General features: G+C 42.9%; 3 protein-coding genes across 4 annotated transcripts; all 3 read right to left on the bottom strand.

The window, feature by feature from the left end:
• Window positions 1-24,743: 24,743 nt before the first annotated feature.
• On the bottom strand, window positions 24,744-88,500 carry LPCAT2 (lysophosphatidylcholine acyltransferase 2). 2 transcript variants are annotated; one of them, XM_059043866.2, is made up of 14 exons: window positions 88,210-88,500; window positions 81,603-81,742; window positions 80,103-80,320; window positions 78,680-78,792; window positions 76,705-76,765; window positions 75,744-75,802; window positions 74,427-74,461; window positions 71,299-71,353; window positions 61,391-61,473; window positions 58,464-58,589; window positions 56,952-57,105; window positions 34,910-35,008; window positions 29,726-29,861; window positions 24,744-26,442 (listed from the first exon to the last, which is right to left on the bottom strand). In XM_059043866.2, the coding sequence occupies exons 1-14, from the start codon at window positions 88,378-88,380 to the stop codon at window positions 26,258-26,260; spliced, it is 1,635 nt and encodes a 544-aa protein (XP_058899849.1). In that variant the 5' UTR covers window positions 88,381-88,500; the 3' UTR covers window positions 24,744-26,257. The 2 variants fall into 2 exon arrangements, with proteins under 2 accessions (XP_058899849.1, XP_066876212.1); XM_067020111.1 differs by lacking the exon at window positions 76,705-76,765 and having other exon boundaries at window positions 88,210-88,487.
• On the bottom strand, window positions 41,573-42,477 carry CAPNS2 (calpain small subunit 2). The gene is given in 3 exon segments (XM_059043871.2): window positions 41,573-41,710; window positions 41,713-41,880; window positions 41,883-42,477. Coding segments are annotated over 3 exon segments (744 nt in total). The 5' UTR covers window positions 42,382-42,477; the 3' UTR covers window positions 41,573-41,633.
• Window positions 88,501-90,902: 2,402 nt separating the features above from the next.
• On the bottom strand, window positions 90,903-115,514 carry MMP2 (matrix metallopeptidase 2). The gene is made up of 13 exons (XM_059043865.2): window positions 115,020-115,514; window positions 112,223-112,449; window positions 111,191-111,339; window positions 110,160-110,288; window positions 109,767-109,940; window positions 106,929-107,102; window positions 105,899-106,072; window positions 103,832-103,987; window positions 102,453-102,588; window positions 98,667-98,803; window positions 97,519-97,678; window positions 93,293-93,402; window positions 90,903-91,811 (listed from the first exon to the last, which is right to left on the bottom strand). The coding sequence occupies exons 1-13, from the start codon at window positions 115,173-115,175 to the stop codon at window positions 91,708-91,710; spliced, it is 1,986 nt and encodes a 661-aa protein (XP_058899848.1). The 5' UTR covers window positions 115,176-115,514; the 3' UTR covers window positions 90,903-91,707.
• Between the last annotated feature and the right edge of the window lie 638 nt (window positions 115,515-116,152).

Below are 116,152 nucleotides of genomic sequence, written 5' to 3'. Positions count from 1 at the left end.
GGACAGTACCTGATATATCCTGTTACACAGCTTGCACTCTAGAAATGTGGACACAACAGAACTAGGAGAGATCTCAAATGTTGGTTGGGTTTGGTGTCTTTGGTTGGGTTTTTTTCTGTTGGATTCTTCCAGAAACAGAACCTAAAACAAAGAATTGAATTCAAGAAGTTTATTTAGGAGGGGATACTGGAAGCACTGATAGAGGAGGGGGGAGGTAAGAAAGGGAAGGAACCCAACAGAGGGGACGTTAAAAAGCAGTTACTACCAAATGTAAAATCGATAGCTAGTGGGAAGCAGCCACATAGCACAGGGAGATCAGTTCGGTGCTTTGTGACCACCTAGAGAGATGGGATAAGGAGGGTGGGAGGGAGACGCAAGAGGCAGGAGATATGGGGATATATGTATATGTATGGCTGATTCACCTTGTTATAAAGCAGAAACTAACACACCATTGTAGAGCAATTATACTCCAATAAATATGTTTTAAAAAAAAAAAGCAGTTACGTCTGTGGGCAGCTGTTGGTCAGTCCTGCTGGGAACTTCTGGGAGAGAGCATTGACCATGCCTCGGAGTTGTCCCATCCCCGGGCAAGGAAGCTGGAGTACTTATCCATGAAGGCTGCTCCCTTCAGCCTTCCCTGGAAGGGTGCTAACTTCCCAGCATTCCCAGCCTGTCTGGTGTGTGGGCTGAGCGAGCTCCTGTTGCCAGAAAAAGTCTCCCATCAGAGTCCCAGGTACGGGCAGTAGGAAGCTGGTGGGTCAGGTCTGCGTTGGCAGGAATAGTGGATGACGAGTGGTGTTGGTGAGGCAATGGAAGTGTTCACTGCAGAGATGGAGGGAGACACCCCCACATACATGCACATCGCTGGAGGGGCCGCCAGCAAGTCCTGAGGGTTCCACTTTGTGGTGTCAGAGACTTCTGGAGGACAGCAGTGAGGATACCAGCCCGCGGCTGTGCTGAAGGGGAAGGCATCTCTCTCCATCTCTGGCCCAGACTCCCTGCCCTCAGTTCCAAGAGCCATGGGGCCATGTGGCTTCTCTCTGTGCCCTGCCTCCTGCCCCTCCAGGTGGCCTGAGGGCAAGTGGGTGGGCAGGTGGCTGGAGCATTATCAGAGCTAACGGGATCCCTGGGGAGGCGTCACTTCTACTTACCACGGCACTTGGTGACACAGGCCATGGGCACAAGGTGATGGCTGGTGCTGTCAGCCCAGCTCTGGCCATCTCCCTGCAGACACCAAGACCCTGACACACAAAGGCTGGTCCGGAGATTATTTGGAATCCAAGTGGCTCAGTCCTGGAAGTGTCCTGAGGATACTATCAGAACCTGCACCTCTATTGCACTGATGAGGAAAATAAGGCCAGAGAGGAGAGGTTCGCTTGTACATTTCCTCCCTTCCTTCTTTCCTCCTTCGCTCCTTCCTTCCCACCTTCCTTCCCTCCCTCCCCCCCCCCCCTCTCTTTCTTTCCTTCTGTTTCTTTTTTTCTTTTTTTTTCATCTTTTGATCAGGGGCATTAGACTGATGTCCTTGCCACTGACCTGCCCTGGGTCATTGGTCATTGGTATAGGTTAAACTGCATTTACAAATAGCAAAAAAGTGTCCTCAGTAAAAGACCCTTAGGAGCTGAAATCAGACTCCTTCGGGACACCTCCCACTAAAGTCCCCCAGGTGTCCTTGAGGCTTCCAACCTACCCAGATGGGACTCAGTCCTTAGACTCTTCTCTGTGGAGCTCCTACCCCACCTGGGACCACATCCGGTCTTTAATGCACAGGCATTAAAGAGCGTCTATCCATCATTGACGATGGATACAACCATTTACATCCCCTGCCTGGATCTAAATACAGACCGACATCTCCACACGGGTAATAAACGGCACCTGGAACTCCCATGTCCAAGATAGAATTCTTGATGTCCCCTTGCTGACCTGCATGCACACCTGCTCCTCCTCATCTCCCTCATTCCAGGTGATGGCATATTTTTCCTTGTAGATCCTCAGAGACCAAAAACCTTGGAGTCCTCTTTCTCATGGTCCCACAACCTATCCTACTGCAAACTCTGTTGGCTCCGAATCAGATCCCACCTCCACACCTCCAAGGTCACCACCCTGTTCCAGGCTATGTCATCCCTCACCTGGATTACCGTGGCAGCCTCTGAATGGCCTCCCTCACGTCTCCCTTTGCCCCCTGAAGTTTAAGCTCTACACAGCCACCGCGAAGACCTTTTGGAAGCAAGTTCAGATCCTATTCCTCCCTCTCTCCAATGGCTCCCATCTCATTCAGAATAGAAGCTGAAGCCCTTCCACAGGTGAGATGGATGAATGAGTAAACCATCCTTTTGTGGATTTGCCAACACAAGCCTGGCCAAGCCTCGTGACCCTCTATGGGATGGACAGAGGCACTGGCAGGTGGGGTGGCAGAAAAAGCACAGGGCTGGGAGTCAGCACCCTGGGTTCTGACTCCTGCTCTGCTGCTTTCAGGCTTTTCGGTGAGGGCCAAGTCCATCAGCAAGATGGGGAGGGACAGTAGGAAGAAGAAAGACAGAAGTTATGTCAGGACTGGAAATGCAGAAGGAGAAAGGAAAGGAGATGTTCGAAGCAAAGGAACTCAGTCTCCTGGGAGGAAAGGAGGATCTCCCTCTTCTGCATGAGCTACCACACACATCCTTTGGCCTGAGGCGGTCACGTGAGTTTTGGGGACACAGGACTCACACCTGGTTCATGTCCTGATACAAGGCAGAGGGGGGTTGAGGTCAGCTGACCAGGATGAGCCATAATCAGGCCGACACAAGGCCTCTGTCCATCATGGGAATGAATATCAGAGCAGGATGGGGCCACAGAAACCTTCATGCCCAGGTGTACTCTGTTAGAAGACCAGACACTCCTTAGATAATCTGATGAATGTGGACCCTCCCAGAAATATGCACACACACACAGCATTTTAAAATTGAGTGTGAAATTTCTCATACATAAGAAAAAGTGTATAAAAATATATCAACAATTTATAGTTTGAGTATCAATAACATGAACACACAAGAACCACCGTCTTGGATTAAGAAATAGACCATTTCCAATACCCTATGTGCCCCTGTGTGCCCCTCCTCTTACTACTCTCCCCTACTCCAAGGTAACCACTTTCCTGTATTTAGCAACTCATCAATTTCTTTGTTTTTCTTCATAGTATTGTCACCTATGAATCTATTCCTAACAATATGTTGTTTAGTTTTGTCCTTCTTTGAACTTTATATAAAAGGAATCATACTATAGATACTGTTCTGTGACTTCTTTGGCTTGAATACAATATTTTTGAGATTCTTCCATGATGATGGAGTTAGCTGTAGTTCTCTCATTTTCACTGTTGTATATATTCATTCTATTGTCTGAATTATAACAATGTGTTTATTCATTCAGCTATTGAAGGACATTTGTATTGTTTCTAGTTTTTAAATATTTTGAACAATGCTGCCTAGAAACTTTTGTACAGATAGCTCCTATGCCCACGTGCAAGTTTCTCTAGGCTCTGAGTGAAGTGCTGGTGTGCAGAGTATGTGTTTGTTCAGCTTTATCAAATAATGTCAAACTATTTTCTAAAGTGGTACCAGCTGAAACTCTAACACTGTTATTTCTTCACTTCCAGTTTCTTTACATCCTCGCCAACCCTTGGCATTATCTGGCTTTTATTTTTTACCAATCTTTAAGATGTGATTTTGGGAATACCCTGGTGGACCAGTGGTTAAGACTTGGCACTTTCACTGAAGTGGCCCAGGTACAATCCCTGGTCAGGGAACGAAGATCCTGCAAGTTGCACGGCACCGCCAAAAAACAACAAAAAAAAGATGTGATTTTAACATGCATTCCTCTGACTTCCAATGACCTGGACCATCTTTTGACATATGTTTGGGTCATTTGTGTTTCTTTTTTTCTGTGACATGATGACATGTTGTCTGTGCAATTTTGCATTGGCTTGTTTTTTTCTTATTGATTCACAGTCGTTCTTAATATCCTGGGCCCGAATCTTTGTCACTTACGATGCAAACATCTTGTCTTGGTTGTGTAAGTCTTTTTCCTCTGTATGGTGATTTTGATAGAGGTTATTCATTTTAATGTATTTTAATGAAGCAATGCATTAAAATACATTATGTATTTATTTCAGAAACCCTTCCCTACCTGATATTTTCCTAAACTATAAATTTTGATAGTTTTTCCCTTCCCTTCCCTTAACGATATTTATATCGTTAATCCACATGGAGTTGATTTTGTGTAGGGTGTGAGATAGGGATTCCACTTCACTATTTTTCATATGAATCACTGATAAACCGTCGTGCCCATTCATAAGTACTTCTATCTTTTCTGCTCTGATTGGCAGAGAATGCTCACTCACCAACCGAGTCTCCTTGTACAGTTGCGTTTGTTTCTGGGCTCTTCGTTCTGCCCCATTGGTTGGTTTTCTGTGTCCAAGCAATACCACATTGTCTTAATTAAAATTGTTTTCCAGGTACAAACTTTCAGTCATAAGGTGACTAAGTTCTAGGGCTCTAAAGTACGGCATGGTGACTATAGCTAACAATACTCTATTGTATATTTGAAATTTGCAGAGAGTAGATCTTACATATTTCATTGCACACACACAAAAGGTAACTATGTGAGGTGATGGATGTGTTAATTAGCTTAATTATGGTAACCATATCACAATGTATATGTATATCAAATCATCACATTGTACACTTTAAATATATACAACTTTTTGTGAATTGTACCCCAATAAAGCTGGGAAAACAAACAAATAACTTTGCCATATAATAAGTTTTTCCATCTGATGGGGCAAGACCCTCCAGCTCTTTTTCTTTGGAAGTGTCTTGGCAAACTCTTCTCTGCAAATTTCAGAATCAGCTTGTTGAGTTCCATGAAAAATCCCATTGGAATTTCGACTGTGATTACATTGAGTCTATAGATCAACTTGGGGAGAATTGTCATTTTTTACAGTATTCAGTATTCCTATCCAAATAAGTATTCCTTATCTCTGTGTATTTGTCATTTTTAATGTACACAGCATTTTAAATAGAGGTTTAGGGGACTTGCAGATCTCTGCATGGGCTCAATCTCAGAATCCCTGACATGACTGCCCACTAGTCTCTGTGCTCTGTTTTCTTTTCCATCAGGAAACACTTTCCAGTGGTGTCACTGGTCATACATAATACATACACATACAGCTACCTTCCCTCCCCCTTCCCGCTTGTCTCTCTGGCCCTCTGATATCTATTCCTCGGAAACTTACCAAGTTAACATTTTTCTGCAGTCTGGAGAGGCAGAATGGGTAAAAGCAGGAACTTAGGAGCCATATTGCATGCATTTTAATCTTGTCTCCACACTTACTATCTGTGAAATCTTGGTCAAGTTCTCCTACTTCTCTGTGTCTCAGTTTCCTCATCTGTAAAGTGGATAAGATGGTGATGCCAAATAGGAGTTACCTCATAGAACTGTTGAGAGGATTAAATGAATAAATACATGCAAAGCACTTAGAACAGTGCCTGGTATAGCATATATGTTACTTCTTGCTGTTGTTTCAAAAACGTTAATGTCTCCACGTCTGTGGGAGGTGGGGATCGTCTTCAGAATTTTAAATTAGGTCTATCTGACTTCAAATTCTGAGGCTGGGGGGCTTCCCTCGTGGTCCAGTGGTAAAGAATCTGCCTTACAATGCAGGGGATGCGGGTTCCATCCCTGGTCAGGGAGCTAAGATCCCACATACTGTGGAGCAACCCTCACACGGCAACTACTGAGCACTAGCTCGTCTCATCTAGAGCCCGCCATACTGCAAATGCTCTGGAACCCGCACGCCACAACTACAGAGCCCACGCACCTTGGAGCCTGTGCTCCACAACTAGAGAAGAGGAAAAACTCGTGCACCACAACTAGAGAAGCCTGCGCACGACAGGGAAGAACTTGCGCGCTGCAACAAAAGATCCCACGTGCCACAACTAAGACCCAACGCAGCCAAAAAAGAAAAAAAAAAAAAAGGCATGAAGTAGCAAATATGGGTTGGTATAACAACTATGAGTGTGGATTTGAGTTAAAAAAAAAGCTGGGTGGGTTCAAAACTTGCTTCACCATTTTACCTGCTGAGTGACTTTAGTTTCTGAGCCTCAGGTTTCCCACCTGTAAAATGGGGAAAACCATCAATGGGAAAGACTTGGTAGCACTACAGGAGGGGACTCATTTATCAACTCTCTGTGGCATCAGTTACAGTCATGTCCTTGAAAGTAATCTGCTTCTTCCTAGAGTTCTGTTGCCTCTTTGCCACTTTCCCAGTTCACATTAGTCTAGCAGATTGTTCGAAGTGCAGATTCCTGGGCCTGCCCCAGAAGTTTAGATTCAGTGGATCTGCAGTGGGGACCAGGAATCCGCCTGTCTGTGGCATGTTTAATTCCTGTTTTAAAAAAATATAATTCCAGTATTAGTGGTATGTTTTATAAACACAGTCCCAGTGTGAGAGTGGCTATAGCGATTCACACTGGCTTTGCCCCACCTGAGCACCGTCTTTCCCAAGCACTGGGGCTTCTTCCATCTGCTCTGGCTACACTTAGCAAACAACTTGCAACCACTTCCTGGTCGAGCTGTCTTCTCCCCGGGAGGGGTGAACGGGTGCCCTCTAGGGCATGGAAGGAGAAGAGCTGCTTGCTGCTCATGGTCTAAGGGACCGTTGCAGAGGTACCAGGAGCAGCCATAAAACCCCCAGAGCAGGTGTGTGGGATGGGCAAGGGGGCTGGAGGTGGGAACTGCACCCTCATCAAGGTGATTGTCAGGAGGCCTCAGCCCAAGGAAGCCAAGGGCTGTGGGATCACCCCCAGCCTGGGCTGGTCCTGCTCCGCCCTCGTGCCCAGGAACCTGAATCTAATAGGCCACTTAGTGACGGCAGCACAAGCAGTAGCCACTTGTGCACCACAGACAGAAAACACCAGCCTTAGGCACGCCCTGACGAAGCCTGTCTCCTCCTCCGCCTGTACCCTTGACCCCCAAGATGAAAGCTGAGTGGTTTTAGGGCAAGAGCAGGGGAACTAGAGAGCAGGGCTCAGGGTAGTGATTTTTCCTCCCCTCTTTATGGTAAACACCATCACCCTCCCCTCCTAGTTTCTCGAGAGACCCCTGACACACTGGCCTCCTTTATGTGACAAGCAGGCAGAGTGGCACTCAACTTTCATACTCACTGCCTGGGGCTTCAAATCCTGGCTCTGTTGCTTACTAGTTGTGTCAGCCTGGGCTGATGTGTGCCTCAGCGTTCTATAAAATGGCGCTCATCATAACACTTATCTCATAGGGTACTCGTAAGGCTTAAATGCATCATGACTGCTAAATGCTTCGTGTTGGGCACATACTAAATACACAAAAAGACATTTGCTATATATTTGGCAGTCTTTCCATTCATTGAGCATTTATTGGTTTTAGCTACCACGCTAAGTATTATTTCATATAATACTCACTATTATTATCCCCATTTTACAGATTAAAGAATTAATGGTAGAGGGCTTCCCTGGTGGCGCAGTGGTTGAGAATCTGCCTGCTAATGCAGGGGACACGGGTTCGAGCCCTGGTCTGGGAGGATCCCACATGCCGCGGAGCAAGTAGGCCCGTGAGCCACAACTACTGAGCCTGCGCGTCTGGAGCCTGTGCTCCACAACAAGAGAGGCCGCGATAGTGAGAGGCCCGTGCACCGCGATGAAGAGTGGCCCCCTCTTGCCACAACTAGAGAAAGCCCTTGCACAGAAACGAAGACCCAACACAGTAAAAGTTAATTAATTAATTAATAAAAACTCCTACCCCCAACATCTTAAAACAAAAAAGAATGAATGGTATTAGCCAATAAATTTTTTTTTAATTTTCCAAAAAACACAATAATGATGAAAGTGGTTAAATGCCTTGCCCAGGGTCATATGGGTAGGATGGGACAGAGGGTGGGATTTGAACCTAGAACTAGGCTGGCTCCAGGGCACACGCTCTTAACCATTGTTCTATCCTGGTGGCTCAGGGTCTCCCTCATTGGTCCCCACCTTCTTCATTCTCCTCCCCTTCCCCCCCTCTTCCCCACTCAAGCTCCTCATTCTCAGCAGGGCTCCTCTCGCTTTTTGTCTGGGAACCCGGAGGCTGTGGCTGATGCAGTTCTGAACCCCAGCATTGTCTGTTTGCAGCCACCATCTTCTCTGGCCCTTTCTCCTCGGAGCTGGAGTCCTTCCCTCTCCAAGGCTCACCTCCTCCCCACTCCAATCCCTTATGTCCCCCCACCCTCCTCCTCTGGGACCTGCCCCAACACCATCCTGTTTCTCTTCTATTTCTCTCCTCTCCTCCCCTTCCCTCTGTCCTACCCAGGTCTTCTCCATCTGACGGCATGCCCCCTCCTTAGTGCTGTATCATGTTCCTTTCCCTTCCTCCCAAGTAACTCGAAGAAGAAGCCTCCACTCACAGCTTCTGTGCCTCATCCCTAACTCCCAAGGTCACACAGAACAAGCGCTCAGACCCTGACTCCTGACATGTGGTCCAGGGCTCTTCCCACATGCCACATCCTCTCTGTGGAGCATTTATCAGACTAGGTAGTCTGGGCACACCCTGAAGGGATGAAACAAGGGATGGGGAAGCTGAGATGAGGAGGCTGAGGAGACTTTGAGGTCTTGGTGGAGGAGGGTCCGGGCCGGGCAGAATTCTGGGTGACAGAGTCGAAGACAGGTCATCATTAGGTCATCCCTGCTTATTCCAGGGGACACAGAAATGCACACACTAACCCTCCAATGCACTGCTTTCCTTGTGAGGAGACCAGGTAGCCAGTTCATACTGCCCAGGGATAGATGGGGGCTATTGAGTTGAAGTCAGTCCAGACACTTGGACACCCCTGCAAATATACTGCATATTTCTGCTTGCGTGTGTGCCGGGGAGTATGAGGACAGGTGGTGGTAAAGGGGCTTGTGGCCTTAGGAGACTGAGGGACAGACCTGCTGTCCTCATGGGGGGACATGCAGTCAGAGAGGGGAGGTGGCAGTTATAGTCTCTGTGACCCAAGAGCAGGATCAAAGCCCATAAACACACACTGCAGTGAGTCAGCCCCCAGCTCCCCGGAGCACAGGAGGGGGCTTAAAGGGCTGTATCAGGGTGGACGAGGCCGCCCTCCCAGGCATGACGGCCCGGCTCCCAGAGGCATCCAGGCTGAGCCCCAGCGTGAGAACAAATCACATGGCGGGGGGATTGTTTGCCTGACAGTTTCCCAGGCACTCCTGAGGCCTGGGAAGGGGGTTGCAGGAGGAAGGGGGCTCTTCCTCAAGGCTTTCTCAATTCTGCCAATCATTGCTAATCATTTTACTACTAATAATCCCTCCTGTTTTGTCTCCCTGTCTCCCAGCCCACTCCTAACAAGACCTACTCCACTCCCCAAACCACTTAGAAGGCAGGACAGCCAGGGTTTAGAGGGACCTCGCTACCCTTTCCTCAAGTAGAGCCACACAATGGGTTGTGAGATGCTTATGATTCAGGCCCATGCAGCCCCTGCTTTAAATGGCCTGGCCTCATATAGGAAGAAAGTGTGACCCCCTTCCCACTGTAATAGAGAAGAACAAATCTGACTCCATTTTAGATCTGTTTCTTCTGTTTTAACCTTTGTATTCTATTGCTTTTGCTTCCAGTTAAGAATGTTGCCTATAGCCTGAAATATACAGCACAGCCCATTCTCAAGGCCCTGACCTTTAAGGGTATAATACTTTCCCATTCATATAGAGATAAAAAGTTGCAGAACAGAGAGAATAACATTTGCCTCCTTGGAGGTTTACAGGAGCATCCTGACCTGACCTACATGGACAGCTACAAGAACAAACGATTCTGACACCAAGAAGTTTGCAAGAACAAGCCACGCTCCTCCCTCACCTTGTCTTTAAAAATGCTTTGCTGAAACCCTTCGAGGAGTTTGGGGTCTTTTCAGGCATAAGCCACCTGTTCTCCTTGCATGGCCCTGCAATAAACCTTTCTCTGCTCCAAACTCCAACATTTTGTTTGGTAACACCATGTCCTTTTAACCCTGACTATTGAAAGTAGCACCTCTCTCTCCTTCACTGATCCCCATTTCAACAGAGGGAAGCCGGGCTCAGGATCAGACCCTTCTAGACCAAACAGTGTCAAAGTACAACTGAATAACAGCGTTGCATCTCATTGCATATCTATTGTTATGCTTACCATCTGTTTATAGCATGTGGTAGTGGTTTTCGATTTCTGATATTATATAAAGTTTCTTTCATTATTTATTACTTAATGATTTTAAACTTATGACATATCTCAGTCTTACATAAAATTATAGACACTCCTATAACAAACAACTAACTAACTTAAGAAATAAAAACATTAGAAATATGGTCGAAGTTCCTGAGTGTCTTTCCCAATTGTATTTCTCTCCCTCCCACCTGCCCTGGCCTGCCACCATCCTTATATGATGTTGATTATTCCCAAGCATGTATCTATGCTTTCACTAGAGGGATGATAGATTGATAGGTAGATGGATGGATGGATAGATAAAGATAGAGATAGATATAGGGATATATAACTAAAATTGTATGTGTATACTCCTAGAATTATCTTACATATACATGTGTGTGTCTATGAGGCTTAACATACACAGAAAAATACAGAAAAGTGCAATAATCATGAGTACAATTTTTACATAATGAATATACTTTTAAAATAATGACCAGCAACCCAGAATTCCCCTTTGTACCTGCTCTCCGTCACCATCTCCTCCCTCCTCTCCTCTAATGGCATGGACTAGTTTTGCCTGTCTAAACAACAGAAAGTATCGTTTTGCTTTTTATTTTTTAGTTTCTGCTTTATAACAAAGTGAATCAGCTATACATATACGTATATCCCCATATCTCCTCCCTCTTGCGTCTCCCTCTTACCCTCTCTATCCCACCCCTCTAGGTGGTCACGAAGCACCGAGCTGATCTCCCTGTGCTATGTGGCTGCTTCCCACTAGCTATCTGTTTTACATTTGGTAGTGTATAAATGTCCATGCCACTCTCTCACGTCATCCCAGCTTACTCTTCCCCCTCCCCATGTCCTCAAGTCCATTCTCTATGTCTGTGTCTTTATTCCTGTCCTGCCCCTAGGTTCTTCAGAACCATTGTTTGTTTGTTTTAGATTCCATATATATGTGTTAGCATACGGTATTTGTTTTTCTCTTTCTGACTTACTTCACTCTGTATGACAGACTCTAGGTCCATCCACCTCACTACAAAGAACTTTGTAGCTTTTTATGGCTGAGTAATATTCCATTGTATATATCTGCCACATCTTCTTTATCCATTCATCTGTCGATGGAGACTTAGGTTGCTTCCATGTCCTGGCTATTGTAAATAGAGCTGCAATGAACATTATGGTACATGACTCTTTTTGAATTATGGTTTTCTCAGGGTATATGCCCAGGAGGGGGATTGCTGGGTCGTATGGTAGTTCTATTTTTAGTTTTTTAAGGAACCTCCATACTGTTCTCCATATGGCTGTATCAATTTACATTCCCACCAACAGTGCAAGAGGGTTGTTCCCTTTTCTCCACACCCTTCTCCAACATTTATTGTTTGTAGATTTTTTGATGATGGCCATTCTGACTGGTGTGAGGTGATACCTCATTGTAGTTTTGATTTGCATTTATCTAATAATTAGTGATGTTGAGCATCCTTTTATGTGTTTGTTGGCAATCTGTATATCTTCTTTGGAGAAATGTCTATTTAGGTCTTCTGCCCATTTTTGGATTGGGTTGTTTGTTTTTCTGATAGTGAGCTGCTTGTAAATTTTAGAGATTAATCTTTTTTCAGTTGCTTCATTGGCAAATATTTTCTCCCATTCTGAGGATTGTCTTTTTGTCTTGTTTATGATTTCCTTTGCTGTGCAAAAGCTTTTAAGTTTCATTAGGTCCCATTTGTTTATTTTTGTTTTTATTTCCATTTCTCTAGGAGGTGGGTCAAAAAGGATCTTGCTGTGATTTATGACAAAGAGTGTTCTGCCTATGTTTTCCTCTAAGAGTTTGATAGTGTCTGGCCTTACATTTAGGTCTTTAATTCATTTTGAGTTTATTTTTGTGTATGGTGTTAAGGAGTGTTCTAATTTCATTCTTTTACATGTAGCTGTCCAGTTTTCCCAACACCACTTATTGAAGAGGCTGTCTTTTCTCCATTGTATATTCTTGTCTCCTTTATCAAAGATAAGGTGACTGTATGTGTGTGGGTTTATCTCTGGGCTTTCTATCCTGTTCCATTGATCTATATTTCTGTTTTTGTGCCAGTACCATAGTGTCTTGATTACTGTGGCTTTGTAGTATAGTCTGAAGTCCGGGAGCCTGATTCCTCCAGCTCCATTTTTCTTCCTCAAGATTGCTTTGGATATTCGTGGTCTTTTGTGTTTCCATACAAATTGTGAATTTTTTTGTTCTAGTTCTGTGAAAAATGCCAGTGGTAGTTTGATAGGTATTGCACTGAATCTGGAGATTGCTTTGAGTAGTAGAGTCATTTTCACAATGTTGATTCTTCCAATCCAAGAACATGGTCTATCTCTCCATCTGTTTGTATCATCTTTAATTTCTTTCATCAGTGTCTTATAGTTTTCTGCATACAGGTCTTTGTCTCCTTAGGTAGGTTTATTCCTAGGTATTTTATTCTTTTTGTTGCAATGGTAAATGTGATTGTTTCCTTAATTTCTCTTTCAGATTTTTCATCATTACTGTATAGGAATGCAAGAGATTTCTGTGCATTAATTTTGTATCTTGCTACTTTACCAAATTCATTGATTAGCTCTAGTAGTTTTCTGGTAGCATCTTTAGGATACTCTATGTATAGTATCATGTCATCTGCAAACAGTGACAGCTTTACTTCTTCTTTTCCGATTTGGATTCCTTTTATTTCTTTTTCTTCTCTGATTGCTGTGGCTAAAACTTCCAAAACTGTGTTGAATAATAGTGGTGACAGTGGACAACCTTGTCTTCTTCCTGATCTTAGAGGAAATGGTTTCAGTTTTTCACCATTGAGAATGATGTTGGCTGTGGGTTTGTCATATATGGCCTTTATTATGTTGAGGTAAGTTACCACTATGCCTACTTTCTGGAGGGTTTTTACCATAAATGGGTGTTGAATTTTGTCGAAAGCTTTTTCTGCATCTATTGAGATTATTTTTCTCCTTCAATTTATTAGTATGGTTTATCACATTGATTGATTTGCATATATTGAAGAATCCTTGCATTCCTGGGGTAAACTCCACTTGATTATGGTGTATGATCCTTTTAATGTGCTGTTGGATTCTGTTTGCTAGTATTTCGTTTTGCATGTTTAAAGTTTATACAAATGGTATCATTCTGCATGAATCTTTCTGCAAATGTTCTTGAGATTTTTTCATATTGATACTTGAGCTTCCTTTTTAAAACAAATGTATTTAATTTAGAAGAGTGAGTTGATTTAAAGGAAAACATCAAGGGCACACAAGGACAAGTTGAACTCAGACTGCCAGAGGAACAATGGCTCTAACTCCACTACCTTCCCCCTTTACAGATGTGAAAACTGAGGCCTGAGAGAGTAAAAGTCATACCCTCAGGTCACTTTGCAAGTTCGGGACAGAACTGGGATGAGGGCCCCAGTACCAAATGCTAGAGGCCAGAGATCTTTTCTACTGTGTCATGTTGGCAAGAACTCTCCCTCACCCCACCCCATGGCAACAGATACCAACACTATTTTCTAGCCAGGGTTAGTTCTTAACCTTGAACCGCAGAAAGTAAACTGTTTTTGTGAGTTGATTTTTTGAGAATTAAGCCTGGGATTGGGGTGTGTTGTGTGGGGGGAACAAGACAGCTGTCCAGCCTTCAAAGTTATGACAAGCCTTCCACTTGGCAGCCCACCTCGGTGACCTATATTTTAATATGTGCTATTAGATTATTGCTAATGAGACATCTTAGGGATAAAAGAATTATGCTCGCTGCCCAGGCTGTGGTAAAAGTACAATTGAATTAAGGGCTGAAATCGTTTAGGACTCTGCTAGACAACCTGTCCCCCAGGCTGGGCCTGAATGGAGATATTAAGCTTTGGAAATTACACAGGAAAAATAAGTATAATTGATCTAAGGTAACTTCACTCGTCTAAATTAAATAATGTGATTGTCACAGGCAGAAAGGATGGGGATGAGGAGCCGGACAGAAAAGGCTCACTATCTGCAAACAAAGTTATAAGTAAGAGCCGTAGGGAACTGACTTTCCCCTGATGAGCTGAGCACCCTCCCGATGGCTCCGAGTGTCCACTTGGGCATCAGCGGGAAATGGATCTAGTCTGGGCATCACAGAATAATCTGTGGTGTGGCAGGGACCCAGACCACCGTCTTTACCATCTCCTACCTAATACCTGAGCCCTTCTTGCTCTCCTCGGCCTCCAGTGTGGGAAGCTCCTGCCCCCACCAGCCCCCTAGTCAAGCTGTCCAGTGTCTGCACTCTCGGTTAAAAGAGATTTCTCTGCTGGTGGCCAGCCAGCTGCTTTTGCGTAGCATGTGTCCAGCCACATGAGTCCTGCCCTCTGGAATACCAAAGGCTGGTGCAATGCCACCTCCCTGGAACAAGTTTCCATCCCCTCCTAAGCCGCCTTCATCATAGCTCAATTTTGTGTGCAGTGCCCACCTGAGGCCAGGTCTTGAGCGACACTTCATCTGCATAACTTCAGAAGACCTGGGCCCCGTCTCCAAGGACCTCATGGGCTGAAGGAGGGAAATAAATTATATTCCTCGCTCTGACCTAACTATTTGCATTCCACCAACTCTTTCATTGACTCTAGGTTGTATTTGAGGGCAAGGCTGGTCCTGATGCTGTTTATACAATGGCAGATGCTACCATCACAAGTCTGCCAGGCAGGGCCGATCCTGCCCACCTGTGAGGGCGGAGACTTCTTCCCTCCTCCATCCACTCCGTCCAGGCATCGCGCCCCACTGGCAGCTTCCTTTACCTCCCCAGCTCCTGTCTGTCCTCCCCTGGACCACAGAGCTGGCTGCCTGGAAGGTGAGACTGAGGGCTCCCCACCCCCAATCTGCCCCCCAATACTGCTGCTTATAATGCATTAAAGCCTACAGTTAATCCTCTTGTTTTAGCTACTACCCTCTTCAAGCTAGACACCAACTAGAATATGTAGATATAAGAGGCTTCCTTTATCCTTTCTCTTTTTCTTCTCCCGTTCTTCCTCCCTCCCTCTTTCCTTCCTTCCCCCAAGTATTTCCTGAGCAACTATTATGCATCAGGAATGGTTCTATGAGCCAGGACTGTAATAATTAAAAAAAACAGATGAGGTCCCTCTTAAACTCAAGCAGGGGGAAGACTAGAAACAAATAAACAAGCAACTAGATCAGCTATCAATAGATATTGACAAAGCCTTGCAGACAATACCAGAGCAGTGGGTTAACTCAGAAAACCGGGGAAGGGCCCTTTAGTTCGGTGCTCAGGAACGGCTTCTCCAAGGCCTCCCCAATGAGACCAAAAGGTGAAAGGGACCTAGGTCGGCAGGGAGCAGGGAAGGATGACTCAGGTAGACGAAGCACCGCGTGGGTTGGAGGGAGCGAGCAGCAAGGGGCGGTGCCTCCCAGGGGTGTGGCCAAGGGCAAGGGAGAGGAAGTGGAGAGGTGGGCGGTGGCCTAATTTTAATCTGCTTCTTGGCCACCCTGAAGAGGATGGTATTTACTCAATGCAGTGAGAAAGCCATTGAGGCCTTTATGCAGTGAGCAGCACAATCAAAATTGTATCGAAAGCGTCTGTCCAACACTGTGTGCAGAGTGGCGGGCAGGGGCGGGGCAGAGGCCTGGTCAGGAGGTCCTGGAGGTCCTGGAGTCACCGGAAGAGAAGAGGGGGCAGTGAGGAAGGGGGGCTGAGGCCTTCCTCACAGGCAGCAGGAGGAGGACAGCAGGGGCAAAGGGGGGTTTTAACGATGAGTCTAAATCACACCCCAAAAGAACAGTGTGGGGACATTTTCTGATCTTGAAAAAACGTAAATAAAGATGTTTAAAAAAAAATGGAATATAAACATATCCTATGATGCATCAGTTCCATACCTAATCATATATAAATCTGAAGTGCATGGGTGTGTTAAAGTATCTGTATAAGAATGTTTAAAAAACCATTATTCATAATTGTGTCAAATTGGAAACAACCGAAAGCCCATAAACTGTATAATTGATAAATGAGTTGTAGTTGATTCACATAGTAGAATATTTTATTCACTAATGGTATAGGAAGCCAGGATAGTGATTCCTTTTAAAGGAGAGTGTAGTAGTAATTGGGAGAAGGGGACTTCTGAGATAGAGATAATATTCTGTTTCTTGACCTGGGTTGTGTTTACATGGATATGTTCAGCTTATGATAAATAGTTTAGCATTATACTTAAGTTCATGTACTTTCTTCATGCATATTTTATGCTCACATATTTAAAAATTAGAGATTAAAGGATGGCAGATCATCATCAATTTGAAAAAAAAAAAAGGAAGAAATACTGAAAGAGTAAATGGCCCTGCTCTCTCTAGTTCCTTACACACGTGACTGCCCTGGCTCAGAAAACTGCCTAACCTTCCCAGTCCTGCTGGGAACCCTGCTGGGCCTCTCTGTGTCTTTCAAAGTGGGCCAAACAGGCTCCATGCCCTTGAACCACCCAGGGATGGGCCTGCTCTCTGGATGGGTCTGTGAACAGGGAAGAACACAGAGCCTGGTGTTTCTTAAGAACATCCCCAAACCTCACCCTGTCAACAAAAATGTGACTTTTAGTGTGTGGGACAGGAGAAATCTCTATTCCTCAAAAGCCAGTTATTGAGTTGGAGAGACTCCCATATTAATCTCCAGAGATGATTTTTTTTTTTTTTTTTTTTGCGATACGCGGGCCTCTCACTGCTGTGGCCTCTCCCACCGCGGAGCACAGGCTCCGGACGCGCAGGACCAGCGGCCATGGCTCACGGGCCCAGCCACTCCGCGGCACGCGGGATCCTCCCGGACCGGGGCACGAACCCGTGACCCCTGCATCAGCAGGCGGACTCCCAACCACTGCGCCACCAGGGAAGCCCCAGAGGTGATGTTTTTTTAACGCAGAAGCGTGAGCTCTATCTTTAGCACTGTGAACTTCTTTTCTATTAATTTAGGAGAGAACGTGAATCCGCTCTTGCACATCTCAATCTTCCCTGTAGCACTTGGTACAGGGACCATTCTTTGGGCCTCCGCTTTCCCTTCTGTACGACACATGCAGTGTTTCCCAACATCTATTTCTGTTCTGATGTTCTGCGTCCTTACTGAGGGGGAGTGATGAAATGGACTGATCAGCACAATAACTGGACGTGAAGGAGATCACTTGCGCAAATGGTGAGCCCCGGGCTTCCCTGGTGGCGCAGTGGTTGAGAGTCTGCCTGCCGATATAGGGGACACGGGTTCATGCCCCGGTCTGGGAAGATCCCACATGCCGCGGAGCAGCTGGGCCTGTGAGCCATGGCCACTGAGCCTGCGCGTCTGGAGCCTGTGCTCTGCAACTGGTGAGGCCACAGCAGTGAGAGGCCCGCGTACCGCAAAAAAAAAAAAAAAAAAAAAAGGTGACCCCTGGTCTCGTTGGGTCCTGGGGTGGGTGTGAGGGCTGATACTGACGGGGAAGGAATCCAGTGATAGGGGAAGGCCGGAGCAGGACGTCTGGCTGCTGTGAAGGACTCACCTAGCAGGGTGTAATTAACTTTTCCTGACTTCTGTTGTGTTGGTCACCAGGGGTCTCTGGAAAGCCTTCATTACTCTCCAAGTGTCTGATTTTCTTTTTTCCATTTCTTATTTTTTCCTGTTACCTTCAGACTTGGGAATTATCTCAGTGACTCAGCCATTTGACTCCTTATTAATTCCAGGATTCCGTGTTCTATCTGCCCATTTTCCTTCCTGTTTCTCAGAAGCCTGGCTTGTACTTTAACTCTTCCTGGCAGCCACAAATTAAGGTGCTGTCAGTGACTCTGCTACCTTCGCCTCGAAAGTATCGTGGTCCTGGGTCACTTTCCACTGCTCATAGCTCCTGTGCTGAGAGTTCTAAGTCCCATTTCTAGAGTGGAAAGAGAATTCTGAAGTTTCTGCATATCTTCTCAAACAAAACAAAATCAAACCCCAAACAAACAAAAAACAAGACCCCAAATAAAGCAGGTCAATTGAACTGTGACTAGTAAGATAAATCACAGAATTTCTAGGATGGACGAAACTCCAGAGTCTGTCCAAAGTGATGCTTCTCTCCACCATATAATCTCCAAACGGTGGGCACTGAACGTGTGCTTGGATGCCTCCCATGACGGAGTGCTCACTTCTTCTAAAGGCAAGCGACTCCACTTTTAGACCTCTCTGATTGCTAGGGAGTTGTTTCCCTATAACTTCCACCTGCTGGCCCTGGGTTTAACCCTTGGATCCTCACAAAAGAAGCTACTTCCCTCCAACTGTAACAACCGGGCGGGTATTTGAGGACAGGGATAACTACTTCCTCTCCCTCCCTTTCACCACACCCTCGCACCTTGGGTTTTCTCTTCTCTGGGCCAGGTATCCAGCCCCAATGCCTTTAAGTGTGTCTTAAGCGACTGATTCCAAATCATAGCTCCTGGAATTGCCTCTGGAATTCAGCAGCTGCTAGGGACATCAACACTAATTGCTTAAGAGGCCACAGGGACACCTTTCTTCCCCTCCCAGCCCTTGACTTTCTCAGGTTTCCTTGATCCGGTTTGTAATGATCGCATCCCAGTGAAATGCAAACATTCACACTGTTTCACTGCCCCAGAGAGACCTGCACCAGAGAAGGCCATAACCCTTTGTGATCACTTAGGAAGGTGCCTAAGGGCCACTAAAGCAGCTGTGGCCACACACAGCCAGATGTCAGAGTGGATGTGGAAGGAGTTAACCTCTGTTACAGAGCATCACCAACCAGTGCCTTTATGGGTCCACCTTGAGGTCCCAGTGTTTTACTTGGCCCACTCAGTGCTTTACAGATCAGGAAATTTCACGTAAAAATCTTAGGTCTCTGCAGAGAAAACAAACTTATTGTTATCAAAGGGGAAGGGATGTGGGGGGAGGGATAAATTGGAAGTATGGGATTGATAAGATGCACACTACCATATATAAAATAGATATACAACAAGGATTTACTGTATAGCACAGGAACTATATTCAGTATCTTGTAATTAACTATAATGGAAAAGAATAGAAAAAAAATTCGGATAACTGAATCGCTTTGCTGTACACCTGAAACTAACACAATATTGTAAATAAACTATACTTCATTTAAGAAAAAAATCTAGGTCTCTGGCTTCCCATAAAGCTTGGGGAGTTATGTCTGACCACCCTGAGTTTTGGAGAAGTTTGGAGAAGGCAGGAGCTCTCCAGATCACTCCAGACCCCTTCTTTCTTTTTTTTCTTTCTTTCTTTCTTTCTTTCTTTTTTTTTTTTGGTGGTACGCAGGCCTCTCACTGTGTGGCCTGTCCCGTTGCGTAGCACAGGCTCCGGACACGCAGGCCCAGCGGCCATGGCTCACGGGCCCAGCCGCTCTGCGGCATGTGGGATCTTCCCAGACTGGGGCATGAACCCGTGTCCCCTGCATCAGCAGGCAGACTCTTAACCACTGTGCCACCAGGGAAGCCCCAACTGGTGGCTTTAAACAAGTTACTGTCTCATGATTCTGGACGCTGGAAGTCTCAAATCAAGGTTTCTGCAGGGTCTTGCCCCCTCTGAAGGCTCCAGGAAAGAATCCTTCCTTGCCTCACAGCTTCCTGCGTTTGAAGGTAATCCTTGGGGTTCATTGGCTTGGAGCTGCATGGCTCCAATCTCTGCCACCACCATCAAGTGGTTGTCTTCTCCCTGTATGTGTCTGTGTCCAAGTTTTTCTCTTCTTACAGAGACACAAGTCATAGTGGACTAGGGCCCACCCTAACGAACTCATCTTAAATTAATTACATCTGCAAAGACCCTCTTTCCAAATAACTGCACATTCTGAGTACTTGGGGTTAGGACTTCAACATATCTTCTTTGGGGGACCCATTCAACCCACAACAAGTACCAAGATCTCTTCCACTTCTAGCCACTGCTATCTTCAATCCAATGGCTGAAGGATGTCCTCAATTTCAAAGGCAATTAAAATGTTGCCATGAATGATCCAAGACTAACAGTGCCCATCAGCTACTCTTGTCCACCCAGAGGTCCTTTAAGGGGCAGACAGGGATGCCAGCTGCAGTGTTTAACCCCATTTAATCTGTATGATGCTGCCCTGGCCGGGATGTCTGTGCATGCCTGGTGCTAGATAACGCAGCAGCCTACCTGTGCAGTACGAGGTTGGGTTCCAGAGCTCAGGATCCTGAGAGTTGCCATGTACTTTTTCTTCCCTAAAGAGGAGTAAATATTCTGAGTTGTTCCAGATGGAGGCTGAAAGCTTTCTGGTGGCTTCTCCTGATTGGGCTCAGGTGAAGGACCCTGGACCTCTGGTGGCATCTGAATTGAAGGTTGGTCTTCTTTCCTTATGTAACACAGCCTCAGACCAAATACATTCAGTTCAGATGGTATAATGATATTTGGATGTTTTTCCTAGTACACTAGTTATAAAAAAAAAAATGAAAATTTGACTGCTATTGGAATGGCTTTATTAGTGGATATTGGGGACAAGCAGGAAGCCACAGCTTAGCTTTCCTTTATGATTCAAGGGGAAAACATAACTGGTTTGATTCAAGCTCTAGAATATTAGCTTGATTTATTTTGCAGTTTGGAGTTCTGGTTCATGTCACTGAAGTATCCCATCGGGCAAGACTGAAAAGCATGTTTGTTCTGAGGAAAGGAATTTATGTTCCTCAGAAGTTGTCAATAGGGTGTTGAGTACCCCATACATAGTAAGCACTCAACACCCCCCCACTTCCCGCACCCTCAAACCCCCATCCAAACTGCACCATCCAAACTGCATTAAGAGCTATCATTTGACCACACCTGGGATGAATCAAAGAGTGTCCCTTCTCTACTTCTTCTTGGCTGCCTTTTCGAGGGAGAATGAGCACCCATCTCTCCTATTCTCCCTGGTCTTACCTCTGCCTCCCCCCATACATCTGCAAAATGGGTGTCCCAGGGCATGAGGACAACTTAGGCAAGATCTCTGATAAGCTCTGAGATCCTTGGGAGAAAAATACCAGATTATATCCACCTGAGTCTCCAGCTTTCCCAAAGCTCAGACAATAATGTCAACTTTCAAGGAAATTACTTTATATTTGCATGGGATATTACACTTGGCAGGGTTTTCTCTCCCTCTCAGTCTCTCTCTGACTTTGTCTTTCTTTCTCTCTCATGCCCACTCACATGCATGTGGTCTCTCTCTGTCACACACACACACACACACACACACACACACACACACACACACACACACACACACACACACCACGAGTTTGGCCTGAACTGACTCACAAAATCTTAGTAACATTACGTAAATGAAGTAACATCACCACTTTACAGATAAGAAAACTGAGTCCCAGGGAGGGTAAGGGATGTGACAATAAGTCAGAGTATGAACACAGGGATCAGAACCTAAGTATCCTCACGCTGGCATTCTTCTTCCTGCATTACCAGCCTTCTTAGTGGACAGAGAGCTGAAGCAAAAATGGAGGGTGGGATGGGGAAGTCTTGAGCTCTAGGAAGGGCCCCTCCTGGATTCTTTCCCATGCTGCCACACTCTGCAGCCTTTTCTGCAGTGTGCAGAAGTTCCCACATCCCCCATCCTGCTCAAATGTGCATGGAAGACCTGGCCCCAAGCCTGATTAAGCTCTCTGGGAATAAACAAGTCTTTTCCTCCCACCCCCAGATCACTCCATCTCCCCTCTCCAAGCCGACTCCACCCTGGAGTCCCAAGCGTCATTGCTGTCAATGGACTGGGGCTGGGGGATCTCTTCAAGAACTCATCCATAAACACACAGACCATGGCTGAGGACGCATGGGCCTTTGGTGTGGCTCAAGGGCTGCCATGTGAGGGATCAAAGCAAAGGAGGTCTCCATTCAAGGTCACAGTACCACTTCTACCCTTATGTGGACTTCATGAGCATCCTGAGCCCTCTCGCATCTCTCGTTGCATCAGCTTTCTCCAAAGGCCCTGTGTGGTCAACAAAGCCATGATGATGATTTCCTTTTAGAGAGGCAGAAATTGAGCTCAGAGAGATGGAAGTGGCTTCTTGGTGGCGTGTGGGAATCAGAGTTGACCTACGAGTTAGAGGACTTGGAACAGTAAGCCAGCTTGATCCCCAGAACTGTGGGAACTCTTCCCCCAGAGCTGGATCCAGCAGTGACTTCACCTCATGGGGTCTCAGCTTCCTCATTTGTAAAGGAGGCCTAATGCTTCTTTTGAGACACTGCTAGTAGGATCCAAATAGGTAGCTTCATTTTGATAGCACCTTGAGAATCATTAAGGAAATTTTTGCCCGTGAGCCACAACTACTGAGCCCCTGTGCCACAACTACTGAGGTCCGTGTGCCTAGAGCCCGTGCACCTCAACAAGAGAAGCCATCGCAATGAGAGGCCTGCACGTCGCAATGAGAGGCCTGCACGTCGCAATGAAGAGTAGCCCCCACTCGCCACAACTAGAGAAAGCCCACGTGCAGCAACGAAGACCTAACGCAGCCAAAAGATAAATAAATAAAAATAAAATTAAAAAAAGAGAACTAAGTCAAAATTTCCCACAAGTAGAAAAATACACGGGCAGATGATCAATCTATAAATTTTATAAATCAGGCAGCTTTGCTGCTTTATATAAATGATTAGAAGCATGGCCTTTGGAATCAGACAAAATTAGGTTTAATTGCAAGCTCCACCACTTAATGAGTAACTTAGAGATAGTTTTAAATTTTGTTTAGTAAAACTAGGGACAACAATACCTATGCTTCATTGAGTGTTTAAATGTGTTGATATCTGTAAATCACTTAGCACAATGCCTGATACATAGTAAGGATGCCAGATTGGTATTATTACTTATTGTAATAATTAGTAAGTCTGTTACTTTTACAAAGGGAAAAATACCTTCAAAAAGATGAAGTCTACTTACCTTTAAATGACATGAACCTGTTAACTATTACATGAGGTTAAAACTATGGAATCAAAAATAATAATTTCAATTTTTTCCTGTAATAAAATTAGTTTAAAATAAAGTTAATAATTATAAACTCTTTAGCCAAAAATTTTTTCATTTTGGAATTTAGTAAGTATAAATAAGCTCCTTAGCAAACTATTCATAATTGTAACTATTATGGAGTATGGAGTTGATTATTTTTAATAGTCCCAAAATGAAAATCAAACTCACAGTTTCAATATTTGAAGAATGATCACATATATTATGTTATAGCTATCTGAAGGAATATTAGGTATACTTTAAAAAATTTACATTTTCAGGTAATTTTAATGATACTGGAAAATGTTATATTGCAAGTGAAAAAGCAGTATGTAAATACCACCTACACTGTTTATGATATGTATACGTGATATGTATGTTGGATATATGTCAAGAACTTTGTGAGGGACTTCGCCTCTATCAACTCACAGCATGGCATCGATGGAATACTCTGGTATAACAATTTACCAAAAATGGAAAAGTCCATTCACGTGAACAGAAAAGAAAAAAAGAATTATAAATATGTATGCTTTCCTAGGGAATGGTTTCTTACTAGTGTCTTTAATCCTCTTTAGTGATTCCTTTATGTGGACCTTTGTGGTAGAGAGCCCACTTGTTCCAATATAGTCAATGGTGTATCAATTAACTCTCATCAACTAACCACCTTGCATCTGTAACAGTCTGAAAGGGGGAGCTCCTGAGTATGGGAGTCAGATATCTGTACTGCTGTGCCTCATGCAGACAGCAGACCATGTGTGTTCTAAAAGGGGCTCTTTTAAATATCCATTAGAGGTAGCACTACTAGCGATCACACTCAGCCTTCCAACACTCTAAAAGCATTGGCAAAGGAGAATTAAATATGCATAATGCAAGCAACTTGTTCTATAAGCATTCAGTATGTCGTTATCTTTCAATGGAACTGTTCTGATGGAAATTTTTATGGTGTCCAGGTCTTAGGATCTAGTATTTCTCATTTCAAAGAGTAACCTCGTTTTTTCAAACTATTATATAAAACCACAGTGCATTTAAATGATTTAGTTAAATATAATTTCTTACTTTAAATTCTAAGAGGAGAGGGCTTCCCTGGTGACACAGTGGTTGAGAGTCCGCCTGCCGATGCAGGGGACACGGGTTCGTGCCCTGGTCCGGGAAGATCCCACATGCTGCGGAGCGGCTGGGCGCGTGAGCCATGGCCGCTGCGCCTGCGCGTCTGGAGCCTGTGCTCCGCAACGGGAGAGGCCACAAACGGTGAGAGGCCCGCGTACCGCAAAAAAACAAAACAAAACAAAACAAAAAACAAAACAAAACTTCTAAGAGGAGAAAAAACTCTTTGAAGGAAATCTTTGTTTAGATGGCATAAAAGTAGGGGTCTAGTTGGTAGTAGTACTGAACGGTCATGACTTGTGTTACTACATACATCCTACCAGTCAAAAGTCAACTTCTTTAGGAATAATAACTATTGCTGCTTTGGCTAAAATTTGAGTCTTTCATTAGAATAAAATTATGTCTGACATTTCATAAGGCTTAAATGCAAACAAAAATGATTAATCACATTCATAAATATGCAAACTTACGTTCAAACCACGATATTAAAAAGGTATATTACATTTGAGACAAAATGGCAAAACCAGAATTTTTAATTGCCAAGAATTTTATGTAGCAAGTTTGTTCAGTAACATAATAAAATAGGAATATTACATTGGCAGAAGTGGAATTAAAGAACATAAAATATTACTTTGAAACAGGAAAACAATGGGATCACTTTCAAGAGCCTCACAGAAAGCTTGTAATTTAAAATGCTGCTTTTTCATGATTAATGGAATTAATATGTGGGTTTTCTATGATAAAAATCATGGTACCTGAGTAATACATACATTCAATAGCATATGACAACCAATATTATAAAGAGGTACTTTCCTAATTACTTAAGAAATTGTTTTCAGCTTATTCAATGCTTTGTCTAAATAGCTTAAGATATGTAAAAAGCAAACAATCATACTGTTTCATCCTTCACACTTAAGGATAAAACTTTTTAGTAAGCATGTGTGACATATAATAAAATGGCACTTGAGGGAAATTATTGCTTAACCTAAAGGAAAAAAATATCACTGTTAAATTCCTGCCTGGAGGTTAAATCATGGTCGTGCATTAATAAAGTAGGTTTTTGGATTCCTTAGCTTTTGGTGATACTTTGGAACCTTTCATATTTTCCCTGTAGATATTTCAGGCAAGCTCTAAAATTTGAGAGGACACTTAATAAAATAAAACTCCCATTTAGATGATAAAATATATTAATTCTAATAATATATAAATAAAGTAAATCTGATTCATTTACTGGGCAAGGGCTACATTCTAAACTACCCAACTCAAATTAAACTAAACTCTGTGGCAAACAATTTTTCTCATTAGGCAATTAATGTTACCTTCAATAAGGCAATTCCCACATAGCCTTTGGCCATAGCTGTTGTCTTTAAAACAAAGTTCTAAATCTGTAGATCATGCAAAAGGTTATGATCTCCTTAGCAGGTGGTTAAGGAAATCTACAATAGGGATGCATGGTCAAGAGAATATGAGTTTTTAAGAAGTCTCATCTAAGTAGCGGAGCTCTCCCTTCCAATCCCCCCATGTTCAGTTATCCAAGAAACTGAAATGCAAATGGAAAAAATGAATCTGTGAAGTTAAAGGTATAAAATTCTGCAATGTTCCTCGGACTCTTCATTTTTATTTCTAGAATGGGAAGGGATTAAAGCTAACCTTATTTCTTTAGAGGAAAGTAGATGAAAAATTATTTATACTTTTAAAACTTTTTGCAGCATTGATTAATGCTCATCAGTAAATAAGGGAGACCATTTCATTCATATGGATATGCAAATTAACCTGGAAAATCCATGAAAACATCTTTATCGCCAGTATAGCAAAATATAATGTAAAAGAAAAATGAATATTACTTGATAAACACATGTGAATAGAAGCATTTCAATAAGAAAATCTATCATTTTTTTAAAAAAAGCTTTCTATTTTAAACATCATTACTCAATCACAAATAAAATACTATCAATAAACGCCTTTGAAATTTCAAGTAAAAGCCACAGCATTTTCCTTATTAGGAATGTTTGCTTTCAGTCGTCCTTTTTGTCTGAGGTACTCTCTTCATGACTTTCACGGCTGACTTTATTACTTACGACTGAGGGAGTTGCTTGGACTTCTTTTGGTAATGAAAACACATGGCACGTCTGGAGGTCTAAGTAGGTTGTAAATATCTTAGCATATTCTGGATGCTTTAGGGCAAAACTTTTAAATTCCTCTAAAAGAGGAGAAAAAACAAAATCCAATAAATTGAGGTGAATCTTCTTTTGGCATGATGCAGATTAACATATGATCTTAATAATACAATGATTGCAAAAGTCTATTACTCAACCCTTATAAATTATACAAACACTTTGGGAGATAGTTTTTTCCATTATCTAGTCACGTTGAAGATATGCATACTTTATTCCAGGGTATATAAGCGAGAGAATTTGTGCGTATTGTGTTCTGGGAGACATGTATGAGAATGTTCACAGCAACATTATTCATAATAGGTAAAAAATGGAAACAATTCAAACATTTGTCAACAGTTGGAATGGCTAAGTAAATCATGGCATATTCGTGGAACAAAGTGCTACACAGCAATGAAGAGGAATGAATAGCTGTGTTGTAACAATGTGGATGAATCTTAAAACGATAATGTTGAATGAAAAAAGCCAGATGCAAAAGAAAACAGGTTGTATGAGACCATTATGTAAAGTTCAAAAACTTAGGCAAAACTAAAATATATTTAAAGATGTGTACTTTTGTGGTGAAATGCTAAAACAAAGCAGGCAGAGATTCCTTTTTAAGTCAGGTCAGCTGTTCCCTCCTTTAAGACAGAGGAAGGGGTTCTATTTGGGAATAGGCACATGGAGGCTTCTAGAGTTATTGAAAAGCTCTATTCCTTGACCTGAGTGGTAGTTACACAAGTGTTCATTTGTAAAACTTTGTTGTGCTCTATGTTTATGTTTTATGTAATTTTATTATTTTTTTGTAATAAAAAATGTTAACAAAATTTATTACCCAGGACTCTCTATTACTGGCTTTAAAAACTATTTTAACCTTTAACTCTGGTAAAGAAATAAATCATCTTGAAAAGCTGAGCCCTGACTTATGATCAGTAAGGGCAAGTAGAGTGTACAATATTCACTAATCATATCACAAGACCCCTGCGTAGTAGGCCTCCTTTTATTTCAGGTGTTTGAGATTTAGGAAGTGAGGTAGAGTATAGAAGGCTTACAAAATTAACCATCAGAATTTGAACCCCAAGCCTCCAGTAACCTGGAGTTTCTGAAATATGATGCTACCCTCAAGTTTGACATTTCTCTCTCCTCTTCTGTTTGGATGGAGAAAACTTTATTGAGCTTATATAGCAAAGCAAGCCTGGTTTTTGAATCAGCTTGCTATTTGACTCTACAATAAAAGGCTTTTAACCCAATATCCTATTTCTATCCATTCACTAACTAAAAAAAAAAATCCTCCGATAACCAAGTGTCTACTTCATGGCACATTAGACTATCTAGCAACTCTTAAAGATAAAAACAGGCCTCAGTGATGAGGAAGTCACCAGATACAGCCCAGATCATTCTTTGCAATTACAACATTATTTTGCATTAACAGAGCACTTTATATTTCCAAATTAGGCACGCTATTAATTGTTCTTTCTTAACATCCAAAATAAAGATTTATCTGTATGAGTCTATTTCAATGACGGAGATACAGAGGACGTAAGTGACTTCTAAGATACGTGGGCAGGAGTGTTGATCTACTGAAACCATGAGCTTTAATTTTAAGACTTGTGCTCTTGTCAGAAGATCAAGGCTCTCTGTCCTCTTTGGGGATGCTAGTGGCATTAAAGAGTAACTCAACTCATTTCTAGAAGTGCTGAGAGCTGGCAATAAGTAGAATTTGGGCATTAATTTGGCTAAAGGAAAACCAAGAATGAAAACAATTTAAACGATCACATTTAAATAATGTAAATGGATACATTCATGATACATTTCTATACCTATTCTTTCATAAAATCATACTTAAATACCTCAAACATTCCTGCAAAAAAACTGGGCTTGCATAATATTGGGGAAAGGGAGATATTCTGTGTATTCTAAAAAGAAAAAGGTTGAACTCCAAAAATCAGAGTAGATTTCCCTAAAAACATATTAAAACTGATAGGCAAAAATATGACTACCTACAAATAATCTTAGTATTAGCTTCCATTAAAATAGTTATTCCAAATAGCTTTTCAAAATTTGTAGTTTGGAGTAATACAGAATATTAACTATGCAATGAAAATGGTCAGAGAATTAGTACACATGGGGTCCATGACTCTTAAGTTTTATATCAGTATATACTTCCCATTTTATCCTTTCTTTTTTTCTTTTCTTTTTGGTACGTGGGCCTCTCACTGTTGTGGCCTCTCCCGTTGCGGAGCACAGACTCCGGACGTGCAGGCTCAGCGGCCACGGCTCACGGGCCCAGCCGCTCCGCAGCATGTGGGATCTTCCCGGACCGGGGCATGAACCCATGTCCCCTGCATCGGCAGGCGGATTCTCAACCACTGCGCCACCAGGGAAGCCCTATCCTTTCTTTTTTTAAAATGTACTTAATAGAGTAAGTGCCCTAGGCACTTAATTACCTAAAATAGAATAAGGACAGCCAAAATGACAGTAATTAAAAACAGAAGAGTAAGAGAAGTCTGTGAACAAATTCCCCCACCCCATGAAAGTTATCAGGTTGAAACTCTTTGAACACCAGAAGGAAAAAGGCATTCCAGAGGAATCCCCCTCTGGCCCAGGAGAGAAGACTGGGGAAGATAAGCCACACTGACATCTACGACCACATCAAAGCTAAGGCAGGGGCCTCTCCACTGAGGTGTGTTTCCCAAGGACACTGTGAAACTGATGAACCATCCCTTCAGCCCTTAGGGGACTTGTCTTCATGTGTGGACTCGAGCCATCAGGAGAAAGGCTGGTCACTGGTGGATGGACCTGCCACTTGGCCACAAGGTCTTCCTCCTCGATAGTCCCTACCTCACAGGGGTGCCGTCAACATGATGTGAGATAATGAACGTGAAAGCTCATCTAAGCCACTAAGAGGAAACATTAATAGATGGTTTAGCTACTGTTATATACTGTGGGTCCCTCAGTCCATATCCCTCTACTGTGGCTACAACTCTGACATTCTCTAGTAGATGATCTTAGGTAAGTCACTTAAATTCTTTGCATCTCAGTAACATAAGAACAATGAAGAGTACTGATCGAATAGGCTTGCTATACAGAATAAATGAATTAATATATATAAAATGTGTGAAGAGTGCTTAGCATATGGTAAGTCCTCAATAATTAGCTTCTGCCATTACACCACTACTATTATTACTATCATCATCATTGTTACTATTAATTCTATTGTTAACATATTAGTGGGAGGAAACAACACTCTTGTATGAGGGTCAGTCATAGTCTGGATGTACACTGTACACTGTACAGCACACCGAATCAGGAGCCAAAATGCCTACTCACCATACGAAACAGAATCCCCCTGGGCTATTTCCTTGAAGAGACCAGAAACATCAAGGTCAGGCACTCCAAGGGAAGCCTGCAGAATGGTGGCGAACTCTTCCTCTGTTATGAATCCATCCTCATCAACATCAAAGAGCTGAAGGAAAAAGAAAATAAAGCCTAAGAATGAGCTCCTCCAGAGCAATGGTGGTATGTAATAATCTTAAAAAATAAACTCTTTAGTAATTCAGACATTCATTGTGCCGGGGGCTAGGGATACATGTCCATAAGTATGGTATCTGCTGCCTTCACAATACTTATAGTTTAGTGGTAGAAAGAGATAGGATTAAAATAGGGGCTACAGGGACTTCCTTGGTGGTCCAGTGGTAAATAATCTGCCTTATAATTCAGGAGTGCAGGTTCGATCCCTGGTCAGGGAAATGGGATCCCACATGCCATGGGGCAACTAGGCCCGCACGCCACAACTACTGAGCTCTCGTGCCTCAACTAGAGAGACCCCATGCCACAAACTACAGAGCCCATGCGCCCTGGAGCCTGTGTGCCACAACTAGAGAGAAGCCCATGCGCTGCAACAAAAGATCTTGTGTGCCGCAGCCAAAAATAAATAAAATAAATAAATCTTAAAAAAAAAAATAGGGGCTACAACCATAGTAAGTACAAAAGCACATGGAAAAAATAGGGGCTATAACCATAGTTAAGTACAAAAGCACATGGGAGTCCTGTGTAGAACAAGATGAATCCTACCCGGAGAGGTCAGGGAAGGCTTTATGACATTTGAGTTGGGCCTTAAAACATGAAGAGATATTCCCAGAACATACAAGGACTGGCAGGCAATTGCCTGGGGCTCAAGTCAGGAGAGAGAAAGACAAGCAAGGATCGGATCATGATGGACATATAAGGCCTCATCTACCCCTGCAGGTATGATGGGAAGGGCTGTGGAGTGATTGCCTGGGAACTGAGGGAGCTCTCTGAGGCAAAGTGTGGAGGATGGAGAGAGGGCAGAAAGTTGAGAAGACTAGAGGCAGGAAAAACAATTAAGAGTCTGGGGTGGAGAAGCAGGAAGGGCAGGAAGAGACAGAATTTATAAGGAAGCAAAGACAGGACTTACATATCAATTAGAGGTCTGTAGTGATGGAAAAGAAGGAGCTAAAGACGGCTGAGGGATTCTAGCTTGGGCAAGTGGGTGAAAGTGGGTTATGTTACCAAGAGTGGGAAAACAGGTTCCCAGTGAGATCAAGCGTTAGACCTGGAGAGCTTAAATTTGAGTCAGAAGTGCCAGGAGGAAGTTAAGATTCAGCACATCAGCTCAGGAGAGTGATGAGGCTTGAGATATGAATTCAGGTAAGGATTGAAACTATGAGTGTGTTTGAACTTCTCTGTGGAAAATGCACAAAGTAAGGCAGAGCCCTGGGAACAGCAAGAGTTGAGGTGTGTGCAGGGAAGAGGAACCGGCCAGAAAAACTCAGAAGCAGCAGCCAGAGAGATGGGAGAAGCAGAAAGAAAGAGCATGCATCTTGGAAGCTAGGGAAAGTTTTCAGGAAAGAGGAAGAAACTCTGACTGTGGTAATGGCCAACGGAGTAAAATGGCATAGGAAGGCCAAGCAAGGAACAAGAAGGTTTGCTGGATTTGGCAATCAGGAGATCCTGGCGACGACGGATGGTAATGGGAACCAAGCAATGAATAGAGAGGTGAGGCATGGAGGCAACAGGCGTGGCTCTTCTTTTAAGAAATTATGGAATAAAGCACAGGAGATAAATGGGGTAATAGCCACATACAAAAGGAGGCTGCCTTCAGGAAGGGAGAGACTGAATATGTTTATAGGCAGAGGGAAAAGGGTGGGATAGACTGAAACTCAAGCAGTAAAGCAGGGGTAACTGATAGATAATTAATATGCCATATTCATAATCCTCTCCAGGGTATTAACATTTTTTCATGATATCAACACTGACTCTTTGCAGGCACTGATCCAACATGTTCAAATCACTTTACACACTCATTTAACCCTAATAATAGTCTTACATAAGGGAGGTGTTGTTATTAGCCCTATCTCACAGATGAGAAAGCGGAGGAGCAAGGAAGCCAGGTAACTTTCCCAAGGTCACACAGCTTGTAAATGGTTAAGGTGTCGCCCAAATGCAGGCAGATATCCACAGTGCCTGCTGTTAAGGTATCCACTTCTGACCAAATACACAATCAAAAACAGGCATCGGATAAGGTGTGATAATCATGAAAAGAACAATAAGCAAATACTGAAAAGTGTTTTAATTGTCCACTAGGGTGGGAGGAGAAAAATATAATTCGAAGTTGTGATTTGCTGCCCCCAGATAAGAAGGCACGGGACTCCTAGTCCATTTTCTACTACTCAGCCCCTAAATGGACGATAAGATAGCTGGAAAGTGCAAAGTGAATTAGCTAGCATTTGTTTTCACAACAGTAGCCCCAGGGCTCTTTATGGGCCTTGGACTTCAGACATTAACTGCCAGGATTCAGTCACAACCTCCCCCCACCTTCTCACAAACTCTAATGTTTCTGTAAAAGTCTTCCATTCCTAAAGAATTCTCACCAACTTATCAAATCATCTAAATTTGGTGCTTTGATGGCTCTTCCTTCTGTATAAGTTTCCTTCATACGTCCATCCTGGGGACTTTTACTTCCTCTCCATTTGTCCTTTGTCACAACTACCCCACAAAAACCCCTCCATTTCTCTCAATTCCTCATCGCTCCCAATAGCCTCCCTACTACAGAGTTCCCAGATCTAAGGTAAATCTCATGTTCTGGGCTCTGGTAGAACGTTTAACACCCCATTTTCCTTGGAGAATGGGGGAGCGATATCTCCCTAGTGCATGGAATGCTGTGGGACTCTGCATCAAAACATCCTGTCTTTCCTAGCAAGCACATGGTCCAAGACCATTTGGACTCTTCCTGGAATATGAGTGATGAACAGCATTGGAGTTTGCTCACTCTAACGGCAGTGCCCAAGGGAGATGGAGAGCAGTTCCCGCAGCTGGGACCTCTGGAGCTGCCTGCTTTGGAGTATTCCCTGGAGCCTGCTTGCTGTCCTCACAACTGATTCCTCTGCCAGAGTCTATGCCTACTGCTAACAACTGAAGAATGCTGACTAATATTCTACCTCTAAAGGTCACTGTGATGATGAAATATGATCAAAGATGGGAAGTTAACTATGAAGTGTTACCCAAATAAAAGGATGTGAATGTATTCTGTATATATACAAAATGATACTACTAAATGAAAAATAGAAGCATGCCAAAATAATTTGCAAAAACATACAGGGACTTCCCTGGCGGCACAGTGGTTAAGAATCTGCCTGCCAATGCAGGGGTCACTGGTTCGATCCCTGGTCTGGGAAGATCCCATATGCCGTGGAGCAACTAAGCCCGTGCGCCACAACTACTGAGCCTACGCTCTAGAGCCCGTGCTCCGCAACACGAGAAGCCACTGCAGTGAGAAGCCCGTGCACTGCAATGCAGAGTAGCCCCTGCTCGACGCAACTAGAGAAAGCCCACATGCAGCAACGAAGACCCAACACAGCCAAAAAATAAATTAATTAAATAAATAAATAAAATAAATAAACAAAATAAAATCGGCAAATAGACACTTAAACAAAACAAAACAAACAAAAACAAAACATCATACACCCCTGAGAAGGTTAAAAAAATAACCAAAGTAAAACATGACACTTGCTTTACTGAAAAAAGAGCTAATTATAGTTTTAGGTCCTTCTTTCCTCTCCCTGTCCCCCCTCAAAACTAGAGTCTAGGCTAGAGAAAAATCTCAGGACTTCTTTGAAGACAATGATTACTATGATTAAGGGCCAAATTTTCTATCAGGTCTTTCATTGGTAAACCCAAAGTGACCACTTGCCCAGCTGACCTTATAATCACACAGACAATCCCAGAACAGAAACAGAAACGTCTGGGTTGGAATAAGTTAGCTATGTGTATAATTTTAGGTTTTATGATGAATAAGTGTGTAAAAGTTTTCAGCTTGGCAAGAGTTCTGGCCCTTGCCTTGAGACCATCTGCTAAGCATCAACCTCTTAGGTTCTTTATAGGCCTAGCAGTTAACTCAGTTGAAACCAATCTGAAATTAAAAGTCAACCTGGGGACTACTCTGTCAAGGATAGAACACATGGAAATTCGTGAGGCTCTCCCAGGTGGCTTCTAAGACGTGAGAAAGGACTCTGGGAGGAAGAGTTTTTCTAGATGATAGAGGGGAAAACACTATCGAGGACACAGTGCGATATTCTTCTCAGAGGAAATCAGGAAGAAATAAGAGTAGGAAAGAGGCACTGGAAAGGTCCTCAACTGTTATGGTGGATGAAGCAAAGACTCAAAGAGCTGTATGATAAGATTCCACATACACAGCTTGGTAAGTGAGATCAAGTTTTTGTTTTACTTGAGAGCAGATCATGTAAGATTACAATGTGGAAGGGAACATCCCATTCAAATACGAATTAGATAAAGCACGTTTCATCTCCAAAGAACCAAAACACACCTTGGGAATGTATTCTTCCCTCTCCTTTTTGCATATATAAGTGATAAAATGGAATCTGAGTTCTCATAATTCAAACCTCCATTAAGTTCTGCTAGGGATGGGGGACATGGATTTTATTCATCTGCCCCTCAAACCTCCGGACTGCTGTGACAATATATGTGATATACAGGAAAACACATAGGGTGGAAACTTGAGACATTTATGATGGTATTCACCTGACACCACCACAACAAAATAAACTCCATCGGGAAAAGATCACCTAAAATATCTCTGACATACAGAGTGAGAAAATAAGGATGGATCAGAACTTTCTGCCTGGTGAATTGGGAAGACTATAGACAGGGGGTGTTTATTTATAAACCTCACTTTGGGGCTCCAAAATGGGGAGGCTGAAAAGAAATAATTTTTAAACTAATTTATGAAATCACCTGCTCTTCAATTTTAATGCTGTTAACTAGGCTGCTTCCAAAGACTTTCTTTTTGCTTAAATGGATGCTTGTCTTTTCTTTATTCTCGGTAGCGATTGTCTTAATCACATTGCCCTCGTGTACATGTCACAGCAGATCTATAAACACTCGTAATAGATGCACTGATTTTCAGATAATACACTTAGAGTCAACACTTGTTTACGAGACAGACCAAGATGATTTCAGTGGGGCTGACAGTACCTTAAATGCCACCTGGATGATCTCCTCTGTGTTGGCAGGGTTGCACAGGACAGCCAGGCCAATTACATACTCTCGGAAGTCGATACTGCCATCATGGTTCTGTGAAAGGATGGGAGAAATCAGTTAGCAGGGCCCCTGGTTGAATGACTATTAATCACAGCGCACAAGGCAAAATTCAGACATGCCATGCAGCTCAGCCTCGTCATGCACTGAGCCAATTTGGAAAAAAGTTCGCACTGAGACAGAACAGCTAGTGAGTGGCCCACCCATTCCCAACTCAGAAGGAAGAAGACTATATTCCTGTTGAGCGATCAATGTAAACATTTTATCACTGAGGCTCATTTAGAGTGGCTCTATGGCACTCATTGTGGGTTCTTGAGCTCAGCCTTGATGGGAGCCTCTCTGGGAAGCAGGATGGGGGATTTCATCCTAGGTGAGACTGAAGCCTTCATTCCACCATCGATGGTGGGCCTGCCATGATGGCCAACACCAGTGGGTCACTAAGAGACTCTTTCCATGTAGGAGATAGAAGGGAAAGGAAAGGGGCAAATTGAGGCAATAATCACAGCTACATTCTTTCTTCTTTTCGTGCTTACTCTGCAATAAAGCAGGAGAAAGTAAGCAAACCTGAGCAACTTCAAGGGCCCCTTAGTGAAATCGGGCCCTGGAAAATCCTGCACTTCTAAGCCTTGGAAACTAAACCTAATTCGTATGATGTTTATATCTATACACTTCAGCAGGTATTTCTTTTTTTTTTTTTGCGGTATGCAGGCCTCTCACCGCTGTGGCCTCTCCCTTTGCGGAGCACAGGCTCCGGACGCGCAGGCCCAGCGGCCATGGCTCACGGGCCCAGCCGCTCCGCGGCATGTGGGATCCTCCTGGACCGGGGCACGAACCCATATCCCCTGCATCGGCAGGTGGACTCTCAACCACTGTGCCACCAGGGAAGCCCAGCAGGTATTTCTTGATGGTATTATAAAAGAAGGGGTTGATAATTCTAATCCATGCTGACCGAATACAGAGTTTTTCCTACCTAGATGGGAACACTGAGAAGATGAAATGGGGAGAAAGTTTAAGGAAGAGAGGAAGAAAGGGAGAGAGGCAAGGCAGAGAAGGAGGGAGGATGGAAGGAAGAGATAGAAGAGAGAGAACAAGGAAAGGGGAAGAGGAGAAAGGAAAAGTGAGATGGAGAGTGGAAGAGAAAGATGGAGGGGAAAAGAGAGGAGGAGGAGGGAGAAAGCAAGAGAACAATAAGCACAATGATTATAATCCCAGGTGTGGAATCATTTTGGCAGCAAGATCTTCATGTTGCCAGATAAACTATAAACTAGTAACAACAAAGCTAAGTGTGATACTTGATAGGTTAGCAGATGTTTGGCACTGATAAGAGCGTAATCTTTAACTGTGACTAAGTGTCTACATTTCAACAATCAAGAGTTCCTCTAGGGCAGGGATTGCCTTCCTCTGTGCAGTGTATTCCCATTGCCTAGCACACACAGGTAGGTACTAAAAACGATGCTACCTTTTCCTCACCTACCCTTACCTACTACTGATACTTTGGGTTCACCTTAAGACACTTAGGCAGTGTTTTTCACTGGGGTTTCATAGATGAGCTTGAAAGGGAAGGCTGTGAAGCCCCTGAAAGGGTATGCCTTTTTTTGTTTGTTTGTTTTTGGCTGAGCCACAGGGCATGCACACAGGGCATGCAGGATCTTAGTTCCCTGACCAGGGATCGAACCGGTGTTCCGTGCAGTGGAAGCATGGAGTCTTAACCCCTGGACTGCCAGGGAAGTCCCAGCCCTTTTTATATGTACATTTTTTCTAGGGAAAAAAATTTGTAGCTTTCCTCAGCTTCTCAAAGCAACCAAGACTCACTGTCACCATACTACTTTATCTTGCTGCAGGGTGGGAACTAAAAAGGAATAATTTACCTTCACTTTCTCATCGGAGAAGGTAGAAACAGAGGACTCAAGATTTCCCTAAAGTAACAGCGTTTCTTCCTAGGATTTAAAACTCAGGTCATCCGACTTCCATTTTTGTCCAATTACCAGCCTCTAAGACAGATGTTTTCTGCCTTTCCTTTAATCGACTTTATTGAGGTATCAATTACAGTCAATAAAAAGCATCCATTTTAAGTGTACAGTTTGATGTTCTTTGAAAAAATGCAGACACCAGGGTAACCACCATCACAATTGATGGCTATGATATTTTCATCACCCCAGAAGTTTCAGAGAAGGTAGAGTTTTAAGGGACATAATTTTCCTTGTTGTGCCACTAACATTTAATTTTCTTCTGCACTATGGAGGGCTGTTGTTCATTAGGCCTTAGAGGCTGAACAGCTTATTGTACCGTGAATATATGCTCAATAAATGTAAATTTATTCTGCAAATGGTTTTCTCCACTAAGCAACAAAGAAGTCTTGAATAGAAGTTCTGAAGTATAATGAACAGGTTTGCAGGGCAGAAATAGAGACACAGATGTAGAGAACAAATGTATGGACACCAAGGGGGGAAAATGGAGGGGAGGTGGGTGGTGGTGGTGGTGGTGTGATGAACTGGGAGATTAGGATTGACATATATACACTAATATGTATAAAATGGATAATAAGAACCTGCTATATAAAAAAAATAAAATTCTAAAATTCAAAAAAAAAGAAGTTCTGAAGTATAGATATAAGAATGACCTATGAATATTTTCAATATCTGTGATAAACCATAATGGAAAAGAATATGAAAATAAGTATATATATGTATAACTGAATCACTCTGCTGTACAGCAGAAACTAACACAACATTGTAAGTCAACTATACTTCAATTAAATAAATTTTTAAAAAAAGAATGATCTATGGACACTGAAGATACGGTCATAGGTAGTATGATTGGAAATACGTCTTTGATTTATTGTGAGGCATCCAATTTTTATCTATATTACCGGACCCTATGTATAATACAGGTCAAGCATTATAGCTTATTTTTCAGATGGAGAAAGAGAAATGTAAAAGACCCTTAGTATTACTGCTATTCACGAATAAAGGTAATATTCTGGACCCCTGGTTTTCTTTAACAGTTTTATATGAGTGGCTTTGACCGACAAAAGAATATTAAAGCAGACTCTTGATAATTAATCACATGAGAAACTATATGTAAGTTTTCATCCTAGTAATGTGAAGGAAAAAAGACAGCATAGAAATTATTCTGAGAGATTTCATTATAGGACTAATAAAATAATACATTTTAAGGTTCCAATTTCAGAATAATAAAATTTAGAACTGGAAGGAATCTTAGAAATCATCCATTCAACTTCTTGAGTTTTACTAATGAAAAATTGAGATGTAAGTTTTACTTGAGGTCAAAAAACTCACTATTGCCACAATGACAATTAACATTTAGGTAATCTGACTCCCAATCATTCAAATTAAAGCAGGCAAGTTGATAAAATATATTCAGAAACAGATAATAAAAAAGTGTACAGCAAAATACACTCCTTTAATTTTTCAAATTCAAATCAGTCCCATGGTAAAAAATTATTCCTCAAAGCTGTGGTTCTTTCCTTTAAAAACCAATGGAACTCCTCAGGAAGAGTATTATTATTCAGATTCAATAAATTCTCAGTTATCCAGGAGAGCAGGGAAGAGGTATTCTGTTTACCTCAGTATTCTTATTAAGAGCATATTTCTACCCACCTGCATAATTATATTATCAATTTTCTAGGAATTAAATTGTTTTAATCCACTTAGCATTAAAAATAGACATTTAAAAAAAAGTAATTCTGAAAGCACTTCAGATTAGTAGGTACATTAAGTATCAGTGCCCTGCAGGTGCCTCAGAAAATATTTTTTAAGGCCTGACTATGGGTTAGTTGTGCAATATTACTGATGAAATTTCTGATTGAAGTTGATACATAAATCAACTTTTAAATCACATGCACTATTACTCAAAAAATATTTTAAAAGTGACCTTTAAGATGATATACAAATTTTGAATGTTTTTGGACATTTGCTGTTCTTAGGTACAGAACACACACGTTCTTTTTCCTGCTATTATAGGTTATAGAATTCAGTGTATTATATCAAGATTAAGGTGTTTTTCAAAATCATATGGGATATGTTGAAATTTAAAAATGTAGATGTATAATTTCACATATAAACAAAATAATTATTATTTTCAACTTACTACATTGATTGTATTGCTTTTAGAAATTTGAAAATGAGATGGAGTTACATTAATGGAAGCCCTTCATCTTAGGCTATCAGTAGTCTTCCATGTAGAAAAGGCAACATTTGAAAAAAATGATCAGGTAAATATTCCCTCTTACACTGAAGATGTGCCTTTAAAACACCAACTAAAACAAACAACAAAAAAACCCCATTGGATGGAAATTAAGAAATTCAATCACTTGCTAGGCTACTGGTTCTACACAATGCCAAAGGTTTGTTTACTTGGAAAAATCCAGACTTTGGACTAAATTTTCTGGGATCCACTCTAGTGTCTGGGGTTATTTGTCAAATTTTACACAAATTCAGGAAAGAACAAAAGAGAAACTTAGGTAACTTCAGGATGTTTTGCCCTGTGCCTGCAGGAAGAGAATCATAAAAGTAGGTAATCCCTTAACTTGAAGAGCAAGAGAAATACTTAATACCACCCCTAGTGTGAGACAATGGTCTTAACTTTCATAAAACATTTAAAATGAAGTGAGGGGAGAAAAGTGGGGCTACATTTTCTTTTCCCCAGCCATCATGTGGAAAGGTTAAATTATAAACTTAATATTCTGAGACCTTAAAAGGCATCTTGGCAGATTTCCCCTTTCCTGGCTATATTACTACAGCCATGCCTAACATACTAGTGGCCATATTCTAAAACAGGGATCTTGATATTAATGTGTGGTTGCTGGCAGCAGCCTCATTCTAATATAACCACACCTGTTTTAAGTAGCTCCCCAGACCAAGTTTAAATTACAAGTCCATTGAGGAAAGTGGACGTGATCTCTGGGCTTGGCTCAATTCAGAATTACACGCATGTGGTATTTCATAAATATTATATGATGGTGATAATGGTGTCCACAGAGGCCAAATGCCAACCTCTCCTATTTTCACTGGGGATTTCTAACAGGCAGCTGAGGGCTGTTAACAGTCCAGTTACATCATTTCAACAGTTACAGCTTTCCTCTAAATGAGTCAAAAAGGAAAGATTTATCTTCAAACTCAGGATGATCCTCCAAAGTAGATTGGGAGAAGAGGGAATGCATTAAAAGCCAGAGAAGCAGGAGGTGTAGAAACCAATTAAATAGGCAGATGAACAGAGCACTTGAAAATGCAGCCTCTCTAGCTGAGTCTACTGGCCGGGGATTCCTGGATTCTGTTTGCCCTGTTATCACCACCTGAATCAAAATGAAAAAGCCAAACCAAGGGCCATTCACAAGAAAGGCACAACTAACGCTGCTTTTTCGGTGGCAGTTTCTCCATACTCCTATCTTCTTTTGGAAGCTGGCAACACCGACTCCTGTGGGGACCTCAGTTTTCAGCTGAGACTAATATGAAAAATACAGTGAGACAGCCTAACCTTAAAGCTGTGGCTGTCAACCTTGGTTGCTCATCAGAATCACTCGGGTAGCTTTAAAAAATACTCATCTCTGAGCCCCACCTCTAAAGATTTTTATTTAACTCATGTGGAGTGGGACTCAGCTCAAGAGCTCTCCCCGTGATTCTAAATTGCAATCAGGGCTGAGAACCACTGCAATAAAGACTCAGCAACATTTATATATATTTATACATCTCTCTATTGCTTTAGATACCAAATAACTGGTTATGATTTGTGTACATTTTCTTTGTTTACTTTTTTTCCTGTCTGCAGTTTTCAAACAAATGAAAGAATCTTCTTTGCTCTGAGGCAGGGCAAGACATGACAAGAGCTGGCTAACATCAGCAGGGCGTGCCTGATTTTGAAGTACATGTACGAGTGATCACTTTGATTCATTAAGGCAACCAGAGACATTTCAACTATAAGTACACTCTTTCATTCCCCAATACCCTGATCCTCTTTACAATTATATCAAAACAAAACTGTTACCTGCTTATTTTGCTAGAGAAACGGGACTAAAAAATTCTAGATTTTAGATAGTTGTTCCACCATTAAAAAAATACTACCTTTTATAAAACTGCTTAATTTCACATTTCTGAACCTGTTTCTATACAGTTAAGCAGGTTTCCAGGAAAACACTTTTTTTTTTTAATGTAATAGAAAGACCAGATGTGAATTAAGAGAAAAACAGGTTTTGAATTTCCTGCCTCCTCACCTTTTTTAAAGGAAAAAAATATATTTATCTCCTGAGAGCTTTCTTGATTTATTCCAGGATTTTTTTCAAAATTTCATTCTTAACAATAACAACAACAGCTTTCCTGCTCTTTGGAATTCATTCACCAAATAAGAAATGACCTATTAAAATCTACTCCATTAGAGCCTGCCCTGCACTCCCATCACATATATAAGTCCATATAAATCCCGTGTCTCAAAAAGCCGACAACATACAAACCACTCAGAACATTTTTCATGAAGTCTGTTTAATTAAGCAGTAAAGGGCAGCACAGTTCAGAAATAGGTAGGGTTATGAAAGAACTCGGCAGGAAATGACAGCATTGGATGCGGTAAGTGCAACCATGCAGAGAGCATGGCTTACTAAGCTTCCAGCACTCCTGTCCCCTGGGGTAGTCCTGACTTAGTGCCCACTTTAGGAATACATGGTCAGCTGCAGCCATTCTTGGATAGACACCTGAATCAGGCCATCCGCATCTCTATCCAGGGATTGAAGGCACGAAACACAGCATCCAGGCGAACCAGGAAGCCGATGAAGTTGTTAAAATCCATATTTCCATCCTCACTGGCATATCGGCGGACAATCATTTGGTAAAGTTGTTCCTTTAGCTGGAAGCCTGCTGCCTGCAGAGCCCCCCGCAGCCGAGAACTTCCCAGAGACGAGAATGGTCCCTGTCATATTGCTTATAAACACGCTGCCATTTCTTGATGTTTTTCCAGAGATACTTAAATTCTTCGAAGTCCAGCTTTCCAGCTGTGTCACTGTCCATGATGGACACGATGCTCCGGCAGGTGTCAAGACTAAAGCCGTCGGACTTCAGATCCTTGTGCTTAGACAGGACTTTGTTGAGAATATTTATTAGGTAAGTGGCACCCACCTCCATGTCTGGTCCAGCCAGCTGTGCAAATTGTTGCTGAAACCTCCTAAGTTCCTCACTTTCGTTGGCCTCCACGTTGGTGAAATGCTGCTCAGTGGGTGGTGGTTCCGGTGTATGCTGAGCAGCTGCAGCCTCACTGATAAAATTCACAATTCCTTCAACTATCCCTCTGATATTTCCTCCTCCTCTTCTTTTCTGACCGCCTCCTCCAAGAAGGTCTCCAAGAGCTTGTCCAAGACCTTGACCTTGATCTACTCCTTCCAATAGAGCCTTTGCAAGAAACATGCTTTTGGTTTACCAAGCCAGGGTAAAGGCTGCTGAAGTCTTGGAGGTGGTATGAGAGAGATGAAATGGAGTCTAAGTAGTTTACATGGGGAAGAACTGGCTTTTCTGTACTTGCTTGCACTGTACCACACCCTGGGTGCACCTCCTACCCTAGTTGCCTGAATTCCACTAGGTCCTAGCACCTGCCATTTTTCAGAGGGCATCAATAAAATACTCCTAAGTTATAGTATGTCTGACAAATTAGAAGAAATCATATTTTTAAGTGTAATATATTAAACTATACATTTCTATATGCTGTTAACTAGTTTTAGTTCTCTTTCTCAGCACCTGAAAGATGACGTGGAGTTTCCTAACAGGAGAAGGTAAATGACTCAAGGATATAAAGAATTTCTTTTCTAAGGAATATTTATTGTTAAGGTACAATTGAAGAATTCTGGTGCACTGGAAAAATATTTACCTAATTCTCTTCCTTTAGCAAAGATTTGCAGCATCCAATGTTCTTAAGAAAAACTTGGAAGGGAGATTTAAAAAATTTAGGGTCCCCAGGTCCCATCCTCAGAGATTCTGATTCTGTATAGTCTGCTGTGGGGCTCATGATTTACGTTTTTGGAATCTTTTGGAAGTGTAACATTCACATAGAAAACTGTACAAATCACAAATATATAGCTCAAAGAATTTCACAAAATGTATATACCCACGTCATAACACCCTGATCAAGAAATAGAACATCATCAGGACTCCCGAAGGCTCTTCATGCCTCTTTCCAGCTTTTCTCCTCTCCCAAGGGTAACTAACCATTGTCCTGACATCTAACACCACAGATTCATTTTTGTACCTTAAATAAATGGAATCATATAGCATATACTTTTTTGTATCTTGTTTTAAAATTTTTAATTAAAAAATTTTAAAATTGTGGTAAAAATACATGTAATGTGCAATTTACCATTTTAACCATCTTTTAAAAAATATTTATTTATTTATTTGGTTGCACTGAGTCTTAGTTGTGGCAGGTGGCTCCCTAGTTGGGCTCCTTAGTTGTGGCTCATGGGCTCCTTAGTTGTGGCAGGTGAACTCTTAGTTGTGGCATGCATGTGGGATCTAGTTCCCTGACCAGGGATCGAACCCAGGCCCCCTGCACAGGGAGCTCAGAGTCTTAACCACTGCGCCACCAGGGAAGTCCCCCATTTTAACCATTTTTAAGTGTACAGTTCAGTGACATTAAGTACATTTACACTGTTGTGCAACCATCACCACCATCCATCTCCAGAAATTTTTTCTTCTTGCAAAACTGAGACTCTGTCCCCATTAAATATTCCTTCCTCCCCTTAGGCCCTGGCAACCACCATTCTACTTCATGTCTGTATGAATTTAACTGTTTTAGGTAGCTCATATAGATGGAATCATACAGTATTTGTCCTTTTGTGACTGGCTAATTTCACTTAGCATAATGTCTTCAAGTTTCATCCATGTTGTAGTATGGGTCAGAATTATTTCCTTTTTAAAGCTAAGTAATCTTCCATTGTATGTATATAACATTTTTTTTTATCCATTCATCCATTGGTGATGCTTGGGTTGCTTCCACCTTTTGGCTTTTGTGAATAATGCTGCTATGAACATGGGGGTACAAATATTTCTTCAAGTTCCTACTTTCAAATCTTTTGGTTATATACCCAGAAGCAGAATTGCTGGATCAAATGGTAATTCTGTTTTTAATTTTTTAAAGAACAACCATACTACTTTCCACAGTGGCTATACTATTTTACATTCCCACCAACAGTGTGCAAGGGTTCCAATTTCTCCACAGCCTTGCCAACACTTGTTATTTCCTGGGTGGTTTTACTGTTTGTTTGTTTTTTGATAATAGCCATCATAATGGGTGTGACAGGATATCTTATAGGGGTTTTAATTTGCATTCCCCTAATGATTAGTGATGTTGAGCATCTTTTCATATACCTGTTGGTCACCTGTATATCAAGAAATGTTTATTCAAGCCCTTTGCCCACTTTTTGATTGGGTTGTGTGTTTTTTTTGTTGTTATTTTGTAGCTCCTTCTACATTCTGGATATTAACCCCTCATCAGTTATATGATTGGCAAATATTTTCTTCCATTCCATGAGTTGCCTCTCCACTCTGTTGTGCACTCTTCAATGCACAAAAATTTTAAATTTTGATGTAGTCCAATTTATCTATTTTTTCTTTTATTGCTTGTGCTTTTGGTGTCATATCCAAAAAAATCAACAAGAAATCTACTGTCACAAAGCTTTTCTCCTATGTTTTTGTCTAACACAAAACATAATAGTTTTAGCTCTTATGCTTAGGTCTTTGACCCATTTTGAGTTAATTTTTATATATGGCATAAGGTAAGAGTCCACTTCATTTTTCTGCATGTGGTTATCCAGTTTTCTCAGCACCATTTGTTGAAAAGACTGTTCTTTCTCCATTGAATGGCCTTGGCAACCTTATCGAAAATCATTTGTACGCACACACACAGGTTTATTTCTGGGCTCTCTATTCTATTCCATTGGTTCATATGTCTGTCTTTATGGCAGTACCACACTATTTGGATTACTGTAGCTTTGTGGTAAGTTTTGAAATCAGGAAGTGTAAGACTTCCAACTTTGTTCTTTTGCAAGACTATTTGTCTATTCAGCATCCCTTGAGATTCCATATGAATTTTAGGATGGATTTTCTGACTTCTGTAAAAAAAATGTTGTCAGGATTTTGATAGAGATTGCACGGACTCTGTAGACCACTTTGGGTAGTATTGACTTCTTAACAATATTAAGAATTCCAATCCATGAACAGAGGATGTCTTTCCATTTATTTGCATCTTTTTAAATTTCTTTGAACAACACTTTGTAGTTTCCAGTGTACAAGTCTTCTACCTCCTTGGTTGTTTATTCCTATTTTATTCTTTTTAATGTTGCTGTAAATAGAGTAGCTTTCTTAATTTCTTTTTCAGATTGTTTATTGTTAGTGTATAGAAACACAACTAAGTTATTTTTAAAATAAATTTATTTATTTTTGGCTGCATTGGGTCTTCGTTGCTGTGCACAGGCTTCTCACTGCAGTGGCTTCTCTTGTTGCAGAGCATGGGCTCTAAGCACACGGGCTTCAGTAGTTGTGGCATGTGGGCTCTAGAGTGCAGGGTCAGTAATTGCATTGCATGGGCTTAGTTGCTCCACAGCATGCGGGATCTTCTCGGACCAGGGATCGAACCTGTATCCCCTGCATTGGTAGGCAGATTCTTTTATTAATTAATTAATTTATTTATGGCTGTGTTGGGTCTTTGATGCTGTGCATGGGCTTTCTCTAGTTGTGGTGATCAGGGGCTACTCTTTGTTGCGGTGCACGGGTTTCTCATTGTGGTGGCTTCTCTTGTTGTGGAGCATGGGCTCTAGGCTCGTGGGCTTCAGTAGTTGTGGCTTGTGGACTCTAGAGCGTAGGCTCAGTAGTTGTGGTGCACAGACTTAGTTGCTCTGCGGCATGTGGGATCTTCCCAGACCAGGGATCGAACCCGTGTCCCCTGCACTGGCAGGTGGATTCTTAACCACTGTGCCACCAGGGAAGTCCCCACAACTAAGTTTTGTGTGTGGATTTATATCCTGCAACTCTGCTGAATTAGTTTATGAGTTCTAACAATTGTGAGTGTGTGTGTTGTCTGCAGGATTTTTTTTACATATAAGATTATGTATTCTGTGAGCAGAGATAATTTTTCTTCTTCCTTTCCAGCTCATATTCCTCTCATTTCTTTTCTTGCCTAACTGTTTTGGCTAGGGCTTCCAGTACTATGCTGAATAGGAGTAGTGAAAGCAGGCATCCTTTTGTGTTCCTAATCTTAGAGGAAAGGTTTTCAGGCTCAACCCATTGAGTATGACGTTGGCTGTGGGCTTTTCATATATGGTTTTTATTATGTTGAGGTAGTTTTCTTCTATTCCTAGTTTGTTAAGTGTTTTTATCTGAAAGGGTGTTGAATTTTGTCAAATGCTTTTTCTGGATTGATTGAGGTAACTGTGATTTTTCCCTCTTCATTCTGTTAATGTGGTTTATTACATTGATTGATTTTCATATGTTGAACCACCCTTGCGTTCAAGGAATAAATCCCACTTAGTCATGATGTAAAATCCTCTTTATGTGCTGTTGAATTCTGTTTGCTAGTATTTTGTTCAGAATTGTTGCATCTGTATTCATATGGGGGCATCTGTATTCATCTGTATTCCCTGGTGGTGCAGTAGTCAAGAATCTGCCTTCCAATGCAAGGGAGATGGGTTTGATCCCTGGTCAGAGAACTAGATCCCACATGCATGCCACAACTAAGGAGCCCATGAGCCACAACTAAGGAGCACATGTGCTGCAATTAAGTAGCACACATGCTGCAACTAAAGGAACTGGCGAGCCGCAAGTAAGAAGCCCGCCTGCTGCAACTAAGACCAAAATAAATAAATAAAATTAAAAAAACAATTCATATAGGATATTGGTCTGTAGTTTTCTTTTCTTGTACCATTGACACTTGAACAATACGGGTTTGAACTATGTGCCTCCATTTCTACTAGGATTTTATTCAATAAATACATACTACAGTACTACACTTGAGCTTGGCTGAATCTGTGGATGCAGAATAATGGATACAAAGGGGCGACTATAAAGTTATACGGAGATTTTCGACTGCACGGGGGTTGGTTCCCCTAACCCCTGTGTTGTTCAAGGGTCAACTGTATTATCTTTTTCTGACCTTGGTATCAGGATAATGTTGGCCTCACAGAATGGGTTGGGAAGTATTCCCTCCTCTTCAATTTTTGGGAAGAGTTTGAGAAGGATTAGTGTTAACTCTTCTTTAAACATTTGGTAAAATTCACTAGTGAAGCCATCTGGTCCTGGGAGTTTCTTTGTTGGGAGGTTTTTAAAAAATTACTCATTCAATCTCCTTACTAGTTAGGTCTGTTCATATTTTCTGTTTCTTCATGATTCAGTCCTGGTAGGTTGTACATTTTTAGGAATTTGTCCATTACATCTAGGTTAACCAATTTTTTGGCATACAGTTGGCTCATAGTACTGTTTTATAATACTTTTTATTTCTGTAAATTTGGTAGTACTGTCCTCTCTTTTCTGATTTTGTGTGTCCGGCTTCTCTTTGCTCAAAATTACATTTATGAGATTTTATATTTTTAATAAGTATCTTCAGAAGTCAGTCTATGACAGATAGTCCCAGATAATACTTTGAGAAACCTCATCCTTGATACCAGGGAGAGTCAGAGTACAAGCCCTTCAGCAGTCTTTGGAAGTTCTATTGGTAAACTCAGGGAAAAGTGGCCAGGACATAACTAAATCGTTATATCACTCAGCATTTTGGAACTTAATTTCAATCTGCAAACTGATGATAATAGTATCTCCCCTGCCTACTTCATAATGATTCAATTTCTTTTATTATGTTTCAATGTTTTATTATGTTCCAATGTTTCAATGGACTCAATGTTTAGGAGAGAAAGATGAAAACATCAGGATTGCTGTCCTCAAGGATCAAAGAAACCCACAGAAAACTAGGTGTTGTAACTATAGTCTGAGGTCTATTTTCACATTTCTACTATTAATACTAAACTATTACATTTGTATATAATATTCTTTGGTATATCGATTTCATAGAATTTCCCTGAAAGACATAAAAGCATTTGAAATAAGGAAAGAAAAACTCAGAGAAGTTAAGCTACTTATAAAAGGTCACACAGCTAATATATTGTACAGGATTATCAAACCAATATGGGTGCCCAAAAGAGGAACAATAAGTTCTGCTGAGGAAAGGAAAGGAGAACATTTACCTACAGAAGAGGTAATGTGTAGGCCTGACTATAGGCTAAGTCAGAGTTCTCCAAAAAGACAAGATATATATATATATATATATATATATATAAAGGGGTGGTGTAGTGAAAAGATAGAGGAACTAAAGCATGTGTGGTATTCAAGAGATAATGAGTAGTCCAGTGTGATTAGAGTTTACTGCTGAGAATGATGGGAGATAAAGGCAACTCAATAGAATAGAATGAAATTGGAAAGGTCTCTGAACTGCCATGTGACAGCGTCTATCTCACAGGTTACTCTGGAAACTACTAAGGCTCAAATATGAAGTCAAAAGGAGATTAAACATAATATTACTTTATAAACTGTACAATTCTAGAATTAAATAATGATTATTCTAGCTATTATTAGGGAGAGAATAGTAGCTGGGAGACACTGCTCTGTGTAGGACATGAGAACAATGTCTCCTGCCACACTTAGTGGTTTATAGAAAACTCTCCATTAACACAATGACTCCAATAACTGGTCTCATGGGCACCATGGTCTCTGTAAACACCAAAGGCCAAATATCTTCCTTTATCACACTGAAGAAGCACCACAAAAGGACTTTCTTCCTTTTAGGGGATCACAAGGGGCCATCTGGCCTCAGACAGATTTAAATCCATTCATATAAGCTTCTGAGGAAATTACATGGGCTTTGTTTTTATAATATTGCAAATTAACTTGACAGCATCCATTGTCATATAAAATGTGCCTCCTTATGACCATCTGAAGTGTTTTTCGCTGAAGTTTAAATCCAATTCCTCTCATTTATTTTCTGCTAAGATGGAAAGCATTTGGCTAACAGTTTCTCATAAGCCATCATAGAATAAAAGACTGTTATTAGATTAACAAGCCTCTTCTTCTCTGGACTATTTAATCCCCTAAGGCTATTTATTAGAACATTAATAGGAACTTTGGTTGCTGTCTGGGGGAACTCTACTGTGCAGCTCTGGAGAAAAAGAGTAGGGGAAGAGGCCATATTCAATGGAAAATTTAACCTCAATTTGAGGGGGAAGAGTTATTGAACTTAAAAAGTTAACAGTGACACACGAATGCTACTAGCAACACTATTCATAATAGTTCCAAAGTAGAAACAACCTAAATATCGACTAACAGGTGAATGAATAAACAAAATGCAATAAATTCATATAATGGAGTACTATTTGGCAATAAAAAGGGATGAATTGCTGATACAGGCAACGACATGTATGGACCTCAAAAACTTACAATAAGTGATAAAAGCCAGACATGATACTGTATATCATAAGATTCCATTACATGAGATGTCCAGAAAAGGCAAATCTATACAAGTCTCTATTCTAGTCTTTGTTCTAGACCAGGTCTAGAACAACGCAGGAGGACTTACTATAGTGGTTGCCTAGGGTTGGGAGATAGGTAAGTGACAGGAATTAACAGTTAATGACACAAGGAATCATAATGGGGTGATGGAAAAACTCTAAAACTGATTTATGGGGCTTCCCTGGTGGCGCAGTGGTTGAGAATCCGCCTGCCGATGCAGGAGACACGGGTTCGTGCCCTGGTCCGGGAAGATCCCACATGCCGCGGAGCGGCTGGGCCCGTGAACCATGGCCGCTGAGCCTGTGCGTCCGGAGCCTGTGCTCCGCAACGGGAGAGGCCACAACAGTGAGAGGCCCGCATACCGCAAAAAAAAAAAAAAAAAAAAAAACTGATTTATGGTGCTGGTTGCACAACTTGGTAAATTTACTAAAAAAATCATTGAACTGTATGCTTGAAATGGCTGAATGCTATGATATGTAAAATATGCCTCAAGAAAGTTATTTTTAAAAAGTCCAGAGATGGTTTGTAGTAAAAAGAATACTGAACTAGGAGTTCCCAGTGCTGCAACTAACCAGCTCTGTAGCCTTGAGCATGCAACTTCCTCTTTTGGGCTGGAAGCTTCCTGAGAAATGAGGAAGATGGGCAATTTGACACTAAACATCCTTTCAGCTCTAGAATTCTGTGAGTCTAGATCTTCATGTGCCATGAAGTGGTGACTGCAGCTTCGTTCTTACCTTGCATTCAGTTTCCTTCTCATGCCCAAGTAGTTTTATGTTATATATGACTGTAATTTAATCTTTTTCTTGGGTCTGGTTCTACAGCATTTAAAGACATACTTACATACCCTTATCCTCACTTTGACGTATTGTCTGGTTTTCAAAAGGATTCCGGTAACCTATCAAATATGTTGCTCCTCCAGACAGAACTCCAAGGTGGCGGGACTGAAGCAGGTCTCGAATAACACAGGACACACAGCTCCCACTTTCAGTGAGGGCTCTCTGTCAAATGGGGCTTTCACCTAACTGCAACATGATTTGGACCAGACCTTCCTAATTTATTGATGAGAATGTCACGTTGGATGAAATCAAAAACCTTTCTAGAGTCCATATAGATAATATCTATTTCTTCTTCTTTATCATCTTGGACTGTCACTCTGTCATAGGAGGAAATTAAATTGGTCTGACACAATTTGCTCCTTACAAAGCCCTGTTCTTTACCCCTTTATGCTCTTGGAGGAGGCCATTGCTCACTTGTTCCAATAAAAAATTGAGCTTTAATCAATGCCCTCTCCTTTCTGTTTCCTCTAAGTGTCTCCTAGGTAGACTTGCATTGAGAAGCCAAAAAGAAAGCATACAATTCTCATGCTTAAAAGGATATTTCTAGTGTAAGAACACTCAGGGAGGGAAAATATTATGCTGGACTACATGGGGGAGGTAAGTCACCCTGAGAATTGAAGAAGGAAATGGTCAGACATAGCCATCAAACTTTCAGGATGACTGGTACAACTGGATAGGGATGTTCATCTAGCCCACTCAGAAAGTTATAGCTTTCTTCTGTTAATTATATCATATGAGCTTTAGATTTCATATAACAAATCCTGATTAATTGAGATTGGAATCAAGATGAGTTCTTTTTTTTTTTTTTGCTGTACACGGGCCTCTCACTGTTGTGGCCTCTCCCGTTGCGGAGCACAGGCTCCGGACGCACAGGCTCAGCGGCCATGGCTCATGGGCCCGGTCGCTCCGCGGCATGTGGGATCTTCCCGGACCGGGGCACGAACCTGTGTCCCTGGCATCGGCAGGTGGACTCTCAACCACTGCGCCACCAGGGAAGCCCAAGATGAGTTCTTTTCACATGAGCTATGAAATACTAGAGTACACATCAAACCCGAACTGGAAATTTAAAGGATAGAAGAAAGGGGAAAAGGGGGGTGGAGGAGGGATAAATTAGGATCTTGGGATTAACAGATACACACTACTAGATATAAAGTAGATAAACAATGAGGTCCTAGTGTGTAGCACAGGGAAAAATATTCAATATCTTGTAATAACCTATAATGGAAAAGAATCTGAAAAAGAATATATAAATATAACTGAATCACTTTGTTGTACACCAGAAACTAATACAACATTGTAAATCAGCTATACTTCAATTTTAAAAAAGGATAGAAGACTTTACTGTTGCAACTATTCACCTCTGGCACTGTATTATGAAAGCAGCCATAGACAGTACATAAACAAATGGGCATGGTTGTGTCCCAATAAAGCTTTATTTACAAAATAGGCATCAGACTGGATCTGGTCTATCAGCTGTAGTTTGCTGACTGTCACCTGCTATATTTCCTAAACTGATGAAAATAAAGCATGCTGGTAAAGTTTAAGGACTGATTGAAGGATTGCAGTCAGGGCTTATAGCCGCCATCGTTCCACATCTGATTTAAAAGGGGTCACTCTGAATATTTATTCTCACCAAATCTGTCTACTTCTTATTGACATTCTCCCCATTTCTAACTAGTGGTATATCATTCATCTTCACAGATAAGAGAGACTGATTTCTAATCACTCAGCTATAGTCTGGCATGAGCTCACTCTCTTTTTACCAAAACCATTATGCACACAACAAACCACAGGCTAAGAAAATTTAGATAGATGGTTACTATTTCCATTCTCTAAAAAATGTGAAAACTGTCCTGATTTTTCCCATTTCGGCCTTCTAACTGGTACTTAGTTCTTCTGGCATTACTATGTCCTTTGTTCAAATATTAGAACAGGAAAGTGTGTGTATACTTTAGCACTTTGACAATCCAGCATTTTTGGCTATTCTGGAGATCTTTTATTACTGTTTTGCATTGTGTGGAATGAATGCATTTCTTTATCCGAGTTCTTCCTGTCTGCCCCGTTCTTGGCATTAGTTCAAGTGTTAAATCATGAGCAAATAATGAGCATATAATAACAAGCATCTTTGCTTGCCCTTCCCTGTTAGAGAAGGTAGGGTGCTGTATTATGCAGATTTTCATGCTGAGAGTTAGGACAGGGCACTTATGTGGCTTAAGTGACTGAAAATAAACAGAGAAATCTTTCTGAGTGGGGTGGATTAACTTTTCTATTCAGCTGTACAAATTATACTGAAAGTTTAGGACCAAATGTCCCACAAAGTCAAAAACATTTACAATCCGGCTCTTTGCTGAAAAAAGTCTGCTGACCCCTGAAATATAGCTTTGCCACCAGTGAATATACATACCGTTATGGTGATGTGTGCCGGATGGAACATGACCCTGAATGTATCATGAGATGTAGTGTAGATGAGATGACTTGCCACTAGTAAGAGGTAAGAGGCAGATAACATGGTATACTGTCAAACTAGCAACAAAGATGACATGTGTGCTGCAATATTTGAGGACTTTGTCTCATAGGTATGTAAGATACTGCTGGCAGGGCAGCACACAGCTCTGCTCAATAACACAGCATTGAAGAATGAATGAAATAAGGTGATGCTGTGTAGATATTCTTATAACTATAAAAATGACTGTGTTATAATTATTTCTGATTTAGCCAGTGTTGTTTCTCAGTCCCATTAAGTGTATTTAAATGCCTTAAAGAGTGTTGGCAAAAAAATCTAGTCTTGAAAACTGAATTATGAATATAAAAAATGTTGAGAAGCCACTGTTTTCAACTACTGTCTCAGCTCTCAACTCTAACTCATGTGGACTTTTGACTAATCCCAATCAGCCTCTGATTCAGAGAGTTCAGTGTACATCTGGGAAAATAAAGAAGCTGAATGAAACCTAAAGATGAAAAGGGTCTTCTTTTTCTTTTTTTCAGAGATGAGACAGCTCCACAAAAAACTATCCTAAACCAATGAGCCATGCTATGCTTTGATCATGAATGCCACATTTCTGTTGGACCTTGAAATCATCTGCCATCGCATATCTGACAATCTAAAAGAACACATCAGATTGTCAGAAGAAACTGAATAGACAGCACATTTTTTTTTTTTTTTTTAGGACAGACTGAGACGAAAACCATTATGAAGTTTTTGCAGACTTGCCAGGAATGTATGTTGGAAGAAGGAGTAAGGGAACATGGAGAGATATATAGATCTCTCCCCTTCCCCAAAATATCAACCACAATTGCACCAGACTTGGGGAGAGATTGAGAGAAGAAAAGAAGGAAGGGGAAAAGGAGAATAAAATGGGAAAGGCATATGGGAGGAGCCCTCTGCCCTGCAAAAATTTATAGCTACTGAAATGGAAGAGCAAGAGGAACACCCCGCCCTCTCTCTTTCCCACTCTTCTTCCTCCCCCACCGCTCATAAGTATTGAGTTTAGCAAGATAAGTTACTCAGAGAGAAATAAACTATGCCGAACTTCTTTGTCTTTTCCATGGAACATTTCCCAGCTAAATCCCTCCAAGAGAGCATGGAAGTTGGGATGTGCACAGGGCGTGGCAACAATTGCATAATTCAGCTTCTCAAAACAAAGCAAATCTTCACAGGCACAGACATGTAGGTATGTTAAAAACAAAAAAAGGAAAGCGAGAAAGACAGACAAAGAGAAGAGAAAAGGAAGAGGTAAAGAAAGGTCAAATGCATTGGTTAATTCTCCAGATTATTTTCTCTACCTTCCAGTATGTTGGAGATCAAAAGTGTTTTAAAGACCAACTCATGGTCTATATCTAAAGCTAGGTCTATACACTATACAAAGAAGTGAAGAAAACTTAAGTTATAATTGAAACGTGAGCCGATTGAAGCAGTCCATGCAGAAGTGTGATTGACCACACTGGCCACAAAGGCTCACCAGTCTCCAAACTGCTTGAAGCTAATTGTATTCTTCTGTTCAGAGTGAGTCAATCTGGCTAACTAGGGCTTATTGTAATCCTTGGTTTACACTCCCTTCCCCACTCCCAAATCTTCCCACATATCCCATTGCTATAGAAACAATGGGGCCACTGGCAGGTATCATCAGTCATCAAAAGACAGAACTGGTGTCAAAGCAATCCTGTTATTGCTGTTATGACAGTTTGACACCTGAAAGACAGGGCAACTTCTATGGTGACTATTTTTAATCTTGATTAAAAATGCTGATGAGCATAAAGTCTATGATGTGCTTTGAACTTCCCTCTTGGCCCCTGTTTCATATCACTTCCCATTTCCCCATCTCCTGTCCTTATTTGTATGTCCCTGCCATATTCCTTCCTGTCACCAAGTTCATATTTATAGAAACTTTATTTAAAATTGCTTGCATGGTTTCCAGGGCCATACTGAAAAATGCTATACAAATCTCACAGAAATACTAGTAACAGTACAAGTGAAAAGTGCCTCTATTTTCCCAACGTGCACTGTTACATCCCATAATTTACATTTCCTTTCCCCTAAATCTTCATTACACTTTATAGTAGCACCATTGCAGTGACACATTAACATTTCATGGACATGGAAAAAATACTTGTATGCTGCAACGAGCACAGAAGACAGGCTTGTGCGCTCCATACGGAAGAAGGCTGCTTACCTGCATCATGTTAAAGAATAGTTCATCTAAGGGACTTCCCTGGTGGCGCAGTGGTTAAGAATCCACCTGCCAACGCAGGGGACACAGTTTCGAGCCCTGGTCCGGGAAGATCCCACATGCCGTGGAGCAACTAAGCCCACGAGCCACAACTACTGAGCCCGCGTGCCACAACTACTGAAGCGCATGCGCCTACAGCCCGTGCTCCACAACAAAGAGAAGCCACCACAATGAGAAGCCTGCGCACCGCAACAAAGAGTAGCCCCCGCTCGTCGCAACTAGAGAAAGCCTGCTGCCAGCAATGAAGACCCAGTGCAGCCAAAATTAAAATAAATTTTTTAAAAAAGAATAGCTCATCTAAGAGAATAAGTCGCAGAATAAATCATTAGGAATGTTAGTGACCTCTGGGTAAGAAGAAAAAGAAAAGTTCTGTCCTGGTTTCTGTCAGCGGGCTATAATTTCTTTGCAAAATATCTTTTCCCAGTGGTTGATAGAGACCTGGGACTTCTGGTGCCAGCCAGGATGGAATGAGCCCAGTTCAGCCTATTTCTCCTTCTCACTACAATTAGAAATTCTGATCGAAATACAAAAAGCACTACCTCTGGATAAAATACCATGGCAGGAGGAACTTGAAAAACAACCAGATAGGCCTGAAGGCAGCAGGATGAAATTATTAAATTGTTGAAAGGGGAGAACTCTATAAAGAATTCCATATATATACAACAAAAATATCCCTCAGGAATGAATGTGAAATAAAAAAGATCACAATCCTAAGTATTTACCCAACCCTAAGTATTTATCCAAGTAAAAGGAAAACCTATATTCACTCAAAAACCTATACATGAACGCTTAGAACAGTTATATTCATAATTGTCCCAAGTTGGAAACAAACCAAATGTTCCTCAATTGGGGAATTGAGGAACCAAATGTTCCTCAAGTATGGTACATCCACACAATGGAATACCACTCAGCAATAAAAGGAGACAAATTACAGATACATGCAATAATGTGGCTGAATCTCAGATGCGTTATGCTGAGTGAAAGAAGCTGGACTCAAAAGGATATACTAAATGATTCCATTTGTATGGCATCTGGAAAAGGCAAACCTATAGGGATGGAGTGATTGCCAGTGGTTAAAGGTGAGGGAAGGGCTTAACTATAAAAGTCTATCTACAGGGAATTTTTTTTGTTTTTGCAATTGTATTTCTTGAATGTGGTGTTAGTTACATGCCTCTTTGCATTTGTTAGAACTCACAAAACTGTAACCAAAAAAGTAAACTTTACTGTAAACTTTATATATTAAAAAACAAATTACAAAGAGAGAATTGAAATCTTGATGTACTTTTCCTAAGGAAACTTTGACATTTCAATTATCTAACTCAATGTACGTACATATTCGTAAGCAGAAAACTGAATCCCCAGTGTAAGGAGAAACAGTCAAGCTTTAATTGAAAACTTTGTTATAAATAAACTAAAATCGATTTGGTCTTCGGATGTTTTGGGGGAAGTCTAGAAACCTTCAGGATAGAATAGTACTACCTGTGTCATCGATGTATGATTTTGACATAAATATTAAAATTCTTGCTAGTTATGTAAAACTTTCCAATTCCATTCACAAATATGGGTATATGGTCACAATATTTATTTCTGACCTGGTGTTTAAAATAAATAGACACTATCGTAACTGTTGCCACACACACACACACACACACACACAATTATTGTTATATTACTATTATTATTACTACTACTACTACTGCTACTACTATTATTATTAAGCTGAAAAACAAAATCATGCAATTAAACTATGGGCTCAGCCTTGATTCTTCTAACATTGACCTAGCATGTTTTTCTAATGCCTGCCATACTGATTTATACCCTGTGGGGACTCGCGAAATAAAAATATTTGCGTGTTAAAGATTAAACTTTAACCTACCCTGTCAAAGAGTGCAAAAAGTTGTCTCAAGACATCTGATACAGGCAGCTTCAAATACTCCGCAAATTCTTCAATTCCGATTCTTCCTCCTTTAGAGGAACTTGCAATAGAGGCATATTCATCCAAATGCTTACGAATCCCATCCCAATCTAATCTAAACAAAGAGTTATGAAGATGTGTTATTAGCATTTTACAATCCACATGGACATTTTGTGAGTGTTGTTTTATTCATCTGTCTGAGAGAAAAATATATTCAGTGTTACATTTGAAAAGGAGAAGAAAACGAATATTTTAAGGCATATTTTGAACATGGATACAGACTTCTAATTTTTTAAAGGATATTAGCATAACTGTAATTATCCCAAATATGTGAGGGAAAGAAAAGTAACTGGGAAAAGGAGCAATGTGGTAAGATAATAAATGACTCATGAGAAGAAAAAAAGAACTCACATTTTAATCTAAATATTACTTAGTAAGTCAACAGTACTTACTGAGTTGTTAAAAAAAAAATACAATTCTACAATTCTTGCTTTCAAGCTTTCCGGATGATAATGAACTTACATTTCACAAAATGTTGTGATGGGGGATTCATTAGACTTTGTACACTTCCTCCAATATTAGTTATAAAATACTTTAAAAAGCACTGGAAAATATACTGTAGCTTACATCACATCCTGTAGAATTAAACAGGTGACTTAACACATACTTCTATATCCAATTTTGGTGCCTATCTAATTTTTTCAAATCTATTGGAATATTGTAAAAATATAACATCAAAACATTGCTATCTAGAAGATATAAATAATGTTTGCTACATCAGTTATCAAAAATATTTTTTAATATTGAACTTTAATACAGTAACTTGTTCTGCAGCTCCCTCCTAGGGAGGATGCCAAGGTCTACTGAGTTAATAAATTCTGCAGATCCCTGTCAGGGCTGAAAACAATGAACTGTAATCAGAGAGGGATGTGGGAGTTACACCTTCATACCAGGAAGTTCAAAGGGAATGTTCTAAATGGTTTAAACCAGATCATAAAAATCACAATTTTTTTTTGCCTTTAAAAAAAAAATTATGTACCCAGAAGGAGAAGGTTGATCTAGGAAAATATTTAAAATTCAATGATGGTCAGAATTGCTGCTCCACAAGTCAATTCCTATTTCACATGAGGAGTTCTGACCACCTCGTGCCAGTACCATGTAATTATGCCATCTTTCTTATGAGAAGGTGGCAGGACCAACTACTCAGCTGTTTCCAGTTAGGGAGGCAGATCTGCGCTGACCCATGTTTACTATCTCGTTCTCCTCTCATGACCAACGCACATATTTCTGAGTTAGCTGTTCGAAACTAGATGAACTAAATGGGAGATAAATTCACATCCCTGGCTTTCTTAATAAACACCACGTAGGTTCTAGAGTTTGATCATTAATGAAACCAGAGAAAATAAACATACAGGATTTCAGATCTCTTTTGGACACCTTTAGGAAAGTGTGGGAATTTTAAAATATGCTTACTTCAATTTCCGGCTGATTTTGGTAAATTCCACCAACCCAGCTTCCATAGGCAGTGTTAGCTGTCCTGCTGAAATCATCAATCTGCAGTCTTCATAGGTGTGATCTGTTACTGGAATTCTCAGAGCTCTACAGTATTAAAAAGCAAACAGATTCAACTTTTTTAAAAAGGTGATGGTTTTTCATTAGGCCTGAATTGGTCAACAAATGACAGTAAATGGAAAAGTATTTACTACTTTTTGAACCAGTGGCTTTGGCTTATAATTGCCAAAGAGACATATTTCTCTACTTCACAGACTTATTGTGGCCTGAGTTAATCTCCTTATGTCTGTGTGCTTCTGCCAGCTAGTCATTTTTGTTCTGTGTTTTGACTACAGCGCTAATAGTAATTGAGTTCAGTCCATGGAAAGTAATGAGAAAACTTAGGTTCAAGTCCTATGGAGTCTTTTACCAGCTGGCACTTAACCTAAGCCTCACTTTTCTCATCTGCACATAGGAATAATCACTACCTCCACAGGGTTATTTTAAGGACCAACTAAGAATGCCTGTGGAAGTGCCATTTAAACAGATAAATGGCACCTATACATATTATAAGTGAACGGTCTGTCCATGTCGCTAGCCATCTGCGTCTTTCCATCTTTTAAGACTGAAGATCACCTTCTTGCTACATAGCAATCTTCAAAAAATACTAACGAGGACTGATTATAAGATCATATTTCTTCCAAACCTAAACACCCTCCATCCTCAAAGGAGTGCATGACACTGACTACCTCCCTCCTGCTCAGAGATCTACTAATAGTGAAACAGATTTGGAAAAAATACATATTAACAAGAACTTGAAAAAACATTTGAGTGACAAGAAGAAAATCTGTGCTGTACATAAAATAATTTCCTGCAGATCCCTCTTGGCTAAATTTTTATTCACACAAATTCAGTGACAATCATAAAATTATGTCATCAACTGTTATTTGATTTTGTTGAATCATGGCTAAGAACATTCAATTTTCAATGAATGCAATATGAATAAACATTTTTTTCCTACCTGCCACTAAGCTGTTTTTGATTAATGACTATTTGGGTATAAGAATAAATAAGGAAAATAAAAATTAAAAACACTTCAGAAATTATAAGAGTAAATAGTAGAACAAAACAGTTAAGAGCTCTTGGGCTTTGGTAATAGGAAGTGTGGATTTGAATCCCAGCCCAGAGACTCTCACTACCTCAGGGCCTCCATTTCCTCACTTGCCTCAGAGCTGCTGTGAAGATTATATTAGGTAACACAAGCAAATGGCCTAGCACAGGATTTGGGAAATATTTATTAGTGGTCGACCACCACTACTTACCTCGGCTTTGCTCTTTACCATTTTCAAATGCTTTTAACATATACTTTCCTACTTGACTCTCATAATAACCAAAACTATGAGAAAAGCCAGGCAAGGATTAGAATTCCCACTTTACACATGAGGAAAGGAGCCTTGGAGGGGACTTATCCAAGGTTGTACAGCTAACTGAGGTCTTTCTTACTCTTTATCCAAGGCCCTTCTACCTCCACGCCTCCAAATCCAGGAAGAGGCTGCTTAAACAAATTTTTCCTCTGTTTTTAGGCAGGTTTTGGGAAGTCAAAATAGCTGATGTAAATTCTCTCAGTTGCTAGTACTTATCTTCCTTCCTAAATTTTGGACATAAGCTAGTATGAAAACATAATGGAAGAGGGAAGAAAACAATATCAAAGCAAATTTTGTAGCTGCTCTAGAAACTAGGTAAATCAAGTACATGTAGGGACACATAGTAACAAAAGTTTTTCAGCCAAACACTTAAACATTTATTCTTTTTTGAAAATAAAGTTAGTCTCCTGTGAAATATTAATATATGTAATCTACATATAATATATATAATCGTGCTTATAATGCTAAATTCAGCTATGAAGCTAAATTCAGAGTTCTCATTGCATTTTTACTAAGAGAATAAATACTGCTGGCTTATTAGCTCCAAACCTACCGTTGGGCATGATTGAGGGAGGTGGTGCTTGGGGAGAGGGTGCGCACCTGGAGGGCTCTGAGGCTGCCTGGGTGGTGGGGATAGTATAACACACTCTTTCATTACAGGAGGAGAGGTGATTTATCTAATCAGGATAGTGGCCAGTTAAAACTCCCTTAAGTGCAGGAAAATACTTGCCTTATGTTTTGCAGTTTCTAAATCCTAAATTTTTTTTTTTTTTTTTTTTGCAGTACGCGAGCCTCTCATTGTTGTGGCCTCTCCGTCGTGGAGCACAGGCTCCGGACGCGCAGGCTCAGCGGCCACGGCTCACGGGCCCAGCTGCTCCGCGGCATGTGGGATCTTCCCGGACTGGGGCACGAACCCGCGACCCCTGCATCGGCAGGTGGACTCTCAACCACTGCGCCACCAGGGAAGCCCTAAATCCTAAATTTATAGCCATCTCCTTAATGAGGGAGACTTTCCCCCTTTTCTATGCATCTATTGCATTCCCTTGCAAACTTTCTCCTCTTTGGTGCTATAATCATTAATGCCTTTGAAACACATGGCCTTGGCAGCTATACGGAGGCTGAGGGGATAGAAGGTGGGTCACAGCAGGAACCACTCAGACCATCATTAGCTTTGTCTGACGGCGACTGGCCAGCTTGGGAGAATTCACCCTTTGGAGGTCACTGGCTGGTTTCTCCTGGTTCATGTACCCTCCCTGTTCCCCTTCTGGCAAAGCTACGTCTCTATTAGTTTGGGGTTACGTCAGGGAAAATATTTATAGATTGTCTTACTGACCGCATTCCTAGGCACATGATTTTTCCTTACCAAAACGAGTTGGGGAATGAGGCCCTCAGACAGAAAAAAACAAACACTTCAAACAATGTTAAATGCCATTTACCAATAATTTTAAAACTATTTACTGATCATAATCACATATAGATACTTACTCTGCCATTAAATTCCGGACTCTACTGGCAAAAAGGACAGGATCACTTTTTTCTTCATCATTTGGTATTTGAACAGGCATAAACTGAAAGGCAAATATACCTTTCCATTACAACTGTGAAGCCTAAGACTTTAAATGCTAAATTAATTTATAAGCTGTCATTATATGAAATCCCCTGCCTTTCTAGCACACGGGTTATAGGATAGAATGTAAAGAGCACTGTGCTTGGACTCAAGAGATCTGAATCCAAGCTCTGGGTCTTTCTGTGTGTTAACTAGTATGACCTTTAACTTTTCTGAACTGTCTCCTCAACTCTGAAAGGAGGGCTATGACCACCCACGTCCCTGGTTGTGGTGAGGATGAAATGAACCAATGTCTGGAATTCTGGAAGTTGTAAAGCTGAAACTACTCAGATCTTACTCTCAAAGCTGCATTTTCTCCCATCTTCCCTCTGTGTGAAAATGTTATTAGTGGTAGTACTTTGTTTTTTGTAGTTTATCCTCTCTATCCATTTCTATATCAGCCATACTTTTATCACTTGATCAAGCTTTATGTTTTATCATTTCTTCTGCTTGTTTTTGAACCCTTATATTGGCTTTCTACCGTGTTTTACTTTATCATCTTAAATTTTACTCTTTTTTCTCCACTTGATATTCTGTGATACCTCATTTGTACTATTCTTGTTTTTAATTATGGTTTCCTAACACTAACAAGCTTTCAGTGCTATATTTAAGTCATTGTACATTTTTTGAGCACCTACTATATACCAGGCAAGATGAACAGTACCCTAATTCCCACTCTAAAGAAGATCCATATTTTAACAGGATAATCTGACACAACACACACTAGCTATCATTACCCCTAATGATAGGGCTTAAAAGCTTAATTAACTTACTTAAAGTTATATGGGTCACATGACTAGGATTCAGCTCAAGGCCTGTCAGACTTTAAAACCCTTGTTTTCCCCATGAAACCATCCTTCCTGGAGTATGAGCACAAGAGGTAGGAAACGATTAATTTGGTCGGGGGTCAGTGGCCATGGCTCATGGGCCCAGCCGCTCTGTGGCATGTGGGATCTTCCCGGACCGGGGCACGAACCCGTGTCCCCTGCATCGGCAGGCGGACTCTCAACCACTGCGCCACCAGGGAAGCCCCAACCAAAGAGGTTTTATAGAAGAGCTAATACTTGATCTTGACTTTCTGAGGATAAACGTGATCTTGCCAATCCCTACTGTTTATTAACTGAACCAGGCACCATGCTAGGTGTTTTATATGCATTATTTCATTTTATATGCATTATTTCATTTTATATGCATTATTTCATTTTATATGCATTATTTCATTTTATATGCATTATTTCATTTTATATGCATTATTTCATTTTACTAATCCTCCTAATTCTAGTCATAAGGAATTGGGGTTCACAAAGATTAAATGACTTGCTCAAGATTTCATGGCTCATTTCCATTCAACAAATACTGCTTAAGCACACTGTTAATATGCCAGGCACCACACTAAGCCTTGAAGACATGACAAGGAAGTTCTGCCCTCAAGGCGTTCTTCATGGGGAATAAATGTACAATACTGCGAGCCAAGTCCACCAATAAGGGCTACCATTCTTCAAGAACCTACCGTGTACTGGGTACTTTATATAAGGGGTTTTATGTGCTGAACTCTTCCAACAATTTCCTGAGGCAAATTCTACCATTTCCCTTTGATAGGTAAAGAATGTGGCTCCCAGAGGTTAAACAATATAGCTAAGCCACACACAAATGGCAGGGTCACAATTTGAAAGAAAAGTAAATATCTGTATAAATAACACCACTTTCAGACTCACACGGACCTGTTTTCAAGCTTGTTAACCATGTTTAAGAAGCCTACGGGCAATAGTGACTCAGAGATGAAGTTTAAGCAAGGGAGTGAGATGACCCGGTCCAAGTTTTTGAGCAGTAACTTTGGTGGCAGGGAGTGGATAAACAAAGAGGAAAAGGCTCGGAGCAGGGAGAACCCCTGGAGGCAACCACAATCACTCTGTGAGTGATGGTAAGACCATGAATAGAGGGAGGGAGGGAGGGTGTACAGGCCAGCATGGACCCAACTGGCATTTTTAGGATAAAATGGACAGAGATCATAGGATAATGTGCTATTTGTTATTTTACTTCTCACATTTATTTTATTAACATCCTCTCCAAGAGGACAGTGGCATGCTGCGGAGACAGCACTAGGCCTGGATTGATGCCTTGGCTCTGCTGTGCGATCCTGGAAAAGTCATTTAGCCTTTATAGGCCTCAATTCCCTCTCTTGTCAAAGTAAAATGTTTGAGTAGATGCCGTCTAAGGTCCTTTCCAACTGGACTTCTAAGTCTATCTTTACGCTTAGTATCCAGTCATTCTTTAAGATGGAAAAATAAACTAAGCCACCAGAGGTCCCCACATCACATATATCCAGAGCAATGAAAAATCTTTGCAAATAAATAATTCTAAAAATTCCCTCCATCCTGTTCTAGTAAAATCTCTTATAGTTACTTAGGATGAAATCCAAGGAAGAAAACTATGTTAAAATCAATGTTCATAAAAAACCTAACAAAATAATACAATCAATTAAAGTTTTAAATTGCCATATAATTCTTCATTAAAAAAAGTTAAATGCTCATTTATAATACACTTGATTGGTAGGTCATAAAAGTTCACACTGAAAACCCTAGAAAATAAATTGCTGTTACACTCTTAACCAAACACAATACAATAAACTATTGGTTTGGTTCCTTTTAGTGCAGGGAATATTTTCCGTAAAATGACTTTTAATAACCCTCATATTGGCATGGAATTTTATTCTTGAGGAAAATAATTCCCCTGAGAGTTCAAAACAGTTAAAAGCCTGGATTTGATACTCACTGGTCTTGGAGGCCCCTATGCTTCCTGAGAAGCAATTCAATGGAAATTCTAATAAAAGGTCATCTCTCCTTGGATAAGATCTTGCTCTCTATATCACATTTCCAATTTGTACAAAGTCATTCAAGGGTCACAGCATGAACATATCTTTTACTTGGGAAGGAAGACCAGCCAGAGAGAGGGGAACATGATTGTCATTATCTGTTACTGAATGCTAATACACACCTCAATACCCCAGTGACCCCAGAACCACAAGTTATCCTTTCTACCTTTATCTTCTCTCGTTATCCCCAGTATCCACATTGATGGCCCATCTTGATTTCACACCCCTTCATCTGGCCACAGATACTCTTCTCAACTCCACCTTGGCCATGGAAAAAACATGCAATTCTAATTCCTCCTCTGACAAGTTCTTCCATGAGAGTTTCCCCTTATTATCTATTAGCATTTACTTCACCCCTAACCTGGTCCTGCAGAGACTGCAAGAAACTGACGGTCACCCTCAGGAACTGTTCATCCCTCTCTACCACCCCCTCCTGACAACATCTGTCTGCCTAACTACACTGGACTTTGAGAATCAGACACTTCTCTGTGACCTTTCTGTCACCTAGAATCTGTCACTTCTGCCACACGCAGGGCGCAAATCACATACTTGGTCACCTCTCCTGATCCCGCCGCCCTAATCCTGTTAGAGTGATGCTAACTGAGAGATGTTAAACAAAGATACAAAATCTTATTGGCTGAGGCTACTACAAATTCATGTTCAGTTCCTTGGAGCTGCTTGAAAAATTATGTAATTTCCCAAGGTGACCATGCTGCCTCAAAACATAAAAAAATACTTTTTTGTTTCTGTGGTCAAAGATCTTCTTTTATCTTTCTAATCTGTGCAGGTGGGCCAAAATATGTGATCTTAACACTGGGTCTATTTCTTTAATGTTGATGTGATGGGCGAGGATCAAGTTACTTAAATCGAACCTCACTGCTGCTTGGCAGCCCTCTTCTGTCCCTCTTTGACCGCTGCCATCATATTTTCCTGTTTCAAACATGTTCCTTGCTTCTCAAGTTGCAATTCCACTTGCGTCTCAATGATACTTCATTTTTCAACTTTAGAAAGAAGACAGTGAAGGAGTTCAGGACATGCAACTGCAAAATGTGCCACTTATGTATATCAATTATTTTGAGCTGTAGGCACTTAAAAACAGCACTGCAGCGAGAGGCTTTCTCTGAACTCCCCTTATCTGCCCATGACAGATCCTCCAAAAAGAACTCAATTGTCCTAAATGTGTTCCTGGGGAGTTTCATCAAACAGGGAAGACCGACTCTCATCAGAGGGGAGGAGACTAGAAGTCAACATCACACCCAGACATACTTTATCACACACCATCATGTCTCCCATCTGTTCTAAGAGCCCACTGGTCTTTCTTAAAAATCATTTACTCTCCCCTAAGTGGCCTATGCCCTCCCTCCCCTGTTTCTTTTTTTTTTTAATTTGAAACTTTTATTTCTGCTATAAACTATGTGGAAGCTCTAATTCATCTTGTTTTTAAATTGGAGTAAAATTGCTTTACAATGTTGTGTTAGTTTCTGCTGTACAATGAAGTGAATCAGCTATATGTATACCTATATCCCCTCCCTCTTGGACCTCCCTCCCTCCCCAACCCACCCATCTAGGTCGTCACGGAGCACCGAGCTGAGCTCCCTGTGCTATACCGCAGGTTCCCGCGTATTTATGTCAAACCTAATCTCCCATTTCGTCCCACCCTCTTCTTCCCTGTGTCCACATGTCCATTCCCTACGTCTACGTCTCTATTCCTGCCCTACAAATAGGTTCATATGTACCATTTTTCTAGATTCCACATATATGCATTAATATATGATACTTGTTTTTCTCTTTCTGGCTTACTTCACTTTGTATGACAGACTCTAGGTCCATCCACATCTCTACAAATGACCCAATTTCGTTCCTTTTTATGGCTGAGTAATATTCCATTGTACATATGTACCACATCTTCTTTATCCATTCATCTATCGTTGGACATTTAGGTTGTTTCCACGTCCTGGCTATTGTAAATAGTGCTGCAATCAACATTGGGGTACATGTGTCCTTTTGAATTATGGTTTTCTCAGGGTATATGCCCAGGAGTGGGATTGCTGGGTCATATGGTAGTTCTAATTTTAGTTTTTTAAGGAACCTCCATACTGTTCTCCATAGTGGCTGTATCCCCTGCTTCTTTTAATATGGTATATAAGCTCTCAAATCTCACTTTTTTGGGTATTCACTTTTTATTACCTGTGATGCCCTTGTGCATACCATATTAAAACTTAATAAATCTGTATATCTTTTCTGCCGTTAATCTGTCTATTGTCAGTTTATTTCACAGACCCAGGAATCAGACCTGGGTGGGTAGAGGGAAATCTTTCCTCCCTAACAGCATCCTGTGTAAACTTCGTCAATTCCCTTTCCCATTGCACCTGAGATGGGCTCCACAGCTCCAGCCCCCTCCTCACTGCAGTATCCCCTCTTCCCTCACCTTGTGAGGGATGGTACTCTGTACCATCCTGACCCAGATGAGGAGGAGACTAACTGGCCTGTCTCCCACACCAGCACCTCTAGTTTGCACTTTTGGTCCCAGAGCCTCCTACCTCTTCTTGGGCCTTAGACTACACACAAGATAAAGCCCCAATTCCCCCGCTTATTGTTTAAGGCTCTCCATTACCCAGAGCCAGTCCTTTACATGAATACTCACTACCCGGGAGACTGGTTTATTCGTTGTTTACTGACCACATCAAGTTCATTCCTTTCTATTAAATAAGTGATGATGAGAGGGAGAGAGATTGACAAGTGATGACGCTACAATCAACTTTTTCTTCTTCTAAGGAACAGAAAAGGATTTCAACGGGTGAATCTTAAGAAATGTGCCGTTCTGGGAATTCCCTGGTGGTCCAGTGGTTAGGACTTGGTGCTCTCACTGCTGGGCCTGGGGTTCAATCCCTGGTCAGGGAACTAAGATCTCATAAGCCGTGCGGTTCAGCCAAAAAAAAAAAAAAAGAAAAAGAAAAAGAAGAAGAACAGTGCAGTTCTAGTTCTGCTCGTGACTCTCCTTTACAGCCTTCAAAAGGAGAAATGCAAAAGAAGAAAGGTTTTATGAACAATGTTTTATGAACATTAGCTCCTTCCTTCCCAAAAGAACAGGAAAATCTAGTTGATAAGGTGAATAAAGGTTAATGCCTAGCTTACCACATACTAGCACACAAGCAACCTGATTAACTCCTCACAACCCTATAAAATAGGTATTATTATCCCCCTTTGACCAGTGAGAACACAGGCTTAGAGAGGTTTAAGTAATTTGCTCAAGCAAATACAGGTAAGTACTAGCAGAACGGGAACAAAAACCCCAGCTAACGCTCTTCTTGTAGCGCTCCATTTCTCCACTTACAAATTCCAGAATTCTACCAAGTTCCAGAAGAAATTATCTCTGTTAGAACAAGTACATATGGGGTGTGTTGTGTGTGTATGTATGTATTTGTGTGATGGTTTTCTAAAAGGCCCGTTTTAGATTAAAAACTACACATCATTTTAGTGCATTCGGATATTTAAATATACTATATAAATGTATTTGAACCTTCTCTAAGTAATTAGCTTTAAGAGATTTAAAAAGTGATATATTTCTATAGGTGTTGATCATAACACTCATTATTATAATCCTTTTCTACATCAGAAATTTTTAAATGAAAAAAAAAAACCTCTTTCTATCACAAGGCAATGAATCACCTACCATCAAGTAATGCCAGCAGCCACTAGAAGCTCACTATAAGCTTTGAGAAGGAATTTTCCTAAAGCAAAATATGTATGTCTACAGACAAATCATTTTTATGTATCTCTAATATAATGGATGGCTTCAAAGTCAATGTATTTTGAATGCAAACTAAGATATAGCCCATGAAAAAGGAAACTGATTGTAGAGTCAATGTGAATGTCATGTTTCCATTCAGAAACTAGCTGTTATCCACAGTGCTATATAGTCTGACTTTGCTTATATTCTCCCTCATGAGATAAACTAGAAGGCTCTTAATTTATGTCATATTTTGGGATGTTCCCTACAAGCTAGCTTATTCCCTATGCCCCTAAGCCATATGCTTATTAAGGAATACTTGTGGAGTAGCCGGCTGATAAAACTGATCACTAAAAGATGCTTTAAGTACACCCACTATGCCACATTATGATTCAAAGAATAACTTTCAATAGAACCGTTCTGTAGACACACATGGCATCATTGTTCAAAGATGCCACAAGACAAATTACATAGGGCATGAGGTTTGGAACTTGTATTTTTAAGATCTAAGAGTCAAGAAAATAATAACCTTTTCAAAAATAAGTCTTTGTGCTGGGGAAGCAGAGAAGGAGTGGGTAAGGAAATAGTTCTAAATATTATATTCCCTAGATTTTTAGATATCTGATCATTTTGGTAATTAAAGAGATTGATAATCATCATTAATGAGGGGAGACTTGTGTAACTAAAGGATACAGCCTTCAACATACGGAGAAGTCCTTGACTCACAAGAACAAGTGTGTCTAAATGGACATTTTAGTAACAATCCACTCATAGCTCATTTAAAAAACCATAAAGTTAAGACTATATTCTTGAATAATACATCTTGAATTAGGTTTAGTTAATTAATATTCAAGAAGGTCTAAAAACACGTTAAAAATCATACCTAGGATTTCCATCCATTTTAAAGAAAAAAGAAAGCAGAGGAGGTGCTTTTGAACAACCAAGACAACTGAAATCATAGCAACTAAATGTACTGAGACTTCTGACTAAGCTGCATTGGGGCAGCTCAAGCCGGGCCTCCTTCGACGTGGTGGAAAAGCTGGAGCCTCAGAGCTAGTGCCCAGGCCCTGAGAGTCTTAAGCCAAGGTGTGGGTATACTTAGTGCCTGGCAGGCTGCTGGGATACATCTTCCAGTTACATCCCAACAGTGGGGAATTAAAATATTCAAAAATCATAAAGTAGTTAGGGATCCCCTGGGTGAAAGGTAGACTCATAAATCTCAAATTAAATGACAGTTAAAATAAGAATACCCAATTTGAAGCCTACAAATTTCCATCTTCTTACCCTGCACCACAATTCTTATTCATCAAATCCCTACCTATTCAGCTTTTTTCAACTGGTTGAAAGCCATTTTGTGTGTGAAGTTATCGAACAAAGGATATATTCTTTTATTTGCAGAAAATATTATCTAAACAGGTCTGAGAATAGGTTGGAGAATGCAAATATTGTAATTGAAAAGAAAGAAGGACAGCCATGACACGGAAAGGAAATGTGGTAATAGTGGTCAGGGCAAAAGCAGGAGGAATTTGCATACCTCTGTTGTAACACAGTTTGACCACTGACACGAGTGCTAGACAAAAAAATGTATAGTTCAATGTGCATTTCCACATCTATTGCTAGATTTCATCTTAGCTAAACAGGGGTAAATTTAGAGGAAGGAACAGCATATATATATAAACAATATCTTCCAAATTTGCAGAGAAGATAGTATGGTTGTTTTAAGTATGGGTTTTCTTAGTTATTTATTTGTTTTTAGAGAAAGAAAACAGGGCTAGCTATCTGAGCAGCTATTCCAGAAGGAAGAGCAGTGCTCAGTAGAAGTACTTAGAAATAATAATAAGATATTTCTTTTTACCAGGGTTCCCCAAAATGTATTCTATGGAAACTGGCTCTAGGAGGTATCCAGAGAAAAAGGGGTTCAGTGGTCAAACATTTCAAAGGCACTGAGAAGTCTTGAGAAAAGAAATCTGATTCATTTTATTTACCCTGGTACTTCCTAAACTTATTAGGATACAGATTAGTTTTTTTCTCTAGAAACATCTAAGTATATTCCAAGATCTAGTGTTTTCTGGTCACACTGAGAGATACTGAGCTGGTTTTAAAAGTGGGGAGGGTGGCATATAATTAGTAAACAGGTATTTTCAAGGCAGGCAGACAACCTGCAGGCAGACAACCTGCAAGTCTTTTAACTTCAGTGAAAAATTTCACTGAAGTTAAATTCACTTTGACAAAATTTGCCCTCCTACATCATTTGCTATTGCTGACAACATCTAAATGGCTGAACAACCAAGTTATCCAACAAAATAAAATAGGATTCTTGTGACTTCCATTCCACAGTCCTGTCACCTGAAGCACTGGCACCCGCTCAGAACTCTGAATTACATACGCAAGCTTAAGGTTTTCATTACAAAAGCCATGGATGCAATTGGAAAATCCAGGCAAGAGTCTGGAGAACCACTATTCTGACCCTCTCTCTTCAGAGGCTACCTGAGGGTATCACTAAAGCCAACGAGATTCTGAATTCAGGGGTCCATTATTCCATGTTATTCCTGGAAACTAAGCATAGTTCTTGGAATCAACCTTCAGAGTCTTAAAAATCTGGTTAGAATTTTCAGAACATTCTAATCACTCCTCCAGTGTTACAGCCTGCTACTGTGACTTAAACTGAAAAACTGTCCTGTGAACGATTATATGAGCTGCCTTCACGGCTCATACAACATGATTTCCTCAGGCTTTCCATGTGCAGATGGATTCCAAAAGTGAGGGGTTCTCACTCTGTACCTCTCCCACAATCTCTCAGCTTTCACAGAACATACTTCTTCAAGAAGTTGTGGGGTTCTACCAGCAACTGTAGTTCCTTTGGTCAGGATGTGAAGGCATATCATACAACTTGGCAGAGGTCAGCACTAAAAGGATTAAAAGATAGGAACGGGTGATGCAAATCTGGCCAGCCAGGGTGGTGACACGCTGGAAGTTCCCAGAAGTGAGGAAATTGTATTTCCTAACATAGTTCTAAGGGTTGACAGACTGGGTTTAGTCACACAGTTTGCAAAAGACCAGGGCTTATTTTCAAGGTGGCGAATTTAACTTCCAATCTTTCTAAATCTGGTCTCTCTAGACTACAAATTCACAATGAAAGGTAAGGCCAAATCTTAGGCCCCAAGGCTACATTTTGAACCACTTACCTCAACTTCCACCTTTGTGAGGGGCTGGCAGAAAGTGAGCACACAAAGTTGAATGCTGAAGAGAAAAAAAGAGAAGGCCATCTTTATGTGGTAATACAAGTACCATCTAATATTACTGAACAATCTTTTCTTTACATACAAGCAACCCCATGTCACTCTTTGTATGTATTCTGCCTTTATAAATGCCACACTGTAGCTATAACGCTTCTTGGGTTTAGAGAACTATTCTTGATATTCAAAAGTTAAATTGCTGAATGCAATACCAAATATGTATTTGTGGATCAGAGCCGCAGCTCAGCAGACCAAACCCCAAATTTGAAGTCTTCTTGACAGCTAAGACTCATAGGCCTAGAGAAACTAACCATGGTCACATTTTAAGGTACATTAATGTGTTTATAGAAAAACTGCTGAGTAGAACATTACATTACTAAATTCTTTTCTAATATTAAAAAAACCAATGGGTCTTTTCTTAAAAGCAGAAACTTTATCATCATTGTTCCAGTTATTAATAAATGTTTTAGCTATGGGGAAATTTTCTGAAAAGTTTCAGATTTCATTGTAAAGCTAGACAAAGGCTTTCTTTAAAGTGGTTATAATCAATCCTCTCAAAGATAATTTTTGAAATGGTTCCTACTTGCAGCTTTCCGGTATATATTTAGACTCCCTGGATAAGATTTCTATGGGATTTTTATTTTGCCTCATATAGACGGATGACCCAGAAGTCAAGCAGGGTAAATTAGACTACATGTTTAAGAAAACAACCGACCAAGCTTTTTTTGCTATTAAGAAATTAAAATATGATTTACCTGTAAAAATTGCTTTAAGGGACTTACTTAAGACAAGGAATTTAGGAATTTAAACAAGGAATTTACTTAAAAGAAGGAATTTAGGAAACAGGTTTATTAATTCCATAATTAATTATAAATTGTTAATGTGTCAGTTCTCATATCTTCTGTTTGAAAGGGAAAGAATCTTTTACTATCAACTCCAAGCCACAAAGCCAATCCATATTATCTATCATTAAGTAAATTGTTCTTTAATGATTTAAATTGAGCTTTGGAATTCAGTGACTTGAATACATATTTTGTTCTGAAAGTTCTGAATGCTGTTAAAGAAAAAAAAAAACACAAATGAAACCATACACAAGATCTCTTTAAAATTGACTTGTCCACACTACAGACAAACCAAACAACACTTCTTTGACATAAAACAGCTTTTTCAAGGCTTTCCCTTCTTGATGGTTAGTCCCTGAGTCTCCTCTCCCCTAGGACATCTGCTTTGGTGTAAAATCCCTTCCCTAGATTCTGAGTCAGAGTAGTACTTGGAGCCAGGGCAATTGAGAAAACTGATTTAGAAGTAAGAGACACAGTGCTAAATATAACATGAAGATCAGAAGATAAAGGTGGAAACCAGAGGTTACCACACATAAGTGTGATGTGGCACTTGGATAAAACAACGTTGTATCTTTAGAAGATTTTGTGTTTGTTTATAAATCCTAAGAAATCTTTAACTCTGAAAATACTTTTTTTCCTCTCTTTCTTTGCTGAATCCTATTTTTCCCCCTCTGTCACACATTTCTCAGGTTAGAGCCTAGATTAACTCAACCACTCTATTTGCCCCTGATCTCCCTTCCAGAAAAGCTTCCTATTTGACCTTCACATCCACGAGCCCAGCTGCAAAACCAAAAAAAGTCACAATGAACCCAAAGTCACTATCTCTATGAGGACTTAACTTGTAAAGGCCTCAAGGATGACACACCTCTGGAAATATAAATATGTTATCCCCTCAATTTTCAGGCACTTCTTTTTCTAAAATGGTCTCATACTACTTTTCCCTTGTATAGAAGTTGAAAACCAGGAATTCGTAATTAGTAATGACAGGAAATATGTATTCTAGCCAAGGGAATAGACTGATTTCCTGTAGGGCTAAAGATAGTATAATGTCTATATACCTTTTACAATTTATGTTCCTTATTTTGGGTGTTGTTTACTTAACTTCAACTACCAGGGACTGAAGTATAATAGGAACATAAATGTCTCATGCGTATCAATGTTTATTAACACATGTAATTGGCCCATCTATTCTGATTTAAATGTATCATTTCAAAGCAACTTATATACACACACAAAAAATGGAGAAAATAAGTATGTTGTAGTCAAAAAATCTAATTTTCAGTTGTTTGGACTGTCTACAATGTACTTGAAGGCAAATGATGATTTCTTTTAAATACTTCCAAGTGATCGCCACCTATCCGTCAATAATTTGAGCTCTGTGTACAACAGTATCAAAAGGCATTACTTCGTAAGTCCTGGGAAGGTCCTCAAATCCAAAATATAAACAGGCTGTCTTTTAAAAAATTTTTTTAAGTTTGGGGTAGGTTTATTATTATTTTTTCTCCTCTGCCACCCACAGCCAGCCAGGTTCCTTGAGGTGAACATAGAGGGATGTCAACACTCTCCATGGAGGTAAAGGACCAAAGGCGGCATGTAAACAGGCAGGGGAACGAAACAAAATAACTTCTTGAGAAAAAGTAAGATTCTACATGTTCTGCTCTTTTTAAAAGGTCTATTTCACTTCAGCTAGCTTAACAGTGAAACTGTATTCTTCTCTTCAACATTTATAGAAACTGCTGATCCCTAGGCTCTTAAAATCCAAGAGTGGAAGTGAAAGTTTGGTTAGCTATTTCCTCAACTCACATCAGACACATCGCAACTATTTCAGGCCATATGACTAAACTGCTCTGGACTGTTTAAACGAATACAGTAAAATAAAGATGGAGACACCAGATAATGCTAAATTTGCAATGGGAATGAAACTACAAAATTTAAGCTAAGTAGGATGCAAATGAGATCACTGGAATGTCTCTTAAGAATTGGTAGATAAACACTTGAGACCCATTAGAACATGACAAACAACTAGAATTCTGCACATAGCAGACACTGGGGTTTAATGGGCAAGATAGTTATGCTCTCTACAGAAATTTCTCAGTTACAAGATTTAAGGATCTGATTAGAAATCTTTACTTCTACAAGAACAAGGCTTTTTTTTTTTTTTTAAAAAAAAGAACAAATTCTTTTTCTTTACTCGAATAAAATTTATATAAACTAATAATAATATAAGCGACTTACAATGTATATCCTTGCCATGTCCATGTCACAGTATCCTAGAATAACAATAGTATTTAAACTGTTAGTTCAGAGAAAAAATACCAAATAAAACAAAAATTTTATTTTGATACTGAATATACTTTCTTTCTGAATTAAAAGCAATATGCTGAAAAGTAAGACAAGCATACTATTATTGTTAAACAAGAGTGAACTGATCTATAAATTCTTGGATCACATACCTACATGGCAAAGATCTGTCTTCCATATGTAACCACCTATCTTTTTATGGAATTAAGTTGCTTTGAATTTTTAAAAAAACTTGTGCATGCTTAACTATTTTTCTCCTAATATGAACATATCTGGATAATTAATTGGCTTACAAAAACCAGAATACATCAGTTCTCAAAAAAAAAAAAGTTTATGTGGGAGAAAAGACTACAGTAGTGAGGTAGTGCACAGTGAAAGAATTTGAGTAAATGACAAGTGCAAACCCACAGGTAGAAGTATGCTGAGTAAAAATTTGATGAAATTTAATTTTTTAACTACAAGTGTCCAAGGTTGAGAAATCAGCCACTGATAGAAAGTTGAACTGATTAAGAACTCAATCTTAAATGACATAGATCATTAATAATTACATCCTGCCTTTTAATGTAAATTCTCTAGTAAAGAAAGCTCCTCTCTGAAACAGAACATCCCTCCCCCTGCCAAAAAACCACTTTCTTTAGGAAAATGGTGACGCAGTCAATACACGGAAGATGACAATGCTCCTTGCTGGAGCAGAAGGGCATTTCCTGAGCCCACATGGACTTTCTATAGGATGTTAGGTTCTTTTCAGATATTTTCTTATTTAAGCTACTTGCCAAGTGTCACACTTGTAGCTTACTAAGTACTGAGCCCATAATTAAACACCAAGCCTCTTCCAAATTTATCCTACTACTTCAATCCTTCTCTACCAGTAATGACCATTGAATCAGGAGAAGTTTCTCCTTCTAGGCTTAATGAAAACTACAAGTTTATGAGAGTTTTCTCAAGTCCAGTCTAAGAGACCCTGAATCTGAGACTTAACCATACCATCACAGTGACTACAGGGTAGAAGCTAAGGAAATATCTTCCTATAGCTTAGTAATAGCAAAAGCAATATGTCAAATTGGTATCAACCAATATGTGCCTATCTTGCAAATTTTTAAAAACTAAATTGTGGCAAGGAGAATGAGTCAACCCATCTGCTCCCACCATTTATCTATTCGTCTATTTTATTTATTCAAACAAAAGGGGTCCTAGTGAATTTGTGCTGTTTGGAATGTTGAGATTCTTCCCATAGTAAACTACGATGCTTACCAGCTTGTTTGGGTATCTGAGGAGAACTGGCTGCACTGGAACTCCTGGAATGAAGGCCCCTATAACCACATAGTGAAATTTTATAACATGCTCTTTATATGAACACAAGCTTTACAGTGAATTAAAAAATTAATAATAACTGATGTAAATATGTTAAATGTTTTAAGAGTACATATAAACTATTGGCTAAATATTGGTAAATCCCTAGTGTTAGCCAAAATGACAGATTTTTGAATTCAGAATTATGTAAGCAAAATATTAAATGTTATGCCTAAGTCACTTAAAATATTACTTATATCTCCATTTGTTTTTATTTGCCAAATACCTATTATTTAACAGGATTAAAATAAACAGTAATGATGAAACCAAGACAAAGAGAAAATAGAGAGAAGAAAATCTAGTTGAAACCAAATGCTCGAACCCTAAACTACCACACTTGCTAGAAGTGAGTTCTAACTTTGGCTCTGAGCATTCTAGCAGCCAATACAAAAATATTTTAAAGCATTAATAATTACTATGAAATGACATATGAAATTGCAAATTACTATAAAATTCACAACTTCATAATATTTTAAAAAGGAGTGAACCTTAGAAGGAACTGAAGGTATTATAATGATAATTGAAGTAGGGTTTCTAACTTGATGACACAGGCCCGCAAGTGTCTGTGAAAGTTATCTTTGGAGGAAAAGAAAAATCTGCTAGTGGTTTCTGCTCAAACACACACACACACACACACACACACACACACACACACACGGGACATTCCAAGGAAGAAGGGGTTATGATACCAAAAGAGAAAGTAAAGGAGTGAGTTCTGTGGATCCACATCATTAAAAACATTTTATCAGAAAATAAGAAATGCTCCAAGCAAAACTGACACGTTATTTTGTATATTTATTATCAGATCATTGAGAAATCTTCCATACTACTTTGTCACAATACATAATTTAATTGATCTCACCTGGTTTAAAAGTAATCAAACAGGAACGATTAGTACAAGTACCTTCTGGGAAAACTAGTATCTTGGGAGAAAAGGAATATATTTAATATTTCAGTCTAATTAATAGATTAGCTCTTTACTTGCTTCCTTAGGACTTTGCAAATAGTTGCCAATTTTTATAAAGCAAAAATAAAATAAAAGGCTAACACCTGATTCTAGTGAAAGCTAGAATCTGATTATTCGGTTTTGCTCTAAAAGAAGTGTAGTCTGACCATTAAGATAACTAGAAAATGAATTAAAGCTTTGAAGAGAGAATACACATAGTAAATGTTTCTTAATGATGATGCTAATGATCTGAATAGGCTTCAAAGAAGATGTAGACCCTGAATCATGGTCAAAGTGTGCATTTTAGGCAATATTAAATGCTTTCTTCTATTGCTGTACATCCTTAACCAAATCATTTCCTACTTCTTTGTTTCAGTTTTCCCATTAAATGATATTCCCTCTTACAACATATAGCTTTGGGACATACTGAGAAAAAAGGAGGAAATGCCTACAATATGCTTTATGCTTACTGCAATTCATTGACATATGGAATACAATATAATGACCTTTTTTGAGGAGGTGTTTTTAGCTTTTAATAGACTTCTTTATGTTTTCCACACAAAAGATATGCAGTACAGTTCCTCATTAACTGAACAGCATAGCAGCTTCATTTTTCTGAAGCTTTTAGAATTTAGCAATGAGTAAATTGCTAGGCACATAAAACAAAAAAGAAAATCCCTGCACTAACAGCAGTTAGTAATGGGTATTTTATAATAACTAGAGAAGGAAAACATTATTAAGCTAAACTGTCACAATAACAAGTTATTTGTAAAATAAAAATTGTGAATAGGTGCAGTTCCATCCTCCAATTAAAAAAAAACCAGGTTTCCTACCCTAATCGGATACAATATCAAATATGATTCATGGAGTGGATATTCTATATACTATGAACAATAAATTAATATAGAGTAAATCATAAAATCTCAAGAACTGGATGGGGCATTAAAAGTCATATAGCATCTCTAATGCTTGAATTCTTTTTACAATAACCCACCCAAGTTGTTGCTTAGCCAATGCCTGAACATTCCAGAAAGAGATTCCAAATCAGACTATTCTAATTCTGGACAGAAAACTTGAGATGAGCAAAATGAACTAAAATCTACCTACTTGTTAACTTTCACCCACAAGTCCCAGATACATTCCTTGGAGCCAAGAGCAAAATCACACCCTTATTCTAAATGTCATTTCTTCCCAGTGACTTTTTAAATCATTCCTTACATGCCTTGGTTTCTAAAACCTCCTGGTTGGTCATAATGCCTCGTGGTACTTTAACAACTACAAATCGCCATGAGTGGCCAGATCACCTCAGGACCATGAGTTCTGCTAGAGATCACTTGTTTTCACCTGGGCAAAGATAGAGGGGTACTTATCAGGATCACCTATGAGGCTCCATTTATGCAATAAATGTTGTCCCTTCCACACCTTCAAAAAGCATTCCAGGGGAAGGAGGTGGTGGGATGGTTAAATGTGAAAAAGTTCTACAGGTGATTCTGATATGCCCCTGAACTAAAAAGACTATCTAAATATACTTCAGATAAACTTAAGATTTTAATCATTTTCAAGATAAACCCACCATATTGTTGAGTATAACTGAGCTTCAGTATCTCACCTTTAAAAGGGTAAATAAATTCAGAGGTAGATAATTACTTTTTATGACACAGAGTAAAAACCAGTTCAAAGAGTTTGGAGAATAAAAAAGAATGATACGTTTAATTCCACAGAGTATCTCATGGGGAAGAGGACTTTTTAATCCTCACTCATTTATTCTGCTTCTAGACATCTAGCAGAAAGTGTCCCCCAGTATTGGATCTGTGGATCCAAATGAGTATGTATGCAAGTGTACAATAAATAAACTTTAGATATATTTAAATAAACATCTACTATGTTTTACCTGGGGCCATTCCCCTCCTGATGCGGCCCGCCTTATTATTTCATTTATTGTGTTTTTTCGAGAATCCGGATCTACACGGGACACCAACACTGGTTGCAGAGCCTGCAATATTCCTTTAAAACAAATGAAAAGTCACAACTAAGTCATTTTGGGGGCTAAAGCTACTACAGCAATGATACCAGATAAATCATAAAACAAATTGTATGGAAAATTAAAATGATAGCAAATCAAAGAGAACAACTTAAAAAAGCCCTCTAATTCAAAGTTTATTAGAACTTAGCTTCCAGTTTCAAAAGGATAGGTGGATATTTAGACCTAAAAATATCTCACTGATTTAACAGAAGTTAGCAGCAGGAATATGAAAAGAAGCAAATGCAGTTTTCTCCCTAAAAGACTTCTTCCTCAATTGACATTAAACATTTGGAATATACTATAAGATTATCTTGTTTTATTTCAGGAATATCCTGCAAACTGATTATGTGAAGTCATAGGTAGGTAGGTAGGAGGCAATTATTATTTATCTTACTAAAATTTTCAGCGCAATAGTCTTTTAAGTAGGTAGCTTCCTAGCACATGCAAAATAAATCTCAATTTACCAAAAGACTATTGCTAAACAACTTTTGGGGAAAATGTCATATTACACAAAGCAAGGTGGTTACCTTAAAAAAGAGAGAGAGAGAGAGAGAGAGTCTGTCTTTCTTAGATGAATGACAAAGCTGTAAGAACTACTATTATTTCTCCAGAGTACCAAGGCAACATCAGGCAGTTTTCACATGCACTTTCTCACCACTTGATGATTGGCAATAACCTTGGGACAACTGGTAGCAGTTACTTGGAGACTAATCCCCTGGGGAGAGAGCAAAGCATCTGGTGGGAAAAACATTTCACTTGCTTCATTATTTTTTATGGCAGGAAGCATTAATTGTTCCACATCATAATTTTCAAAGAGTTACACATTTGTCCCTCATGGAGATCTGGGCAATAATGAAGAAAACTGAGCTAGGAGGAAAGACTTAGTGTATTTATTTATCAGTCTAATACCCTGAAGAGAAATTCACTGAAAGAGCATGTAACCAGTGCTTTCACAGATTCTTAGACTAAATTCTCTCTCCAAAAAATCTACCATGTTTGGTATTTAAAAACTGTTCTTTTTGGCTATATTTAGGAGCAGAAAGAGGTGATGGTGCAGTGACAGAGTTTAGACTTAAAAAGAATGATAAGGGTACAGATAGGGAAGTCTTTAATCTTTATTCATAAATTCATTCTTGTGATAGAATACCTCATTAAAAGCAAGGAAATATGTTTGAAGTGTTTTATTATTTTGAAGTTTTTAAAAAGCCTACCAATGAACTATACATGATTTTCTAAATTGAAAGCATGAGCATGGAAATATTTTATCTCTGTTATCTTATAAAGTACTTACTGCCAATCAGAGGCACCTGCACATTCTCATGTCTAGATACTATAGAAGGTAACCCAGCCACAACACACGCAATTCCATCAAAGAATGTTGAATGAGGGGCAACAACAAAAATTGGTGCTTCCACAGGACTTGCGATCTTTCCTTTCACGGTAACTATAAATCCCATTGAAAAGAACATGGCATGGCCTAGAAACTTCAAGACTGGCTGAGTAATTTTCCTTTGGAAATAAATACAAAAAAGGACATAATTAGCTTTGCCAACTGCAGCTAACAGCAGGGTTTTACTCTAAAGCACAATGCAAAAACCAAGACAAGCTGGAGCACTTCATTTTAAAACGTGAGCTAAGAAGAATAGCTAACACTTCAGTGGAGCTCTTTCTGCCAGGCACTGTTCTAAATAATGTATGCATATTAATTTCTTTAATCCTTAGCCCAATTTTATGAAATAGATAGCAGTTATTATTATTCCCATTTTACAGACATGACAACTGAGTCCCAGAGAAGTAATTTTCCCAAGGCCATGTGGCTAATAAGTGGCTCCTTTATTCTGTGACTATAAAGTAATAAGAATGAATCTTCCACATGCATCCACCACTGAGAAATCCAAATCAGTACTGTCCTTCAAAGGAGTCACCTTGGAAATCTATATTTGTGTAACAAGGATGCTGCTACCTCCCAAAACACTTTTAGAACCGGCATGCGGAAATTGTCCTCAGAATTATTTTAGGAATAAAATTTTAAAAGTAAGCCTTATTATCTATATCATTATAGCCCTTAGACATCATCAAGAATCTTAAGAAGTAAATTTACCATCTCACTTCTCTGGAACAAAGAAATTTCAATTCCAGAAATTGAATTGTTTACTCTTTAAAAAGAATCTGTCATTAAATATTAGTTAATTCATCAAATTGTGCCAGGAACTGTGTTGGACACATAAGACAAGTAAGATCCAGTCTCTGTCCTTGATAAACTCAGTTGAGTAGAGACACAAAAAAATAGCCCTATCAGTGCAAACACATGACAGACATCTCAGTATGTGAATAAGCATTATAGCTTTGCATGAAAAATGTCTCCCATAAAACATCCAGTGGGAGGTTTAAAAAATGGGCTTCCTATAGAATTCTCTCAAAATTCATATAATAATATAGTGAGGTGCTATTAAGCAACTAACTCCAGAGGAAGTTTCTCTAACTTTAATTTCACGGTAAGGAGAAGTGAGACAGAGAAAACCAAAGAACTTTTCCAGAGGGCACAGGGAAATGACTGATCTCTCCTTGCCCTGTAGTTTAGAGTTGAGATCTCTATTTATTTAAAGATAAAGAGCTCATCCCTTCACAGAATTTCCATACCTCCTATTTTTTATTTTTAATGACATAGCCTGTAACAACTATATTCCAAAATATCCTATATTCAGAGTCATAATTGTTGATCACTGACTAAACTTTGACAAACTCATCTTTATCTTGATTTTCCTAATATTTAGACATAGTTATTTCTTACCTCTTCCAACCAGTTATTGGGTGGGTCAGCTTTTCAGGACAGCATGCTGTTGAAATTGCAGCAAATGGCCACGCCAGTAATAAAATTAATGCAAGCAACAGGGCACGAATTGGAAGCAGGATAATTCCAAGAAAGAAAATCTGAAATCAAAGTTGATTAAAAAAACAGATGACATTATTTTAATGCTGTAGTTATCAAACAGAAATACATAAGAGGAAAATCTTATGCTATTCATGCATTCACTCAAAGATGAATTGGGCATTACCCTATACCAGACAAGGATCTAAGCACAAAGAAAATAAGACATTGTATCTGACCTCACAAAGCCTACAAAGCAGCAAAAGAAACAGGGAAGAAAACCAAGTACTATCTGATCTGTGCATCAATGAATGTGAATAGGGGCTGCTGGGGGAACAAAGAAAAGGTTTGACTTAGTAGTCAGGGAAAGCTTCCTGGAGGAGTTGAAGCTGAAAGGTCTTGCTTTAAGAAGCAAGCAGAAGCTGGCAAGGTAAGAGGGGGAAATAGCTTTTTGAGAGCTATAAGTAGGATGAATATTAGTAAAAGCATTAGAGTGTGAAGAAGTAAATGTATTATTTTATATACCTGCCAGTCCTTTATAACTAACAATAAGGAGATGGGGGAGGAAATATAAAAAATAATAAAAACTAAATAAGAATAAGAATAAAAACTAAATAAATAAGAACAGCAAATAATACTGAGTGCTTACTATGTACCAGGCACTCTAAGCACTTGGCATGTAGTAACTTATCTGAGTCTTACAACCTTAAGCTGTTTTACATACAAGAAAGGAGTGGCACAGAGAGAATTAAGTTAAACTGCTTAAGATCACACAGTAAGTGGCAGAACCAGGATTTGAAACCAATGTGGGTTATAAAGCTCTTGCTCTTAATCCTATCCCATAATGCCTTTCAAGTGAAATAAACTATCCTTATATATCACAAATTATCTTCTTTTTTTTTAGCCAATTACACTACTCAAACAGTGCTGCCCTTCTTGTCTCTATTGGCCTGTAATGTGAATCTGAGCATCATCAAATAATTTATGAGAAATGCCAAAAATATTGTAGTTATCAGATCTCTATCAAATTATTTGTGTACATGCGTATGACTGAATTAAAAAGGAAATATACAGATCTTAAATGTATAATTCAATGAGTTTTGATAAATGTGTACTCTTGTAAACATCACCTCAATCAAGATACAGAACATATCTGACACTCAGAAAGTTGCCTCATACCTCTTTCAGTCAATCCTTATCCTCTTAGGCAACCAATGCTGGATGTTTATCATCACATATTATTAGTTTTGCATGTTCTTGAGTGTTATATAAATGGAACCATACATTATGCATTCTTGTGTGTCTCACTTCTTCCACTTAACATAATGTTTTTGAAATTCAACTATGTTGCTTTCAATGTCAGTAAGTCATTCTTTCTGACTGCAGAGTATTATTCCACTATATGACCATATGACAATCTGTCTATTCTCCTGTTGATGAACATTTGGGCTGTTTTCAGTTTTGGGCTATTATGAATACAGCCACTACAAACATTCTTCTACAAGCCTTTTGGGGAAGAGTTGTTTTCATTTCTCTTAGGTAAATACCTAGGAGTGGAATTGCTGGGTCATAGATGTAGTTTAACTTTATAAGAAACTGGCAAAACAATTTTCCAAAGCGGCTGTATCATTTTAAAGTGTCACTGGTAGTGTATGAGAATTTCAGTTACTGTACATCCTTGCTGACATTTGGTGCTTGTAGTTTTTTATAAAAAGTCAATTTTACTAAGGCATAATTTACATAAAATAAAATGCACCTATTTTAAGTATGAGGTTTTCAAATGCATAACCCTATGCAGACACCACTATAATCAAGATACAGATCATTTCCATCACCCAGAAAAGTTCCCTTGTGCCTCTTCACAGTCAATATATCCTCAGTGTATAGCAACCACTGACACTCAGTCTTTCTTTCACTATAGTTTTTGCCTGTTCTATATTTTCATATAAATGAAACCACACAGTATGTACTCTTTCATGTCTGGCTTCTTTCACTTCATATTTTTGAGATTCAACCATGTTATCATATGTATCAGTAGTATAGTCTTTTTAATTGCAGAGTAATATTCCATTGTATGAATATATCACATTTAATCTATCCATTAATCTGTTCAGGGACATTTAGCCTATTATAAGTTTTTAGCTATTATGAGTAAACATTAATGTTTGAGTCTCTATGTGGACATACATTTTCATTTCAAGGGGAGTGAAATTGTTGGGCCAGGATATGCCATACTGTTTTCCAAAGTAGTTGTATCATTTTATATCTCCACCAACAAAGTAGGAAATTTCCTGTTGCTTCACATCCTCATCAAGATTCAGTGTTGTCAGTCTTTGTAGCCATTCTAGTGGGTGTAAAATGATATCTCACTGTGGTTTTAATTCATATTTCCTTGATGAACAATGATGGTGAGCACATTTTTTCATGTGCTTATTGGTCATCCCTTTAATCTGTCTGTTCAAGTCTTGGGGCCATTTTTATTGGGTAGTTAGTCCTTTTCTTATCAATTTGTAGGAGTTCTTTATATGTTCTGTTTACAAGCCCTTTTTCAAAACATGTGTTGAAAATATTTTCTCCCATTTCATGGCTTGCCTTTTCATTTTATTTGTTTTTTTAAAAATTTAATTTATTTATTTTTGTCTGTGTTGGGTCTTTGTTGCTGTGTGTGGGCTTTGTCTAGTTGCAGTGAGCCAGGGCTACTCTTCATTGTGGTACATGGGCTTCTCATTGTGGTGGCTTCTCTTTGTTGCGGAGCATGGGCTCTAGGTGCGCAGACTTCCGTAGTTGTGGCACACTGGCTCAGTAGTTGTGGCTCACGGGCTCTAGAGCGCAGCTCAGTAGTTGTGGCACACGGGCTTAGTTGCTCCACGGCATGTGGGATCTTCCCGGACCAGGGCTTGAACCTGTGTCTCCGCATTGGCAGGCGGATTCTTAACCACTGAGCACCAGGGAAGTCTGCCTTTTCATTTTCTTAATGGTATCCTTTGATAAGAAGAATTTTAATTCTGATGAAGACTAGTTTATCAATTTTTATTTTCTGTTTAGTTCTCTTCTGCATCCTTTCTAAGAAATCTTTACCTATCTCAAGATCATCAGATATTTTATATTTTCTTCTTCTAGAAGATATATGAGTTTTGCTTTTATGTTCAAGACTATGATCCATCTTAAATTACTTTCTGTGTGGTATGCAGAAGGGATCAAGTTTCATTTTTATCTATAGATTTATCTAGTTGTTCCAGAACCAATTCCATCCCCCCTCCTTTTTTTTTGGCTGCGCTGCAGCTTGCGGGATCTTAGTTCCCCAACCAGGGATTGAAACCTGGCCCCAGCAATGAAAGCACCTAGTCCTAACCACTGGACCGCCAGGGAATTCCCCAGAACCAATTTTTGAAAAGACCTGACGTTCCCCAATAAATTCTCCTGGCCACTCTGTCAAAAATCAATTGAACATACATGTGGGCTCTCTATTCTGTTCAATTGATCTATTCATCTGTCCTTCTGTAGATACTACCCTACTCTCTTAATTGCTGTAGCTTTGTAGTAATTCCCGACATAAGGTAGTGTATGTCCTCCAACTTTTTCTTTTTCAAGCTTTTTTTGGGCTAGTATAGATCCTTTGCATTTCCACATAAATTTCAGAATTAGTCAGTTTCCACACAAACAAAAAGCCTGTTGGGATTTTTGTTGAGATTTCAATGAATATATAGATCAATTTGGGAGGAATTATCATCTTTATAATGTCGATTCTTCAAACTTATAAACATGGTATATCTCTTCATTTTACGTCAATCTTCATTAACTTCTTCATTCACTTCTTTTATTGCTATTATGAGATTATTTAATTTCATTTTTCAATTGTTTGCTGCTAGTATATACACAAAGTTGATTTAAAATTTTAATCTTTAAACATTATTAAGATGACAAAATTAATTCTGAGTAACTCTGTCGAATTAAGAGGATTACCCATTATATTGCCATTTGGTAATATGTCATCTCTGTAGGAAGGCCTTCTTTCAACACTTTATTGGGATTATTTTCCTCCTGGACTTTCTTCATAGCACTTACTAAAACATGGAATTATATATTCCTATACTTGCTTGTTTAACTTTTTCAGTGAAATACAAGCTTTAAATAGGCAGGGTCCTTATTTCTCTTGTTCATTGCTATGTCTCCAGGGATAAACAGTGTGCCTGGCACATAGTAGGCATCCAACAAATATTTTTGGTACGGTAAATGACCCCACAATTACAACCACTCATTTTAATTCCATATTCTATTGAGGAAATAGAAGCTAGGCTAATTTTTTATATGCCACTATGTAGCAGACCCTTAAACGGTCAAAAAAGAGAAGAGGAGCAATAAAGCTAAGCCCTATAATGAGACGCAAAAGTTACAACAGTCCTTAAGCAAGACGTTGATCATCACTTAGGATTAAATTTAGTCTGATTTAATCATATCGAATCATACTTAAATGCAAGTATATCAATCTTTTAAACTGGATAATACAGACAACATTGTTTTTCAATCATGTCTGTTTAAAGTTTCCTTTTACCCAGACTGTTCAAGCCATTGAAACTACTTTGGAATCTCTGGTCTACATGCATTTTTAATTTAAAAAAAAATATTGAGACTATATTCATTTCTATCCAATCCAAGTGGTAAATTTTAAGTGCAGTATACAATTGTAGATAACAAATTGCATAACTATCAATATTAAGATCAGCAAACATTACCAGATTGTTTCACACATTATCTCACTTAAATTTCAATCCCTCTTCCATGTATTATTATTCCAATTTAATAGATGAGGAAAGTGAAGTTCAGAGAGGTTAAGTGACTTGGCCAAAGTTATACAACTAATAAATGGCAGGGCCTGAGCAGGTTTTCTGACTAAGACTAGTGATCTTTCCATCATACTATAACTCTTACAGGGTTATTTGAAAGTGCTCTCAAAATGGTTGCAGGCATGCTATTAAAAAAAAAAAAAAAAAAAAAAAACCTCAAAAACTTAATAATTTACTCCAGGTACAATATAAATACTTATAAATATGCCACTTTGAGCCTCTCTCCAAAACATGAAGCCAAATAGACGGACATGACTTTCATTTAAGTATGACCGATTTGACTAAATCAGACCAAAAGGAATCTTGAATGATAGTCAATGTATTTATTGAGTGTTTCAGAAGTTTTAAGATATAAAGGGAATATCTATCCAGTTAAAGACATGAAGATCAAATTTGTAAACATTTAGTTTCTTTACAAAGAGGTATTACTACATTCACTATCTTCTTCTTCCTCTCTCACATCTTTCTTCAACCAGACACCCATCTACCAATATTCTAACCACTAACCCAAGCTGCTTAGCCCAGCACTTAACCTGCTTCCATCGTAGAGAACAACAGTCTCAGGGCACACAAGTATGCCGTGCAAAAATGACACTATTTATTTCAAATCCAAAGTAAATAAATGGGTGAGATGGACAGGAAAATATTAAAGCCATTTTTTCCATGCAGAACACAAAGGACAAACGTAGCTTGCATAGTCTATCTTGTTCTCTGATCACTAACTTCACCAAACAGGAAGTCCAAAGAGCGAATGTAAGTGCTAATGGTAAATGCAGCGTTTTACAAGAAAAAGGAACGGACAGGAAACTTCCTTTTTGTATATAGCCGTTTTTAACAATGAAAGAAAGTCTGAGCTGCTTCTCATCCTTGAATGTAGAAGTGTTTGGCTGAAAACTGATTCAGGACCAAAAACTCTTGAATACCTTAAGCTGCCCCATATTATCCCTTTTCTTAGACTGTGATTTCCCGTCCTTGATGCCCCTGCTCAGCCAGAGCATCCCAGCTTTTCTTCTTGCTCTAATTCCAGACCTGGGTTCTCTGCCTTCTCCCTTACTCTTCCCATCCCAAACGGACTCCTCTCCTTCCCTGCGGCAAAGCAAAAACTTCCCCAAACCCACTCTCCTGTGCTACGATGACCTCCCGCTAGACTTTCACACACTCAAGTCGAAGTTCTCCCAGAGTCGTTCCCTCTTCTCTGTATGGAATGTTTCCTCTGCCAATGGCCTGCCTGCTCAGCCTCCTCCTGTTTAGGACCTTCCTCCAAGGCCCACATGTTCTTTGCATCTTCTTTTCTCACACACGCCCCCAGACCATCCTCCAAGGGCCCTCAATTCTCAGTCCTGCATCTTTGTCCCCTGCAGACTCATGGCCCCTTCAAAAGCCCTCCCCTCTCATTTCTACATCCCTGTCTTCCTCAGAGCCTTGCTTCCCAGACTCACGCCCTGCTCAGCCACTTCCCCTTCACACCCGCACTCCCCTCTGACGACAACCTCCCCTGACAGACCCAAGCCCCCCTCAAACTGCCTCCTCTCTCAGACCCACGTCCCTCCCCTGAATCTGCGTCCCCTGTCAGACGCCCCTCACCCGGCTCTGCGTCCCCTGTCAGACGCCCCTCCCCTGGATCTGCGTCCCCTGTCAGACGCCCCTCCCCTGGATCTGCGTCCTGTCAGACCCTCGCCCCGCACCTGGATGCGCCTCGCCGCGCCCAACCGTGTCTGCTGCACGAAGGGGTTGCGCACGGGCGGCGGGAAGAAGGACGCCTGGCGGGGCACTATGGGCGGCCGCAACCCCGCGTTCCCGACGCCCGCGCCGGGCCCCGAGGCCGCCACCGCCGCCGCCTCAGCGCACCGGTTCATGGCCGAGCCCGGCGTCTCACTGGAGCGAAGAGACTCAAGCTGTGCGTGCGAGCTGCCGCTGCCGCCAAGACTTGAGAGGGAGCAGCTTAGGAGTCCGGGGTCTTTGCGCAGGCGCCAAAGTTACCTCGCCGCCCTCCGGTCTCGCCCCGCCCCCTCTGGCTCTGAACACGCCCAGGCCCTGGCCCCACCCCCCTGAGCACACGCCCACCGTTTTAAGTTGTCCGGCTCTTCCTCTTGGGGTTAATAGCTCAGCCTCCATGGGGGTGAATGTTTTTCCTTCAGAGCAAGGCACCCCAATGAGAGACAGTTTAGGCTGAGTTCTTTGCTTTAGGGTCAGGCGGACCTGGATTTCCTTTTGTTTTTTTTAAGAAATTTATTTATTTTGGGGTGCGTTGAGTCTTCCTTGCTGCCCACGGGCTATCTTTAGTTGCGGCGAGCGGGGGCTGCTCATCGCGGTGGCTTCTCTAATAGTTGCAGAGCACGGGCTCTAAGCGTGCAGGCTCAGTAGCTGTGGCTCATGGGCGTAGTTGCTCCGCGGCATGTGGGATCTTCCTGGACCAGGGCTCGAACCCATGTCCCCTGCATTGGCAGGTGGATTCTTGACCACTGCGCCACCAGGGAAGCCCCTCCTTTCGCTTTTACTTTGACGTTGGTCAAATCACTGTCTCCATGAGCCTCCGCTGCCCCCTTCGTAATTGGGGATAAATGGAACTTAGATAAACAACCTGAATCCAGCAATTTAAGGAGCAACCCCTGGGCTGTTCCATTAAGAGGGTTAATTATCCAGGGTGGGTTTGATTTCTGGCGTATGTTTTGGTTTTGCTTAAACCCATTTGGGTGGGATATTTATCAGTTCCCGCTGAGACTCCTGACTAATACAGAAATTGGTACCAGGAGTGGAATCTCTTTCACTCAAAATATGGACTGACAATGGGGAGACAGTTCTCCAAAGGAAAATTGAGCTGCAATTTCTAGAAAATGACAAAACCACCACTGCCCTCTGCACTAGATGAGGAACCTGGCCTCAAAAAGGGAAGTGACTTGGGCTGTGGCTCCAACTTCACCCTGAGGAAGTTCAAGGGCCTATCTGGACCTTTGTTGGTGGGGGTTAGGGGGAGGACTTTCTCAGGACCTAAGACCAGTTGGTCAAGCCCTGAGTGGCTGAGGCAGATGGAGATGGTGAATAACTTATCTTTACTGGTCAACTGTTCACAGCAGCCTGGAGGCATGATGAGAATCTGACTCTGGGCCCTGGGACAGCTGCTCCTTCCAAGGTGTCCACTGGTAGGTGTCCACCCTACCAGATAGATGCAGCCTTCAGCCACTCACTTAACCTCTCTGAGGTTGCATACTCATCTCAGAATGAGAAGACGAATTCCTACCCCATAGGATTGTATTGGGTTGGCCAAAAAGTTTGTTCGGGTTTTTCCACACCATGCTACGGAAGAGCCCGAATGAACTTTTTGGCCAACCCAGTAGTAGCAATCAAGTAAAATAATGCATGTGTAGTGTTCATAGAAAAGCACTTTGGGGTCTTTGGGGTCTTCAGGTAGAGGGTGGCAGACCCTCGTTGCTCTTTAGCACAGAAGGCAGTCTCTCCAGAGCCCTCTAGGACCCGAGCGATTGGGCAGGCCACAGGAGAAAAGAGGACTCCACCAAGGTCACCTCCAGAGAGACCTGTCCAGTCCTCGTCCCCTTCCCTACCAGCCCCACCATGAGAGGCCTGAAGTAATAGTCTATCGGAACCAGAAAGGGCCTCTGAAATAACCCCACGCCTTAAGTTTCTATTCTGTAGCTGCTCCAGGATTTCTATATAGGAAGGGATTAAATATGGGCAATCTGCTGGGGAGGAAGGTAAGGAGCTTACCCATTAATAGAAGATGTGCTTAGAAAGCACACACATTTCTCCCCTAGCTGAGTTTACTTAGAGGGTTTTGGGGGGAGGTGGAGGTTAATGCTGCTGAGGGAGATACTGAGCTACCGGCTGAAGCTCCTTCTCTAGGTCATCTTTGGCCTTGAGTCAGGATGTTACCCAGTATCTATGGTATCCTGGGAAAATCACTTTTCTCCAAGTCTTAGTTTCCTTATCAATAAAAGTTGACGAATAATATTCTCCCTTCTTTAGGTTGCTATGAAGGTTAAAGGAAGTGATGCGTGTGAAGTGCCTGGCATATAGTAAGCATTCTATTAATGGAAGGGGTATTACTGTTGTTCACTGTTATTAGTATTAGAATTGGTGTTATTGTCAACGAAGAAACTGAGACTCAAGAAGGGAGGAAACCTTGAACAAGGCTCTGCAATTAAATAACAGAAACGCTTTTGTTCCAGGGCTCTTTCCACGGGACTGAGGGACTCCAGCTCACCCACCCTGAGTCTCTCACTGTTTATTTGGGCAACTGTGACCTTTCCAGCGGATGTTACCTGTACGCTGCCGGGAGCAGAGATTTAGACTTTCTAAGTTTCCTCTTCTGGCTGGGGCTGGGGCCCCTCTCTAGGCTCCGCTAAAACAGCCGGCCAACACGGCCACTCAATCGGTGTCTTTATTCATACTCGTTGATTTTTCCCACGGGGAAACTGCTGAAGGGAGAGGAGGGGAGAGCTGGGCGAGGACCAGGGTTTGGTTTTCCTCCATCCAGTGGAGTAAGTGACAGAGGAGGGACATACTAAATAGAGTGGCCAAGGGCACCATCACTACGTGGGCTGAGATGCATCGTGCAGTGACTTCAGATAACCTGAGTCCTTCTGTCAGGAAATGCAATTTCAAAGGGGAAAAATAAAAAAAGATCAAAACAAAAAAACACAAAGTGCATACAAAGCAAACTGCTAATGTAGGGACGGTTCTAAGGCAGCCAGCAGTGAGAAGGCCAGATGTCTGGTGTGGCCACCGGGCCATGCCCCTCTCCCCACTGCCCCATGCCAGGCCAGGCTGTCAGGCCACCAGTACCCTCTTCAGACAGTCTCTGTTGGCTCCAAGGGTGCTGTAAAGCCACAGAAGGTTGTGGAAGGAGAAGAGCCTGAAGGGTGGCAGCACCAGGGCAGCTCAAGACAGGGCTGCATTGAGAATATCAAAGCATCTCTTTGGGGGTGGCTCTGGAGGGCTGATGAGGTGTGGAGGGGGAGGGGCCCCTGGGAGGGGTACAATCAGCACCTTTCTTGGAGCACAGGGCAGAGCCACTCTGTGGTTTCTTAAGTTACCAAGTGGGAGTGAGAATGCTGATTAACTACAGAGCTGAGGGCTGCCAGGCCCATCCGGGTCCTTCCCTGGTGCTCAGGGCCCAGTGTGCAGAAAGTGATAGAGAGGCAGGCCCTGCGGGAGGCAGAGACAGCTCAGCAGCCCAGCCAGTCGGACTTGATGCTTCCGAACTTCACGCTCTTCAGACTTTGGTTCTCCAACTTCAGGTAATACGCGCCCTTGAAGAAGTAGCTGTGACCTGGGATGAGAAAGAGAAGAGGCTGTGACCAAGCTATCCTCAGGCATTACGGCACAGGGAAGGTTCCTGAGAGCTTTACAAGTCTGCCTGCCATGGGGAAGCAGCTTTTAAATCACAGGAGACCCCTGTGAGGCTGGAAGAAGGGAAACGGCTGTGGAATTATGCTCTCTAAGTCTCTGTTTCTTCATCTTTTAAGAGGTGGATAACGATACCACCTCTTAAGGCTTCTGAGGGTTAAATGAGATGATATATGCTATAATTAAGATAAATAACAGAACTCCACTGAGCACAAGCTCCAAACTAGGCACTTTCCTTTTCCAGAGGTGGCAAACCAGGAGGCTGCTAGCCCCATTGGGCCCACAGATTGGTTTTATTTAGTTCACACAAGTTTTTTGTTTTGTTTTGTTTTGTTTTGAATAACTGGCCAACATGTAAACATCTGGAAATTTCATATGAAAATACAGATTTCTCACTTCCTTTTAAAAGAATTAGAATATCTAATAACACTGCTCCCCTTTCCTTGCAGGGCAGAGATTGCCAGAAGCCGAGAAGCAACTGTCACCTGAAAATGAGCCATGTGCTCTCTGGTGCTCCACAGACACCACCACTTCCTACTGTCTGCCTTGCCTGCTTCACTTATTCATGCCATCAGCTTGGCCCCTGTGGGCTTTGGAATTTCTTACTCCTAACATATATGATCTCATTTCCTTCCTTTCAAACCGTGGCATATAGTAGGTGCTCAGGAGACGTTTATTTCTGAAGATAATCTTTAACCTAGCACCTGACTGTATCCTGCTTTCTCCTGGACATGTAAGACCTTTAGCCCCTGGAGGTCAGGGCCATGTGCTTAGCGTGTGATAGGAACTCAAGAAGCATCTCTGTGAAATTTAATTGAAATCTCCTCTAAAAAGCCAAACTGGACTCATTTCCAGGGCCCTGGAGACCTCCCAGAAGCCTCCTCAGGAATATGGTTTCCAAACTCCAAACTCTATCCCTCGCTGGCTTGGCGTTTCATTCAGCAAGGGACCAGGGACAAATTGAGCCGATGGGATATCTCTGCCACCTCAGCAGCAGGGCCTAACAAAGTTTGTGCTGTCTCAAATGGAGCCATCCTTCTGCTAATGGGAAGCAGTCACAAGGCCTCTTGCGGAACCCAAAAGGGCCTGGATCAAACCCCAGAATGAATCCAGGGCACTGAGCCCAGGTTCTCACTCCCAGCAGGCCTCCCGCCCTCCCTGCTCCCTGGCTCCAGGCTCTGCAGCTGTGAGGGGCCTTTCTGGGTCTTATTGCCTGGAGCCAGCTGAGTGAGCAGAGGTCAGGGGTCTGGATGCCTTCCCAGCACTGGGTTGAAGGGGCTGGTTTGTTTTCCCGGGGCGCCGCATGCTTTCCTGCACAATAAGGGAGTGTGTGCTTGCGAGGAGCAGGGCCCTGGCTGGGGGGCAGGGAGTCCTAGAAAGTGGACAGAGGCCTGGGCAGCTCACCCCCGCCCTGCAGGTCCACCACGGCATCCAGGTTATCAGGGATGGCGTTCCAGGCGTCTGCGATGAGCTTGGGGAAGCCGGGATCCATTTTCTTCTTCACCTCATTGTATCTGCAAGGAAACGGCCATGGTGAACCTGTGGGAATTCCTAAAGGCCAGCCCTCCCCCAACCTGATGGGAGGGCCAGGATGATGGCTCCTGGGTGAGCCTGGGAAGCCAGACCTAGCCCTTCAGCGAGGCCACTGACCGGAGCTGAGGGGCAGGGAGTCAGACCTGGGTAAATCCTAATTCCACTACTCGCTAATTAGGTGACTTTGGACAGTCCCATGAAAACAATCTTGTGATTACTGCTCACATTTAAGCAGTATGTTACTCACATCCCATATACTTTCTCAATCCTTTCGACAATCCTAAGACACAGTCATTACCATAATACCCATTTTACAGACCAGAGGCTTAAAAAGGGCATCCAGTTTCTAAGTGGGAGTCCAACCCCGGCCTGTCTGCCTCAGGGCAGCAAACTGCTCTCTGAGCCTCAGTTTTACCATCTGTAAAATGGGTTATATTTAATTTAATGTATTTAATTAACATATATGTGAAACAGAGTAAAACATGCAAAGTGCCTAGCCCAGTATCTGGTACTGGGTAGGCATCTGGGAAATGTTAGTTCCCTTACAAACTCTGATCCCTGCTGCAGTACAAACAGCACTGGCCCAGGAGCCCAGAGACAGGGTCCTGCCCCATCACTGCCCTTGATGGCTCAGCTTGGACAAATACTGCTTCTTCATCTGTCAAGTGGAGTTGACAGTCCACATCCTGGGCGATGATCTTGGCTGGGACAGTGAGGTTACAGTACAAGGTGGTGTGTGAACCCAAGCCCTGTCAGTCACAGGGCGACTTCCTGCCACCTCAGTCATTATCTTGGGCTCTGCCTTTAATTTGTGTAAATACCTTGAGTATTAGTTGGCGTATTCTTCTTTCTGGTTAGCAACACCTGTGTCTTTTTAATTTGGAGGGAGAACTTTTTAAACGCTGGGGTTATTTTGATTCCATTGTTTCTCCACTTACACTCAATATATTTATTATTCTGTAAATATTTAATGAGCTCCTACTATGTCGCTGTGGATACTGTAATCAACAAGATAAAGTCTTACCCTCATGATGCTGATTTTCTAGATAGATCTGTGTTTGAATGCCATCCTGGTGACAGCCAAGCATCAGCCTCCTAGCTGACTCTCTTCTTCCTCACAGACAGCCTGACGACCTCCGCCCCAGATGCCAAAAACAGTTTCCTCTCTGAGCCCCCTTCTACAGGGGTCTTCCCCTCTGCCCACCACCCTCAGAACTGCCAGAAAAGCCTTCCTAATCCCAGTTCTGTCATGAGACTTCTTCTTGCCAAACCTAGCATGCTTCCTCATGACCTGGGGTACCAAAACCAAGTTTCCCAGCTCAAAATTCTAGCAATCCATCCATGTCACCTGCAGTGACCTCCAAAACTACATTCTCTAGAGTGATGATGGCTGACAGCTATGTGTCCTTGAACTTGCCCTCATTTCTTTCTCACTCTACCCACGGAAGGTAGGGACAGCGGGAAGCAACCCCATTTGATGGATGTGGGAACTGAGGCTTGGAGAAGTGAACCAATTTGCTTCCAAGTTCTTTTCCTCCAGGAAGAATACAGCATGGAGCCATCAGAACATGTTGGCTCTGAACAGGACCACACCTCTTCACATTCCTTTCTGTCCCCAGAGGCTCCTCCTACAGTGTTTCCTGCTCGCTGGCACACTCTTTTGAAAGACTTCTCTGTGACCCTCTGAAATTCTCCCCTCTGGCTGCAGAAGTGCAGTGCAGAGCAGGTGTTAAAGACACAGACATTTGTGTCCGAGCTTTTTCAAAGGTATATCCTCGAGGCACTTCAGCCTCAGTTTCTACACTTAGAAAAGGGAGCTAGTAATAGCATCTACCTTAAATGAGAAATACAGGTGAAATGCACAGCCCTGGGATGTGGTACAGGTCCCATCACAAGAGCCATCACTATTTTATTTGTATGTGTTTATGTCTCTTCCCCTTACGATATTTTAAGTTCCACCAGGCAGAGAGCGACTATTTCTTGACCTCTGTCTTCCAGCACCTAGGTAATTGCCTGGCACATAGGAGATATTGAATATATTATTGTGGGTTTAGTGGAAGCTTCTAGAAGCAAGGGCTGAGCACTCCCTGGCATGACCTAGGGTTTGCCCAATCTGGAAGCAGCTGCTCATCCTCTGTCATTCTGGAGCGCTCTCTCCTTCTCCAGAAAGGAGGCCTGGGCATCGACAGACTCCACCAGGACCAGTGTCTCAAGCTCATTAACTACCTCTCCTGGGGAAAAGATCTGTCTCCTCTGGAAACCCCACCCAGATCCTCCAATAGATGTTTCAGTTCTGCTGCTTTTAAGGAAGATTCACAGAACTTCCTCTGTAGAGCAGGCTGTCCATCCCAGATCCAGGCTTTGTGAGGTGGACTTGCTGCGGAAAAGGACAAAACCCAGCAAGGTACCACCACAGCGTGAGCATCAGTGTGTGTGTGTGTGTGTGTGTGTGTGTGTGTGTGTGTGTGTGTGTGTGTGTGTGTGTGTGTGTGTGTGTGTGTGTGCGCGCGCGCGCGCACGCATGGACACATCTGTGCTCATATGTTTACATTCACCATACGTGCTGGAGGGTGATTATAAATGTCCTTTCAACACCATGATTCAAAGACAAGGGTTCTATGATTCTGCTCTGTGAGGCTGGGCCTCTTGCTGCGCATGATTCTAAGATCTGGAGATTCGGAGTGCCTACTGTGCCGAGATGCCCTTCCACAGTACATGCGCGTGCCCGAGAGTGTTCCGGAGCCTGTGGGCAGAGTGCCTGCTCCGTGGTTTCCTGGCTGACTGTTTCCCTTCTTGAGGCTTGAGATATCAATCAGCTTAAGCTGCTAAGTATCTTAGCAATATGTCTGGAATTCCACCCTGCCACGGCAGCCTGGGACATAAACAGCTCCTGAATGCAGGGCAGCTGGGGGAGGGTGGTTGGGGAGGAGATGGGAGGAGAGACGCCTTGGGAGGGAAGCAGGATTGTTCCAGGGGTGGCAGACAAAGGTCCAGATGCAACTACGGGAGGAAACGTGGGGACGCTAGGAGGGAAGGAGGAAGACCACACCCCTCCCCCACCGACCCGATGACCCTGAGGGTACAGTGCAGGGGGCCCAGGATGAGAAGCCAGAAGAAGCGGTTATAACCCTATAATCTGTGGCCAACACACTTGCCTATAAATAACGTAGACAAGTTGGTTCATTTCTATGGACCTCAGATTCCTCATCTAGGAAATATGAAGATTTAAAATCAAACTCCTGAGGTCCGGGCTGCCTCTCACTAACCTTTCCTGGAGATCAGGCTCCCTGACCCTCAGGCCTGACCGTGGCCCCTCAGAATCAGACCCTTCCCTTTAGATGAGCTGGAGCAGAGAGCTACCTGCTTCCACACTGGCCCCCCGCCAGCCTGTGCCCACGGCTACTGAGCCTGTGGCAGATGGGCCAGAGGGTGCCGCTGTTTTCAACGAGGCCGGATTTGGATGCTGGCTCCAGTGGACACCCGTCTCAGTTTTCATCCTATGTTTGCCATCTGCCACCCCTGCCTCCACCACCCCCATCTCTTGGGATCCCACTATCTCAGGTACAGTGTAGAAAAGTGAAGAATGTCCTCTGGGAGCCAGAATTCCAGGGTTTAAATCCCAGCCTGCCACTACTTGGCTGTGTGACTTTAAGCTAGACACTTAACCTCTCTGAACCCCTTTCTTCACCTGTAAAATGGGAGGAATAGTACTAATGATATCTACCTCATAAAGCCTTTGGAATGGTGTCTGGCACATAGCATCAGAGTAGCAGCTATTATCTTTGTTTTTATCACTCCCTTCTTCAGTGATTCACTCTAAAATATGGGGCTCCAGACCAGATGGACATGGGCCCAATCCAAAGACTTCTGAGAAGGGAAAGGAGGATCTAACCAGAATTGTACCAGTAATGTGCCCAAGAATAGTTCACCCTTTGGTGACTTTGCAGAGGACCAATAACCCTGGCAGATTAGAGACCAGACAGGGGGCATCCACGGTCCACCAGCCTCCAAACTTAACCCAGGAGGCTCAAAGCCAGTGTCTTCTCTCTGTCCACACAGCTGGTGCTGCTGCTCTCCTTCGCACCATCCTCCCTTACCTCCAGAACTTGTCTCCAGCGAAGATGTACGTCTTCTTGTTCTTGCTCCAGTTAAAGGCAGCATCCACTTTTTGGACATCAGGGGGAAGCCCCAAGCTGGTCAGTGGCTTGGGGTACCCTCGCTCCAGGGTGCTGGCTGAATAGACCCAGTATTCATTCCCTGGGGTGGAAGAAGAGGGTGGGCTGGTGGCAGGTGCTGGAGGCTGTTCCTCCCACCATCTATCTGCCAGGGACCCCACTGTGGTCTTTCTCAGCAGGGACACAAGTTCTGCTCAGTTCCGGATTCAGTGTCCGGAATCAGGGTCCACATATAAGGTTATACAAATGGGTTATGGAAGGTGCCTGGCCAAGAAGGTCAGTGGGAGGAGTCCTAGCCTGGCTCCACTCACCAAGCCAGAGACTCTAAGTGCCACACCTGTTTTCTAATTTGCACAAAGGTCCCCTGTGAGCCAGCAGCTGCCCTGATCACTCCGGGATGGAGGAGCTGGGAAGCCGGCTGGTGGAACATGCACCCGTGGTGCTTCAGCGCCCCCAGGAAGCCACCCCTGGGTCTCCACTGCAGCCCTTCCTGCGCTCCCTCATAACAGCCTGGTTTTCTGTCTCCCCCACTAGTTCATGAGCTCCCTGAGAGCAGGGGCTGCATCTCTGGCACATGATAGGTGCTCGAATAAAGATTAAATGAGCAGGGTTTCCCAAATGTTACCCATATGACCCTACCTCGATGATTTTTAATATGACTCGTCATATTACTTAACCCTTGAATTAACGTTTTGCTTTCAAGGAATTCATTCTGAAGTCTATAGACATAAATTTAAACATTAAAAATGAAAACAAATAGGCGTTTTAAAAATTCTAATTAAAATTGTCATCTGCCAAAGGCACTAGCATTAGGAAGGTGTTAAAGACACCGGAACTAACGTGTCATTTTCCCTCTGGAAAAGGAATTAGAAGGATTGAAAAGGAATTAAAAGGTTATTGAAATGGTTGTTCTGTGGGCCAATGCTAGTTGATGCTGGGTTCTGAACCCATCTCCCAGATGATGGTTGAAAGAGTGGATCCGTAAAGGAGGAGGAGCACCCACCAGTGCACAGGAATCACGGTGCAGTGCTGCCTGGAGCCGAGGGCCAGGCAGCTCCCCTCCCACACACCTGCAAAGAACACAGCCTTCTCCTCCTGTGGGGCCTCGTATACAGCATCGATCTTTTCTGGGAGCTCAGGCCAGAATGTGGCCACCAGCAGGGGCCCCATGGGCTTGTCACGTGGTGTCACTGTTCGCCAAATGAACCTGGGTGGGGGAAGGGGACACAGGAAACCACACCTTCAGTCACTCTGCAGTTGTAACCGCACATTCCTCTATAAGCCCTCTCAGAAACATCCCTGGATGATTCCCTGGGAGGGGGCTAGGTAAGATCAATGAAAGGGTGGAGAAGGACTGGAGAATGGGCAGAGCCCCCTCTGCAAGATGCCAGGGCTGAGAAGCAACCTTTTGTTCGCCCTCCTGCCCCCTCCTCCAGGAAGCCTTCCCTAACTACTTCTGTCCCTTACTGTGTTCTCCCTCTTCCGAGCCTCTCAAAATCATCAACGCTGAGTGCCCAGAAGAGTAGTTTGATTGTTTGTTTTTTTAAGTGTCTTATCTTTCCTGTCAGATTCAAAGCCAATTCAGGCAGAGGCTGATGGCGCTCAAAAGTATTTCCTGAATTGAAATAATGGATTCAGGCACTTTGGCAGGAGTAGTAAAGAGCCATCGTTTATTGAGGGCCTACTAAGTGCCAAGCACTTTATGTGGCTTGTAAAATGTCAATTTCAATGTCAATATTATAAAATAATATGCACTCTCAGTGGTCTACCCAGCATCTCTTATCTCCCTATCATCCTTCCTCACAAAATTCCCACATTTATGTCCCCTCCTTTCCTATAGGTGGACCCAATCCCCATTCTGATGAGTTTAAGCTACCGGTTCTCAAAGTGTGATCTCCAGACCAAAACCTGGAACTCATCAGAAATGCAAATTATTGGGCCCCACTCAGAACCCATGAATCAGACTCTCTGGGCTTGGGGCCCAGTAATCTGTGTCTTAAGAGTCTTCCAGATGATTCTAATGCATGCCAAAGTTTGAGAACCACTGATCTAAGCCTATCGGAGCTTAGCATTCCCTGGCAGCTGTTATTAATTTAGCAGTGGCCATATGTCCTATGTTGGCACAATAGGATTGAACACATACACTTATATTTCACATCTGGAGATCTGTCTCTCTCTTTCTTTTCTGATGGATGTTTGCAAGGAAGTTTATAGCCCCAGTTGCCACTGGCAGCCATTGTGTGACCCTGAGGGACCCAGTCTTAGGATGAAGTCAATGCCAAGGAGAGCAGTGGACAAAGATGTCATTGAATCAGTGACCCTCTTTCTGCCCCTGGAGGCAGCCCTACCCCTGGACTTTGTACCACGTGGGAGTAATTTCTTTCCATTGTTTAAGCTGGTTTGAGCTGGGATTGTCTGTTACTTGCAGCCAAAACAGCCTGATACAGGAAAGTATCACAATCCTTATTTGGCAAATGACGCTCAGAGAGGTAATGGAATTACCAGGATTCAAATCCACATCTGACTCCAAAGTCTGAGTTTAATTATCCTACAATACTGCCCTTCTTGTCCCCCACAATGCCTAGCACCAGTTTCTGCATATGGTCAGTGCTTAAATATTTACTGATTAATTCAAGGAGTTCGTTAAACACTCATCAACTTCCTTTTGAAAGAAAGTGTGATGTGTCAGGCCAGGGATGGCTCCGACCTGGGCCAAGGCACTGCACCCTTTCCTAACTGTACTCAGATCCGCACGTGTGGTCAGGGCTTCTTTAGGGAGAAGTGCTCCAGACCAAGGGTGGTGCTGGGGCATGGGGCCCCTGGGCTCACCTCTTCCCCAGCCCTGTGATGGGGGCTGCAGGACAGCACTGACATCTGTTGTTACATGTCCTGGTTTGGGCATTCATGGCCTGATGGACCTGACTTCTCATTACATTTTGGGTCTCATCTCGCTCTGTATTCTTGCCGTCTCTCTCCCTGCTGGCGTCTGCGCCCCGGCACCTAGCCCAGTGCCTGGAGCAGAGGAGCCGCTTCACAAGAGTTTTTGGAACATCTTCAGCCTCACCAGGCTCTCCCGGGATAAGCCAGGAACTTTCACATCTCTACTGCTTTGTTCTTGCAGTTCCCTCATCTCAAACACACTCCCACCCTGCCAGCCCCATCATGTCCATCCGCATCTGCTTCTCCTTCAACGTTTCCCCTTGAGTGCTGCTTCACCTGCAGAGTTTTTCCCTTCACTTGGACGTGTCCACAAAGTGTTTTGCTAATGTCTCTTGCAGTCACATCTCTTTCATTCTGCCATGTCAGTCCTCTATGCCTCTGTTCCCTAAACCAGACTGGGGGTGCTCAAACTTTAATGTACATCAAAATCACTGGGGAAATTTTCTTTTTTTTTTTCCTTTTTTGGCTGTGCCACATGGCTTGTGAGATCTTAGTTCCCCTACCAGGGATTGAACCCAGGCCCTCGGCAGTGAAAGCTCAGAGTCCTAACCACTGGACCGCCAGGGAATTCCCATGGGGAAATTTTCTTAAATGCAGATGCCTGGGACCCATTCCCAGAGATTCCAGTCAGAGGGCTTGAGGGTGGGGACAGAAACCCACGGGTTTAACCCTCACACTCTAGGTGGTTTCTGTGTGGGAGATCCACTGACCTCTTTTTGAGGACACCGATTCAGGCACTAAGCTGCCCCTCCACCTCTAGAACAACACCTCGCACCCCCAGCTCCCAAAGCCTAGCAAAGGATTTGGCATAGTAGATGGCAAGGAATTATGTGTCGATGATAACAGCTAGTATACTTGAACGCATTTAGTCTGTGTCAGGCACTGTTTTAAGCACTAAGCTCACCTAATCCTTACAACAACCCTGTGAGATAGGTTGGAATATTCATCCCATTTTAGAGATGAGGAAATTGAGGTTAAAAAGAGATACACAATTAACTTGCCTATAATCGTGCAACTGGTTAGTAGCAGGTCCAGGATTCTAACCCAGGCAATCTGGCTCCAGAACCATTCTCTCAGCTATTATGCTCTATGGATGGACAGATGGATGGATGATGAATGACTTGATGATGGACATGGACAATGGATGGTGGATGGACAGATAATGGATAGATGGATGGATGATGGACAGACAGATGGATGGATTGATGGATGATGGATGGACCCTTTAACGTAGTCCTAGATTCTGCCTGCCTTTAGGGTAGCTGGGTGAGTCTCAGCCCTGATGGATTGAGTCTGGGCCTTTATTTATAGCACGAAGGACACCACCTCTTTCTACTCTGTGGTTACCTGCTCCCCATACATAGAACATTTTAGGTCAAGGCCATTCCAGGAGAGGGCCTGTGGTAGACTGGATTATTGTTCCTAATTCTTCCCTCCATCTCTAGTTTAGAAGTATACATCCATGTGGGTTGTCACCCGACTATGCAGTACCATCCCCTAGAGTAGGTATTGGGCTTGGCCATGTGATTTGCTTGAGCCAGTGGAATATTCTGAAACATGCTGAGACTGAAGGCTTTAAATGTGCTTCTGTGGTTTGATTTGGCCTCTGTGCTCCTGCCATCTGCCACAAGTAGCCGCTAATCCCAGGAGAATGAGTGACATGCAGAGCATACCTGAGCCCAAACTGCAGCCCGAAGCCAAGGCACCTAGTAGACCCACAGACTAGGAGAGGGCACAAGAAATGCCTGTTGTGGTAGCCACCGGGATCTATCTGACACGCAGCAAAAAAAAAATGGTCTCATACAGGCCATTCTGTGAAGCCCACAGTGGGATCCTTGAGCAAGAGATGGGGGCACGAGAATAAACGGAGAAGGGGCAGTGGGCAAGGAGGACAAGAAGCAAGATCCCACACTTACCGGTCCTTGAAGAAGAAGATCTCCCCACGGATCTGAGAGATGCCATCAAAGACGATGTCCTGTTTGCAGATCTCAGGAGTGATGGGGCCCAGTGTGGGCGTGGGGCCGGTGCCAGTGTCAATGTCAGGGGAGGCCCCTGGGGGAGGACACCTGACCTCAGACTCTCCCCAGCTCCAGGGGTTCTCCCTACCAGGCTGAGCCCCTAGGCTGGCCCACCCAACCTGCGAAGCATCAGAAGAAAAGGATTCTGGCCTCGGTGTCAGCCCAGGGAAGACAGGGGACGAGGCCTGGACTTGGAGAGAGGAGACTGAACAGAAACCGGAATTCTGTGGCCCCTCGCCTTTTACAAATGCTCTTCCCTGACATCCTCAGAATCAGTCCTGTCTACGTCCCTAAGAGGTAGGCATCGTTATTATCCCCATTTTACAGATGAGGAAACTGAGGCCCAGAAAGGTTGTATATGACTTGCCCAAATATTTAAACCCAAAGCTCATGTTAGTAAGCCCACAAGAGAGTCACGGCGGTCAGAGCCGGATACTCGTGTGTCCAGCCCTGGGGGTGTGGCACTTCCTTCACTCCTTAGGATAACCAGCCGCAGTTTAGAGATGAAGAAACTGAGTCGAGAGACGTAAAGACCGGCTCCATCCCTTGCAGCTGGTGAGTGGTAGAGGCAGCACTCGAACCCACAGCCTCTCACTCTACCGGAGTTCTTCCCCAAGTCCAGTGTTCCCCACACTTCATCACTCCAGAGCCAGTTTCATGATTTCAGCTTTGTCCAGGTACCCCCAGTACTATTATATATTTACTTTTCTTTTTTAAAAATGGAGTTACTTGGTAAACTCTGGCCTCACTGTAATCATTAATATAAATAAAATCCCTAGTTTCAGGTACTAGTTGTACTGATCCTATTACACGTTAAAATAGAAGAATCATTAGGAAGACTTGAAACTTGCACCCCTGTATCACTAAGGTCATTCCAGGCACTGGGAAACTCTACCCTGTGTTTAGCTAATTCTCCTGGATTCTAAACCTCACTTGGATGCATAAACCTGGTTGATCTTGGGCCAGAGGGTTACCTTTCTCAGACCTCAGTTGACCCGCCTAGAAAATGGAGAGCCCATTTCTGCCCCGCCTGCCTCACAGCATGGCTCTGGGCAACCAAGTTGGGCACAGACACCGGTGTTATTTGGAAAGGAAAGGGCTGTCCAAGGGCCCCCTTGGAGAGTTGCTCTGACACCCGCAGGCCAGGTTAACACTCCTGCCCTTGTCTCCTGCAGTCCTAGACAAATGGGACCTGGATGGTTCTACCCCCTGGCCTCCATCCCCAACGGCATGACCTCCCCAGATCCCTGCCCCAGGCACCCCAAGCTGAGGCTTACCATAGAGCTCTTGAATGCCCTTGATGTCATCATGTGACAGGCGGAAGTTCTTGGTGTAGGTGTAAATGGGGGCCATTAGGGCTCCGGGATCCTCTGAGTGCTCCAGCCCCATTGCATGGCCAAACTCATGGGCTGCCACCAGGAACAGGCTGTACCCTGAGGGCCGCAGGGAGGGGAGGGTGGACAGAAAGACAGGGAGAGAGATGAGAGAGAAGTCAGGCCTGGCCCTGGCGATGGCAACATTTGAGGACATCCCCAGGGTGGGGCTGAGAGCGTGGAGGTGACATGTACTGATTTTTCCGTCTCCCAAGAATTCTGGGGTTAACAGACCATGCCAATTGCTTTCAAGGAGAGTCAACCAAAGTCCCCTCGTCCCTTTCCAGGTGGGCTGCACGTGTGCTATAAAGGGGAGCACGTAGCATCGGCAAATCCTCCATGTAGAGTCCCATTTGTTAAAAATCCTGTTTCCTGGCTCTTTGTTTCTCTATAAAGACTAAGGACAAAACCCGCTCTGTGGGGTCTCCAAAGAGGTAACCCCTGGGACCACCATTTCTGCTCCAGGGGAAGCAGTAAAAAGATTCTCACTTGAAGTGGTTGTCCAAGCTCAAGCCAGACAGTGGGCAAACCCTACTGTCACCCCCTGTTGTGTGTTGAATTGTGTCCCTCCAAACCCCACGTACCCGTAACTATGACCTTATTCGGTAATAGAGTCTCTGCAGATAAATTAAGATGTAAGTTAAAATGAAGCCATACTGCAGTAGGGTGGACCCTTAATCCAATGTGGCCCATGTCCTTATAAGAAAAGAAGATACTTAGAGATGAACATATATGGTCAAATAACAACAGAGGCAGAGATTGGAGGGATACAGCCTCTAGAGGGAATGTGGCCTTATCCACACCTTGATTTTAGACTTCTAGATTTTAGACTCCAGAAGTGCAAGAGAATAAATTTCTGTTGTTTTAAGCCACCTGGTTGGCGGTACTCTGTTATGGTGGCCCTAGGACACTAATATACCGCCCCCCAGGTGCACCACACCTGCTCCGGAGCCTTAAACCACTCTGGCAGGTGGAGGATCCCACCTTTAGGTAGAAACTGCAGCAGGTAAAATCAGGATATGTCTTAGCATGGCACTTGGTGGAGGATGAGAAAAACTCCTTTGGCCAGCCTCTGTCAGCTGGCGTTCTCCAAGTTCCATCTCATTGAGAGTAAAAAAGGAGAAAAGTAACTTAAAGAGAGGCTGACCTAATTCTGGCTGGCCCAGGATCAGCACTCTCACCTGGCCGTCTGGGGCCTTGAACCCAATGACACTGGGCCCTGCAGCCTAGAGTGGGCACAGTGCCCCCAAGGATTCTGTCCATTGCAGCGACCACACAGTACGGTCATGACCTGTCTCCTGGTCACTCTCTCGCTCCAGCCTGTGAGTCTTGGAGGGCAGAGAACTGTCCCAGGTAGCTGTGTTTTCAACACCCAGCACTGACGAGGACCCCTCTATTCACAATTTGGCAAAGGATGGTGCCCACGGGGCAGGAGGGCTGTGGACGCTTCCCCGTGCTGCATGGAGCGTGGGGAGAGCAAAGATGAGGCTCCTCCTGTTTTCCACTCTTCTGCCCACCTGGCTCCCTGAAGGCAGCTCTCTGTTGGGGTGAGAATGCCTCGCAGGAGAATCATCTCTCTGGGGCAGGGTTCCCTGTGCCCAGCACTGGGACATTCTGGGGTTTGACAGCCCCACCTGGAGGGGTACAGATGTGGGAGGGAAAAGCAGCATCTCCGCGGGAAAGCTGGTTCCCACCCCGGAATCGGGTACTCAGATGGACGGGGTCTTATTTCAGAGGCCATATCGCTGCCCGGAGGAACAAGGCCAAGGCAGGGACCCTGTCTCCACGAGGAAGGGACGGCATCTCTGCCAAGTGGGCGAGTCTGCTGTGGGCAGTGTCTCTACCAGGGTAGGTGGGTGTCTGGGGGGCAGTGTCTGTGGCTGAGGTGGGTGGGGGCTCTGGAAGATTTCCAGTCCAGTCGCGGGCGGGGCGGGGCGTGTAGCGTCTCTGCCCAATGGCCAGGGCTCCTACCTTGGTCGGGGCAGAAGCCCCACTTGCGGTCATCGTCGTAGTTGGCCGTGGTCGCGCACCACAACTTCCCATCGCTGCGGCCGGCGCTGGTGCAGCTCTCGTGCTTGTTGCCCAGGAAGGTGAAGGGGAAGACACAGGGGGCGCCTTCCGAGTTCCCGCCCACAGTGGACATGGCTGTGGGGTTAGGGACATGGGTCAGCGGGCAGCGAGGGGTCTGGGGTCACCGCCAGGAAGCAATGATATGATGCCGCCGTTAACCAACCAGGCTTACTGAGTACTCGCTCAGTCCGGGGCACGTGGTCAAGTGCTTTACACACCGCTCACTCCCTTGGCCCCCTCCAACAACCCTGTGTGGTTGGGACCCTAGGTTACCCCCCATTTCATGGATGGGGTGACTGGAGCTCAGAGAGATTAAGTAACTTGCCTGGGCACATGCTGCTAGGAAGTGGCAGGGCTGGGATACAAACCCAGGCGGCCAGGTTCCAGAGCTTTCATTAGCCTCCCATGGATGAGACCACAGAGGCTAGAGGCAAAGGGGGCTGGGCGGAGCTGAAGGTGTCAACACATTTCCCGAGACCGGGAGCTCCACCACACATGGTCTCGCGGGAGACCTACCTGTGTCTCCCGCAGAGAGCAGGGACTCAGCAAATGTCTGCTGAAAGAAAGGAGGAAAAAAAGAAGGGAAGGAGGGAGGGAGTCCTTATTGAAAAACAGAGACCAAAGGAGATACAGACTAAGACAAAGGAAGGCAGGCAATAGAGACATTGAGATCAGAGAGAGGAAGAGACAATTGCCAGGGAGGCTGCGAGAGTACGGGTCATTCAGAGGGTCCTGGGTGGACCTGACATTAGACATCACCAGTCGATTCAGCTGAACTGGCCGTTGGCGCCCAGCGTCTGTCCTGATTTTGGCGTCCGTGCTGGACCAGCTGCTAAGCACCCTGATTAGCGCCCGGGTCCTAGGGAAAGGAGGTGGGGACAGGGCTCCCGTGGGTTTGCTACCGAAGGACAGGGAGAGGCGTGACACCTACCGGTCTCGGGGCAGAAGCCATACTTCTTGTCGCGGTCATAGTCCTCGGTGGTGCCACACCAGCGGTAGCCATCGGTACGGCCCTCCGTGGTGCAGCTGTCATAGGATGTACCCTGGAAGCGGAACGGGAACTTGCAGGGCTGTCCGTCGGCGTTGCCACCCATGGTGAACAGGGCTGGGGTGCAGGAGAGAGGGGGAGGGTGCGAATGTGAGGGAGACCGCCAGAGCTGGCTTGCTGCCTACCTGCCCGCTCATACCAGGGAAGTTGTAGCGTTGGTAAAACGTTAAAAAAACATCTATCCTGGCTGGTGAACTGCTACCCCTCTGAGCTCCCAGGGGGCAATTACCCCTGCCTACCCTGCCAACCCTATCCTTCCCCTGGGACCTTATGGACGGCCCCTCCGCACCAGCAATAAAATAGTTAACACCGGGCACACAGTGGGGCCCTCAGATTGCTGCCCCAGCCCCAGGATCACTGTCCACTCTGCCTGGTTGTTGCCCACATCCCTGCGGATTGCTCAATATATCATCCATGGTGGGCAGGATGGTAGGAGTCTCTCCATTTGATAGATCGGGAAACTGAGGTTTGCAGAAGCTGGTTCCAGAACTGCTCATGGTCATATGAACGGAAAAACTGGATGAGGGCTGTAACTGAAAACTACAAAACACACTTAATTGCAATCTCTCCCTTCCTCACTCTGTCACACACGCTCGTGCACACAGAGGAAGCTTCGCCTCCTTTCAAGCCCAGGCCCTTTCCTGGATGCTGCAGTCCCTGCAGGAGGGAGGAGGAGAGAAGGAGGGCAGGACAGGGAGGTGGTGTTTTGGGAGACCTTTCAAGACACACCCCAGGCTCCCACTCTGACCTCCCCAAGACATGGGCCATGACTGGAGAGTTCAGGGGAGACAGTGAGATTAAGAGTCTGGGCTTGTCTGTCTTGGGTTCTTCCCCTGCTCCCCTGTACCCTCATCCACCCCAAAGCTACAAAATGGTGTGTCTTTGGATTTGCCAACTAGCAAAACCACAAGTGCATAACAAGGACCATCTGTGCACTACGGCGCCAGAGGTGACCTCACCAGCCCCCGTTAACTCCGCCATGGCCAGAACTGAGCGCAGTCCGTGGCGCCCCCATCGCAGGTCTTGGGGCCCCATACCCTCACTGCTCCTGTCTCCCCAACCAAGTGACCTTCTCCTGCAACGCCAGAAACAAGGGGATGAATGGAGGAAGAAACACTGAGGCCAGATGCCTTGGTGACCTCAAAGTGGGAAAGGCAATTGTTAAATATATCATCCATGGTGGGCAGGATGGTGTTACCCTCAATGCAGGGCAGTCTTCACCTCCGGCCTTCCATTAGCTGCATTTTTACCCCCCAGGAAGCCCCCGCCTCCTCTCAGATCCTGCCCCCAAAGGGATGGAGAGTAGCAGACGCTGACTCAGCAGTCAGGAGGGGCTGAGTAACCAGAACCTCTGCCCCAAGACCCAAACACGTGCATGTCATGCGTACTCGCATCTGGCTAAAGATCAAATCAATGGCTAATGTTCAGGGCAGGGAAAAACCCTTCCCTAACTTATGAATTCCAGCTGTTTCCACTTCTATTATCAAGACATTCTGTTCTAAACACAGGGGTTGACATATGGGAGGGTTAACGCCATCCAAATCCCTACTGGGAAATGCAAGATACATTAAATATTTTTGGTTTTAAATATTTCTGACTTACTGATGGTCAATGCCTTGAACTCTTACTTAATACAAAGGATTGCGTGCACTTCGGTACCAAAAGCATAGACAGGAACACAGTTAACTAGGTCTTTGTTTTTGCCTTCTGTCAACATGGCTGGTGCTTAGGGTTCAGCCGCAATAAAGTCACAGAGATTCACAAACATGTAAAATTACAGCCAAGAAGACAGAGGCATCTATAGGTCAAGGAGTTTTATGGGATAGTGAATACTTTTTTCAACTATTTTAAAAGGTTTTGGACTTCTCCCCTTTTCCCTACACTTTCTCAGCTTTCAATCTCTAGAATCATTAAACACGATGACTTGATAGAGTATGAAGTACGTATGCTGTCCTTTTATGATTTCTGATTATGAAGTGTGTCAAGGATAGATAGATGAAAAAGGATTGAGTGTGTATGTCAATACCCTCACCCTTTAAAAAAACTCTTCCCTCTACATTGTTTCGAAATATCTGAAGCTTATGTCTCAAGCACTGACAAAAACGCACACACAAATACTGCGTCAAACCTAACGCCTCTGCCAAGACACAGAGATGCAGCCACAAGCAAAGACAGATGGAGACCAAGAAAGGGAGACGCAACAGCTCCCACACACACCCCAACACGTACTCAGAGTCCAAATCAGAACCAGAAGTGATGGCTGAAATTCCCCAGGTTGGCGGCCCCCAGCCAGGCTGGGTACCAGCCTTGGTGTCTGAGTCTTGCCTCCCAATCCCACTGCTAGGCTTCTCATCTACCCCCAAGCCTCTCCTCATGCCCTTGAACCTCCAATCGTGCTGGAGGGTAGAGAGTGGTTCTCTAGAGATCCGCTGGGCATTTTAATCATTCTAAGTTCCTCTAACACATGTTAGAAACAAATAATTAGTGCATCAAACTGGTGAGTTCAAAAATATTACTAAGGATAAAACTTCAAGAAAAAAAGGAATTGATTTAATGAAAATATTAACTGAATAATGGAACAGACGAGAGGGGCACAGTGATGGCTCAGATCAGGACATGGGGCCTGAAGGATGTGGAGGGGACACTGGTTGACCGGCAGTGACAGCCCTGGGGAGTGTGGAGGCCCAGAAGGTGGAGGCCTAGGGCCAGGAGGACACTCACCTTCGTGGGGGCAGAAGCCGTACTTGCTGTCCTTGTCAAAGTTGTAGGTGGTGGAACACCAGAGGAAGCCGTCGCTGCGGCCCGTGTCCGTGCAGCTGGTGTACTCCTTGCCGTTGAACAGGAAGGGGAACTTGCAGTACTCCCCGTCGGCGTTCCCATACTTCACGCGGACCACTGAGGGGCCACACAGGGTGGAGGGTGAACCTCTCCAGGCCTTTCTTTAGAGACCAGGATTGTGACTCACCAGGGTGTGTGACCTCCCTCCCCCTCCCATCTGAGCAGATAGAGGGGTGCGCGGTTGCCAGGGAAGCCAAAGTCCTTGTTGCTAGGTGACAGGGAGGCATGCAGAGGACCGGCGAGGAGGCTTGGGCACGTGGATGGTCACTTTCTTACCTTGCCCTTCTCCCAGGGTCCACAGCTCATCGTCATCAAAGTGAGAGTCTCCCCCAACGCCGGGGCCTGGGGCGAAGGCGTGAGCCAGAAGCCCGTCTTTGCCGTCAAAAGGGTACCCGTCTCCGTGCTCTGAAACACACTGGATCTCAGCTTCTAGCTACCCCACTGGGCACTGAAACCCAGCACATGCCATCCACGGTTGGGGCCCTTCAGCCCACCTAGCATCTGTCCCCTTCCCTTGTCCTGTTGGGTCATCCAGGACTGGGGACACCGTGAGTCTAGAGCATCGCTGACTTGATTGTCACCATCCTACGGTCTACACTACTCCCTCAAGTCCACGCTGCTCTCTCTCAGCCGTATCACCTCCCTTCATGTCACACTATCCCCAATGGCCACACTAACCCTCATAACCGCTGTGCCACCCAGGGCCACGTGCCTACACTGTCTCAGGGGCCCGTGCCACTGACCCTCATCACATGCCACTCACAACGTCTACACAGCCTACCTTCGTGTCTACACTACTGCCAGTGTTCCCACCCCAACACACACGGCGCCCTGCACCCTGGGTTCTATTCCACTTACTCTCATGTCTACACTGGTCCATCTGACCCACTCTCACATCTAGAGTTCCTCAGTGTCTCTGAGTGTCATCCAATAGAACTTCCTGCCGTGATGGGAATGTTCTTTGTCCAACTTAATAGTCTGAAGTGGCTACTGAGCACTTGGAATCTGACTAGTGTGCCCGAGAAACTGAATTTCAAATTTTATTTAATTTTAACTAATTTAAAAGTAAATAGCCCTAGGGATCCAGGGGCTACCATACTGGACAGGAGACGGGGAGCCATTTGTTTTCGGGTTCACACCGCCTCCAGGGAGTCACGTCACTGCCTCCCCATCAACGCGGCTCTCCAGTGTCTGCATCTTCTGCCCTCCTAGCTAAGCTGGAAAGGCGTCCCCTGTGGCTCTCTGATGTCCGGATCGCCCCCTTGTCTCTGCACTGACCCCCCCCTGCCGGCCCCTCTTCTGCCTACCCCAGCGGCCAAAGTTGATCATGATGTCAGCTTCTCCATCACGGATCCGAGAAAACCGCAGTGGAGTCACATCACTCCAGACTCGGAAGGCACGAGCGAAGGCATCGTCCACTGTCTCGGGGTCCAGATCAGGGGTGTAGCCAATGATCCTGGAGGTGGCAGAAGTGCACGTGAGTGTGTACGGGTGTGCAAGGGAACGTGAGTGTACCTATGCATGTGAGTGTGTGTGCATGTGTGCGAGGGTGTGTGTGTGTGTGTATGCAAGGGTGTGCATACATGGGAGGGGTGTGCGAGTCTGTGTGCACGAGCGCGTGCATGTGAGTGTGGATGCACAGGCAGACAATGTGTGTGCATGTTGAGTAGAGCTCCCTGGGAGAAGAGCCCGCCCAGAGAGTCTTTGAGGTCCCGCGGTGCCTCAGATCAGCCTGTATCTTCAGGCCCTGCCTCAGGCGTCTCTTCCCTCCCTCTGGCCGAGGGAGAAGGATGGGGGTGTAAATAGTGCATTAGGGGACACAGCACAGAGATCTCATCCATGGAGTCCAACGTGAGCCGTAGAGAACAGAGCCCACAGCCCAATTAACAACCAATTATAACAACTCTATAATACAATAAAAAACCTAATTAGCAACCAATCATCAAGTTCCCTTTACCCGCCCCAATGACCTCATCTGATAAGAACAGTGACTAGCATTTATCACACTCTTACTACATGCTGGACACTGAAAGCCCTGTATACATATGATCCAGTTCCCAAGCCGTAAGTAAGGCTTCGTTTTAACCCCATTTGGCAGATTGGAAAGCCAAGGCTCAGAGCGCCGAAAAGGAAGGAGTCCAATGCCGCACAGCCAGTAAGCGTGAGATTCAAGTCCTGGTCTGTCTTATTCCAGGCCCTAAGAATTCTGCATGCAAGCTCCTTAAGAGGCCAAGTCCTCCCAAGATAGCTCCCGGGTCCCGGGAGCGGGGAGGCAACGCCCAGCGAGACGCGGTGTCCCTTGGCCCAGGGCCCTGCCCCCCGCAGCCCTGCCCCAGCACCTGTAGGTGATCTGGTTCTTGTCCCACTTGGGCTTGCGGGGGAAGAAGTTGTAATTGGCCACGTCGGGGTTGCCGCAGCGCGGCTTCCGCATGGTCTCGATGGTGCTCTGGTCCAGTTCACCTGTCTGGGGTAGCCCGAAGAACTTCTGCATCTTCTTCAGCGTGTCCTTCAGCACAAACAGGTTACAACTCTCCTTGGGGCAGCCATAGAAGGTGTTCAGGTATTGCTGGAAGAAGTAAGCACCCCGGCACAGGCAGCCTCGTTAGGACGGCATAGTACTGATCAAAGGAGTCAGGGGCCCAAGGGCACTGGGTGGAGTCCCAGGTTCCCACACCAGCTCTGTCACCCACTAGCCGAGTGACATAAAAGCTGTAGAGAGCACGGCTTGGGAGCACATGTTGAGTGCTTACTATGGGCCCAGGCACTAATGTCAGCTTGTGTTAACTCACTGAATGCTCACAGCAACTCTATCATGTAGACAGTCTATCATACAAGGAGGAAACTAAAGCACAGAGAGGTTAAGAAACTTGCCTAAGATCACACAGCTCACAAATGGCAGAACTGAATTTGGACCCAAGCGAACTGGCTCCAGAGGCCAGGCTTAGAACTGTACCTCTCTACCACCCCTCTTTACCTCCATCATCTCTTTTAATCCACCAAACTGCTGATGACATAGGGGTTACTTTCCTCACTTTTCTTTAAAGAGATTCAGGGCTATGTGCCTGGGCTCCAGCAGCAGTCAGTCCTGGGTTCAAATCCTGAACCTGCCATTTTCCAGAAGAAAACAGTCCTGTCCTTCAGGGCCTGTGCAGCAGGCTCTGCCCAAACAGAGGTCAAAACCAAACAGGCCCCTGCAGGGCATCGGGGACCAATCAGCTCATTTATTTGTTGAACAAATACTTTTTGACACGTACCAGGTGCCAAGCCCGGTGCTAGTGCTGGGGGTCAAGTGGTGAGCACGACAGATGTTTCTAGTCTTTAGGGTTCAAATCCCAGTGTGGGGAGGCTGATGGACCACAAATAAGTGAAAAATTAAATATGTGATAGGAATGGTGGGAGGAGCCAGGCGATCTCATTACTGGGGCCCTAACCTTGTTTGAGAGGGTAGTTAGGAAAGAAAAAATAAAGGGTATTATAATAATAATAATGATAATAACAATATAATGACTAATACTTATGGAGCACTTACCATGTCCCAGGTACCCTTCAAAGTGCCTAAGATTACCTCTCCTCGAACCCCAAGACAACTACCATTATTACCCTCAGTTTGCAGAAGCAGCTGAGAGAAGTTAAGTCACTTGCCCAAGATTTACTAGGCCGGTTGCTTAGTGCACCCCCAGATTTGAGGCCAGGCAGACTAAGTTCAAAGCCTGGCTTCTCAAGCCCCCGTCCCCACTGCATTGCCTCTGGGCAACATGGACTTCCATATGCTGTAGAAAGCATGGGGACCCACGTAGCTTTGTCAGTGCTCCAAAGCTCCACCCTCGTCCTCAGCCATAGCCCCCTCATTATGCAGACCACCTCCAGACCCTTGAGAAAAATAGCCCCCTAAAAATAAATGTAAGGTCTCCCAACCCATTTGTCCAGAGAAGGCAGAGACCTAGATGCTGGAAAAGGGGCAGGGGTGGTGTCACATCCAGAGAAGGGGGCCCCCCAGGTGACCAGAGGGCACGAGGATCCTGTCCTGGGCAGTTTGGGGACCACGCTGAAGGAGAATAGGGGCTTTCTAAGGTGGCGGAAGCAATAACGTGGCAGATGTCTCGTGCGCTGGAAAGAACATCTTGAGGGATGCCCAACCCGAGGCGCTTACAGGGCGAGGGGGAGTGCCCTTCAGCTGCCCCCATTTCTGCTTGTGCAGTGTGGTGGCCTGGATGCCCCTCTGGCCAGGCGCGCGCGCGCCGGCGCGCGCGCGCTCGCAAAACAACATCTGAGCCGCAGCTCGGAGCCCCGCCAGGAGGGAGGGCTCCCTGGCCGCTCTCCGACCCCAGCCGGCCTCAGTCCGCCCCCGCCCCACGCGCCAGGGCCCTCGTGCCGCCCCTCCCTCCGCCCTGCCGGCCAATTCTCTCCTGTTCTCCGACCCCTCTAGAGAAGTTCTAGGAAACTTTCTGAAGTCCAACCCTTGACCCTCCTTGACCAACTTGCTCATTGAGCCATTAGAAAAAGCGCTGTCCTCTTCCCTCCTGCCCCCAATACTTGCCAAAAAGTCCCGGGGAGCGGTTTGTCCAAGGCCCCTCTCCAGATGTGTGCCAAAGGTTCCCAGACGTTTGCCAAAGTTCCACTTTGCCCAGAGCTCCCACCCTCACGTGTGCAAAAACTTATCCAAATTGTGTGCCAAAGGCCCCTCTTCTCTAAGTCCCACAGCCGTTTAAAGGATCCTCCACCGTTTGCAAAAGAGACCCCTTTAGGCTTTTTGCCAAAGGCCTAGCAGGACGCTGGCCAACGGCCTGGTTAGCCAACCCCCCAGATGTGTCCAAGAGATGTATACAAAGCCGCCCCCCTTTGCCAAATCCCGGATACTAGACAATGTCCTTGCTATTTGCAAAGGGGGCCCATTCCAGCGGATTGCCAAAGCACCCCCAGCGCCCCCCGCTGTGTCCTGAAAGTTGCCAAATTGGGCTTCTCCTCTTACCACAGCTCCCCACCCCCTCCTCCTGCGAACCAGACCACCCCATGCTGTTTGCTGAAGCCCCTCCCCCACGCTGTGTGCCCTCCGTGGGGATGGGGGGAGGGGTGGCCCTTCCTCCACCTCCGAAGTTTGTCTAAACTCGGTTGGATGAGGCTCGCTTCGGAACTCACCACAGCCAACTCTTTGTCCGTTTTGGGGGCGACATCTCCAGGAAACTTGATGATGGGCGACGGCGCAGCGGTGGCGCGGCCCAACAGGCAGCCCAGGACGCAGAGCGCCCGCAGGGGGCCGGCCAGCGGGCCCCGAGCCACTCGCGCCTCGGTCATTGCGCTCCCGGGCCCCGCGCGTCGCCCGGGGGGTGGCTGGCTCGGTGCGTGTGGCCGCGTCGCCGCCTGGCTGGCGCCTGCTCCCCAGCGCACCGCTGCGCCCCCAGGGGCTGTTCGACTCGGTCTCCTCGGCTTTGCCCGGCTCAGCGGCGCATGGTCCGGCCCCCAGCCCTCGCCGCCGCCGCCAGCTCTCGCCGGTCCTGGCAAAGCCTTTGTATGTTTAAAGCCCCAGATGCGTAGCTCCAGCCACCGCCGGAGGAAGTCTAGATGCAGCGGAAACAAGGGAGGGCAGCCGCCAGATGTGGCCGGCTGGGCTGGGAGGGCGCTGGCAGTGCGGCGCCGGGTGGAGGGGGAACGCTCAGGCCCGCCCCTCTCCGCCCCATTCCCCCTCTCGCCCTCCTCCTCTTTTCTCCTTTCTTTTCCTTTCTCCGCCTCTTTTCCCCTCAGCCAGAGCTTTGGGCCTCTGCGAGAACCATCAGTGCGGCGACCTTCCAACCTGTACTCCCCAGTCCGGGCGCAAAACCTATGGAACCTCTGTTGGGAAACATCTGACGTGACCACTCTAGACACTTGACGTCCTGAGGCTGGAGAGCAGCGGTTCTTGGAGGGACACGCGGCGGGGGGCCGGACGGCCTGCACTCCCAGGGGCGTAGGTCAGAGATGGGGAGGAAGGGTCAGGAACAGATGATCAGCTGTACCCATAGATCGTCAGAGAAAGAGATTTTATATGATTAGAGATGGAGACAGAGAGATGAGAGAGATAGGCAGAAATGGAAAAAGATACAGAGATGGAAACAAAGTGAAGGCCTCTCCTTTCTCCCCTCCCTCCTCCCTCCCCCTCCCCTCCTTCCCTCCCCCTCCCCTCCCTCCCTCCCTTCTTGCCTTCCTTCCTTCCTTCTTTCCTTCCTTCCTTCCTTCCTTCCCCTTCCCCTCCTTTTCTTCCTTCTATGACTATTCAAGCATTTACTTGGCCTCAG

Source organism: Kogia breviceps, chromosome 18, assembly GCF_026419965.1.
Source record: "Kogia breviceps isolate mKogBre1 chromosome 18, mKogBre1 haplotype 1, whole genome shotgun sequence".
NCBI classification, from domain to species: Eukaryota; Metazoa; Chordata; class Mammalia; order Artiodactyla; family Physeteridae; genus Kogia; species Kogia breviceps.
This window is presented reverse-complemented; position numbering and strand designations above follow the sequence as displayed.

Coding starts and splice junctions, on each gene's coding strand:
- LPCAT2 (XM_059043866.2), bottom strand. CDS start 88,380: ATGAACCGGTGCGCTGAGGCGGCGGCGGTGGCGGCCTCGGGGCCCGGC. Junction 80,321..81,602: donor CCAATAACTGGTTGGAAGAG/GTAAGAAATAAC, acceptor TTATTTCCAAAG/GAAAATTACTCAGCCAGTCT. Junction 75,803..76,704: donor TTTGATTACTTTTAAACCAG/GTGAGATCAATT, acceptor ATGTGGTTATAG/GGGCCTTCATTCCAGGAGTT.
- MMP2 (XM_059043865.2), bottom strand. CDS start 115,175: ATGACCGAGGCGCGAGTGGCTCGGGGCCCGCTGGCCGGCCCCCTGCGG. Junction 107,103..109,766: donor CGGCTTCTGCCCCCACGAAG/GTGAGTGTCCTC, acceptor CCTGCACCCCAG/CCCTGTTCACCATGGGTGGC. Junction 98,804..102,452: donor ATCTTCTTCTTCAAGGACCG/GTAAGTGTGGGA, acceptor TCCCCCACCCAG/GTTCATTTGGCGAACAGTGA.